Below are 131142 nucleotides of genomic sequence, written 5' to 3' on the forward strand. Positions count from 1 at the left end.
AATTCTGAAGTTTATAAAATGCTCACAAATAAAAAATCCCAATAAATATATTTCTGTTCTGCAGTCCTGATTATGTTTATTTAAGTTTTCTAAGGAACTGGAGGCAGTTTAATAATACATTCCTTTCCTCTATCTCTGTTTAGGGAAAACTGCAGTTATTGACAGTATGAATGCTATGCAGAGATTGAAAAAACTCCAGTGAAACAAGCAAATGATATTGGAACAGTTACTGAGAAGGAAGGAATGGCTCTATCTTACACACACAATGGCAGCTTTTGTACAAACAGTTCTGGCTGAGCTGTCACAGGGATCTCCATTGCAGGACCTCTGGGCTTTTTTGGCCTGATGGAGATCAGTCCCACTCCAGCTCTCCAAAACAGCCTGTGCAGCTATGGAGAGCACGACAGCAGCACAACACTGTGCACACCCTGGCAGCTTCACACAAAGTGAAAATCCCTGGTTCAGGTACTGCTGCAGATGACCTTATGAGATATGAGCCCCTAAAGGCACTCTGCAGTTTAGTTGTGAGCTGAGGAAGTCACCTGTTGTAACTTGGCTGAAATATTTACAGCTCTCAATTCAGTGGAGGACAGTGTATGTGTCTCCTTCTGTCTCTATGCATTGTTTACCTGCTCTATTCTCATAAATCGTTACACCATTGCCGTTCTGGTGTTTTAAAAAGACATTTTCTGAAAATATATTGCTTTGGGACTTTACCCAAATCAAGCTATAGAAATGTTGTGTTAGTATTTAATGAAAGCTTTGATATTTCACAAACTGTTTATAAAGAATGTAATACTTTGGCAGTGGTGCTACAGCAAATAAAAAGGGAAACAGAAAGAAAATCACACAGTTCAAATCAATCTCAGAAAACTTCAATGTTTACAAGCACAAATGCTGTTTTATATTATGTTTTTAAAATGTTTAGAGATCGGAAGATTCTTTTGACCAAAATGTCTGTCAAGATAAGCATGAAGAAAACTTCAGAACAAAGCTAGGTATATATTTTAAAATTTATGCATAATCTGCAGCACACCCAAATTTATTGGTTTGCACTAGACACATTCATACCCACTGGAATGGGTATGAAGTTTCATACATTTCAAGAGCAAAAATTTAGAAAGCCACTGCACACAAATTAATACTGTGATTTGAGTGCCATAAAATCACACATAGCCCTGGTACCACTGAAATAAATACTTAAATTAATATTGACTAGTTCAGTGCCAATTTGACCTTGCAGGAATTTGCAGTTAATTTGGTACATTTACAACAGGTGCAACCCACAACCAAGTCATGCGCTGCATGCTCTGAGATCTCTTCCATGCCCAAGTCTGACCCGCGGGAAGTGACTGCAGTGCCAGTGTGAGTCATGTTGGAGGCCCCAAGTTCTGTCTTCACTCGGTACTTCAGATGTTCAGCCAACTGCAGCCACACCCTTGTACTCATACGTTTTAAACCAGAAAAGCGAGATATCACCGTGTGCAAAACATGTCAGTGTAACAATTGCACTTAGGACTCATAGGAGTTTTCCTGATAAGATAGTTTATCTTCCCTTCTCAAAATACAACTTTGATTGCTAACGTTGAAAGCTGAAGCTAAATAACACCGCAAAAAGGGACTGTTTTATCACCTCTTCTCTTGTTCTGTTAGCAAATGTCATTCCTCCTGTGCTGTGACTTTCTGAATTAGGGAAATAACTATAATGAGTTGCAGAACACACATTTTTCTGTGGAAGTCTTTAGCTATAACATGGAAATGTAGGTTTGCTGTTGCTGCTGCCATTGAAGAACTTAAAAGTGTGTGGGTGGCAGCAGTTCAGTTCAGAAGCAGCAGCCACCATGCATACTCCTACCCATACAATGTATCCTGCCAGCTCTTTAGACTTCTGCAACTCAGTATCCTGTTCCTGCTCACTTTCTCCCTTCATTCTTGATGCACTTCTTGTGGCAGGATAAACCTCCGACTTCTCATGTGAGGCAGTGCTCAGTTTTGCTGGGAGAACCTCTAATATGAATCTTGACAAGTCACTGGTAAAATAGCCTCTCCACTCTGAGGCAGGACTGCTAACCTCTGCTGAGAAACATTCTTTGGTTCTTTTAATACAGTCCAGGAAACTTTCACATTTCTCACCTCAGACACACTGTGTCTTTTACACAATTTAATTGAAAGAGGATAGCCTTAGATTAAATGGTGCAAAGAAATTCTTCCCTGAGGGTGGTGAGGCACTGGCAGAGATTGCCCAGAGAGGCTGTGGCTGCACCATCCCTGGAAATGCTCAAGACCAGGCTGGATGGGGCTTTAAGCAACTCAGTCTAGTGGATGGTGTTCCTAACCACAGGAGGGGGTTTGAAACTACACAATCTCTAAGGTCCCTTCCAACACAAACCATTCTGTGATTCTGCACTGTACTCCTAAAGGATCTAAGGAAATTGAACAGGACCTTCTGTATCTGTAGCTGCTGTAATTCATCAGCTCTTGGAGAGAGAAGACAGAAATGACAAGTAGTTATTCTCCAAAAGGAAATCTCCATGCCAGCAATGTTGCTTTTTCCTCTACTTTTGAATTCCATTCCCATGGCCTTTCCTCAGTATTGGGTGAACTTGAAGATAGCAAATTAGTTCATTCTTTCCTATTTGAGTAAGACCCTGCAGCTGTCATGGGAGTAGGCAGGGGAATTGATGAAAATCAATTGCTCAGAGTATTGTTTGGTAATATTGTCTTGTGGTTGAATCCACCAAAGATACCAAGAATTCTCTGCAGACAGACAGTAGAAAAAGAAGAAAATATGCATTATTTCTGTTTGGCAGTCTGGAGTTACCAAAATGAAGAGAGGGCACAAGCTTTTAGGGTGTTGCAAGGTAGCAGTACTACTGTGCAGTCTCTATGCCAAATGATAATATTAGGTTGTTTTCCTTTATACCTTTTTCCCAGCACCAATGTAACAGGCCCTTGCAAATATACGGAATTCTTCAGCCACCCAAAGAGGCTCATGGAAGAAAGAGGAGAAAAAATCTATAAATACCATTAATTATCTTTCCTTTTAACAGTAACTTGTACAATGAAGAATTGGCCAGGTCATTTGGTGATACTTTGTACTGGTTGAAAGTTCAGCAGTTCAAAAAAACAGGGAGAAGGATTTTTTTTTTCTGGTCTGTATCTTGGTGCTGCAGAAGCCAAGCTCCTATTTCAAACCTTTCCTTCCTTATCAATCACTACAGCACTATGACTTCATGGGAAGCAGGGTGGCAGCTTAATGAGAGCTTTAGGGAGGAGAGGGATCAGCACTACAGCAATAGTAGAGGAAAAGTGCTGGGAAGATAAATAGCACTTTATATTTTTATCAGTATGCATTTCCAGAGGGCTGAATGGTCTGTGACATCTAGAGTTCAGCTACCCTTTTAAGCAATGAGGATTAAGCAACCGGTTGAAGCTGAATGAATGAACTGTGAGATGGGTTAAAATTGCATGGAATCCCGGGCTTGGAGAATAGGAATCAATGGGGTGTTTAGTTGGTGACCAGTACACGCAGGGTCAAAAATTGGTGCCAGAACTGTTCTTTACTTTGATTTTAGCTTGAGTAATTATATAGGATGCACCTGTGGCAGATTTTCACCCCTTAGAAGGGGTGATTTCCAAATCAAAGTGGAGATCCAGTTGAGAGGACTTTGGGAAACTCAAAAACTGAGGCAACAGAAACCTTACAATGTGTGATGAGGAGAGCAAAGGGAACACATGTGGTTGAATAGTGTCAGGCACCAGTGCAAGCTGCCAGAGCAGCAGCTGAAGAGAATGTGGGGTCACAGTGGATACTAAGCTGAAGACGAGCCAGCAGGGTGTTTTCACTGTGAATAAAGTGAACCACCCTCTGAGCTACATTAGGAAGGGAGCATGGACAGCAGATGAATGGAGATTATCATCACTTCTTATTTAGTGATGGTGAGCGCACACCTGGGATAATGTGTCCTGTTTGGGGTTCCCCAGTTCAAAAAGGATGTCAAGAAACAGGAGAGGGACATGCAGAGGGCTGATGAGGTGGCAAATGGCCTACATCATATAACTTGTGAAGAGTTTAGAATAAGTTGGGCTTGGTTTGCCTGGCAGAGAAGAAAATAAGGGGATATTGGATGACAACATAAAACTACTCAAAGGGGAGTGGCAAAGATTATTGAGCTGGACTCTTCTCGGTAGTAGCAAATGGCAAAACCAGAAGGAAAAGTCACAAGCTGAGTCCTTGGAGTTGTGACTGGATGCATGTGATTGAGCATGGCTCGTGCTACACAGGAACATAGTGCCCAGAAAGGCCAGCCAATCTCTATCTTTGAAGACTTTCAAGGGCAGCTTAAACAAGGCCATGACTGACCTGCAGTACCATAGGTCACAGTCCTGCTTCACGTGGAAGGCTGGACAGGGTGGATCCCAGAAATCCCTTCCAACTACCACTTCTAGGACTATAGAAGTGGTAGTTCACACTGTAGTTGGTCACACTGCCACAGTGACCCCCAAACAGTAAAGGAAATTGAGTTATCAAGTCTTCCCTCTCTCCCTCCACTCTTTCCCTCAAAGTTATATTATGACATCTAATTACCGTTATGTTTAAGGGACTAGTAAAACATCCTTCCTTTTCATTTGGGGTTACTCTGCTTGCCATCCAAGCATTTTACACAGTTAAGATTTATAAGGCATCAGAGTCTGTCACACTTTGTTTGCCTCTTATTTTACTGGATCAGACACCTTATTTTTCTTACCTAAAAATGGCAGACTTTTTCTGATACCATAGGATTGTCCTCTACATTCTTACAAAATGGACTTTTTTCCTCACTGAACATATTTTATACTCTTGCTGTTAGACCTGCACAGTTTAGTGGTTACAATTCAAGTAGATCCACACATACTCATCTTCCCAAAGGACAACATAAATCCAAAACAATAGCCCAGAACCCCTGTGGTATATGAATCAAAACTGCTGAAGCAGTATGACACAGCTGAGTAAATCCTCCATCAGATCAAATCTCTGTGGGCACAAGGATTTAGGCACATAGGTGGCACTCAGGTCCTGGAGGCACTGGGTTAACAGCCTGTCAAATCTGTTTCTGCAGCAGACTTAAGGGATGTTAGCATGTTAGATAATTCATAAATCCAAGTGTATGTGTCTCAAACTTGAGCAATAACACTAGTCAATAAGCAGCAAATTTCAAGTACCAAGCCCCTAGCATTAGGCCTTTTAAGAAAGCAGACTCCAGTCACAAAGCTAATGCCAGGTTATAAATTAAATTCTGGGATACAAGTGCCCATAAACTGTTGGGCAAGGTATTATTGTAAAAGATTAAATCATCAGGGAATATGTGTACTGTAGAATGACACATATTTGCAATGCACTATCACAGTCTTTTAAAATGGAAATCTAGTTTTGTTTATGAAGGAGACATAAATAAACCTAATCACAAGTCTCTGACACTAATCTAGTTATTTATTCTGCAAAAGGGTTTCTTTTTGAAGACTACAATGCTAAGCAGTGTAAGTTTTATCTAAAGACTGAAGCTCTAGCAATTGTTCATAATCTGCCACACACTTGAGCCCAGCCCAGATAGAAGTGTTTCATATTGATATATTTGATAAATTAGATCCATAAACAGCATCAGCACATTTTCAAATGAAAGAAACAGATCAGACTTGCATTTTTCAGTAGATGGAGGAGAGTCAAGCAAAAATGCAGAAAAAATATTTTAAAAGCCCCAAATTAATATTTTTAACCATCTTCTGACCATTTCTTCTCTAACAGATTCTGTGCCACGTTTTGCACAGAAAACGCGGCAGTATGTGTAACACAAAACATTCCTGTTGGCCTCTCCTCATTTTGTCTCCTCTCAAGAATACTTCTTATGTCTTCTTGAACAGCCTTCATTTATACTACTCAGTGCACTGCTAGGACATCAAGAATCTCTGAGAATGAAAGTTATGTGTGGTGGCATATGGGCACCTTAGCCTGGGTATATTCACTGCAAATAGAGCAGCTAATTGCAGAATGTAAACCTCATTAGTCAGGTTACTTAGAAAGATCCAACGGAGGAGCGGATACTGGTCTCAAAAAGTAATTTATTTTTGCAGCTCTTCTCCTAAGGGTAGCATATTTTTGAAATTTATTTATAGTGCAAATAAGGTACCATACAGTGAAACTTCCCAAGCTGCATTGTCAGGGTGGTTTGGATTCATAAGTTCAACCAGCCACTCTGAAATAAACATATTCAACGGCTGTTAAAAATCTCGATACTGGCTGATTTTATTGGATCATATCCTCCAGCTCTCTGGGATGTAAATTTCCGGCCATAACCTGTGCAGCTATAAACTTCGTTCAGCCACAAGAGTGTGCATGTGAGAGGATTGCAAATCTGCTCTGCCAAACCAGAATTAGCCGGTATCGCAGGAATGAAAGAGCGTGGAGATTTGAAATTGCAGAGAATGGAGACAAGGCGGTGCAGAGGACGTGCTGCCTGGGGAGCAGGAGGCCCCAGACCGGTGCCGCACTCTTATGGAAAATAAGCCCCAGGGCGGTGAGCACGGGCGAGGCTGAGCCGGCGCGGGCGCTGAGCGGAGCCGGGCGCAGGTGGACTCCGGAGCCCGCAGCAGCCTCCGTGGTCCCGGGGCGCGGAGCAGCGCCGCGGGTTGGGCTGACAGCGGGACTCGGTGCCGAGGCGCTCAGGGACGGCGGCGTTGGCGGAGCTCGACGCGGTGAGTACCTCGGGAGGAGCCGGGAGCCACCACACGGCAGCGGCACCGGAGCGGGAGGGGAACGCGGAGCGGCCACGCCGCCTGCGGCAGAGGCGCGCTGGGCTGGGCTGTGCGGGGCTGGGCTGTGCGGGGCTATCCCGGGCTGTCCCGGCGCGGGGCTCTCGGGGCCGGGGGCGGCGGTCCCTGGTAGGTGCGGAGGACCAGGAGCGCGGCTGCCGCAGCGGGGTAACTCGCGGTCATCCTTTGTGCTCGGCGGGCGGTGCCGCGGCCGCGCCGCCTCCAGAACGCCGCCCCCGCCGCCCAGCCCCGCCGCAGCCCCCGCGGCCCGAGCCCGCGCCCCCGCCCCGGCCCCGGGCTGCACGACGGCCGCTGCTGAGCTGTCCTTGTGGCAGCCCCGCGGCCCGGGCGGTGGCGGCCGTTCCCGCCCTGGCTCTGCTTCGCACAGGTGAACCGGAGTCCTGGGAAGTCGTCGCGTGTGAAGCTCCCAAAGCTGTTCTCTTCGGAGAAAAAAGTACATCCCCTGCCTTCGGGCTGTTCCCGAAACAGGCTGTGAGCCTGTACAAAAGAGAGGTGCACACCTGATGCAAGCTGCCCACGCCCATGGGACCCAGGGGAGAAAAGTGTCCGCTAGCTGAGCCATTCCTGCTGTGCCCGGGGATGGGGCACCGCGCGTGGGTCACACCGGGGCACAGCAGCACCGAGGGGTCTCCGGGGAGGCCGCCTGAGCATGGTTTAGAAACATCCTTCAGGGAGGGGCAGCAGGGCAGCACCCCCGCTCTGGAAACGGAACTGCTGCCGACTTTATGCAAACTTGTGACCCTGGCAATTAGTTTATCCTTTTAAACATTTAATTTCCCTGATTTTGTGTTCCTTTCTGGGCATGCATTTTTATGCATGGGACTCTGATGGGACTCTGACTGGCAGAGGTGGCCGCTGTCCACATCTCAGTAAAGCTGCTGACAGCTGAAGTGCTCGGCATGTTAGCAAGGTGAAGTCAGACTGCAGAAACACATGACAAGCAAAATAAACCATGTTTTTAGCAATGTTTCCTCTGTATGCCTTCAGCAACCAAATAATTATGTGTGGCATGATTACTGGGAATATTACAAAGTAAACCTCATTACTAGTTATAGTGCATTTATGAGTTATCCATTGGAACAGTCTTTAAAGTACAATTTTATTCTATAATTTTTAACGCTGAGGCAGTCAAATGCTGGAGGTAGTTGACCAAATATATGTAAATTATTCATCATATGGACTTTTTATAGCAAGAGCAGATGTTTTTCAGTGATCTAGTTGAACTAAAAGTTAGAGAGCCATAGCTCCACTGTGGTACATAGAACTTGGGTGTTTTGCTGCTAACTTAGGTCTTATTACAGCACCTGCATTTACAGCACCTAAAATAGCTCATGAGTCAGGTTTTCAGAAAAGCTCAGCATCTTCACAGGCACTAATGCTTGGGCCATTTTTCTAAGACCTCTGCATATTTTATGTGCATTTAGTCCAAAAAGCTTTTCTAGGGAAAAAATAATCTAATTCTTTTACAGGTGACCAAATAAGAATCCAGATTTCCCTGCCTTTAAATGAAATTCTTCCTGAGGGGCTGTATTCAAACACTGTTATTGTGAGTGGGTCTTCCCTGCATTGCTTGTTGGGGAAACTGGCTGTCTTCATCAGGTGCTGTCATTTTCACTATAGTTTCTCTAGGATTTCACAATTGCAAAGAGTTCATTTGGCTCCTCTGCCTTCCATGAGCCTGTTCTTGGCAGTGCTGTGTGGGAAGAAGGTTGAAGGCAGGTATGTGCCTTTCTCCCAGCTGCAACAGGCCATGGGATGATCAGACTGTCCTGGGGAAGGGATCCAGGCATCCAATCCTTGCTTTATCCAGAAACTGAGTTTGTGCAGCTATTGGAGATTACCTCCTCTGCTTTTGAGTGTATTCACTCTGAACTTGTCACCTTAGTGAAAAGTATGAAAGTAATAATAAGCAAGAATTCAGTTCAAATGGAAAATATATGCATTTTCTGAAGATTTGTGGGGGTTGATACAAGCATGATATTAAGTTGCATCTACTCAATCTAAGCCAGTTCTGTCAGCAAGACTGCAAAGAGGAGTGTCATAACTTTGCAGATCAATATAAATTATTTTTCTTCAAATAATTCAAAATATATAAAAGATCTGCCTATTTCTGGTCCAAAGAAGATTTTTTTGTATCCAGTATCAGGATTCAGGTGTGCACAAAACCAGTCAAAAGTATAAGAGAGAAAGGTGAGGCTTTACATTTAATCTTGACTCTGAATCTTCAGTTACATAATGTTGTATTCCATTATCTAAGATGCACTGTAATATCCCTCATACATTTTCATCAATCTTATGCAGAGCATGTGCAACAGCTTGCGATTTTCCTTCATTCTGCCTCTTCTCATTATTTCCCATTCTCATGATTATCCACTGTGTTTATCACCTTTTTGCACCTAGTCTCTCTCTGCCTTGTGAGTGGGCTGAATCCTCTGTAAGTAGTCCTGTAGCCTACAGCAACAGAGGATCTGGCTCCCAGTACGTTATTAGGAAAGGGCTGAGATGTCTTCTTTAAGACCTATCTTTTGCAGAGGAAGGGTGAGGTATAATTATGACTAAGGCTGTCTTCTTTAATTTAATTAATAAAATAATTTAATAATTGTGACCAGGCTGTCCTTTTATGGTCATAAAACCAGTCTGTACCACTGCATGGCTCTGACTTGTTCCCCTGCTGCTCGTCCTCCCTCAAATACCCTGCAGGACCTCTAGAAGGACCTCTGAGCACTATCCCCATTCTCTGTTTCCCAGTTTGGAAAGGAACAGCCTGGAAGGCATTTCAGTATCCATTTCCACTGGCAACTCATCAATTGATCCCAGCTTATCTGTCTGTGCAGCAAGTGTTAAATGTGCACAGTTCTCGTTCTTCCTCACTGTGTCGTCACCAGTACCTCCAATGGCCAAGTTAGGGCTAATGACAACTTAGTCACTATAGAATATCCATCTGGGAAAGATTTGCTACCAAGAGAGCAACATATTTTACCTGCAGCTCACTAATGAGGCAGATCAGTGTGCTCTCAGAACCTACATGCTCAAGCTGCCCCTAGTTACACACGATTACCTGCACTGCCAGGAAGGGTCAGGTGTGACTGGAGTAAAAAGGGAGCTTAGGCAGCAGCCAGGCTGGAGAGGCTGCATGTATCAACAGGTGTTCACTGGTGTCTGGGACTGCCCAGCTCTGATTCCAGCTATGGATTACTGTGGAAAGCCCCAGTGCCTTCTCTGTGTGTTTATCTAGCAATAAGAAAAAAATAAAACAGTTTGGAAAGGCAGTAACTTGAGAAACAAAATGTACTCAAGTATTTAAAGACAAATTTTGAGTTGGTACAGAATCTGAGTTTGTCTGTTCACTGACTGTTTGCAGCAGTGAGGAGCCAGCCCAGAGGCACACCTTCTGAGAGCTCACAGGAGACATAAGGAGCTTTTAAAAACAATTTTTGATAACTTTTTTCCCTTTCCACTGTCGTGAAGCTGATGGTTTTTTTTTATTTCTCTGGAGAAGAAAAGAAGACAAAAAATTACCATCTCTGGTAATTTGTATCATTGCATTTCTAGTCTCCATGGAAACCTATGTGGTGCTCCACAGTTGAGTAAGATTTGAATCTGTTGCTGCAGAAATCAAATGGAGGGAAGACTGGATTATGCACCTTGACTGTTAATCAATTAAAAGAGGTTTTGAAATTATTTTCACCTTGTGTTGCAATCTTTACTTGGAGTAACAATAGAATAAAGCAAAGTAATCAAATTAAGCTACTGTGACCTGATCCTATGTACACCTATGCATGTAACTCCACCACTCAGTTTGATTCTGATAGGCATTGACATCAATTTGGAAGAATTCTTTGTTTTTAGTAGGGTTATAAGGATTAATACTATGGAAACTGAACACATAATAGCAAACTCTTGTTATGTTGACTCTATTAAAAAGACAGGCAGCAACAATTGCTTCGTTGTGATTTATGTAAGCAAAACATTTTGAAAATTAAGAATCTGAATTCCTTATCTTTTGCTGTCTTCATTCTTGTTCTTCCACTGCTAAGGAAGAAATACATCCCCATACTGGTTTCCTCTGAAAAGATGTGGCAACTTCATCTGCCTGCTGCTTCTTTACTCCAAGCTTTATGAACTTGAACACAAAGGCACATCATCTTACTGGGACAGCAGAAGGTGACACAGAGAAGTAATATACAGAGAAAGACCAATCTTTTTTGTGACCACAGTCAACCCATGAAGAGTGAGCCACCTAAAAGTAAGTAAAATATATAGTGATGGAAATAATGCAGCCTACTGTCAGCCTGTAAATACTCCTGCATAGACAACCATGATAACAAGTTACATGAAAAAAGAAATAAATTAATTGGACAATTTCCTAAGCATTTTACATTTGAACAATGAAGTCACAGTATTCACTACAACTGCACTAACTACAGTGGTGAAATACAATAGTGATTTATGGCATTCACCATAGCCAAACCACAAAACCTGAATATTTTGTATGTATTTTTAGGTATTTACTGCATTTGCTTCAGAATACTGTGGAGAAAATGTATGCTAGTCGAGAGGATATTGGCTATGATTTTGGAGATGACTCCAAAGTTGGAAGTAAGCCAGTTAAACCTAATCCAAACATTGATGGAGGATGGGCTTGGATGATTGTACTTTCCTCTTTCCTGGTGCACATACTCATCATGGGTTCCCAAATGGCCCTTGGAATACTCAACATGGAATGGCTTGAAGAGTTTAATCAAAGTCGTGGCTTAACAGCATGGATTAGCTCCCTCAGCATGGGCATCACACTTATTGTAGGTATGTGCCAGCATCACCTATTTTAAAATTAGATATATTTTTAGAATATGTTTGCTGTTCATCCCTAAAGTAATTTCTTATGGTTGACCCAAGCTGACCTTTTAAAGTCACCAGGACAAATTTTACAATGTAGATGGAGAAAGGGAATAACAGGGAAGATGACAGGGAAGACAGCCCAGGAGTCTGCATGAGCAGAAAAGGAAGGCTGTGACTTCCAGGTCCAATTAGAATTAAGAAAACATGATCTGTGAAGCTTGGAGTCCTCCCCATGCTGCATCTGTGAGGAGAAAATGTTGAATTCACACAGTTTCTATTTCAGTTTGGCAGCTGAATGAAAATGTATTTTTTTAGTTGTAGTTGGATCAACCCAAAATAGTATCTGGAGGAAACATTTGTGTGTATATGTATATACAAAAGTATGACTCCTTAAATGAAGACTGAAAAAAGTTATGTTTATATCTGCCTAAATTATCCTACTGAAAACAAGATAAAATGCTTAAATTCTGGTTACTTGTGAAAAAGTCTTGCACTCATACGGCATCAGCACAGGGAACAAGAGTTTCAGCTTATTCCTCTCTTTAAACTGCTCCTTCTTCATGGTGCAACTTTGATTGTAGGTATTGCAAGTACTTGCTAAGTATTTAATCAGTTGGTTGTATTTCTCTTTCCATGATTTTAAGAAACAATATGAAAAATAAACTGACTTGCACAAGTTGCCTGATGTTTTAACATTTTTTAAAAACATTAAGAAACTTAAGGTGAAAAATTATTAGAGCATAAAGAATTAAATAAATAATTTATAATTTCTTCCATGTTTTTTAACAGGTCCTTTTATTGGTTTATTCATCAGCATGTGTGGGTGCCGCACAACAGCCATAATTGGAGGGATCCTGAATGCCCTGGGCTGGATACTGAGTGCCTATGCCTCAAATGTGCACTACCTCTTCCTCACCTTTGGAGTGATAGCTGGTGAGAGCTGCACTAATGTTTGAAGGTTCTTTCAATTATTTTTGATTCCATTTCTATCAGTTTCACCCAAGTGAATTCATTAGAGGACATTTTTAATTAGGAGAGTAACTGTAACCCAAACTCTGACAAGTAAAATTTAAAGATTAATTTCATATCTAGCTAACTCCTCTCCCTGTTGCAGGAAAGAATAACAAATGTTTTCTCCAGAAGTTGCGCCACATTAATAAAATACTGGATTATGATAATTCAGCACTGCTTCAAAACCCATTTTAAAGGTTGAAGTGGGTTACAGCTGGTAGGCAGCTGAGCTGCACAGAGCTGCTCACTCACTCTCCCACAGTGGCATGGGGAGAGAATCAGAAAGGTAAAAATAAGATAGTTTAGTAGATAAAGCAAAAGCTGAATGCACAAGCAAAACAAAGATAAGGAATTAATTCACTACTTCCCACGGGCAGGCAGGCAGGCAGGCAGGCAGCTGTTTCCAGTAAAGCAGGGCTTGGTCATGTGTAACTATTATCTGGGAAGGCATTGCCACAGCTCCAAGTGCCCTCCCTTCCTCCTCACTTCCCCCAGTTTTATTGCTGAGTCCAACATCTCGTGGTATGGGATGTCCCTTCAGTCAGCTGGGGTCCCCTGTTCCACTGCATCCCCTCCCAGCTTCTGGTGCTCTGCCACTCACAGAGGGTGAGAAACAGAAAAGGCCTTGATGCTGTGTAAGCAGTGTCCAACAACAGCTAAACCATGCCTGTGTTAGCAGCAGGGATTGGGTCACAAATCCAAAACACAGCACCAGATGAGCTGCTAGGAAGTAAATTAACTTTATCCCAGCCTCACTTAGAATAATGCATGGGGCTGTATTTCATATGCAGTTTCTAATAATGGTTATTCATATTGCACCAACAACCACTTAGAGCAACTAATATCGCTACAATTCTTAAAATCAAAGTGACTGAAGTAATGTTTTGTCTTTTTAATGAAATTAGATATGTAGGAAACCTTTTGATATGTGTAAGAGCCCAATAAAAACACAAAATGATGTTGGTTTAGGCATCTTCCTTCAAAACCAACAGACCCTTAGTGCCTGAATGCTCAGTTTCTAGCAATGTTTCTTGGGAAAAAAAAAGCCCAAAAATAAAAGCCCAATTGTGTATTTGCCTAGGAAAGAAAGAAATACTTCTAAAAAACAAAATGGGTCAGCTCTGGCTGGGGTCACTATTGTGATGTTGAAGGGCTTTTTTTCAGGCTTTTTTGGAATCTCGGCTTTCCTTGGCCTAGCTGCAGCTAGATCATGCTGTAGCTGCATGCAGCTACGTTAGCACCTATTTAGGAAAACTTCTAAGTCACAGAACACTTCTGAATTACAATCACAGTGAGTTGGGAAGCATCTTCTGCATGTTCCTGTTCCAATCCAAATCCCTCTATGAAGAATTTGCTGTGAGAAAAAGTGGTGAACTGTTACCTCTAATGATATTTGCACAATTCATCACTTTCTGCTTGAAGTACATGCCATGAATGCCCAGCCTGGCTTTTAACTACAGGTGAGGGGTTTTCAACAGAATTAGAGATCTGCCTTGTAAGACTGAGCAGTTACTGTGTGGCCCTCCCTGGACTGCCCAAAGAGAACCAACCTGGAAGCCACCTGAGGTCCCACCAGTGCACTAACCCCACGTGCTGACTCCTCAAATACATGTCATGGTCACTGTGGCTCAGTTACTGATCAAGGACAGGAACTCAGTGAGAATCTTCATTGCTGGGGAACTTAGGTGGAAGCAACAAGATGTGCTCACTAAGCAGTTCTGGTCACTGATACCATCAGATGTGGGTATTATAATTGCAGATATTTCAAAATAGGCTGTGTCTATGTTTGTCCCCATAGTAACTGTCACTGGTTGGTTGTGGGACATTTGTAACTTTCAGTGTTGTCATGCTGACCTGAGATAAAGGTTTTATATTCCCTGTGTTTAGTTTTTCTGGCAATAAATATCAGTATTGCATTCTCTCTGGAATGACTGTTGCAGATTTTGGAAAACACTACGAGACAGCAATGAAAGCTAACATCGGAATTGAATATCTATTATTGGTTTTACTACTATGCTTACACAAAAGTTAGGAATAAAACTGATTTTTTTTTTTCACTGCAATTTTACATTGTTGGCAAACAGTTCAGATTTATTTAATTTTTGTTTTTATAGGTATTGGAAGTGGCATGGTTTATCTGCCTGCAGTGGTCATGGTAGGGCAATATTTTCAGAACAGAAGAGCACTTGCACAAGGGCTCAGTACCACAGGAACGGGGTTTGGAGCTTTCCTAATGACTGCCTTACTGAAGTACCTCTGCACTGAATTTGGGTGGAGGAATGCCATGTTCATCCAGGGGGCCATCTCCCTGAACCTTTGTGTCTGTGGGGCACTCATGAGACCACTCTCTCTCAAAGAATTCCGTGAAAAATATGTGGTGAGAAATGACAGCGAAGAAAATCGGGCCAAAGCTCTGTCCCACTCTACAGAGACTATAAAATCTAATGGAGTCCTTGGTGAGGAACCAGAGAAAAAAGAAGAGGTAGCAAATGAAGAAGTGCTTGGCAGTGTGCAACACATAGAAATTGGAGGTAAATCTGGAGGTGGAAGGAGCATGTTTGGACTACGCCTCTTTAAGACAGTGAGCCAGCTGACAGTTACAGTCAGGAAGGGCTTTGCTCTCTGGTACTCCAGCTACTTTGGAGCTGCATCACTGTTTACCAATAGAGTATTCGTGGCCTTTATCATTTGGGCTTTGTTTGCCTATAGCAGCTTTGTCATTCCCTTTATTCACCTTCCAGAAATAGTCAAGCAGTACAACTTATCTAGGCAGGACAATGTATTTCCTTTGACATCCATTATAGCCATTCTTCATATTTTTGGTAAAGTGATCCTTGGAATCATCTCTGATCTGCCATGCATCAGCACATGGAATGTCTTCCTCATGGCTAACTTTACCCTAGTCACCTGCATCCTTATTTTGCCACTAATGCAGACATATATTGGCCTGGCTGTGGTTTGTGCTCTAATAGGATTTTCTAGTGGCTATTTTTCTCTAATGCCTGTTGTGACTGAAGATTTAGTTGGAACTAAACACCTTGCAAATGCCTATGGCATCATCATTTGTGCCAATGGAATATCTGCTTTGTTTGGACCACCCTTTGCAGGTAAAAAGTTCAAATTGCTAACCAACAGATGTATGTGTAGTGGCCTTGTGACTCTTTGTATTATTAAACATTCTTATGCTATGAGCATGTGTAGTTAACAAAATCACAGCTGCTCCAGAATGGACATAACATTGAGCTTTACATTGTGCAGATTTACAGCTCATAACCTCTGCCATCCCCAGCAGAAGGGAGAAGTGTACGTATGCTATCCCTAGAGTTACTTAGGTTTAAACAGACATTCCTTACAAATTTCCTCATAGACAGAGGTGGGGGAATACAGAAGAGATACAGGTACTGATTGTCAGTACTATGTCAGACTCCAGCTCTCTTTTGCAGATGTGCTGCTGAGAAGAAAGCTGTGAGAAATCTCGGGAGTCATTGCCTTAGTCAGCCAGGGACAGCTCTAGGCTGAAGGGAAGCCAGCAGCAGCACGAGCAGCCCAGGAAAGCGAGAGCCCCTTCTCTCCCCACCACTGGGTGAGCGACACGAGTGAGAAGAAAGCTCTCTCAGTGCCCTTTGAAAGCAGCAGTGTTTTACTCTGCCACACTCCCTCAGCACCTCCCAGTCTGTGCTAAACCTGTCTCTGAATTTGGTCTTTGGTTAAGAAGCAAACTGGACGCAGGTAGCTGATGTAAAGAGAGCTTCTGATCTTGTGGGTACATCGCAATGCAGCAAGCATGGAGGGAGGGAGTTTTGCTTATTTGGATTCTCAAACCTTCCCAAAGTAATGAATAAGTAACTTTGATGAAGAAATAACTTTATTGTGTTTTTGCAAAGGAATTGAGGCTGGAATGAGAGTCATTGAAATATTGAGATTGTATTTCTTGAACAGTCTTCTATTGGTATGTGAGGCTTGGAGACAGCTCTGGGGAACGTGTTTGCTTGCACAAGGCACAGCATTTGAAATACCCAGTATTGGGCATTCTACAGAGACACTGATAGGGAGGAGGAACTAATTGGTTTGGGATTACAAAATTTTAAAATCAAACCTGTGATTACATATTTGAAAAATATTGTTTTTCCACAAAGTATCTGTGGATTTGACAGAAATGTCATGAAAGAAATGTGAAGTATTTTTTGAATTTTCTCATGAAATGTACCTTTTTGGCAAACTTTGTAACAAATATGTTCTGTCTTTATTTTCCAGGTTGGATCTATGACATCACACAAAAATACGATTTTTCTTTTTACATAGCTGGATTGCTATACATGGTGGGAATAATATTTTTACTTATACAACCTTGTATTCAAAAGAAACAGTCAAGAGAAAAATCTACAGAAGAAGCACAAGTATAGAACAAATTCCAGAACTTTTTTACAGAACATTTTTTGGTTTTGTGTTTCTCTTGTGTGACAGTATGAAGATGTTTTTCTTACAGAACCAACCACATTTAGCTGCACTGCACTTAAGTGAAAAGCAAATGTTCTCCATAAGGCTTATAAATTATTGGAAATGTGCTTTTAAAATTGGTTAAGATATTTTTTACTTTAGAGCTACCAAATACAGAGATTAAAAGCACACTGCTAGTATGTCAATATTAGAACAATGCTAAGAATACTTACCCTTGCTTCTCTTTTAATATTTCACCATTAACCATTGGTGAAAATCCACTGACTGCAGTGCAGTTACTCTGATTTACACTAGTCTTGTGAGAGAATTTGGTGAGGACATGAATGATTTACAAAAGTCCTTTTTACTGTGTATTCAATCCGATGAAAGATTAGTTACTGGGTATTAGAAAATGATTGTATTTCTTGCCTGGCCACTCAAGTACTGTTGAAATGCTACTATAATAATTCCATTAATTCAGTGTACTAAAATTACTATTTCTGTGATGCAAATCTGAAGAAAGGTTCTAATATATTTCTAAAATGATTCAGTTGGACTCAACAGGTCCCTCCCAACCTAGTATATTCTGTGATTCTACTTCAATGATTTTTAATTTTGTATTTTTAAAGTATCAACTGCATCTAAAGTACCCATCCTCAATACATAGGCTGCATTTTAAAGGCTGTGACACTTAATGCACCTGAAGCAAAACACCTATAAATGAAGAAACAGGAAACATATGGCAAATATCATTGTGACTGGAAAATGTTTCCAGAAACAGTTTGAGTTCTTTGGCCCCTTTGCCTAATTAGAGTTATTGAAGAATTTAATAAAATTGCCACTGACTCTTTACATGGGAGTGAACTCTACTACAGCACACTAAATTTTGCTATAATTTAATTGTTCACCAACTTTGTTACATATGAGCAGTCATGTTGCTGCTTGTAATGTACCATGAACTGACTAAGACTCATCATGTTTGAGACATTTATTCTCTAGAAAATTAGATACTGCAGAGCATGGAATAGCTAAAGAGCATTTAAAATATTAAAATACATTTTCTTAACATTAAGGGTCTGGTAACCAGTGCAGAAGGTGATGTATGGTGGTTGAAGGCATATTTTTTTCAGCTTTGAGAGGTGAGTCTGATGTTAATTTTCCTATCAAATAAGAACCACTGTAAGTTTTCCTACTCTTAGCTTTATGAAAGTTGTTTGCATGACTAATCAGGTTCTTAGTTATATATTTCTACATGCTGCTGGAATTCCTTAAAAAGCAATTGAAACTATTCAATTGTATTGAAGAACTATTGGGAAACAGTTCAGTACACAACAATCTCAATATCCTTATCTTCTTTATAGCTGCAAGGTTGGTTAACAAAAAGTTCTGAATGTGTATTGTTCTATATTGCAATTCACCAGCTTCTTAGTGTTGCACTTCTACAACTCTTGTCAGGGACATATTTTAAAGTATTCCTTAAAGATCACTGAGCCAAGTTAAAAAATAAAACCTTAAGAAACCCTGAATTACTTTAAGATTTACATCAGTGCAATCTTATAGGTTAGTTATGTATGGCCTTTAAAATTCACATAAGACAACTGAGGTGACACTGAACTGCAACACACGGTGTGAACACACAGTCAGTAACTTCTTAAAATCAGCTTTTGTTATTGGAGAAAATGTGCACGTAAATTTTCACAGTTCTTTGTTACAGGTTCAATGTCTTGGTGGGAATGCTGCTGATGGCTCATTTGATCTGAGCTTTTTTTTTTTTTTTTTTTGAAAGATATGCATCCTTCATACATGGATCTTCATTTTGTCTTTTGTCAAAAGCAATGGTATTTGCATATTACAGTAATAATAAATATGTTGTTCACTTGTGATATCTGCAATAGATCTTTCTATAGAGGTTCTTACAGGGCCATATGTTGGGAATAAAATTGCATTACCCAAAAATACACTTTCTGTTCATTTATTAAGCTAGTATAGTATTTTAGCCACATAATGGAATTTGTATTCGTCATTATCCTAAAAAGACATAATCACAAAAATGAAAGAATATATATGGAAATGCTCCTTATACCTAAAGATCAACAGTCAATGAATGTTTCCAGCATATTGGTATGTAGTTCTAGAACAAAAAATTTAAATAAACAAATATTTAAGTATTAAAGTACTGGTTAATAAATGAACAGAATTATACAAGAACCCTCTATTCATAGTTTTTAATCAATTTATAAAATTCAAGTTTAGTACTTGGCATGTTAAAAAATTGTAAACTCCTTACACTCTTCAAATATGAAACTATTATATCCAAATACTGAAATCAGTGGTTTAATACTTGGGTCCTAAATCTAGTCAATTGTAAATGATGTGTTAATTACCCTCTATAAATGACAGTGCCACAGCATCTGCTATAAGCCATGGAGTACCTATAGCATAGATACAAAACAGAGAAATCAGAATGAAGAAATACAAAGTAGCCACAACCTGTTCTATTGCAGTAACTGCTATGATGCTGATAAAACACAATTTCAGGATACCCAACCTATTAAACATTGTAATATTTACATGTTGCTCATGGTGAAACATATTTTATTCTTCCTCTTTCAATCCTTAAAAACTCTGTTTTCTGTAGTAAAGAAGAAAAGTCCATGTGTCTGACCCAATATACAGCCATTATAATTGCCTTATAACAATTGCTTCAATGGAACACGCACCTTTGTTCTGTTAGTTTTTTGTTCCTGGCACGTTGCTTCTGCCTCCTTTGTAGCTCTGGCTGACATTTGTGAAGGTTCCCAGCCCACTTCCTTTGTGGGCTCTTTCATTTCAGGTGTGGCTGTGTCACACAACCTCTCCTCAAGAGCTTCCCAGGGCACATTTCTGTCACGTAGCTGCTTGTAAGAGAAAGTAGAGGCTTAAAATCACATTTGGCTTACTCACTGCTGATTATTCTACTCCACAAAATGTGTTTAGACAGCACAGAGGCCTTGTATGAAGGTCACTTGCAGTGCAAGCTGCCCACGCATTGTGAAAGACGCAGTGATAATCAAACTCACAGGAGATCAGAAGTTTTGCCCAGGGTTGCCAGTGCAAGATGTCACATGTTTTTCTGTGAAAAATCTGAGAAGCTATTTTTGGTATAATATCCAAGGTCTTTCTGCCACTGTAAAACCAAACAAAAAAAAGCAGCTGTAATGCCACGTACTTTCCTGGTGTGTAATTCATACAGCTGCTCTGAAATCAACCAAGCTGTGTAAACTGATGCCAAAAACCTTGTCAGTATGTAAAAATTACCTCAGAAATAAAAATCTGTTTTCAAGGTAAGTAAACGAGACCTTGGAGTTTGAACAGAAATGCAATTTTAGAAAACTTTTATATGTACTGTAAGGATTAAGCTTGTTTCTCAGCAGATGCTTCCTGCTTTCAGAATGACTTCATAAACAGAATCAGGTGGAAGTAATATAAGGAAAAAAAAAAAGATGTAATCTGTTAGATGACAGAACCATCACCAAAAAAAAAAAAAATTAAGAAGATACTCTGTGTCATATATTATCTACTCGTTGTAAATTATACAAGAACACAGAAACATTAATTTTTCCCACAAATGTTCCACTTTTCTACAGGTGCAGTTGCAGGAGCCTAAGTGCAGTTGTACTCAGTGACTCCAATGCAAGTGGTAAAAGGAATAGAAAAGGAAAGATCCTGGTGTAACTTGTGTTACACACTGCAGATGTGGCTGGAACTCTTCACTCTGCCACAGCAAAGCTGTCTCAGAGTACGTGTGGTCCTGGTTGTTCTTATGCAGGCATACACAACATCCTAGCACATTCTAGCAGAGCAAAAGGAGAGGTTATTGGGGAAAAAATGTGTATAAGTGCTGAAATGAAAATGTATGAGCCTTTTAAAAGTTCTCTTTTCATTTCTGCTTACTCTCTGCTCTCGCCAATCTTTGCCCATGAAATAAGGACACCATGAATGGTGAAGTTTTTAATGAAGTTAAAAATAACATAGACTAGTTGTTACTATTGCATATTTTTATTTCCAAACACAGTGCTCTATAAAAAAATACAGGAAGAAAAGCAAAGCTGATTATCTGGCCATTCTCTGGCTGTGGATTGTCCCAGCCATTCTCTGGCTGTAGGTTATCCTGGCCATTCTCTAGCTGTGGATTGTCCCAGCCATTCCCTGGCTCTGGACTGTCCCAGCTATTCCCTGGCTCTGAATTGTCCCGGCCATTCCCTGGCTGTGGATTGTCCCAGCCATTCCCTGGCTCTGGATTGTCCCGGCCATTCCCTGGCTGTGGATTGTCCCAGCCATTCCCTGGCTCTGGACTGTCCCAGCCATTCCCTGGCTCTGGATTGTCCCGGCCATTCCCTGGCTGTGGATTGTCCCGGCCATTCCCTGGCTGTAGGTTATCCCGGCCATTCCCTGGCTCTGAATTGTCCCAGCCATTCCCTGGCTGTGGATTGTCCCAGCCATTCCCTGGCTGTGGATTGTCCCGGCCATTCCCTGGCTCTGGATTGTCCCAGCCATTCCCTGGCTCTGGACTGTCCCAGCCATTCCCTGGCTGTGGATTGTCCCGGCCATTCCCTGGCTCTGGATTGTCCCAGCCATTCCCGCGGCGCGGTGACAGCGGCCCTGCCCCGGGGCGCCCTCTGGCGGCCGAACCGCCCCGCAGCGCCCGGCGCTCGAGGAAGGGCCGGTCCGAAACATCCGAGCGGGATCGCGGCCGGGACTGTCGCCGGGACACTGCACAGAACAGCGCTCGCCACCAAAGCATCGGGAAAACACACACAGTGCTCACACGGGGGGTCCACGTCAGGACGTCTTTGAAAAGACGCAAGAATAGCACCTAGTGAACAGTCTAAACCCCTCTGAAATGCACATTGAAAGTGTCTGGATCCCCTGGAAAGCAGGATTTATGCTCAGAACTCGGGTTCTAGAAATGCCATCCTAGGGGTAACAATGCAGATACCTGCTGAGTTCAGCCTGCAAGGATGCACTGCACAGGATGGACACACAGAGATCCCACACTCCACTTTCCAGTCCTGAGTGGAGAGACTGTTCTATTTCCTCTGTTCAGAAATCCGAATATGCTACTCGATAATCCCACAGAGAGCAGCATTCCAGTATATACACAAATTACTCTGGAAATAAAAACTCATATTATTTGGGCAAATTTTTAGTTTCCTCGGTATACTGCTGAAATGAGAGAAAGGGAGCATGGCTTTACTTGTTTTCATAGTTCACTGCATCAAGCCAAAATCATATTTTTGTTAGTATCTAACTTAATGCTTTCTAGGATTTCTTTAAATTCCAAAATATCCAAGGCTTTGTGTTAGACTAATGAAAAGTTTACTGCCCTCCATAATCCTTATCCTACTCCAATCACACTCTTCAAAATGACACATGAATTCCAAATATACTGACAAATCATTTCCTGGTCTCTCTTCAATCCATTCTCTTCCTCTCCTTTAGTTATTTTTACTCCCTTATTCTCCATTCAGTTGTTCCCTAGTCACAATATCAACTGATTTATCTTCAAACTAAAATACAGCCCAGAACTTGAGCAAGCTTATCTACTCCCATCTGGCCTTCATTTTTAAATTAATGACACGCTCTATTTTCCTGTCTCACCATTTCCTCCTGTGCCTTCTCTGCCCTGTTCCCTTTTTCTTGTGCTCACTTGAACTCACTCTCACTAAAGCATCTGGGATGCTTTGGTAGCCACACAACAGGAATAGCAGGACAGCCATGTCCTCTGGAACTTCCAGTCTGACACAGAACTTTTCTTGAAATCTTGTCCCACATAGCCTCAAAATAATACAAATCCTGTGAGCAGTCTCATTCTGATTGGGATGTACTCTGCACCACACATGTCCCACTCTCCATAAACTACAAGTTTAATCTGCCTCTCTGAAGTCTTTCAGAGCATATCTAGTTGTCACAGCAGAATCAAGAGAACTAAACCCATTCTTAAATTCTTTATAAGGTCTCACTGTTGTTTATGTTCTTTACCCAGAAACCAATAGGCTTCATTCTAGGCCTCTACAGCACTCTTGGGGATGAGAATAAATTTATTTTTCTCTTTAAAGTATTTCCTATTTTCCATAAGCTAAAATATTTTTTTCTCTTACCTGAATTACTGCAGCAGCCTTTTTTCAGGCTCTGACAGGGATACAAAATACAATTCTGAGGTATTCAGACCCACAAAAATAAGCTTCCTACATGATAACTCTGAATTTTTTAGCTTTCCATCCTAATTTCCTGACCCTGCACAGACCAGGAAGCTGGAACAGTTGACCTCCCAAAGGCCTTTCCAATAAATTTTCTCTCTTTTGCACCAGCAGATTGCCCCCCATTTCCTGCAGCTTCCAGGTTATCCTTCCAATCCCTTACCCCTCATTCAGCATGGAGAGGATACCCTTAGCTCCAGTTGTCCAATAATGGCAACTTCTGTTATTCACTCTTTAAAGTTTCAATTCAACATGTACATACTATTTCTCATAATTTCCTGAGGGCTGGGAAGAGCTTTCTAGCAAGCAAGCAAAAGTCACCTCTTTCTCCTCCCGTGGTTCTGACAGTTCCTTGCTACAAAATCTAAAAAATACTGAAAAAAATCTCTTTCCTTGTGTTCATGTCTTTTGTCAAAGACATAAAATGTAAGGAATTTTTGTTTGGTGATGAGTTCAGTATAAGGGGATCCCAGTTTGTGGGTGAAGTTTCTAGACAGTAAATAATACAAGTCATAACACAAAGCAAAGGTTTCACATTTCCAATACTTAATCCTGAAAGGAGTGTGCAACAGCCAGCCATGGGTTGCAATGGAATTACCTGGATCACTGAGTTTATTATAAAATAAAGGCTTGCAGGATAAACACAGCCTTTCTAAGATCTGTTTTTTAATGCAGCCATTCAGTTTGATTCATTTATTGTCTCAAAAAAAAAGAGACAATCCTTATTTACTTGTTGTCTCAAGTAAAACAGACAGATTGATGATTATGTTAAACCATGAATCAAAGCCAACAGTCTGCTCAGCAAAGATAACTATTTCAATTTGAATTTTTTGGGTTTTAAATTTTTACTGTTTCAAATCTGTGTGAAACTTGAGAAAGTCTGGCAATATCTTCAAGCTCCAGAAAGGAAATGATGTACAGGAGCAATGGGACAGGAAGCCATTTCAGGAAGTCATAGTTACCTCGGCACAGATTGAGGACGTTCCAGAACTCTGGCACCAAACACTACAGCAATCTCAGCTGGGAAAAAATGAAACCATATACAAGAGACAACAGATTTGTAAAAGCCTGAAATTTCTTTCCAATAATCTCAGGTTATGCAGGTACCTCAAAAAAAAAAAAAAAAAACCAAAAACAAACCAAAACTAACCCAACAAAACGTCAGCTTTTTCCCCTATGTTTTTCTAGAGAAAATATTATTTAACATGAATATTAAGATTAATTTTTGGATCAACTTTCCCACATACATACAGATTTTTATGTAAAGACTACTATTTACTCAGAGGGAGGTTAGTAAAACAACTGAAAAAAATACTTCAGTCATATGCCTTGAAAATAATGATGGCTTTGACATCACGAGTCCCTGTAGTTCTGCTTCTTATCTTACATAGGTACAGTTAAACCAACATGAAATTAAAGGCAGTTCCCTTCTACAAGGACGTGGCATTTTTTGAGTTATTCCTTTGTGATCCAGTACAACACCAAGTTGTCCTTCCGCAAGTCTCCTACGTAGTGAGCAACTGCCCGTCCTGCAGTCAGTTGATTATTTCTGCTTCTGTGTCCAACTTGGAACTTGGCCAGTTGAGTTTACCACTGTTTTCTTCAGACCACTTATCTAGTTTATCAAATTTCTGTAAAATTACTGGTTCACTATAAAATAGAATCCTGAATTCAATTTGCTACACTTTTAATGAACAATCAGTGGTACATTTTGAACCTGTTGTTTCCTAACAAAACAAATGCAGCCATCCAGATTTGTAGAGGATTTTTTCCCCTTATTTTTCATAAAGTTGAAATTATACTGTCTATAGGCCTATTTTTATGCAGCAGTTTTCCTTCCAAAGTATTTTGTAAGAATAATTACAAAACTCAACATTGTGTGAACACCTTTGAAAGAGCTTTGAAAATGACATGATTTTACTGTTAAGATTTTTTCCTTCTTTCCCCCTCCCCTCCAGACAGTCCTGAGATAACCTATCACCTTATCTTCCTTCATGTCTTTGGGTAGGTGGCCCAATACTCTGCAGCTCTCTTTTCCATGCTATATCACACTGCAGAATCAGTTTGCTGTCAGTTCTCCTTTGCTTTTTTGCATTCCAAGCATCTCAGTTCTATACAGTTGGTAATTTCCCTCAAATTTCTTAGGCAAGTACAAAATGATCTACACAGTCAACTAAAAATGGTTGGGCTGATCTAATTCAAGCTGATACGAAAGAATGCTTCAAATCTTCTCATCCTGGGAATGAGGGAGATAAATATTTTCACTGCACATCTATTTAATGTTGAATGATCAAGCAAGCTACCACACACATATTTGACTTCTTCTTTATTAGAAATTATTTATTTCTAGAAATAATAGTGTGATCTGGTATGGCTATTCTAAAATATATTTAGTATTTACATTTTTTAAATTAATGTATGTGAAGGTAACAATAAACTAACTGTGAACATCTATTGAATTTTAAGTTTTCTACGACATTTTCATTCTGAAAGTACTGGAGAATATTTTATGACTTGTACTAATTGTTCACTCATCCAGAAATATAAGTAGACCTCTCTTCTCTTGCTCAACACTATAATCAATTAATTTTCCATCGTTGCAAAACCAAATCCAAAATCTTGCTCTATCCTCTTGGCTTCATGAGATAATGAAAAGAAACATAATGATATGTTATTTCACTGCCCAAAAAGAACAGAAAATTTCTCAAAACAAACATGAATGTTTACAGCTCTGTGGTTGTTATAAATTTAGAAAAATGGTAATGTTAATAGTTCAGGCACCTTATTAAAAAAAAAGTTCTCTAAAAATCCCAATCACATGAAGAGAGATAAAATCACAGGAATGAAAACCTGGAGATAATGACAAGAAATACCAACACTTAACAGGAAGGCAGGAGGGTACCAAATATTTAGCAACAAACCACGGATCTGGTGAGAAGTATTTATTTGAACTCTCAGTTAGCAAATAAATCAGTACAGATAACTAGAATATTACTCCAGAATATCTATCTATCTATCTATCTATCTATCTATCTATCTATCTATCTATCTATCTATCTATCTATCTATCTATCTATCTAATCTCTTCTTCCAGTGTATATATATATATATATCTATATATATCTATATCTATCTATATATATCTATCTATATCTATATCTATATCTATATCTATATCTATATCTATATCTATATCTATATCTATATCTATATCTATATCTATATCTATATCTATATCTATATCTATATCTAATCTATCTATCTATCTATATATATATATAATATTTGTGGAGAATTAATAGAAAATAATAGTGTGTGAATACTTAGGAGCAGCAAAACTCTTAACAGGAGGTGAGGAGGTGTAAAAACATCTGATTGTGTGGAACAGCAAGAACTATGGACAGAAATAATATCAGTATGACAATACAACTCACAAACATAGTAATTTCTACTTGTAATACTTCTATTTGTGTCAGCATTTTTCTAAAAAGAAAACACCCTTATTTTACATTACAATTTTAATAAAAAATAGAGGGGAACCTCCCAGTTTTAGAGACACTTTCAGAAGGAGAAAGAAATTACTACATCTTAGAAGAGAATGGCAACTGTGGCTTTCAATACTTCCTATAGGGAAGGAAACCTCTGAACCACCAATAAGACTTTTCAAGAAAAAGCAGGCAGATCTTATTTATAACCTACTGAATTATTTGTAACCTTCTAAAACCACAGAATAACAGCAGAAAACTGCTTGCTAACAATAATTTAATTACCTAAATCATTGCACCCACGTAACGTAAAACAGATGTTTCATTGTGACATCATATTAATATCAAATGCTGCAAACCTTACACTACTAGCAATGAGTAAAAACCAAAAAGCTAGAAGCCTTCTCACCAGCATATATTCACATCTCAAATCTACTTTTATAAGGTAAATAAACAAAAGAGGTCAACAAAAAAAGTATAGAAGACTACTCCTTTGAAAGCTCAAATTTATAAAAAATGATGAACAATTTTGCCATGAATTAAAATGCGGTACAACTTTTTGCTTCAACTAATGGAGCAATTAGGAACATCTGCAAAACTCCAGCATATATAAAGACTGTCTGAGCCTGAGCCAAGTTCAACAGGCAGTCCATTTTCTGTTGGTTCAGGACATATTCATTCCCCTCCTAGTCAAAACAAGCAGTAATAACTGGAATTAAAGATTGGTTTTGTCATGGACTGTGAGTGCTGATTGAAACTTTTTCCATGGCTTGTGTATATATATCCAGTCTCTTGAGCTCAGAATGTGAAGCCTTTCCATCCATGGAACACTAACAGGGCTCACAGCCCTACCCAACAGCCTAAAGTGGTGTTATTATTTCTATCAAGTTCACTCGAAACTGACCAGTTGCAAAAGTTATAACAGGGAATCAGAAACACAAATGTAACAAACACAAAACTAAATATAGAAGTTCAGGCCACATGAACTCAGCAGGACTAAAAATCTCTCAGTTGTGCTATAGGAAGTGTTAGATTTTAATAAGCAAAGCATAGAGAATGTGTTGGTCCTATCTGAGACTCTGAGTGAGGATACACTCCAATTTATTATTGAAAAGAGATAAATGGCTGTACCCTCCCCCTACCCCCATACCTCTTTCCCAAGATTCATATGTGAAAGCAGATCTCCTCCACCTCGGTGTAAATAATCACAGAATCACCAAGGCTGGGTTACACCTTCAAGATCATCCAGTCAAACCATCAGCCCAGCACCACCATAATCATCCCTAAATCATTCTCCAAGTGTCACATCCAGACACCTCTTGAACATTTCCAGAGAAAGTGACTCCAGCACCTCCCTGGAGAACTTACTCAAGTGAGATGATGATTACATAAGACAGTGATTCAATAAGATTATGTCAACTAAAGCTGTTGATGAGAAAAACATAACTTTATTTCAAAATGACACCTTTCAAGGTCATAATAAAACTGGGAAAATTATGAAGTCACATTGTAAATATTTTTTTAATGTTTGTACAGAATGAGAATACAAAAGCAGTTTATTTTAAAAAAAGTCAAGATCTCACCAATCCGAGGTGGTTTGTGCTATTAGGTCTTGGGCTACAAAAGAGACTGCAGGTGCAGTTTTGAACTTCTCCATTTCCAGACTAGGCCATAGCTCACCTCACCCATCCCCAGCAGTTACAGAATAAAGATGTCTCTGGATTAGTATTTTCAGAAGACTGCTTCCTCTGTGAACCATGATCAACTGCATCTTGTGACATGAACACCCCTTTTCCTGTTACTGTTGGAAGTGACATTTCTTTAAAAACAAACAAACAAACAAACAAACCCATTTCTCAGCATGAAAATGCCAAGTGTAACTGAAAAACAAAATAGCCCCCAGAAACACTTACCAAAATTGATTAATGACTGTTGCTTTTAAACTTTTGAACTTGCATACTTTAAAATGCTCTACAGATTAAATCTGTAAGTCTATACATTAATCAACACTTTTCAGTCTGGGATATACAGTACAACAAAACAAAGTGTATACAGATAGAAAATACTCAAAATCTGCATTGCTGTAAGCAAGAAAAACTTTTCACAGTAAGTATTCTATATACTTTTTGTTTATTATTTTGTGTATATGAGTGAATTAATGTAAGCTTAAATATGTGAGTGCCCAAGAACATATTTATTCCAAACACTAGAGTGGGGATATGTGTGTTTAGACTCTTGAAAAAGGTTTTTATCTTTACAGAATCTAACAAACTTTAAAATGGAATATAAGCCAATACTCTGCAAATTAAATATCCTTGTCTATTACAGTAGATGCTTTAATATGGGTATAAAAATGTACTTGCAGTATTGTTGTACAATTCCAAATTATTGTTTTATAAATTCCAAGGCATTTTTACAGGAATTTCAAAAAATCTAAAGAAATACAGATTCCATAACATTGCCTCCTCTTAATTGCTGTACCAGGAAGCACACTGCCATAGAACTCTGCCAAAATGGAAAGATCAGGCCAACATGTGGAGGCACAGGAAAAGTAAAATATTCAAGTAATTTTACTGAACACCACTGTGATTTTTTGAAACATTATTCTTTGATTTGCAGTGGAACAAACTGTCAATAGCACCACTCCATTAAAAAACTGCTTTATGTACAAATACCCAGGGCAAATTGCAGTTACCTTGGTAATTTGTTAGCATGTGGTTATTTAAAAAAAAAAAAAAAAGCATAGATTTTATAAAACTATACTATTTGCATAGATTAAAAGATGAAGAATGGAAAGTGTTATGAGAGCATCCTGGTTACCATGGACACATTCCATTCTCAATGTTATTTGGAGGTGCAAGTGGTAAAGGAATTCACCACTACACTGCTTATTCCATAGGCATTCTCTTCACTAAAAAAGAGAGAAGAGGAAAGGATGAGCAAACCCAAATCTAAACAGCAGGAACCAAACAAAGCTTCAGGTAAAAAGTAATTGCCATTTTTAAACCAATAAAACAACTTAAATATTTAAGTGAAAATTAGCAAAAAATAAACTATTTAGGAAGGATCTATTGTCAAAATGAATCTGAACTGTAGATTACCAGAAGCATAGAACTCTTTACATTGTATGAGAAAATAGTATTTGAAATTTGTCACATAGTGAGCCACCTTTTCAGGATGTGGGTCTCACTCTTCCTTTAATCTCCTTCAGAAGCTATAGAAGTAGACAAGTCTCACACGTCAGACTCATACTGTATAGTAAGAAACCTCTGGGGGAAGCTGAGACAGACTGTGAATTGTGAAACCCTGTACAAAGGCAAATATGAGAAACTTTCTCTTTCCCCAGGACACACTATAAGTATTTCAAACTTCTTCAGATTCAGCTTTTTGCTTTGCTTAAAACTAGTAACTCAAAATACAGATTACAGACTGTATGGAGGTTAACTTTTCCCTTAAATTATTCTCCTTTAAATATTTAAACATTCATTGGAGAAGGAAGGTGACTACAGAATCTAGAAAATAACATTGTTGAGATTCAGGAGATCTAGATTCAAACATTTTCCTCTGTCCCAGGTGAGTGGCCTAAATCCCCAGTCTTTGTGTTGAGCCTTGGATTTGCAACTACAGTCCAAGATCTCATTCCACTATACAGTGAAGGAGCCATTGTGTCTTCTACAGAGAAAATGTCACATCCTTAGTTAGTTTAAGAGACTTTATCTCTACTAAATCACTTTACCCAGACTATTTTATCACATATTATATTGCTTCTCCATCATATTTAAAAAAAAAACAAACCAACCTGTGCTTTTGGTTGGGTTTTGTAGATTGAAGAAGACCATAAAATCTTGATTTCAGAATTAGAGTATTCAAATGCTTCTGTCACTCAATTTATCATTTTATCTTTTTTTTCTCTTGCACAGTGTTGCTGCATTTTTACTACAATTGCAAATGAATCTATTTGTTTTAAAACAATTAGCTTCCATGCATTTTGGTTAAAAAAATGCCCATTTCACTCTCACTTAAATCTTCACAAAATAAAAGGGGAATAAATATCAGCATTACTGAAATATCTTAAAGGAGATAACTATAAATTAGATATTTCTAAAATTTTTACTTATGAAAAGGCATCCTCTTGTCATAGTTTTTCTTCTCCTACTCTAACATAGTTGCATTTAATTGAGAAGCTGATACCATAGTAGAGGGTTTTTTTTACTTTATAGTGAAGTTTTTCACTCAGTTGTATTTACATCTACACCGCAGCTTTGACTGCATAAGAAATAAAGGAAATTTTCAGCTGGACAACAGAAATGTTTAGGTTTAGACAAAGCTATGCTCATTCTGCAAGTGAATGATGCTAAGGCTTCTAATTCACTTTAAAAATGCATGATAGGTACCTTAAAATTTTACTGAATTTTCACCAAGAAGAGGCAACCAGTTCTTGTGTCTGAACTATGAAAGCAGCTAGCACTGACAACGGACAGGTATTTGCAAAAGAACTAAAATAAAATGTTTCATAACTTCAGAAGGGTCTGGAGTGAGGCTATGGACACTGACCCAGCTCAAGCCAATGCTATTTTGATCCCTGTGGGATAAGCTGCTGCGGAATGATAACACACATGGGCAATTATTTCCTGAGAGGCTACAATGGCATAGTGTGATTAACTTAAAAGCAAGAATGCAGATCTTGTGGAACTGAAGAATCTGTTAAGTCTCCTTTTTTTCCTTCCTGCCTCCAAGACCAGTTAGACATTTGGCAATGAAAATATATGACTGCCCAAAGCAGATTATTTTGAGAGTTCTGATTTGGTTAATATGCAAGAATGTGAACACTAGCAAATGCAGCCTGGAAGAAGGGACTATACTGGTTTCAGGACTGGTGCTGGTACGTAGCTCAAAATTACTGGCAGGGTTTGACCTGAAAAAGAAAGTAAAATGGACTATCAAGAGGTTGCAGTTAATGAAGTCCTAATTGATTAGGGGTTCTCAGAAGTCTTTGAAGGACGGCTTTTTAGGAGTAAACACAAAAAAATGAAACACATCTGGGTGCAATAGTGCAAGAGTCCACCAAACCGAAGACTGTGGTGCCGTACACTGGTGCCATTCCACATTTCAGGGATGAACAATATGAACTCAAACAGGTACTAGTTGCTGCCTCTTATGTCTGTGAAATCAGATGCTTTTTGTTCTTTTGGCAATTTAATAAGCCCTACCAAATTTAAGGCTTACAAGGTCCCTGCTTCATTTCACAACTGATACAAAACCTCGACATCTGCATTTCCTATAATATAGGAAATTATACAAATTACTATTTTGTCTGTACTGATAGGATTACATCTCTACAAGATAAAAGTTTCCTTCTGATGTGCACTCCACTCACGAGAAGAAAAAGTAGGTTTATCTGGCATTTACTAGACATGGTCCATGTTTCAGTCTTTCTCAGAGATGTCCACTTCACCTATGCCAAAGAGTCTAAAGTGTAAAAACTAAAACCCAGCTGTGCTCAAGGATCTGTTCTACAAGAAATAACCATACACATCATTGAGTAATTCTGGACAACAGTGTGTACTTGAACGTTTGTACAGATTCTTCTCAGGACCACATTAGTCATCATGGAAACCCACATACTTCCCTTCCCCTATGTCTGCTTTGGTTTTGGAGAAAAAGAAGTTTTAATAGCAAGGAAAGCTAAAACAAGCTTTAGTTTGCTTTAGTTAACAAACGAAAATATACCAGTGACTGTAGCAGAGTTCAGAGATAAACATAACGACACATGGAAAAAAGATAATTTCCTGGTGTCAAGGCAAACTCTTGTGTGGTGCTTTTAAGAAATATTTCAAGTGCATGAAGAGAAGAGAAATGTCTCAATTCCAAAATTTCACATATAGCAACTATGAAGTTGATAATTTTACCCTCACTCACTCATGCTTGGAAACATCAACCCACTTAAACCAAGGGATTAGCTTTGCGTGTGTGTGTGTGCGTGACTACCAATGGCTCCCACTTAGAGCATCTGAAAAACATTTTAGTAAAATTCAGGAGGAAGAGATAATAAAAAGCTTGGAAATAATAATTGTCTTTTCCTTTGGGGAATGCAGTACTTATATTTGAGCACAAAATTTGTTGTCTTGCCATGGTCTCTTCCCTTTCTCTCAGTTTCATACCTGTTTAATTCCTATTTTAGTATCATTCTTCCTTGGTTTTCCAGAGCTTGTGGGTGGGAAAGAGAATAAATAAAAAGTGAAGAAAGTAAGGAAAAAAAAAGTAGGCAAAGCTGTTTATCACAGCTGCTTACAGCAAAGGTGCTTTGGAAGCTAAGGTCTACCTTTGTATAGACTTATGCACACAGATCAGAGAAACAATACAGGAGTGAGAGACCATGCAGAAGGGAGAGGATGTGCTGAAGGGAAAGCAAAACTATCAGAGGGAATAAAATATTACTCTAGAGGATCAGAGTCTTCACTTATGAGCATGATACTTGCCATTTATTAATGTGATTAAACAGGCAGACCTAGATCAGACAGCCACAAAGAGATTATTCTACTACTTAACAGAACAAAGCATGCAAGCTAAGTGCAAGACATAACATTCCTTTCTAGATGGATAAGACACTGACAGGTTTAATTTAAAACAATTTCTTTAAGTTTTGTCCTCCTTAATTCAATTTCAAGGTCTCCCTCTCACAATTTCAGGTCTAGTCAATGCTTTGATATCTTTTTTTTTTTTGTGTTTGAGTTTGTTTTCTCTTTATTAGAGTAAAAAACTCCAAACAACAGAACAGAGCAGTCAGACTTTTGCTATCTGTCTAATATGTCCTGAAGTACAGCAGTGTTACAGTGCAAAGTAATTTTTAGGGAATCTGCACCTCTTTAACAGGGTCTGTACATATAACTGGCAATCCTTTTTATTACAGATGAAGTCTTAGTTAAATCATCCCACTGCTCCCTTCTTGGATACTTCTTATCTTCCTGATTTGCATATATATCTGCCATCAGTTTAATATCTGCTGAAAACTTTTTTCCTATATTCGTACGTGGCAGCTCACTTTCAGCACTGACATTCTCCTACTCTAAATTTTGAGGACCATCTATTGCACTGGCCCCTAAAATCTCACCACATTTTAAAGAACAAACTAACACTATCAGTCTGTTTTTCAAAGTTCCCTTGCTGTCTATTTACAGGTTTAAATCCACCTCAAATCAGAAGAGAGGAACACTAAAGAATCTATCACATGGTACAGGCATTCTCCATACTTGGCTCCTACGCATGACTCCAGTTTTTAGAAAAAGTTGTGTTAACAAGTGTGTCCTTTCTCTCCATCAGTTACCAGCCCAGTACTACAGGCAGCATGTACTACCTGTTGGTTGATTTTGTTTCCTGCTTCTTCAAACACTAGGATTTTTTCACTTCAATTCTAACTACTCATTTTACGTGAAACTTAACACTGATTACCTCTAGGTTTCAGTCTCATTATAAACTGCATAGGAGGAAACAACTGTACAACTCAGCTGTAGCACCAGCTTAGAAAAAGCTGAAATCTCTCATTATCATTTGTCATGATAATTTGATATGCACATGTATTAAAACATACATTGCATTTTCTGTCACAAGTATCTGCTTGCTTTTTTGATGCTTTCCAGCTACACAGCTTCTCTTGCTTGCAATCCCCATCTGCTGTTATTCCTTTCACTCTATTGTTCACTGTCATCCTATTATGTTATTTAGAACTCTGGCTTCAGACACTCCTAGGTTTCTGCATCTACAGTATTATTCTGAGTTTTTCAACAAATGATTTCTATCATTTTACTGTGCACTAGGGTTCATTCTTCCAGTTCTCACCCTTCTCCACATAATTTGTGTAATTCAGGCTTTAGCCAACAAATGACATTTACACTGGTTGTACCCAATGCACAATTTTAATCTAATTTTGTGAAGTCCATCCAAAAGCTGCAGGTACTTTTACTTTGTTTTTTTTAGGCTTATTTCAGTTTAACATAAACTGATTTAGTTTATAGCAAATCAAAATCAAGCAAATCTGTAGAATAAAAATCCATAGAGCAGTTTAGACCACCAACTTTGTTTAAGAATTATTTCTAGTTTACACTGGTGTGTCTTTAGATAAGACCTTTCATAGCCTATCTCACACTGAGATAAAAATTTGGAAGCTTTTCTAGCTTTGCCTTCTACACTTCTTGCCTTCTTCTTTCCCTTGAACACTTTGCTGAGTGCATTTAATTATTTTTGATAAATGAAAAAAGTATAAATATATGGTATGCCTAGTCAAGTAAACATATCTGACAGTTCTTCATCATGAATGCTACTGTGTATATGGAAAATGAAATAATGTAAACAGTTCTTGGTTAATAAAGTGACAAAAGAAAAAAGAAATGATTATTTTTCTAACTTGAAGCAGGAAAAAGGGAAACAAAACAGGCAAGAACACAAACTTACTTTTGGTAACATGAAAGTAGAATTACTCCTGAGATATCCGAAGATAGAGAACAAGATTCTTAAGGATTTACTACCTAAGTATAAAAAGATAACTAAATCTTTCTTGTTTCTAAAGAACAAGCACTGGCAATAAGGAGCATGTGAACATGACTTGGTTACTGCAAGAAATGTTTACATTATTAAGCAGAAAGTAGTTGTGATTGCTTACTTTGAGAAACTATTCACTTCATGACCTGAAAATCATCCTTGTCAGGTAGGACTGCATCAGGTACGATACTTTTAAAGAAAGCCACAAATATTAAAACCATGCATAATACTTAAACTGGGAGCTTAAACAGTGCAATTCTGTGAGATCCTGCTGTCTGTATATTAAAGACTAGCTATAAGTAGACAAAACCCAGTTGAGACAAAAGTAGAAAATATATCTCTAGGCTACCAGTGATATAGTAAAACCATATTAATGGCAAATAAACTATGATTACTTTATCATCTTTAACATACCTTAGTTAAAACTGATATTAAAATATTTCAATGTATCTTCAAATAACAGCTCAACCACTACTGAAAAAGGATTTTATAAGCCCACATGACAGCAATGCATTATCATAGGCTCACTAAGAACTCAACTTCACAAGTAGTAATCACTCCATCTAAGTTATACATCTAATTTCAAATTAATAAATGAATGTTTCACAGGGTTAAGTATGTAGTAATGTTTGTGAGGAAAAAAACTCAAAACAATCACCCTCCAAAAGAGAATTGAGCCTTCTGGGAAGGTAAAACCCCACCATTTACATTGCTGTATGTAATGCCTTCTGCAGAGAAATCTTGCTCTGCTAATAAGGAAAGCCCTGAAATTCCAGCATTGCCATTGCAACACGTCACCAATTGCATTTCAGCTGTTAAAAGCCCAAATTTTCCTGTGTCAGTTCTTGTGCTGTATTACATTTTCAATATTGCAGCATGACCAAAGAATTCCCAAATCTTCCCCAAAACCTTATGGATAAGATCTAGCAACTGCATATACCCAGAGGTGGCACATCACAGAAGTGAGAGGTACCTGAGGCATCCAAACCATAACACATCACAACACTGCTAAACCGACTTATTTTAGCTTTGGACTGAAACACCTGACAACAATATTCATGGTTTTCCAGTTCAGCATTATGGCCCCAGAGAAACTGTCTCCATTTTCTCTGAGTAGCTCTGCTGTTTACTTTGATGTCTGAATTAGAGACAGCAAAAAAAGCAAAGGTGATTTTCCTATGTATTTTAGGCTTAACGAACATTCTCCTGATAATAACTGATTAATCCTGTGTGATAGCATTACCATGAAAATGTTTGATTCTTTTGGAAATACACCTTTTCAGCATAGCAGAGCATTTCCTGAGCTGGGACAAAATGGCTGCTGTCTCCGGGTCTCAACAAACTATACTTGAAATATTTCTACTTTATGACAACAACAAGAATTTCCTATTTTATGCAGTTGAAGCCCTCCATACAAATAGCTCATAATAAAAATATAATTTTTTAAACTCCCTCTTGAGAAATTTCTATGCTCTTTTTGTTTGCTTAGAACACAAATCTTGGTTTGAAAAGTCAAAGAAGAGACTTGGATAGAATCGGGCTAGGTAGTAACTGGTATGGCATCCCTAAGGTTTTAAATGCAAATAAAATAGCAGAATTTTGAAAAAAGTTCATCTCCCACAGATATTTACTTAAAATAAGACTTATCTTTCCAAAAATTGTTTTGTGTAACATGAAATTAATTTCAGCTCAATTACTATTAGAACATCTGTTAATTCCCCCCCCTCCATCCATCTGGCTTAAGCACTTCAAATGGCATCTGCTGTCAATCAAATAGGTTACATATCAAATGTCATCATAAAGACTTGAAAACAAGCCCAAGATATAACAGTTAACTGTATAATACCTTTTTTTGCAAATGGAGGAGCTATCCTTGCAGGTTTAATAAATCATGAAGGTTCTCAAAACTGAAAATCAGCCAGCCCACCACTAAAAGGATCATGTATTAATGTCTCCTAATATGGAAATTTTATTAAAAATGATAAGTGGTTGGGGTGTTTTGTTTTGTTTAATTTTTGTTTGGGTTATGTTGGTGGTGGTGTGGTGGTGATTTTTTGTTTGTTTGGGTTTTTGTAGTATAGGACTTACAGAGATCAGTTAGAGAATTGGGTTGTTTGAAAAAGGATTTTTTTAAAAAATAGGTTCTTAAAGATTTAGGTGCTATAGGTTCAGAATTTTTGCCTACAACTAAAAAAGCCAGAAAAACCCTTTATTTTTAAAATTGAAACAACTAATTATAGGATCTTTTAAGCAAATATTATAGTACTCAGTATCCAAAATAATATGCTGTGCTCAGAATGTATTAATTTAATCAGAAACTGATTGAAGACATAGAGACGAACACTAAACAATAGGAGCAATGAGGGGTAAAGAACAAGAACATTCATGAGAACTGTTTGCCCAGTTACTTACACTGTTTGTTCATCTACATGTTCTGCGTATATCTTTGAGAGAACCCAGTTGCTGATCTCTGGCCAAACACACAATTCTGCAGTTGCATATTTGACAGAGTACTGGCTGTTACACGAGCAGATCATGTGTGGAATACTGCACAGAACCACGGCAGCCTTGTGAATGTACCAAGCTGGTCTTTTGTGGGTAAGTAGCTGAACATTTTACTAACATGACAAAATCTTCTGATTAGTGTAGCATTCATTAAATGGTGACAGATGCTAGTATTAATTACATGTTGAGCAGATCATTTTCCCATTACATTTCTTTTGTTCCCAGCCTCATCATTCCAGTTATCAGCCTGCCCTATAAGCAGATTAAGCACCAGACTTTTTTTTTTTTTTTTGAGGGTGGGGGTTGTGTGTCTATATTCCTTGTTTGACCAAAATGAGTGACTGATCTTTCCTACACTACCCCACCATCTGGATTCCTCTCTTGCACTTTTCAAAACCTGTACTTATCATCTGTTAGACAATTTATAAGAAATGTTATTTTGGAAGGTTATTTGTGTGGCTCTCTCAAGCCATCTTACATTTAATGTTGGAAGCCATAGGATTAAACACTTGCCTTGTACAATGTGATAAATGTTGCCAAATTATAACTGGCATATCAAATATTAATTTGGCATTTCAAGACTGAAAAACATGTACAGTAAAAGGTATATGTGAAACAAGTTGCTATCTCTCGTGTCAGTCTTGAACAAAAAGATTCCCATTCTATGTAATAGTACATGCACTCAAACAGAACAAAAACTGTTCACCATTTCCATGAGCACTAGCAGAATTCCTAGAACACATTTTATGACAAAGAATGATTTATATTTATTATGTTTATTCTGACATGTACACCGACTTCTCCTTCAAAACAACTCAGAACAGTCCTGGAGAGGAAAAAATGAAACAAACAAACAAACAAAAAATAAATTGAAAAGTACAAATGGCAAAGTCATTCATCTGGAAATAATTTCTGCCATAAAACAAAAGGTTATAAATTGAAAGTTGACAGAGGAGAAAGACATTGGAATAATAACTAATCGAAGGATGATCAAGAGTCATTAATATGATTTTGGTAGAGAAAGTTAAATACAAACCTAAAATTTAAACCACCCAGTTTTTTTCAGAAGACATGGGAAGTAACAATGCTTTTGCACATGGTACTTATTAGGCTTATTATTATTAAGAACAAAATTATTAATGGGAATAAGTGCAATTAGAAAATGAGAGTGACCAAGAAGAAGGGAGTCTGTTTCACAAGTGGAGACTGATAAAACAAAACAAGCCCTATCCAGAATGCGCATTTATTAACTATATACAATATATATATATATATACATATATATACAGCATTGTTACCTACTCAAAAGATATCCAAACAAAATAAATGTAAATTAATCTGTGTAACTGCACTTCTAACCATCAGAGAAGTGATGATCTGGAGCAGTTGTTCTGTGTGAAGTAGCAGAGGAAAAAAGCTTCACTGCCTTTGAAGCACATCAAATTTATGCTATGGAGATCTATTATGTAGCTGGATGAAACAGCAGGCACTGGGACTGGATGACCTGAAGTTGTCTCTTTCAGTCTTATATTTCTGCAGTGGAACTGGCAGATGCCCACACAGGGGAAATATGTGGAATAGCTTCTGTGCATTTGTAAAATTATGATTGCTGACTTAAAATAGCTTCTTGAAAAAATTATTTTCACTGATGGCTTGGAAGATCTCTCCTTCCACACAATCCAGCTGGGTGAATTGCATTCTGTGAATGCTCATTTATGCAACTAAGTTTCTTGCCCAAACAGGTTCTTAAGATCTTCTGTATTTGTACAGGATTTCTGGTTCTGTGACATTTTGACTTTATATTTAGCTGATAACTGGAAATCCTGGCCATAACCACAGGTCCACAAGCTTGGAGCATTATAAGATATGCCCAGTAAATTGATAACTTCATCCTGGAGGAGCTGAATTTACTGCTCATGTAAAGCCCAAGTAGACTGTTCAAAGAAGGGCAGCACTGGACAGTGTTATGATGGGAGCTTTCATACAAATCCACTATGCAGCCACAAACTCCCCTTTTTGCTTTTAAAGAAAATAACAGACAGTGCTGAAACCACTCACTCCCAAGAATAGGGCTTTCAAAGTAGAAGGTTTCAGCATTCATGTAACCCTGTGCTAGGTTGGAGGCTTAGACTGTGAGGCCTTTCAGGCAAAGACTGTTATTTATTAGGAAACTGCAAAACAGCACACTGGGAACGTGAGCCAACAACGAGGCCTCCTCCATGCTAACCCAGGATGGCTAAATATATTTTACATGAGACACAACTTGGAACATCAGTGATGCACATACCTTCAACTGCTATTTTTGACACAGGTCTCTTTGCAGGAGATTCCACAGCCTGAAGAAAGGTTAACTAGCATCCAGAAGTTTTACATGTACAGCAGTTAAAACTGGAGACACTACTTATGTGAGGGTGTCTTGAGGAGTAAGGAATTGAAATTTGAGTGAATTGGAAAGTTTTGCTGGAATCAGATGCATTAGCTTCCGAAAATATAGTGATATATTCAAATACTTACATTCACTGCACAATACTCAAATGGTCTCATTGCCATAAAATCAAAGCTGAATTTTTTAAACCAGTTATTTTTCAATGACACCAGCTTCCTGGTAATGCTTTGTACAATGAACATTTGCAGAACAATTAGAACTTACTTACACTGACAGTTATGAAACTTCTTTTGCATGGTTTATGTTAACTGATTTTGGTTGGTTTTCAGGATATATTTGGGCAGCTGAAAACAAACCCAAGAATAGATACCTGAAGTGTGGGACAGGAAACAGACATGAGAACCAAAACCTGAAGACAGTAATAATAATAAGAACCATCTTATTTTTATTATCCAAGTGCAAAAATGAATAACAAAGACCCCACAACACTCAGTCACATTCAAAAGACAAGCAGAGCACTGGTAGGATTCCTATGGGGTCAGTGGGACAGGCCACTGTAGGACTTCAGCTACTCAAAAACATGCATTTCCCAGTTATTGTGCAGCAGCTCTTCCCTGAAAGAACATATGTTCATTATTTTAGTTTACTTTAAGAAAACAAACTGAAATCTTCCTCATAGTTTAAAAATATGTTGTGGTTTTGTTTTTTTGGTTCTGGTGAGACATTTAAAGAACTTTTTCAGAAAAGTTTCTGCAACTTTACATTTTCCTAATCATTATGTCCAGCTTGAGACAAGTATTTGTGTTTCTCTCTGTGATAAAATAAGTAAACTAAGTAAAAAATGTCTCAAAATGAAACAAAGATTATAGTATATTTGCATTTCTATTTCACAATCTTATAAACTCATAATCAGATTTGTTAAATTTCATTTGTTTACTGTCCAACATTTCTCATTCACGATTCTATTAGATTACTCTGAACAATACTCATATTGCACATTTTGCAGGATATTTTAAAACAAAGGTTAAAAAAACTCTTCCAAGATATTTATCATTGCTTATTTCCCTGTTTGAAAAACCAGTTATCTACATTGGTGAAAGGCAGAACATCTAATATCTCCAGGTAAAATGTGGAAAATATATACAGCCTTCCCATTCCCAAATGTTAATTTCATGTTCTTGGAATGACATGTTAGATTATTGCTTTCCTCTCTGCATTAAGTCTGATTACCCAGAAAGTGCAGCTAAACTTATCTTTCTTTAGAAGAAAGACTTAAGGATTTATCGTTAATTTGCATTAAATGCCGCACCACATTTATTTGTGAGGCATTTCTGAGAGTAAATTTATGACTGTTCTAAAGGTATAAAATCACGATGTGTATATATTACTTGGCAAGGCTTCTAAGTCACATTTCTCTTTCCTCCGGTTCCTCACGCAGGGCCCCATCCCACAGGCTCGGGAAAGCCCAGGTAGAAGGAATCTCCCACACACTGAGACTCCCCGTCCAGAGGCACTTTCGCCCATCCCTGGAAATACCCTTTTTGGTAGCCGGCCCTCACGCAGCCGGCCGTTCCCGGCCCTCAGGAGGCCAGACCAGCGGCACTTACTGGTGGCGCCTCCCTGGTCGCTTCCTGGCGGCGTTAACGAGGCCCCTCGTCCTGCATCGGCACGGAGGGGCTCCTTCCCTAAGGACAAGCCGTCGCTAAAGCCATTGCCGCCTCAGGCTAGCGGTCTGCCTTCCCTCCTTCCTTCCAGGGCGGCGGGGAGAGCGGCGGCCCCGCGCGGTTCCGCCGCCGCCGCCATTTTGGGACGCTGGCAGGCGGTCTCCATGGCAACCAGGAAGGGGCGGACATCGCGCGGGGTCACCGCTAGCCCGGCCCCCTCTTAAAGGAGCAGCCGCGGCGGCCCCGCGGTGCCGGGCAGGGTCTGACCCCCGCCGCCGGTGCCACCAGCGACCCGTGCCCCGGCCGCCCCCTGGCCGCCCCGAGGGGGGACATTCCCGCGGACCCGAGGTGACGACCCCGGCGGAGGGATACCGACCGCCGCCAGCGGCTCCGCCGAGCGCAGCGAGCGGGCCGCGCTCCGAGCCGCGGCGGGGGCTGCGCGGGGGGCGGCAGCCGGGGCAGAGGCCGCCCGCCGGCCCGGGGCGCGCGCGGGCCCCGGCGGGGCCCCGGCGCCAGGAGAAAGTAGTCCCGCGGCCTCCCCCTCGCGCCGCTGGAAGGGGTTCGGCGGCGGAGGCGGCGGACGAGGCGTCGCTCGGTGCTGCGGCTTCAGCTGATAATTGAAGGGAAGCGAGGCGGCTGCTGCCGGGAGGAGGGAGGCACGGAGCGTCTGCGGAGGCCGCACCGGGACAAACTAGGTACCCGGGGCCCCTCCGCTCGGTCGGGGGGCGCGGGGAGGCGGGCGCGGGGCGGCGGGGCGCTCGCTGGGCCCCTCGGCGACTCCGGGCCGGGCCTGTTGTGTCATCCTGGCATTAGCCGAGCTGCCCTTCCTGGCGGCCCGGGGCAGGGGGAGGGGAGCGGCGCCATCCCGGAGCATTGTTGCGGATGGGGGTGGGGGGGCGAATGGGAGCCGGGAACGACGCGGCGCCGTGCTGGTGAGTGTGTGGGGCGGCCCGGAGGGGTGGAATGGGGCCCTCGCTGTGGAGGGAAGGGGTGGAAACGGAGCTGACAAAATGGCCAGGCGGTCCCCGAGCCCGCTGCAGGGATATCTCTCGCCCCCCCACCCCGGGCAGGGGTGCCGGGGGCCACCTGGCCTCTCCCGGGCCGCCTGGCGGGGAGGGGGGCGGCAGCGCGGCCGCCCCTCGGCGGGCCCTATGTGGCTGCTGATACAAAAGGGCAGTGTCAGTGTTGACACTGCCGTGCCGATTTCGATGCCCTTCCCTGTCTTCCCTCCCCCACTCCGCTTGGCCCCCTTTTCCTTCGTGGTCCTTTCTTTCCCACCCCCCTTTTATTTTTTTTTTTGTTCCCCTCCCAAAAAGCTAGGGAATATCTTAAAGGAAAAAAATAGCAATTTCTTTTTCTTTCCCTCCTGCCCAGCTCGGTAAAAATGCTAAACAATCGGCCGACGTCCATATTTCACAAGCTTTTTTGGGGGGAGGAAGAAGGTGGGCAGAAAACGGAGGCGCCCGTGGGGTCGGAGTCACAAAGCTGGCTCCCCACGAAAGGGATTATTTTCGCAGCTAAATGTTTTCGAGCTGATGTTTTTTCTTGTTTTCAGTCAAGAAGCAAGTTGCCTGGTCCTTGCGTTTGCTTGCATAATGCGTCGTACTTGGAGGCTGATCAAACGCTGGGTTCTGCCTTTCCTGCCTGGCTCTTCCTCCTTCCCTTTTCCCGGGGGGCTGGGTCGTGGGACAAGTTTGAGGGGGCTGGTGGCGCTGGGGCTCCCGGCTGCTGCCCCGGTGATCCGGGGAAGGGAAGGAACCGAGACCGGGGCTCTCGCCAGACCTGCAGGCCTGTCTTCCTGTGTCCAACTTTTTTATTGTTCCCCCTTCCCCCTTCCGAGTGCACGGGCTCTCCGGCAGGCGGGGGTTTGCTCGGCTCGGGACTCCCAAAGTCTAGACGGGGAACCGGAAAATAATAGGGGAAAGAATGGAAAGTTATGTCAAGGGCTTTGGGGGAAAAACATCGACGTATCGAACAAAGGTCCTGCCTGTGTTGGAGAGAGAGGCCTGCATGTGAGGCCTGATTGTGTCGCATTTACACACGGGGAAGAAATGAGTGCTTGGTACTGGCCTAAATTTATTCTGTAAGTCTGGCATAGAACTTAGGAACGCTTTCAGAGAGTGTGTAGTTTGTTTTGGGACTGTTTTTGTTATGTGTAGCAATCCAGTAATAGTTTTTATTTTAAATTCTTTTTTTCCCCCTCAAAAGACAGTTTAGGTTGTTTTTTTTTTTCTTCCTGCCTTGTTCAGCAGAAATAATACTGATTCAGAGCTTCTAACCCTGTAATGCAAAACTTAACTCAGAATAACTTGCGCAGTTTGTGTTGTGTGTAACATGAATTTTGAGCTTCCTCGTGCTTTAAAGGCTGCCATGAACAGGAATTGAGTAGTTACCAGCTGATAAATTTGGCATACATCTATCATAATGAGAAAGAAGAGGAATTCTGAGCACTTAAATTAATTTTCAAGATTTTTCTTGTGGGAACCGACACTGTGGATATACTTTTGTAAGACTTTAAAAGCTAGCAAGCATTCCTGTGATTATTTCTGTTTATCTCTGGTGTAGTCTCTTAAGTTTTCCCTCTTCCATTCTCAAAACTAGAGTCCTAATTGTACAGAGTTGGGGTTCTGGTTTGGGTTGATTTTTTTTTTTTAATTTTAATTTAAAATTAAAAAAAATTTTTGGGGTATTTTGATTTCTGAGATTTATTAAGGTTTTTGTTAAGCTATAAATTTTTAAGCAAGTTGTATTTTATGTATGCAAAAAAATACATAATGGACATGAAGGTACTGGAAAAATAACTGTATCTTTCTACTTTTTGATAGCTTACTTAATAAATATCATAGGAGTTAAATGTATTTATGAGTATACTTGTATTACAGCTTTTGCAGGTGATATTTTAACAAAATATGTTGTATTTGAAGTAAGAAATTTAAAAACTGGTCTGGTGAATAAATTCTGAAAATAATGCTTCAAGTTTTTGGCAATATACATGTTTTTAACTTGTAGTAGTTTCTGTATTTGTAAAATGCAGCTGAGTGTGAGCAGCTCAGTTCTTTTGATCTTAAATGCAAAGTTGTTTTAAGATTTTATTGTTTGGTGTATCTTATTGTTGTGTTAGAAATACAGGTTATCAGTTTTTTTTTCCTTTTCATAGGGTTTTTCTGAGAAAAATGAGTAGTAAAGTTGAGCTAACAACCTTTAAGTCTTCAGTCTCCAGATGGTTGCATAGGTAGGAACCTAAACATGTCTTAGCTGTTAGTAGAAAGATTGTAGGTCATCCACAGTGTGACATTACTGCTTATTAATATAGCAGAATCTACTTCAGTAGGAGTGCCAACCTGTTGAGTAAGAGCTTATGAAAATGGAGTCTTTTGATGTCTTGCAAAAGTTTTTCAGGTCAAAGTGACCATTAGGAGAAATATTCTGCATCTTCCCAGTAAATGAATAATCAAAGCTGTCATTCTTAATCAGGAATCATGCACAAGTTTTTGTGGTGTGGATTTTTTTTTCCCCTCTTTGTTTTGTTCTGTTTTCCTTTTTGTATTGTACTTTGGCTGTCTTCAAACCCAGTGTAAATATTACAGAAAAAAAAAACTAATGAAAACTTTTTCTTATAAAATCATTCCTAAATTTGAGGCCTAAAGCTATAGGTGACAACAACACTGTTCCTTTTGCAGCAGCTTAGCAAAAATAAAATGCATTTGTCTTTAATGCCATCAGTGGAGGCATGTTCAATTTCCATGTGGTTCCTTCCATCACCGATAAGTACAGTTACTTACCTGCAGCAGTCCAGAAGCATAACCTGACTGAATTCCTTTTGTTTCTAAGTGATGAAGCTGAAGCAGAAGTAGGAAAGTTAGTAACTAAACTACATGTTTGTACCTAATTTGCAGCTAAATGAACCTCACAGCTCTGTGTTAATCTTGTATTTTTAGGCCATGCTATATTTTCTAACAAACTACTTGGTAAGCATCATGTAGAACACTTTTGGTCATGGATCTGTCTTTTGTCACGCTGAGGCTAAATTGTTGTGACAAAGTATAATCAATACTGAAGTTGTACAACATGGTGAGCTATAGCTTTGGCAAGAACTTAACCCAGGATGTTTCTGGGATCTCCCATTGGCCTGTTGGATGGTCAGTGTCCTGTTCATCGCCTGTCAAATTAGTAACACTCCCTATAAAGCATGTTGTTGACTCTGTTATGCTCTTTTCATCAAGGTGTCACTGCCCTATTCAGTACTGACTCTGAAGCTAGTAGCACAGTGGATTTAGTGGATTTTTTTTTTTTTTTTTTTTTTAATAGAGTAGCATATTAGCTTTGGGGGAGTATGCTTAGTTTTCTGAAGAAGTAATATTTTAAATATGCTCTTAATATTTTAATCACTACATAGTATTACAACAGATTTATGGTAGTATATGGAGCAACTTCTTGCTGAGGGTTTCCATAGATCAGTTTTAACTTAGGATATTAAGTTGGTAACTGCAAAAAAAGTCATATTAACTTTTTTTTTCCTACTGATGTGGGTTTTTTTCCCAATTTATATGAAATAAAATGCTCCTCAAGGAGCAAAACTATTTTCAGAGTTTTCAGTGGTGAGCAATAATGACAAAAATGCTTGTATGTAGCCTCTTGTCTCAGGATTGCTTTTTTTTAACAAAACAGTTGCTGAATTACTGTTTATAGTTATCTTCTGCAAACAAAGAAATTTTAGCTACCTATCAAATGTACAATGTCTGTGGAGGACAGGGCTAAGTCAACTGGCTTCTCCTGCCTGCTCAGATACCAGCAATGGTTGCTTTAGTACGAAGTTCAGTTTGAGTAGCAATTGTTCTCCCAATCCTGCCATCAAGTTGGTAGAGTCCAACTGTGTAAATATGCATATTCTCCTTCAGTCCTGTCTGGCAGCCAGGGTTCAAGCACACAGAACCAATCTGTTTACTCTCCTTGTCTATGATGATGCTTGTCTTGCAAGGTACTGCTGTTGCCAGTCTAAGTTGACTCATGAAGGTACTTGGTACAAATATGGTAGCAAACTGCCCTGAGAGCAGTAGATGTTCAACTCTTTAAGGAAAAATGGAAATACTGTTTTCATATAGGAGAAATAGCAAGCTTAGGTGTATTATCAAAAAAGTTAACCATGATAGTTTAATATTGGACTTTCAAATTGAAGATGCATGAGAAATACTAGCAACAATGTTCAAGCCATCGTTGCCCTCAGTTGCTCCAGAAAAGCCTCTCTTGTAAGGACTTAAGCCTGTTTGGAAAGTTTGGAAGCCTCAGGAAGTTACTTGACCCTTCTCACATTTGACTTCTTATACCCTTGAGTAGTTTTTTATTGATTAAAGCCTGATAAAAAGAGGTCCGTTTTCTTCAGTGATAAGAAAGGAGAAAATCCCCCAAACCTTACAAATGTACAAAGGTATTCTTAGAGAAGGAACTAGAATAATTCTATCAGTGTGTAGTAATACTATGCTGGCTCATGGAGTGGGGGAGGGGAAATCCCATTTTCTTGAGTGTTTTCTATATGATTTGCTTTGGTAGTGTCCACAAGAAAGTGCTCATGCTGAATTGTGAAGATCTGACCTTCAGGAAAGGTATGAAAGGGTCTGAGTCATCTTCTGGAATGTGAACCTTGAGTTGTAGGGAGCAATTTGGTGTTTCAAATTGGAAGCTGAGGTCCCTGGTACTTTTTGAATAAGATGGCTTTTTTTAAGATCTGAAAAGCAAGGCATATTTCACATTTATTCTGCTTTCAGAGCAACTTGTTGCTCACAACTTGTGTTGTTTCATGAAGTCCAAATAACTAACCTTAATGTAAAGAAGGGCAAATAGTTGCTAGACTTTTGTAATGCTGGAAATAAAAGAATACAAATATGTTCTTTGTTTTCTGAGGTATGTATTTTTTTTGGGAACAAAAGTGTTAAACTTTCAGGAGACTGTCAAGCCCTGAGATGGGCATTAGACTTAATACTGGCAGTGTGCACCTTTGTTTTATGGCTGGCTGTTTGAAGCACGGTTAATACCAGTTTTTGTTAATGCAGAGCAGTAACTAATTTTTTACCTTGATTTTCAGGTGTAGCTTTTAATAGTAAAACTATTAGGAAAAATAGGTCTGTGACAAACTCATGCCCCAAGGTAACTAGGTGTAGATTTAGCTATGTTTTCTTTTAGAAAGCATGTATGCTGTTCTGTTCTCCCCATTTTTCTCCTTCTCTGTGTTCTGTCTTGTCTTACTTTGAGCTTGTGATAGTTTGTCTTAGCAGATCTGGGCAGGAGAAATGATCTTGCTGTACGTGGGCTTCTATGTTCTTGAAGTCTGTTTTGTACCTCTGCTCTAGTCCAAGACTGCTTAGATGTAAAAGTACAGGTAAATATGTGTGGAAATCAAAAATACACTCTTGTATAGTATCAGTATCTTCTGAGTTGAAAACATTGAGTTTTTATAGGATCAGGAGGAACATAAATGAGTTGAGCCACCAAAAAAGAAAAGATGGAAACAATGCATAGTAATGCTAGTCAGGGAGGACTCCAGTACTTCCCATGCCTGCCCTGCTCCCCCTTCCCTTCAGCCCTAAAGAAAAGGAAAAACACACACCTGCATCCCACCCACTCGTCAAGGGATTTGAATTACATGTCCCTGATACTGATATTAGTTGCTTACTTCAGCTCCTGCAGTTAGTGAGGAGAAGCTCTCTTTACATTACATATGCCTTTGTGGAATATGTGGTAGATGAGTGTTTTTGGACAAGGTAATATTGCAAGATGTGGTTAATGTCAGGGCTAAAGGATGGCATCTTTCCCAAGTTAATAATGTACTGTGTCTTCTAATGTCAAATCCCTTATGTAATTAGCTTATTCAGTGTAGGGAGTGTCCTGTCCTGGAAGGTGTGTGCAGTGTAACTGAATCTTCTGATCACAGGTGAGATGTGGCTGTGCATGTAAAGAGGACAAATGAAGAAAGTAACTGAGGGCGCATGTTAATAGGCTGTATGCTGAATTTAAACTTGGAACTCTGCCTTCCTTAGAGAGTGAGTGTTTTCTTCCTCTTTATTCTGGGGATACACTTTATTTATAATCAATTGTCTGACTGCAAACTGTAATTTCTCCATAAAACTTCACTTGTCTTAAGCTTTGCAGTTGTTTCAGGTGTGATGGCTTGATGAACTCGCCCATTGTACAGGGGTGAGGGGAAGGTAGGAAGTTGCTCAGCTGAACAAGGACAGCATACAGTCATAAGCTGTGTCAATAAGCCTGAATGAACAGCACCTGAGAAGCAGCTACATAGCTAGGTAGGTATATATGAGATCTTTAAGTAAAACAGCTGGAGAAAACACAATTTCAGCTGAATCTCATTTAATGAAGGGGATGGAAGCTGCATAGCTTTGGCAAACTTTAAGCCACAAGTTCAAGTGTTGCAGCTTGTACTTTAAAGATCTGCTGCTGTCTATTCTACAGTGTTTTTCAAGTTCATATGATGATAATGGATGCTGCCGTTATCATACTTTGGTAATATTCTGCTTTTATATTTAGGAGATAATAGTCTACAATAAAAGACTGGTAATAAAAATTAGGACTCGAATTATACTGTAAGATTGTGGATTAAAGAAGTTATTTTCAGTCTTTTACTCAGTTACAAGAAGTTTGGCAGAAGAGCAGATACATTCCTTTGCCAGAAGTAAGATAGGAAATACGTGTTTGTCAAATTTCCTTCATGGCAGCTCTTAAGTTGATACAGTTCTGCTGTATATTTGTAGAATTGCAAATGAACATAGTCATGCTGGATACCTGACTCTTGACAGCCCCTCAGAACTTTCAGCAGCCCTTTGTAACTAGAATTGGAAGAAGTGTGTTAAGGGAAATGCCATTGCACTCCTCAGTCTGCACATTTAAATGCTCCATGGAGTAGCTAGAAAGTGAGCTCTCTTCAGATTAGCTGTGAAGAGGAAAGATGAAATTGAGGATGTGAAGGAATGGTACCACTTTAATGCCTTTGGTTAATGTTGACATTTGAGCACTATGGCCATACTTTTTTTTAATAGTTTAGAGGTTCTTTATGTATTATCCAAATCAAACCAGAGTTGGAACAGAATGAGCACTGAAAATTCCAACTTTATTGTGATTTATGGAGAAGAACTCAAGTAGGCTAGAACCTGAGAACTTTATAATTAAAACCTGGAAGTAAATAGGAATGTAGTCATGAGTTAATTTTTGGGACTGCACTTAAACTAAATGTGAAGTCGCCTGTGAGACTCCACTGCAGTGATAGGCCAAGTAATCTGTCACTTTCAAAGTACAATGCAGTGACCATACTTGTTGCTATGCTTCATGGCTTCCAGAGGTTGCCTGGAGTAAAATGTATTCCCTGCTTTTCCTCTGTCACAGACTTAGCCAAAACCTGTTGAAACTCTTCTTGTAGAAAAATAAAGTAGATTCCTATTAAGTAACAAGTCAATGAATAAACTATTGTATCATCTGTTTTTCAAAACTTCTTCATTTATTTATTTTATTCAGATGAAATCTTGGGTTTATATCAGATTGAGATCTCACACTTGAATGCAAACTGTGATTCTTGCTGGTAGTACCTGTAGCATTATCAGGAACACTCAACTCCCTCAACCTGTTCTCAGCAGTCTGCCTGTGCTAAACTAGTGTTGCTTCTGTTTGTGGCATCTGTTTGTTGGTTCCACATCTACCTTGCATTTACTGGAAACCCTATTAGGACTCATCTGTACTATTATTTTAATTAATTAACCTTAATTGAAATAATTTTAATTCTATTTTAGTCGTGTTAGAGCATCTTAAAAACTTTTATCAGAAGTAAGCCATGTAGATCCCTCTGCATTACCAAATTGTATAGTGTGTTTTAATTTAAAAGCTGTTCCCCTTCAGCTAAGAAATGTTTTTTTCCTTAGACTCACAGATTTGCAATTCTGTTTTCCTTCACCAAGATGATGTCACGCTACTTGGAAAGTCAGCTCAGTAAGATGGCAAATCAAAACCAGATAACAGGTGATAGTGCTAATTGATATAACAGCAGAGTTCAATTAGCATTTTGACTTTGTTGTGTAACTCACTCTGAAACATCAGTTGAGTTGAATGTTAGCAACTCAGTTACAAAATTTCTCTGCACTTTCATAGGACTCCTATGTTTCTTGTCTGCTAGTTCTACTTGGAGCTTTTTCCACAAATGGAATAACTGGTTTGGTTTTTGGAATATATTAACTTTGGCAAGTTTCCTCCCCCCCCCCCCCCCATGTGGCAGATATCAAACATGAACATATGGGCACAGAGTGACACAGCAATAGAAGGATCAAGCTGGATAAACAACCTCTGCACAGACTAACCCTATCCAAAAGTGTGGTGTATGGTTTGTGGTTTTTTATTTTTAAATCCTAGAACTTGCTGCTTACTGCAATAACTTGCTTTGTGGAGGCCTGTCTTCTGCCTCCCCTCCTCTTTCCCAGCAGAAGGTGTGGGGACAAGTTTTCTCTCTTCAGTCATAACAGAGCTTCAGTGGTAGGTACCATGGGGCAAGAAAGACAGGATAAGCTTCTCAAATTGTAGATAATAGAGGTGTTGGCTTCTTTGCAGTGCCTTCTCTGACTTCATATACCTTCTGAGACAGAGGATGCCTGTTATGATAGTAAGAATGGTGTTGTAGTTACTTCCTTAGCCAAAAGGTCCAAAGTGGAGGACTAGCTTTTTGTAGGAACTGAGCCTTGAAATAGATTTTTGTACCCAAGCAGCATGAGCATCTCCTCTCTCTGGTTGCCATTGTAGGACAACAGAACTTGTTAGTTGTCTGTAAGGACAATGTAATACATACCTTTTTAATTCTTTAGTCCTCCTGGGATAATCTTTCAGCATGTCATGTCTCAAAATTTAGGATCATCTAGTTTCCAGCCTGAAAGTTTTTTTTAACTGTTTGCCTGCTAACTGTGTCAATACTATCCTCTCTTTATTTTCTTCTGTTGATGTTTTAGCCTTAGCACTTACTGAAAGTATTTACAGCCTTGTTGCCAGGCTAAATAATACAGGTTTTATTAGTTAACTTCTTTAAGATCACCCTTCTGGTTTGGAATTCATGTCTCTTGACAAAGGCCCACTGTGATGGGGTAGAGTATTTCAGATAAGCAGTGTTTTTACAAAAGCACTGAGAATTCTCAGTTACTCAGTAATGGTGCATACACCTAAGCATTGGTTCTTCTTCCACACCTCCCATTCCCGTCCTGCATCACTCTGGGAGGAACTGGAACATGCTGACAGGGTTTGGCTTACAGAAAATGCTTTTTGGGTTCAGTACTGAAGTACAGCATCTCCATATTGTACTTCATAACATTGCAAGTGTCTCTTTAAAATCATTTACTGTTCCACATTTTGATATATCCTTATATTTTGGGGGAGGGACAGAGGAGAGAAAAGGAGACTTGCAAGTTTTGATAGTTTTGGGAAAAGGAGTTTTAAGGGAAGAGCTTTATGTTTACATGGCCATATCACCTGTAGTTATTTGGAAATAAGCAAGGCTGTAATAATAACAATCTTAGTTCATAGTTTTCTTCTATGGGTAATAGTCTTCTATCATTACAAACACTTTCTGTTAAATTTTTGCAATAATGCAATCTGTTTGGATGCTACTTAAAAGCAATTTAAATAGTCTTGGGTTTAACAAAACAGAAATAAAATATGAATGACCTCTCTCCTGTGAGCCAGGAAATAGTAACAAGTGTCCAGAGTTCTGCTGTCAAGACCAAAATGTTTTGCTTCTGGAGTCTGCTGATGTCCTGTTATTACTGATGTATGATTTCAAGATTAAATACCATTACAAGTTGAACATTGTTGCCTACCTTCAAGTGTTAAAAATGTTTAAGCACACAGCTTACTGAGACACTATTTTCCAGTTGTTTTTCAAAACCTTGGGCCTTTGTGTATTCAGAGTAACTGTGAATATTTTGAGTCCAGCTATGTCTGAATGGTAGGATATTCTTACTTGAGTGTTTACTTTGCTGTAACACAGCTTTGAAGCCTATCAGGTGGAAGCTGTAGTCATCATCAGAGAGTACATTTTGCTAAACTTTAAAATTTTGGTTCAATGAGAAGGTCCATCTACATAAATTCATGGAGTAAACAAATATGTCATGGCACTACTGACGTAGGGAAGGAAGGTAGGCTGTCTTGTGAAAAGTACTTGAGAAAAATAGACTGTCTCAGCAAAGGAGAAAACCTATTCTGGAAATACAGTCAGCACTAAGGGTGTCTCTTTAAATAGTAATTTGTTTTTTAAAAGCAAAGAGACAATTCTTCCTTACTGTATTTTTGGTACTGCTTTAGGTTGGAGGACTTTAAATTCCTGATTTTTGTGTAAAATACCTAGTTGCCAGCTAAAGGCTAACTTAAGGGGGAGAAAAAGTGAAGTGCAAAAGTATGTACAAGTGTTCAGTTTTCATACCACTGATTCTAGCTGTGTTGTCATAAATGTTACAGCTGTACCAGGAGAGATGGTTCTCAGGCATTCTGAAGATGTTAACCTGCCGTATACCTGTCATATACCAGGCATTCTAAAGATGTTAACCTGCCATGCCTGAGCTTTGAACAACTGAGTCAAGGAATTCAAGAACTGAATTTTGTGCCCATGAAGATTCAGGAATGCTGCTCAGAGATCGCTTAGTGTGACAAGTAGAGGAGATGCAAGCTACTGTATTTCCTCAAATTTTCACCTGACCCTGTTTGATATAGCTGAGTTGGGGCTTGTGAACCCCTATCCTTGCTTTATGTATGTGATCTACCTGGTTAAAAAGCTTCCTTGATAAGGGGTTTGGCTTTCTGTTGACAACATGAAATGCAGGATGTGACTAGTACAAGCCCAGATCTGTGGCAGCTAGAAGCAGCAGCTCAACCTATGGCAGAATATAGTGATTTAAATGTCTAAGTTTAGCTTAGATGCATCCAAAAGCAAGGTAGTTTGTTACTACTTAATAGTGTTCCAGGTTATGACAACAAACTAGAAATGCATTTACTCTTGGGGAGTGTTTGCTCAATTGTTGGAAATGTTGGTGGCCCAGCTTTGAAGTGGGAGTAACTTGAAAATACAAATTTGTGACTGGCTATCATTTAAACTGTTTTCTTCTTTGTACTTGAATAGACTGGAGTAGTGTTTGTGGTGGGAGAGTGGAGGAGAAGCTGATGTAACTTCAAGTTGCTTCATCAGAATTTGAGAAGTTTAACTTGTGACGACTGGTGATAGATCAAAATGTCAGGTTTTAAATTGTCTATGTAAACTTGTACAGATGCAATCTATATTTTTGACCAACTCCCTCAGTTTCATGTGCTGAATTTTAACATGAAAATGGTCTGCACTGGCATAATAGTGAAGCTTATGATTTTACTCTATCCCCATACCCTCTGTGTATGGAACTTCGGATAAATACACGCAATAGTTGGAAATTACCTTCTGTATAGTACACAAGACTTCCATGTAGGTTTGGATTAGAGCAACTAACTTGACTTCCTGTTTTATCTGGGTGACCATACTCATTAGGATGTCTCCCAAAAAATGTAGTTGGGATTTTTAACTTCTGTCAATACTTGGTATTCATTGGGAGAGATAATGGAGCTCAGCTGAGCAACTGCATAGTGCAGACTCATGGCCTTAAGTCTGGCTTGTTTCTTTTCTCTCCTTAGTCTGTGCTGTAACTTCAGTAGTGAGTTAAATACTGTATGAAGAGTATAAGGAAGTGTAATCACCACTAAGCTGAGAATTAATGGAGTTACAAAAATCCCCAAAAAACAAGTAGGTGTTTGGCTCAGAATGTCTGTTGTACTTGAATATGTACAGAATATTTATACTGTCATTTTAATTAAAAAAGTATCCATTACAAAACGCAGACTATGATGCCACATCTGAAATACTTTCCTTGAAAATGAAAAAGTACTTCTGAAACTTTCAGGCTCTTATCCATGCCACTGTTTAATATAATAAACACTACCATGTTAGTGATATGCTAGCGGCATATTCTGCCCTTATATAAGAAAAAAAACAACTCTAGAATTGTGTTGTGAAAATTCAATGTTAGATGCTTTATATCCTCCACTTTTTACCAAAATAGATATTTAATAGGAAATAGTTTCAATTAGTTTTTCATAGATAACTGCATGTTTGGAGAGCTGTGTTTTCATCAGCTTTCAATTATGTGGAAGGAGTTTGTGTTGGACAGATCAGGCTGTTTCCAAATAGCAGTACACAATGTCTGTGTCCCAAAACTGGTCTGTTAGGGGAGCTTTTAAATACCAACTAAACAAACAGATAAATTTTGAAAAGCATAGAATAAAGACCTAAAGTCAGTGCAACAATTTGGAATCTTTGGTGGCTAATAGGGGTTGAGGTGCTCTCCTCAGCACCTCTTCCCAGTAGTTGATAGGAGAAATAATGTTTTTCCAATACTTGACATTGGGAAATGGAATGTTAAAGATATTAGGATTACTAGAATGCTTTTTTGCTCATTGATCATATGGGGGATGGAGATGTGCATGCTCCTGAGTGTCTTTGGTTTGCAAAACAGATTGAAGAGTAAGAGAGGCTGCCGCATTTGTGAAATCTGTCTATTTTACCTGTCATATGTAGGACCCTCTGCAGAGGGGAAGGAAGAAACTGGCTCACTTACAGATATTTTCTGTCTTTCTTTACAAGCCTGTCTACTTCATATTCTTTTATCTGTCTGTGAAGCCACTCCGTTCCCTGTATGTTTTTTACTAAAGTGTTGTAAATAGTTATTGCACCATGATGAAGCTGCCCTCTCCAGTTAAACACCCTTTTATTTGTCTTCCTTACTAGTGCATTTTATTAAATGGCTTATAAGAGGATGAGAGGAGGAAAGAGGATGATGTTGAGTAGTTCTGGAGTGTCTTATGGGTATTCTTTAAAGAAAAAAACCCAAACCACGAAAACAAACTAGAAACACAAGATGTCTTGCATGGGAGTTGAGTGAACTTTGCCTCCAATTTTGTGTCATATTACCAGTTATGGGGTTATTTTCATGCTTGCAAAAATGAATTTTAGGAGTGGAGCAAGTTGGATGCATTGCTTTGTTTATATCATTGATGTGTGCACAAAGCACTTAGGAGAAACACTGTTTTCTTTTCCTCTCTTCTTCACCCAATTCTTTTTCAGTCCTAGAGAAGGCCAAAAGTAGTGTGTTGTTTTGCAGGGCAGTAGGTTGTAGGTTTGCCCATAAAGCATAGTTAATCATTAGTGTTGGATGAAAGGTCACCAGCATAGAAGACAACTCTTTGAGTATTCTGATTGGGTCACAGAGCAAATTACAAGAGCAAAAGCTTATCAAACCAGCTATTGTAATATCTTCTTAAATAACTTTGATCAAGCTATGGGAAACTTACAGCTCTGCTTGTTCCTTTATGAGTGTCTGAGGTTGGTGAAGAGATTGTGTTCTTCTGTTATGTGTTCTGTATTCATCAGAGAGCAGCAGTTTAGCTGGAAGGTAACAAAAAGCCTTGAACAGATTTAGGCAGTACCTATTGGAACATTTTGTTGTCAGAAAGTAAGGAGCCTTTCTTCCAGGCCTGACGTGATTGCCTATTGACAGGAAATTCAGACTTTGACAAACCTGGCCATGCTAGGACCCTAGGGAAAGCATCATTAGTGTTAACTTGTTAGTCTTGTGAGCTGTAGCATATGGGCATAGTTACAGTTGTTCTTGTTCAAGGCAAGTGTGTGGGTAGTCTGGGAAAGATGAAGAAAAATCATTGGTGAGGTAAAGTAGAAAAATGTCTTAATGGTACTTGCACATAAGGGAAGGAGGAGAGGAATTTGTAGCAGACTTTTTTTGTGTGTATTTGGTGATGTTGATTTCTTGTCTAGCTTAAAATTAAGATTAAATCTAGCATCCTGCTAAAAAGCACTTCAGAGAGCACTAATATTTAGTTTTGCTCAAGGTCAGCATCATGTACAGTGCTGTGTTACCACAACATTCTCTTGTTTTATTTGTGGAGCACTGAGAAAGGTGTAAATGTGCAGAGTGGAGTAGACACTTGTCAAAAAAGCATGCTGTAAAGTTGTTAATTTCCTTCATAAAGGTCTGGCTTCTGACAACTTTTTCCATGACTGTAAAAGTTTGAACCTTCCTTAAATACAATTGTGGGACGTATATTGTGTATTGTTCCTGTATTTAACATGAAAGAACAGCTCTAAGCACTGTAAAGTCATGATCTTACAATTCATAGGATCAGTTTAAAGACAGCTTAATCCTTAGTGTTTAACAGGTGTTTCTTGGGTTGTGGCTTTGTTTTGCTCAGCTTTACACAGAACTTCTTCTGTTTATGCAGATATTTGGTAGGCAGTTTGGTTCATGATTTCATACAAGGTAAATGTCTTTAATTGTGCCTGTGTCAGTAATTTGGTATGTGTATTGGAGCTTGCTCATAGTTACATCACTCTAAGATAAAATGTAAATGTATAAATTGTTCCGTGGTTGACAGAATGTGACTCTGGCACACAATTCCAAGAAGCTGCTGGTTTGACCACTGCCCAGTTTAGAAAACTTAAATGTGTTTTAATCCCTTTGTTTGTTGTTCCAATGTTCTTGTGATAGCAAAAGATCCATATGCAGATCCAGTGCTGAGGAAGCCGGAAACTTAACCTGTTTTAATTGGACTTCTTCCTCAATGACTGCAATTAAACCATTTCCCAGATTGTGTCATGCGGCGTAGGGCTCTTGCTATGCATTAGGCCTATTACCTTTTCTGTGTAGCATTTGGATGAAGTCTCTGTTCAGGAGAACAACATAACTTGCTTGAGCCAGTGTGGGAAAGGAAGCCTCAACAGGCATTAGTCTGAATCAGTGCTAGACATCAGTGATTAGAAAAACAATACGAAAACTCCTGACATCCTCCTGATTTCTCCCAAACTTGTCTAAATTATATTTTGAAGATGTACAAATCTGAGGATCCATTCTAGGTGAGTAGAAGACAGATGAGTACCTTCTACTTGGCCTTGGAAGCATAAATTATTTTTTGAATTTTTTGTTTTTAGCTTTGTAGTTTTCCTCTTTAAGGCACGCTGCTGTTACTGAAGAGTTTTGTAGGCTGGTTTAGAGCTGAAGCAGAGTATTATGAAAAGGAAGATCCAGTCTTCTGCTTCTTTACCTTGTTTTTATAATACACTTAGACCTGTGGTCCTGAGCTCATCTGTGGCACTTTTCTAATCTACATCTACAAGTCAACTGGTTTTTGTCTTTCTTTTTCCTGCAGTAACTTCTGTGACATCTAGTCTGAATTTCTTCAGTCTAGTGGCTGATTAAAGTTCTTGGGTTTTTGTTGTTGTTGGTTTTGTTTGGTTTTGTTTTTGTCTGTACCCTTCTAGTTGTTTAGGAGATTGCAGAGATCATCTTGTGTTAATTTAGACTTTGGGTGACCAAACCATGTTTTACTAGTCACTGAGCTCACTAGTTCTCTCAGTAACTTAAGACAGCTTGGCAGAAGTTGATGAGGAATTTGGCAGGTCTCAGAACACCTTCCATGCTGCAACTTGGGGCATGTATTGTCTAACAGGCTCTGCAGGTAGGATGTGGCTGTGCATCATATCAGTATTTGTCTTGTGCTGTTGCACTTGGTTTGGCTTAAGGGCTGTGTGTGCCAGATGCAGGTGAATGGCAAACTGCAAATAAGGCACCATCTGATCTATGGCATTAGAATAGGGAAGAGGCTTGGTGTTTGAGCAGTAGGTTCTGCATTCAGACTCAGTGTTGTAAGTAAATGCAGCTATGCAGCTCAAAGGCAGCTGGACATTAAGCATTGGTGGTGATGGTTTTGAGTACTTCTTGGTTCACTTGCAAGAAAGTACTTAAATAAGCTACTAAATTGATATTTGTATAAAACACACAGTAATTTTTTTTTTTAAATCTGGTAATAAATGCGCCTTTTCCCAGCTTTGCCACACCTCTTTTACTTGGTCTTAGCTTGACCACCTGCTTGAAGCTTGCTTTTTTTCTGGCAGTGTCACTGATCTGTACTTCATGAAGGATTCTGTGCTTTGATTCATGTTGTCTCACAGAAGATAAAGCACCTCATTCAAGTGAATTCCTGTCTTCTGAGTGGAGTCTTCATTCTTGCCAGACAATGTGGTTTTGTGTTTGTTTTGGTTTTTTTAATGTTTTTGTTTTCCTGTTAGTGAAAGCTTAAACCAGTGTTCTGATAGTGACAACTAAATAAGAGTTTCTAGAGAGTCTGAAAATGAAGATAAGGTGAGATCTTACTTCTATTGATTTGTTTTTTAGTTAAAAGCCGGCAAGAAACAAAGGATTCACATCAGTTCACTTTATGTACAAACAGCATGGTTTTGGTCAGAATTTGGCTGTTGGAAAATGTATTCTTTTCTGTTGGAGAGAGCTGCTTTTAATTGATTTTAAAAAGGGAAAGAACTATTGTTTTCATTGTTATTACAAGTTGAAGCTACACTTCTATTAACACCTGGTAGCAGAATTGCATCCTGAGGCTCTCATAGTGTAGGCTTTGTCAGTATGTAACATTAGTTTTAAAGGTACTGTATAGGTGAAGTCAAGTTCTTGCTGTAGGACTGATTTGGCAGTAAAATTTTTCTCTGTGACGCAAGTGTACAGAAGAGGAGACTTCGAAGATATTTGTTCCTCACTTTTCCTTTGTTTTCCATTGCTGTGCTAAAGGGGAAAAAGATCTGTCAATTAAAGATAGGAAATGTGATTCAGTATTTTGCAGCAAACATTTGCTGTGTTTGTGTGTGCCTGTTCTGTCTGGTCTAACAAATCTTTTGTGTTACTGACATGGCTTAAATACCTCTGGGCTGCTTGTGAAGCTGAGCTGTCTCTGGCTGGCTTGCAGAGCCAGATCAGACTATTTCTTTATATAGATTGACTCAGGAGTTTCTGGGTTCTTATGCTTTTGATAATCTTTATATCTCAGTAGCAAAAAAATTAACTGCTGCAGAGTTGATGGAATTATGCAACAGAACTTCATGTTTAGCTGGTTAAAAAGCCAAAGTAATGGAGAACTGAGTTTAGACTGAGAAACTACAGGTCTTGTAAACATAAAAATATTTTCTTGAAGCTTTGGGTCCTGGCTCTCTGCCACAGTGAGAGCATTCCCTTCTTTTGTTAATAAATTCAAGTCAGACTATATAGTAGAGGAAAATTTACACTGAACTAGTTTGGTCATGTTATGAAGGATGACATGGAAAATACCAAATTTGGTTTATTTGGAGGAGAAAAACTTAAATATTTTAATTTTTTTAGTAGGGCAAATTCTTTGAATGGAGTAGTGAGTAAATGTTACAGGAGATTTTTGTAGTTAACTCTATTACTTGTGCACAAGAGGACTAGTAGCTATTGACAACACTTTCAATACGTAAGGTAAAACTACAGAGAAGCAAGAGGAAAAAGAAGTGAAATGCTTTCTATTTTTCCTAGTTCCTCTTTTGGATGAGGATCAGATGATGTGTGTGTTGTTTTGGAAGCCAAAGTGCAGTCCAAAGAGTGACACAAATTGTAATATTTCAGTCCTTGATGAACATAGGAAGTAGAAAGCAGTGATGTGGCAGAACTGAAGAGGGATGCCCTCAAGAGACCATTATATTTGTTCCATGCAACTTCCTTAGTTTTTCTCCTTGGACTGCATTTTCTGTTTTTCCAGAGGAAAAAAAGGACTATAGGAGTAAGGACTTTTACTGTCTTAATGTAAGGTAGCCCTCTCAACCACCTTGCAAGAGTTCAGTTAAGATTTAGACCTGGTTTTAATTTTTCAGTGCACAAATACAATGATTTTTTTTTTCTTGGCTAGTGAAATGAAGCTCGGGATTCCTGTGTACTGTGAACTGGGAGCACCAGTTGTACAGCCAGACCTGATATACCTGAGCTTCACTTGTATCCAGTACAAGCTTTAGGTTTTTTGTTCCAGATGAGTGGAAATGTTCTGCTGTCTAACTTCTGCAGATGCTTAATCTTTAAGTTTTTTTAGCCAACTTGTGGCCCTCCCCTCCAGGTTTCTCTTGGCTCTTCAGCTGACAAGCTAGTTGTATTGTTGTCTGCGAGTGGTACCTGTACTTCTCAGTAATTTTGAGTAGTGCCCCATTTGCTGATTCAGTGTGACTTTTCCACAGCCCAGAAGGATTTACTGATGTTCAGGCTGTGGCATGAAGGCCAATCCATTGTTTTGATGGTTGTCAGTTTCCTGTAAACATAATGGAACAAGTTTTTACATTTCTTACAGGTCCCTTTTCCTGTATCAGGTTCAATGAAAGGTCGCTGTACTCTCAGACTTCAAATTCAATTGACCTGCTTGAAGCAGGGGAGACTATTTGGCTTCTGCTACTCAATCATTGTCTCAGAACTGTTCTTATCAACACTGAAATATGTGATACATGTATTTAGATATTTTCTTAACCAAAACTTCTCATATCTTCCAGTCCTCACAAAAGGACAGTAGCCAGAAGTCAGTAGGTAAATGTGCTGCTTTGCTTGCTTGGGGTCGTGGCATGGATGACCTTTTGGATGACATGATCCTGACAGCCTGAGCATTCCTCTAGCAAGTAGTACTGTGCATCTTTTCAGAGGTGTGTTCAGTGTTCTTACTGCCTGTGGGGACTTGTAAATGTTCTGGTTGCAGATAATGAGTATTTGAACTGCCAGTTAGCAGTAAGAGACTACAAATGTAGACTTTTTTGCTTTTCTTCCTTCCTCTTTCATACAGGGACTTTCTCTTTACAGCTGTGTATGTCATTAGACATATATGCATAAATGCAGTCTGGAAACCTATGTACTGGTTACATACTTTCAGGCTCTTAGGCACTCATTTTGCTGTTCTGTCGAGGTGACCTTCAGCACTGCCACTCTCATGGTTGGAAGGGTAGGCAAGGGATGACCTCTTGGAAGTCTGGGAAGGGGAAAGCTGACTTCCTAATGTGGCAAGGCCTGAAGTTTGCCTTAATTTTCTGATGGCTGTTGGTTGTAAATTCAGTGGAACAGGAAATAACTCCTGTTCCTTGACTGATTTATTTTACTTTTTTTCTTTATCTTGAAATCACTCCAGTGATTCCAGAGAAGCTGAATTAAAAAGAACTCTTCCACTGTAAATGAATCTAGGAAGAATATTTTACTGAAGTTTTTCTTTTTTTTTTTTTTTTGCGACTTGGATAATGATGAGTGGATAACTCTTGAATTTGGAAAGTAGCAAGAATATTGTGTCAAAAACCAACTGCAGAAGACTGAGTTTAAAGCAACTCCTTGGACTAAAAAGTCATCCTAATTTAAGTCAGCTATTGAAGTAGAAGTAGTAATTGAGTACTTGCAAGTGCTTGCTTGTAAGGCAAGTGAAGAGGTGTGTATGTCTGCAGGTAAATGAGGAGAACTTTGTGAACAGTGAGCAAAAGTGAGGTGCAGCTGAGATCAGTTGAAAATGATGTAAATCTGAAACAATTCAGCAGTTACTAAACTGTAGGCAGTAATTTCTTCAGTTTAGTCACAATTGAAGTCTGAGCTCTTAAATGTGTTGTATGCTTATATATTTAGAGTGTTGATTCTATGTTAAGTGATAAGATTTATCACAGAAACAGCTGATCATGTAAATTAATGTTGTCTACATTGAAGTAAAGGAATATAGACCTGAAGTCTCAGGCTTAATATTTTCTGATATGTACACTGAACTCTGGGTTCTGTCTGGCAAGATGTGCAACTTGCTGGAAGAAAATGTTCTGAACTTGCAAGGTATATAAACATCTTCCTGTCTTTTCCTTCTTCCCCTCCTCCTTTTGCCTAATACTGACTTCAGGGTAGTAAGTCTGTACAATTTTTGAGGAGCTGGGTTACTGCAGCAACATTAAATAAGGCACCAGGTTTTTTGGGCTAAAACTATGAGGGAGGAAGAATGCTGACCAAGCAGGTAACAAGTGTTATAATGGAGGATTATAGGCAGAGGTGCTAGGCATATCCTGAAATATTCAGGAGAGTGCAAGAGTCTGAAAAAACCTCTTGCATTACCAAGATTTTTGCAAGGAACTTCAAACCCAAGACCAAAACAAAACTACCACCTAAAACAATAGATCAAATCCAAACCAAGCAAGCACCCCAAACAAATTTCAGAGCTTATGCAAGTAGATTAAGAATGCCCTTGTGGCAGAGTTCAGTTCATTTTTTACAGGTATTATTACTGATTCGCCATGTTACCCATTAGTGGCTCTAGACAATGTTGGAGTTCTTCAGTTTACTCATTGTCTTTTTGTCTCAGTAGCCTATATCAGGCTAGCTACATTAGCTCCTAGTATCCTGCAGGGAGTGATTTGGATGCTAAGCAAAGGCTGATAGGCTTGCTGTGTAGTTCTGTTTTCCCAGTTTGCTTCAAAAACATGGAAGCATGTTAGTTGTTTCCTGTTGGCTTTTCCACAAGAAGAAAGGTAAAGGCTGCGCTGCAAGGTAACAGGTGGTTTTTGTCTTGTGTTCTTGTGCAACCTCCCTGAGCCATGTGTTGGCCATAGATTAGCTATAGTGTTTGCAGTGGGTATATCAGGTCTACAGAAGTTCATTCTAGTTGTTTTCCTGTGCAAGAACAAAGATGACTTTTAATAGTAATTGAATTGTGTTTGCTGAAACTCAAAAATACTATGCAGCATAATAAAAATAAGCACTAGATAGCAGTGTTGTTACACAGCTTCAAAAGATACATTGTGGGTTTATATGAAATGCTGGCCTTTGGAATTTATCCTCATTCTAAAGAGTCTGCTGATGATGAGAACCTCTGCAGGCCCATGCTTTGGCATCATCATAGCTAGGAATATGGAGTTACGAAACATTAACTAAAAAGGCTTGTGTGCAGATAACTTTATGCTAGAAGGGGACCTGAGCTTAAAAATTCCAAAATAGTATTACCTGTTATGGAAGCATGAAGGTCTGATGGAGAGTTGTAGCTTTTTGTTATTGTGGATGTGAGGAAGAATCAGTGTAGCTGAGGAAATTGTTTTAAAATCCGGCAGGACTGCACTGGTGCATGTGGCTGGTCTCTACTGAGTTGCATGGTTTTTTTTGAATATAGGTGTCTGACAACGGGAAAAAAGCCAAGTGCTTGGTGTGAGCTCAGAGATAGAGGGGCAAGTCTGAATGAGAACAGCTGAGATTTAGGAACCTCTTGTTGTTTTAGGATGTGGGAGGCACAGTTGTGAAAATGTCTCTTCTTTGCTGGACTAACTGGGCACATGGTATTGTGTGGCTTGCCGTGAGACTTAAGTTAGCATTTTGATGTTAAAGGTCACAACTGAGTCACAAAGCTGCATTGTATTTAAAAGCAAACTGGAAATCATATGGTAACAAGTACACAATAAGAAATGCAGTTAAGTTGAGAGGTATCAATATAGAAGATAACTCTGGACATCACCTTGACTTGACAGATGCCTTACAGGATAAAACAGTTGTCATTTCATTCTTCTACACAGCTGAAAATACCGTGTGTATGACAACATGTTGTGCTACTAAGCTCAGACTACTTAAAGTGTCTGGCTATACCCTGTGTCATTGTTTAACCCCAGCCAGCAACCAAACACCAGGCAGCTGCTTGCTCACTCCCCTAGCTGTGGGATGGGAAAGGGAATTGGAAGTGTAAAATCAGGAAAACTTGTGGGTTGAGGTAAAGAGTCTAATCAGAAAAGCAAAAGCCACGCATACAAGCAAAGCAAGACAAAGAATTGGCTGCTTCCCATCATTGGGCAGGTGTTCAGCTTTCTCCAGGAGAAACAAACACCATCACTTTAAATGTCCTCCCCTTCCTCCTCCTTCCCAATTGATATACTGAGCATGAAGTCATGTGGTCTGTAATATCTCTTTGGTCATTTTGGGTTATCTCTCCTTGCTGGGTCTCATCCCACCCTATGTGCACCCATGTACCTCAAGCCTCCTAACCAGCATGACTAACGTAGAAAAAGCAGAAAAGGCCTGTCTAAAGGTTCTGTCTAAGCACTTTTCACCAATGTGCTCTATTATCAGTGCTGTGTTCAACAGAAATCCAAAACAGCCCTGCACCAGCCACTTTAGTGTAAATTCAGGTTAGTCAGAGACAAAACCAGCACACTCAGGCAGATCAGTGTTAAAGTTTTTCTTGGGAGGACTAGGATTGCCTGTGTGATGTTTTCCTCAGCTGACTCTTGTGGTGTGTGGAGAAGCCTGTGTTCTGGCCCTAGGTGGGAAAGTGCATGGTTAACCTAGCAGAGGTCTAGGTAAGCACTGCTTCTTGCGGAGTGAAACCTGCTGGAATGCACATTTTAATCCCTGCAAGGTGAGCCAGTAGTTCTGTGGCAACCATTTTGTGGTATGACTGAAAGTTTGACATTAGTACAGTTTCAGTGCCAGCTGACCTTCCTGCAGAAGGGGACACTACTCCCTCCTTTTAGAAAATGCACAAAATGTACCTCATTTCTGATAGTAGAGAGGTGCTTTTTATTTTGGTGTTTGGTGTTTGAATACAAGGAAATAAAAAGAGAATGCACAGAAACATTTGACAGTGCCTGTGACTGATTCCATCTGGACCCCCTAGGTGCTGAGCCCTTGCTCAGCTTTCAGCCTGGTTAATGCTAGGCTTTGTTTGTTGCATTGCTGTTCTGAAGAGAATGCTGCAACTTAGGAACTTGACTGGTCTGGCTACACCAGCAAGCTGGCATGATTTCCAGCAGTTGCAAGCTTTTTCTGTTTTGTTGTAAATCTTTTTGTGCTAAAGTATAAGAAACTTAGATTGATTGTGTTACATGTCACTGAAAAGCTTTAAAAATTTCTGTTAGTGGGAATATTGGCTTTGATTAAGGAGTTTGAATAAGAGGAAACAATTGTGAAGAGGGAAAGGTCACCTTTTGAGTAGTAGTGTTTATAACTTTCTCAGCTTAGTCATCAGGACTTCTATTTAAGAGGTTCATCAAACATCTGTATTGTGGGATTGTGTATTTTGTGCTTTGCTTATATTCTTTCAAATTCCTAAGCATAAGGTAAAAATAAACCCCAACCAAAACAAATGAATGTAAAAGTGATTAGTTAATTAATTCGCCTTTTTGTGTTTGAGTTTTGCTGCTGTATTGGACTTCTTAGTAGAAAGAACATGAAAAACTTTCCAAAGATGCTTTTGGCTCCTGTGATGTGGGGATTAGGATGGGGAGCAATTCTTCTGCCTAACTTGTGTTCTTATTCAATTCCTGGAAATATTTAAAATATTTCTGGCATGCTGACGGTGACCTTCCAATATTAGGTTGTATTATTACAGTGTAACGAGACTGAATCTGAGCTAACAGAATCCTGATCGATTATTTCCTGTGCTGCACAGGTGTATAGATGATATATGTGTTCCTTGTAGCATCATATATGAGGTAATGGCTTGGATAACGTGAGTTTATATGCTTAGTTTCTTATGGCCTACAGTAAAACTGCATCATTTAGCATTCTTTCTTTGTCCCCCCCTTCCCCTCCTGTCACCTTTGTTTACTTCTATGAGCCCTTTTCAGAAGAATAGACAATTATGTTCAGCTATTCACTGTTTTTACTAACAATGCCAGATATTGAATATTATTGCATTGGGGACATTTGAATTTGAATCTGAAGCCTGCAGTGTTTTAAACTTTTCGTGACAGATTCCTTGCTTACTGTGCTCTGGATACTAAATCAGTATATAGACTGAGTTCTTAAACTTGGGTTACTTTCCTTCTTACAGTTTCTTTTTTTCACCTGCAAATACCTTTTTTTACCAGATTCCACAAAATTAGAAACAGTAAAACTGGATTTGCTGGTTGTGGTCCTGTTGCTATGCTCTACATGGAAATACCAATTTAGCACAGGATACAGAAGTCACCTCTCTTCACTGAGGAATTAACCGAGGCTTGTTCTTGAAATATGTCTTTTTCAGAGGACTGTGGCTAGGGGTTATGATGGTCTTTAATAAATAACTACCAAAATAATATCTGTAGACCTCTAACAGTCATAAAGCAATACCAACAGTAGTAATAAAAAGCCGTCACAGGTAATTTTAAAAAAAAATCATTGTATGCACTCATTAATCCTTCCATCTCAAATACCTTTTCCCTTTAATTTGCCTCTCATGAGCAGAACTTCCGGATTATAAAGCTAGATCTTTCTTCCTGAATGACTATCTATCTTGCTTTATGCAAATGAAAGTTGCATAAATCACACTAGAGAAAGAAGCTGTTTGGTAAGCACTGTAGTTATTGTGAATACTGCTTCTTATTCCTGAAATGGGCTTTGTAATCTCCTGCAGTGAAAATTAAAATACTTGAATACTGTTGCTGTCTATCAAGCACTGAGTTTTTCCTTAATGTTGATAAACACAGATTCTTCTAAATTGCATTTGTCCTGTCTCCTTATAATTTGAGAAGCCTGCTAGAAAGGAAGTGTGTCATCACAAAATCATAGAGGGGTTTGTAGTTTGGGTTGGAAGGGATCTTTAAAGGCCATTTAGTTCAGTATGCTCTATATCGCAGAACCTGGTTGCTCTGTAGTAAGGTTCTAAATGTCTTGAGAAGAACCTTCTCCATGTGTCTTTTAACTAAGAACTGTTTGAAAGTTTTTGTCTTCAGTTTTTGCTTAAATGATAGCATTTTACATTGGTCTCTGGAGGTGTGGCAGTGAGTCTTCATGCCACATATCTTATGGCTCTTCCTCTCTTGTCTTACAGTGAATGATAGTGTCTAGAAAGGGTATGTCCCTTCAGGAGAGAGGTGCCAATGTCCAACCGGCCTAGTAACAATCCAGGGGGGTCACTGCGACGTTCACAGAGGAACACTGCCGGGGCCCAGCCACAAGACGACGCAGTAGGAGGAAGGTATGACTGCTATCTATGAGTGTTCAAATATGTAACAGTGAAATGCATGTGATTTAGAGAATGTTTTCCACCCTGCAGTCCAAGCACTGAAACTTCCATAAAATCTTTTTGCCCCTGAAATGCTACCTGTACTGTTACTGCATGGGATAAGGCCATGGATAACTCACTACAATAGCAGGAGTAGAGCTAGCTATAGGGGGCAAAAGCTGTTTTCCATAATTCACATGTAGTAACAAATTCTTTCCATGTCTTTCTTGCTGATATTAAAAATATGGGAGGGGTATGACAGGGAGAGTCTGTTACTTGGAATCTGGGAAAATACTCCTCTTTGACAAGACTGAATAACTGGTGCTGTGTTACCTTTGCACTGCATATAAATCCTGTGCAGATGTTGAATAATTAAAGAAAAAAAGGTTTGCCATAATTTAATATGCCTGATACAGTGAGCAAGGAGACCAGATTGTATTTGCTCTGTAAGTGGTTGTCTCTGCAGTGCAGAACAAAGAAGATCCTTAAAACTGTTCCATGGATGACTGTACTGTTACTGCCATGAATGACTCCTGTATGGATATGTGTGTCTTTATCTTTGTTAAAAGATCAGTCTAATGAAGAAGGGTTATAGTGTGATGGTAGGCAAATCTGTCTATTCTACTCCTTCAGATACATTACTGGTGCAGTTGTTGAATATGTGTACCTTTGGCTTGATTTTTTTTTTTCTTTTTTGGGATGAGTATTAAAATACTACACGTCAGTGGCACAAAAGCTTTTTGCTATAAAGGAGCTAGGCTATTAAGTTTAATGAAGGTGAGGTGTATTTCTTACTAGTATCAAGTCTAACTGAGAGCAAGTTGAACAACTGTTGAATGAGTAAAGGCCAACTTCTAAGGAACTTTGGAGAGAATTCAATCTGAAAAACGCAGCTTCACTTTCTCTAAACTAGTACACTGTACAAGTGGAAGAGCAGATGATAAACACAAGGCTTCTCCCCTCAAATAATGTGGCATAAGGAAGGGGAAGTTCCTGCCTTATGCAGCTGATTATTTTGTAATCTAGAGTTGGTTTTGGAGAATAGATCTTTTAACAGAGGCATAGTGAGCCCTTCATTCCCTTCTGCCCATTCTGTGTTGTCTCTGCATCTCAGTGGATGTTTAAATTAGGTATTGCCCTACCAACTCCTTCCTTTTACATGGAACTTCACCTGGAGTGAATAAAGCTCTCCCTAGAATAAAGGACTGGAGGCAAGTTATTTGGAGATGAGATGGGGGATTCTTCTTCAGATATGTACTGGTAGTTCAGTTTTTACAGTAGAATGCCAGGGAGAAGCTCCACAGTGAGTCAGACAAACTGAAGCATTTTAAGGGTAGCACTGTTTTCTTTTAAGGAAGTCACTCATTCATTGTTTTGTTGCATTGTGATCTGTTATGCTGTCATACATTGATTGTGGATTCACTTGTCTGAAATGACTGGACCTCTTCCACCCCTCACTAGATCTGTGCCAGACTTCCATGAACAAGAGTGTATTGCACTTTTAAAGTGTGTTAGACCTTTATCAGAATGAGAGCTCCTTGCTGAAGTAAGCAGGATGGAAGAAGCTTACAGGGTGAAGTAAGCAGGGTGGAAGTCCTCTTTTAATCTGGGTCTCTAGAACAGGACCTTCCCCTACCTTTGCATTTCTGAGCAAACATTTTGTGCTGGCAAAGCCTATAAAAAGGCCTGGTTAAAGCATGGTTGTTAATATAAAATTTAAAATGAATTTGTCTTCTTTTACTGTCATCAGCATCTCCTTTTTTAATAAGGTGCTGGGCAGAAATGGCTATTGTACAAGGACCGATGTAAGATACATCTGTCAGGTCCTTACCAAATTTGTGGATGACAGGGAAAGAGGCAAGCTCTCAGATAAGTTTTTAGCTGGTGCCTGTTTTTGGAGACAAACTTCATAGGACTCACCTTTCCAGGTATCTAGCATGCAGTGGTGTAGTAGGTTTCAGTTCTGCTGCTGAGCAGTATGCGGGAGGGTCTAGAGTTCACAGCTTGATGTGTCTTGTTATGCCTTGCTGTACTCTAGTGATAAACACTGCATTCACTGCTGTATTAAAAAACCCAACAAAACCCCAAACAAACACAGCAAAAAACAATACACCTTTTCTTACATTATGGAGTTTTTTGGGAGCCAGTAAATTGGCTGAGACAATTTATTTTTTGTCTTTCATTTTACTGATGACAAATGCAAGAAAATCTTCAGTTTCAGCTATAAAATTGCTTAAATAGAATAAACAAACTGGAGAGACTAGTTTCAGTAACATGCTCACATTGTGAAAATAACTGGACTTGGGATGTATCTATGTTAGTATTTCAGTTGGAGCTGGGAATGTTCTTTTGAAGCCAATCAGTCATCCTCACCTGCTGTGTTTTGGCTAGTGTGGAATGGTCGTGGAGCACTTGAACTGGAATCCTTTTGGATGAAACTGAGCTGAAAGTTGTGTTCTGTGAGAGCAGTTTGTGTATGCTGGTCACTCGTGGTTGTATTATGGTATGCTGTGAAGTAGAAATGATTGAAATGCAGAGATGGTGGACACTGATCCTTAATGGCAGCTGTCTTGCTTTATAGATTTTATTCTATTGATCCATACTACTTAATGTTGTTGTACAGACAGTGTAAGATTTTATTCAGCCACTTTTTTAGATCCATGTATTTCTTGCCCTCCTCCAATAAACAATAGGCCAATACGCAAAAAATGAAAAGTCCAAACTCCTCCCTTTCCCAATAAAAAAGACTGAATTAGACAGTAATATGACTCTGTAGAGGATTGTTGCTTCATGCCTAAAATTAGCCACAAAGTTTGTAAGCAGACTTAAGGGCCACACCTTCTGAAGTGTTGGAGGTTATTTCACTTTGGTCATAGATATGCAATCATAACCCTTCCAGCAGGGACAGGTTTCGATACTGTCTGAACTTGTGTACTTGATTGCATTTCTGCTTTGTATAAATAGCTTTCTCAGTGCTGGAAATGCAACAGCTTTTTTTTCCAAGCTTTTTTGTGGCTGAGGTGTGTGCATTTTCAAAATACAAATTAAGTGACGAAAGCTTGGGGAGTTTATGCAGTTTGTCGCTCATGATTTCAGACTTGGGTGTGAAGGCCAATAATCCAAGGTAAGTGTGTGGTATGGCCAGATGGCCATGTAATAGCATTAGAGTTGCCTCAATCTCTTTTATGCTCTGGCTAGAGTGAGTACAAGAGACTTTAGTTGATAAAGGTGTTAAAAAAGAGAGAGTCAGAAGAATGGTAGTGCTGCCAAGCTGAAGTGCTAATGTGCGTCTTTCTGTGATCTTTGACACTTCTACAGCTTAAAGGTCTTTTGTTAAAACTCTGCCAATTTAACTTTCTGAGCTGCTACTGTTCACTTGTATGAAGACCTTGGAAATTCCAAACTTCTCTCTTGTCTGTTCTAAAAGCAGAATCTCCCTTGTGTTACATTGATTATTAACAGACTGGCTTAACCTGGAAGTAACAATGCAAACCCATTTTCCTCTAGACTGGGCTTGTTTGATGTCTCCATAACGTCAATACTTGAGTCATAGTGAGCGGGGGATGCCTGTAATGGTTTTCTGCTGGAGTTTTTCCAGCAATTCATACTCAGCATAGTAACTTGATAGGAGCTTTTAGAGTTTGATTTTGAGGTGCATTGTTTAAAGGTACAAGCAATGATACTAGGCTCAAGGAAGTGTAGAAAGAAAGATGCTGTTTATTTGCAATTTGTGCTGTAACAGTGATGTGTGCTTTTCTCTAAAAGAAGAAAGGGGTCTGTATATGAAACGGGGGATATAACCTGGTGGTCATTCTCTCCCCATGTATGCATATAAGCAAATTGGCCTTAGTGAAGTTGGAATCATGTGATTCTTGACTTTCTGCTGTCAGTACTTATGTTGTAATAACTGTGCTTTGGATGAATTTTAGCTCTTGTGGGTATTATAGTTCTTACTGGTTTTACTACCATTTTGAAAAGTATTTAGTGTTTACCTCTGAATGCAGAATTACTGCTTGCGATTGCACCAGTTGTGACTTCATTGGTTATCCAGCTAAAACATGTTCACCTTTTGGTGAACAAATCTCTATAACACATTCTATATTTGTCTAGTAACAGGTGTAGCAAGTGGAGTTAAGAATTGTTTTAATTCTTTGAGCTTTCTTGCACTTTCTTGCAGCCTTCCTAGGGAAAATGCTTGGGACGGCCTGTGCCTGCTCTGTGTGGTCAGAGAGCTTCTGCTACAGTTTCCCTTTGCAGCAGTAACTGAAGCAGATGTGTTAATGAAGCTTTCTTTTCATGGGGTAGGAGGAGAAGGGTGGAAGGTACTTACTGCATTTTCATAACTGTATATTGACGTTGTTACCATGTGTGTTGAAGAATTGTGCCCTCCTGGCTTAGTTCCCAGTGATGCCATAGGATTTATTTTGAATGGGAGCAATTTGGAAGTGGTATTGTGAGGCACACAAAAAGATCTTTTCTGGACATGGAGCAGTTGATTGTTCCTTTCCTTTGTGAGCAATGTTTGACTGTATTGGTATAGAGTAATGCAACTGGTCCCATGTACTAGAACTTTCTTTACCAGTGCTGCAATTTTTTTTAATTAGTGGCATTAAATGACAGTGGTGGTTATTTTTTGCATATTATTAGTCTTAAGTAATCTTTAGGAGTAGTAGTATTTAAGGAGCATATAACTTTGACATAAATAACTGCTCTGCTGTTTTTCTGTATGAAAGTAGGATACTTTATAAGCCAAGTTTAATGGTTTGGAATAAAATATATACAGGTTCTTGTGTATTTGGAATTGAAGGCTAAATGATAAATGAGATCCTTGTTGGCTGTGTGTAGGACTTTGATATAAGCAGAAAGAGTGCTTTTGTCAGTTATATTACTTTTGTTCTAAACAGGAGATTTGGTTTTGGACCAGTCTTGGTGGTATGTTAACTGGTAAGAACTTATGAGACCTGTAAAAAACAAAATATGATGTTTGAGTTGATGGGGAAGACATTTAAAATATTTCTGAGGAGAGAAAGTAGGTGTTTTTCCACAGCTTTTTTTCGTCTGTGCTATTGCCTTTTTCTTAATCTCATTTTTGACAGAAATAAAAGAATAGTTTTTGCAGACTTTGTTTGGAAGCATTTAATAGTTCACTTTCAGCTGCTGACTTAGATTAAACACTTTGTTTATTAACTAACTTCAGAAGGTTTTTTTAATATGCACAGAGTAACTCTCTGAAAACAGGTTCTAGTTGGTTCTTACTATGGTTTTGATCAGAGCTGGCATTTTCCACCATACTGTTTATATAACACAACAAGCTAAATGGTGGTTATCTTGTCAACTTCTGTATATTTGTTACTCTAAACTTGAGTGTCTGCCCTTGAACTAAAATTTGCATCAGCAGACAGCTTTGCCCAGTTGAATGAAGCCTTGGAGTTGTTTATGAAACTGTCTTTATGTTTGGAGAGGGAAGGAAAACAAAAAAAAACACCCTACAAAACACAGCTTGAAGGTGCAGCAGGAGCTCAGTCTTTCTGGAGGTGCCCCTGAGAGTGGAAATGGAAGAATGCAAGCTCATAAATACTTAGCTCGTGATATTTTGTCATTAATGAGGATCTTGGTCTCTCAAAACACTTCTTGCTGGAATGACAGTTCTTAATGAATGGTATATTAATGGAAAAGACTGAAGAACTTGAGTTACAAATAAAAAGCCTTGGTTTATAGACCAAAATACATGTAGCTTACAACCTTAAAAATCAGCTTTCCAGTTGTGCAAATGTCTTTTATAGCACTTGATTGCTCTGCAAGCATTGCTTATTCTGAGCTTTGCAGACTATTCTAACTACTTCCATATGTGAGTTGACTTTTTTAAGGAGACCTTAAGTAAGCTGTCACAACTTAAATATAAATTGGGACAATGATACTTGTTGATGTATGGTTAAAGTTTTTTCCTTAATCCTGTAATCAAATTCTCAGTGTTCTTGTATAAACCTGAGAGTTCATGTCATGTTCCTGTGACTGACGTGCTGCTGCATGCACAGTTGCTATTGTGTTGTGGGCCTTCTCTTGGTAACTCATGCAAGGTGAATGATTAAACTCCCAGTGAGACGTGAGAGTGCAGTTTAAAAAAAAAATTCTCAGTTGTGACTCCCCATTTGTGATGTAACCTTTCTGCTCAGAAGGCTATTTGTACTGATACCTTGATGATAAAGAAAGCAAAGCAAATGCTAATACTCTGCATGTATTCATGATCCCCAGGATATGGCTGTAGCTTTAATAGTCCACACAAATTGGACGCTGGTATGAAAGTGCGTTTTTAAAACTTGTAAGAATCAGAGGGGTTTAAATGTGAAAGAGGAGGAGCCAGAAACAAGTGGAAACTCTTCAGTGCGTGTTTTACATCTATTGTTTTAATGGTATTTTAGTTGAAAAGTTCTTCAGTTATTGTGTTGTGTGAATATCTAAAGCAAAACAAAAATCTTTACAGGAAAGTTGTCTTTTAAAATGTACTTCAGAATAAATGAACCCTGATCAGTTTAGCTTACATAAAACTTGAGATTCCTGCCAAGTGCAAATTATGTAATAATGTCTGTTACTCCCATAATAAAAACATTTCATGGGGAAAATTAAATTACACGCCTTAATCTTTTGTTGGGAAAAGGAAAATCCAAATATTCAAGATTAGCTGAAACATTCCCAAGTTTACCTTGATGGAGTTTGCTATTGTGACCTCAAAAGTTTTATTTCACTTGCTTTTGATAGTAAACATTATTTCTTATAGTATGATAAATAATAATTAATTACTGGAGTCTGGAGAAGATGCTATTAATTTAATCTTTTCAGACTGTCACACTCTTAGATGGGGCACAGAAAATGTTGAATGCACTGTCTATGAGCATTCATCTGAGTAACTGCCTAAATGAGAATAATTCAGAAGAAAGCAGAAGGAGGAACGTTATCAAGAAAAACAGTCATATTATTGAAGTTTTACTGTTTTGACTCCAAGTGAATTAGCATTTGGTTATTATCTGGATGGTTAAACTTGGTACTTGTTTTCTACTGAGATGCAAGTTTGTGTTGAAATCCTGAAGAGGATGCGGAGCTTTCTGTTCAGTAGTATACTTAGCTCTGCCTTACTACTAGACTTCTGGCATTTCATTGGAAGAAGTTAGTTTTCAAGCTTGTGGAACTCTTACCAGTTCCACTTAGTCTGTTAACTTTGATGTTTGGGGTAATGGGTTGGAATAGGACACTTAAATTGCAAGTCTACGTTCTTCCCCATTCTCCATGGATGTTTGCAGAGCTCAACTTAAAGCTGTCCAGGCCTGGGTTAGTAGCATATGACTGTGTAATCAGCAGTTCTTTAACTTTGAAACTTTGCTTCTTTCAGCATTAATACTAGACTAGTTTGAGATTTTTCAAAAGTTTAGTGGTTCTTGGGCCTTCTGTGTAGGTAGGTTATGTGCAGTACGGTTTTCCTGGTGCCAGCTGAGTCAAAAACTGTGTTTTATCCAGGGAAGTGCAAGTGAGATGTCTCTTGCCTTAGAAATTATTTATACTGTCCTGTTTTAAATGCTGATGAGCATTCTCTTTTGAGTCTTGGAGATGGTAATTCTGAGTGGCTTTCAAAGTAAATGTGGAATATATGAAGATGTAACTTAAGTCTTAAATTTTATCCATGGTGTACAGTATTATCTTTGTCCTTCAGTCAGAGCTCATACAATAAACCATTTTTTTAATGCAGCTGAAAGCTGCTTAGAAGACCTCTTACAGCTTATCTATGTGAAACTCGTTCCAGTCTCTGACATCACAAGTTTCCTGTCTCATTTGACTACTTCCATTGGTGGTGTGCATTTCTTCATTCCTCTTACTTCAGCTGTTACCAAACAGTTCTCAATCCTTTGAACTGGTAGGTCTTGCAGCCAGAAAATAACTGCTATGGTTGAGCTTTCCTACCAAGTAGAACTGGTTGCATTCCCATTCTAAGCAGTTCTTTTTTGTTTTTTTTTTTAACTGAAGAGTAAAGATGTAAATAATCATAACTGTATAGACTTAATGCCTGGAATCTGGAGGTAGATGAGTATATATCTATTTCTGAGAAGAGATCTTTGATAGATGCTCTAGTCTTGTGCTTTACTCTGCTAGGTTAATGATTAAGTGAATAATTCAGTAATCTTGCACACTAAAAAGATCTGAACTTATCTACAAAACTCAGATGTAAGAAGATGTTTTATTCATTTAAAATGACTAAATAATTGTGTGCTTTGCAAAACAGTTACACTGGTAGTGATTTGTAACTGCATTGGATGGTTCTTTTGGAATGCTGCTTTAATATTAGGGGCTAATATGGAAAAATTGGTAGCTGTAAATAAATATGTGTAAATGCTGCAAAAATAGACAATATTCCACCTATCTGTATCTGTATCTTGAAATCCTGATAGCTTTCTGTTTTGACTTTCTGCTGACAGGTCACATTTAGGGCAGGCAAAGCATAAGGCACATAGCCCTCCTGAGAGTAGAAAATCTATTTCAAAGACACCCAAAGTGCAGTCTAATACTGCTTCTGAGCAGTCCAAGGGACACTTTTCTAAAAGGTAATTGTGCTTCATATTCATATGTTAACCAGTGTTATCTGCACTTGAAAAACTTGTGTAATTATTGAGTTACACAGAGTTCTAATAAAACGTATGACTAATGGATGTTTAACTAATCTAGGTATTGCATTCACTAGTTCTGTTTGTGTTTTCTTTTTCTAATTCACCAACTATGAGCATTCCATCAGTGATGGGGAGGAAACAATTTCTGCATAACTAGTCCTGGAATACTTGCAAGGTGTTTCTCCCCTTCTTGTGCTTCATGTTGGGGGAAGATTGCCCAAGGAGTTTAGAGCAATGTCCAGTATGAATTGAAATGTACAATAATATAAAGGCCTGTAGTCCTGTGTACAGGGTAATCTTGGTATTGCTTGTCTCCTCTTTGTATGCTTCTGCTATATACACACTGGAACAGTTTTCTCTTACAGAGAAGAGAATTTTGCCAGTTTTGTATGTGATTCACTACATCAATTTCAAGATTGATGAGAAACTATCCTTTAAGAGGCTTTCTTGAACTGGAGTCCAGTTATGACTAGTTATGCATTACTGAACACTCCTTACTCTCTTGTGGAACTTATATTCTCAAACATTCAGTTAATAGCTTCATGGCTTGATTTTTTTTTGTTTGGTTTTAATCAGTTTGACATATATATATATATATATAAAGTAAAATCTATTCAAGTTAAATTTGCTTTTTCAAAAAAAAGTGGCGTATTGTGCTTTTATTTTGCAATATACTTAGGTTTTATGCTAGACGATATGTGCAGTGTGACTTTGCATCCAAGCATGTGGGGGTTTTTGTTTGCTTCAGTGTAAACTGAACAGTGTTTCTTACATGCAGTTTTCCTTTATTATTAGACAATGATGACATTTATCATGCAAAATTCTTACAAACTGTGAGGCTTCTTGAGTTAACTCTAATGCTCTTCCTGCTTACTTCTACAGAGGCTGTAGTTCATCTGCTGTTTTAATACCACAACAAGAAGATCCAGAGAGAGTCAATACTTCAGAAAAGCAAAAAACGGGGCAAGTGCCTAAGAAAGACAATTCTCGAGGAGTTAAACGCAGTGCTAGTCCAGATTACAGGAGGACCAATTCTCCTAGCTCTGCTAAAAAACCCAAAGCACTTCAACACACTGAAACTTCCTCAGAAACTAACAAGCCACATACTAAATCTAAGAGAAGACACTCAGACCAAGAGCAGCCCAAGCCTACACAATTGCCATCAACAAGCAAGGCTCACACCAGAAAGGGTGGAGCTGCTGGTAGCTCCCGAAGTCAGAAAAGGAAAAGGACAGAGAATCTGTCTTGTATAGAGAGTGGGTCATCAGTTGAATCAACTGGCACTGAAGAAAAGTCAGCAAAAGTCTCCAAGCTGGCTTCAAAATCGGTGACCTCAGCCAAAGCTGGGTGTAGCACCATCACCGATTCTTCTTCTTCAGCTTCCACCTCCTCCTCCTCTTCTGCTGTTGCCTCTGCTTCTTCTACTGTTCCTCAGGGTGCCAGAGTGAAACAGGGAAAGGACCAGAGTAAGGCTAGACGTTCCCGCTCTGCATCCAGCCCCAGTCCAAGAAGGAGTAGCAGGGACAAAGAACCAAGTAAAACAGGTGGCTCTTCAAAGTTTGACTGGGCTGCTCGATTTAGCCCCAAAGTCAGTCTCCCTAAAACAAAACTGTCTCTACCAGGCTCTTCCAAGTCAGAGACATCAAAACCTGGACCTTCAGGACTACAGGCTAAGCTAGCAAGTAAGTCATTCTTTTCTGGAAGAATAAACACATATGTTTTAAAATCAAGTTTTTTAAACAAATACTTCTGCTTTTTCGAGCTGCTTGTGATCTTCCTAGAAAAAATAATTTTTTGTATGTTCTGCTGAGTTAAGTAAAGCTGTGACTGAAATTATTGACAGCTAAAGCAGACAGTGTAAGTTCAGTCAGTGTTCTGTGAATTTAAGTTGCTTCTGTGTCTAACAAATAAATTTTAAAAATACATGCAAAATAATTGAATGTTGTGATGGGGGCATAAATTCTGTTTGGAAGTGGGAATGATAAATGCTGGGAAGCAAATAGGTCATATGTGGTACCTCCTTTGAGACTGACTTCCCTGTTTTTTCCTTGTTGTGAGAATCTGACATTTAAAAACTGTAGTCTTGTAAACCTGCTGTATGTAGTGCTGGGGGAATTAGTCACTTTATTTTCTAAGTTGTTCTTACAAAGTATGGCTTCTCTCTGGTGCTGAGTTTGAATAACAGCTACTGTTCCTGAACATAATCACTGAGAAATGCAGGCTGTTCCCGAGCAGAGCACCTGCTTGCTAGTATGCAGATATGCTTGTAGCTCTGTTGTCTTGAACAATTTTTTTTAAAAAATGTGTTTTACTGTCTTTGTGTACTGAATGATTTATTTACTGCATGCATTCTCTAGAACTTGATGTAAGAGGTTGGATTCCTAAGCTTGCTGACTGTTGTTCCTTTACTTAGGCATGATCACAAGTGGCTTGTCTGAATGGGGACACATCCATAGCTAATACTAATGCTGGAAATAGATGAAATAATCAAAAGCAGCTGGCTGTCTTTCTGTATAATCAGCACAGGTCAATGAAATTTACAGGTGTGTTTTGGCTAGTGTGCATGACTGGAGTATTGATTCTGGAATGACCTAACTCAACAGATGAAGAATGGCATTTGGGAAGGAGAGAGGAGTTATTTGCTTTACAGCAAAGGTTTTTTTTTCCCCTACCTGCTCTGTGATTCAAGGCTACCGGGTGATGAGTTCCAGAATCAAAACTCAGAATTTGTACAGGGTGGAAGGAGAGGGAACTGAGTAGAAGTCAGGGACCAATGGGAGTGACCAACAGGTTCTGAGATAAGGCAGGCTATAGGCAATGAATAAAGGCAAAAGGAAGGAGAACGAATTTACCTCCAGCAAGTGAACAAGAAGATGAATGCAGAGAGTAATTCATGTGATAAGTTAGAAAAATTCTTGAAGGAGTGAGAAGGGGAAAGGTGGAATAGTACAATGTAAAGGGTTGTGTGCGTATGTCTTGTGTACCTTGAGAAACAGCATTGAGAATGTGAGCCTAAACTGTTACTGCAAAGATTGAACTGAGAAAGATACTATGACTACTATGACTTAACTTTCAGGTCACAGGAGAGCTAAAGGTTTTTTACTAGAAGATGCTCAAGTATATGTGACAAAACCAAGTGTATGTATAAAATGTCACTGCTAAGGGGAACCAAGCATGGTGAGAGATGCTTCTACATGTGGTGAAGAACCAAATTATTTTCTGTAGATAATAACATTTCTATTTGAGGGAGGGGAAAAGTACTAACAGGTGATAGTAGGAAGTCTAAAATGTCTAATGCCTCTTTACTGCGGATTGCAGCAAAACATACTCCAGTAAATATCGTTGATCACCATATATCACTGTAAGAGTCCAACCTAGAACAGAAGTCTTAAACTATGATATTTTCAAATAGACTCAGCCTTTCAAATAGTGCTCTCTGACAACAGGTTGAGGTGATCTAGGAATCAATAATAACTACTGTTACCTTAGTCTTTTTAAAAAAGAGAAAATGTGTGTGACATATACTTTCAAACTACTTGGAAAAATTTGAAGTATTTTAAATACACATTTATACAAAATACACATTTTGCATGATGCTGAGAATTGTCACGAAAATATGAAAAAATATAAACCATTAGGGTAGGTTTTTGAGAAAGAATGGGTAAGTTCAAATTTGTTTTCTGTAGCAGACCAGTAACCTTAGAGGATAAGGGAGCACAAGAAAGTGACGTCTCACATGAATATTAACACTCTTTGAGTGAGGCTTTGTAAATCAGGAAGACAAAGAGGGATCTAGATAAAATTGAGGGGTACACCCTTCTACCTGGAAACAAATCCTCAGAAGTCATAGTAATTCTGTGTAGAAACAAAAAGCTTAAACTTGATAGGTTTTTATAGGTGTATATGTTATGAAACGTGTTTGGAGAAGTCTGAAACAGGGCTTATAGAATTAGTGGGAGATAAACAAAAAAGCAAACATAACTGCAATAACGTCAGGAAAATTGTAGGCGGAAGTGGCTCTAGGAAAATAAGTGAGAGGAGAGGGGGCGTTATTCAGGCTGACATGAAATCATAGAATAGTTTGGTTGAAAGGGATCTTAGATTCCAAACCCCCTGCCACAGGCAGGGCCACCTTCCACTACACCAGGTTCTCTAAGCCCCATCTGGTAAGTCCTGTCTATATAAATGCAATGCTGTTATTTTCTGGAGATGATGCAGTTTGAGGAGTGCAAGAATCATTGTTAGGGGTTGTGATCTTTGAATGAAAAATAAGAGCAGCTGATCTGACTTACTCTTCTGAAGAGAAGAATGAGGAGAAACATGGTTGCCATCTTTGCAGTTTTTCACATGCTGAAGGAGAATGAGGAGAGTACCCTGAGGTTTCTTGTCCAGTCCTCCTGGATTGCTAAATAGGTGTTAAATCCAGCCCAGGTGACTTTCAGAGTTTTAAGCTCTACACAGCATTCTCCATAACAGGGCAGTGACATCACTGAATAACAACTAAAGAATATGTTAGAATATAAACATATATAAAATATATATGTTGGAATAAAACCAGGTTACACTGAAGTTCTTTACATCTGTTTGAGTAGTTGAATATTTCTTCATGGGGGAAAGGGGGAGAGAGGAAGAAAGCAAGTTTCTCATTTTGTTCTTGTGACTTGACTATTTTCACATCTCTTTCAGGCCATATATGTTGGAGAGGCTTTTTAAACGTTGCAAATTGGGTCATGTTACTGATTATGTAACAATATAAAATCAAGCTCAATTATGTTTCCATTATTGGGGAAATCTTTACTGTCCTTTCTGTATTGTCTTGTGGCCCCTAAGTAGGAAGATGCTGGCAGCCATGGCTGGGACAGTGCTAAGAGCAGGCTAACTTAGGATAGCTGTCCCTGCCTGGGAAGTCTCTAGCTGATACTAGGAGATTTGGGGTTTAGGGAGGTTATTGGTGTATGCACTGAAAAGCCATGTGAACATAAAGATGGAGTGTGAATGGTATGTAACACCTTCCTTTGAGGGATTTGGCAGAGGTGAGGGAGAAAAGAGTCAGAAAATAGCTCTGAATCAGTTTATTTGGGAGTGTGGGTACAGTGCTGGTTTGGGTGATGTAGTTAGAGCCTTGGAATTGTGGATTTGGGATTGAGGCAGTAAGATGGCAGACAGTAAGCTTGGAGATCCTTTGTTTAATTGTGGTGACAGGCTGTGTGGGGCTTTAATAAGAGCTGGGGATGTCTGGGTTGGTACTGAGGGAGGGTAATTGTGGAATATTACAAGAACAGGAGGCTGTCTTGCCTTCCCCTGCTACAGCGCTTTTTACCTTATCTCAACTGGTGAGAAGAACAGCCTCACACAGGAGCCAATCTGAAGACTAAAATTCCAGTCCTCACAATTAAATCACTCCTGATTGCCTTTCTAAACTGCACATGAAGGGCTTTCTAGGTTATGAACTGTGAAAGTTTGTCTAACTTTGTTTTGACTTGAGTAATATGTTAAGACCTAAGTGATTGCAGTACAGCTGGATTCAGAACTTTTCTTTCGCACAACAAAATCTTCCTTAAAAAAAGGCTGACAAGTAAACACACTTAAATGTGAAGTTAAGATATTTTAGTTTGATTTGTTAGGCTGCACTATTTCAGGTTTAGCCTGTTTGAATGTATTTTCCTTCTGACTCATAAACATGAGTGCTTGGCATGCAAAATAGGATGATGTCAGGGCATAAGCAATATATGTCTGCCATAAGAAAGCCTGTGCTTCTACTTTAATTCTGAAGTTTTTCCAGGTGCTTAAACCTGATTTTCTTTGAGGGGTTTGGACTAGAGATCATTTAAGTTAACTTGACACCCACAAATCTATGGGCCCTGATGGGATGCACCTGCAAGTGTTGAAGGAGCTGGCAGATGTTGCTGCTAAGCCATTGTCCATCATCTTTGAAAAGTCATGGAGAACAGCAGAGATGCCTGAGGAAAGCCAGTGTCACTTCAGAAAGGGCAAGGAAGAGGACGTTAGGAACTATAGTATGGTCAGCCTCACCTCCATCCCTGGAAAGATGATGGAAGAGCTCATCCTTCATTGTCATCTCTAAGCATGTGAAGTAAAAGAAGGCTATCAGTAGTAGTCAGCATGGATTTGCTGAGGGAAGTAATGCTTAACTAGTCTGATAGTCTGCGGTGATTTATTGTAAATCTTTGATTTGAGAGAGAATGATGCATCTGACTCGATCATCAGAAGGCTAATGAATTACTTTATTATACTACACAATGTATATTTTATCTAAACTGAATCTGCCAGGCACTCACTCTTGCTCACAACTGCACAGAACTGCACTCATTTCTGATTCTCTGGTGACTGTCCCATGACAGTCCCACACATTCACACTTCTTGGCCCTGATAGGCCAAGGGAACAAAACATCCTCACTTTGGGTAAACAATCTCCATATTGCATTCTACTTTAGCACAACACAGGCACAGCAAGCAAGATAAGAATTGTGTTTTCCTTCTTCTCTGCTTGTCTCAGAGCTTCTCTCTGTTCAGAGGGCATGTGAATACCACAGCGATTGAATGGCTGGCTGAGTGGATAGATGAAGGGAGAGCAGTGGATGTTGTCTGTCTTAAATTCAGCAAGGCTTTTGACTCTGTCTCCTGTAGCATCCTCGTAGCTCAGGAAGTGTGGGTGAAGTGAATGACAATGGACTGGGTGGAGAACTGACTGAAGGGAGTTCAGAGGTTGTGATCAGCACACAGTGTCCAGTTGGAGGCCTGTAGCTGGCAGTGAGTCAATATTTGGTTTAGTCCTGTTTGGCTGGTTCATCAATGACCTGGATAAGGGGGACAGAGTGTGCCATCAGCAAGTCTGAAGATACAAAAGTCAGAGGTGTGGTTGGTACACCAGAGGCTGGGCTGCCCTTCAACTAAACCTGGAGAAGCTGCAGAGTTGGGTGGAGAGGAACCTAATGAAGTTCAAAGGCACGTGCAGGGTCACACATCAGTGCAGGTTAGGAGCTGACCTGCTGAAAAGTGGCTCTGGGGAGAAGGACCTGGGGGCCCTGGTGGAGAACAGGTGGTGCATGAGCCAGCAGTGAGCTCTTGTGGCTAAGAATGCAAACAAAATTCTGGGATGCGTTAGGAAGAGCACTTCTGACAGGTCAATGAAGTTGATCCTGTTCCTCTACTCTGCCTTGGTGAGGCCTCACCTGGAGTGCTGTGTCCAGTTCTGGTCTCCCCACTTCAAGGAAGACAAGAAACTACTGAAAAGGTCCAGTGGAGTGCAGTGAAGGTAATGAGGGGACCTGGAGTATCTCTGGTGAGGAAAGGCTGATATATCTGTGCCTGTTTAGCCTGGAGAAAAGATGGCTTACCAATGCATACAAACACCTCAAGAATGGTTGTCAAGAGATTAGGCCAGACTTTTTTTCAGTGGTGCCCAGCACCAGGACAAACAGCAGAGGACACAAACTGAATACAGGCAGTCCCACTGACTAAGAGGAAAAACCTCTTTGAGGGTGGCAGAGCAGTAGAACAGGCTGCCCAGAGAGACAATGGAGTCTGCTTTTCTGGTGATACTCAAAGTGTGCCTGGATGTGACCAGTGAACCTGCTGTAGCAGTGGGGTTGGATGGTCTCTGAAGGTTGCTTCAGCCCCAACCTTCCTGTGAGTCTGTGACAATGTATTGCAGAACTAGTGCTGAATAAACAGCTTCTGGAGATGAAGGCCAGTTCTTCTGAGAGGCCTTGCTATCTGTCTGTGTCTGGTGCTTTCCTACAGCAGGCATACACAGGGCATCCTTAATCTCATTTTCCTGAACACTGCTTGTGCTCTGTTTACTGGTGAATACTTGCCACTTTCAGCCTCCTACAACTCCTAAAGACACAGGACTAACCTTCAGTTTGGAGGCTGTGCTGGCTATCCCAAATTTTAATGACTATGTGAGTGAAAGGAAGAAGGCTCAGTCTGTAGGGATTAGCAGTCCTCAAGTTATGGTATTGGGAAGACTCAAAGGATTTGCAGAAGATGCAGGTGGTAAGAGTAAGATTGACTTAAAGTTGATTAAGAAGGCTTCTTAAGGGCAGAGTGGCATTGAACAGCAGGAAGGGAACATGCTGTGAGAAGACTTTCTTTGCTTTCTCTCTTAGCCTTTAAAATAAATAGAGATGGAAGCTCAGTTGTACCCTGGTAGATGCTCAGAGACAGAAAAGTAAAGACTTGGGAAAAGAAAAACGTAGGAAGATCATCTGGCAAGTAGAACATTGTTGAGCAGCAGAAGAAAATGTGCTCAGTGTTTCTGGATGCTCACGGTGTGATGTATTCTGCAATTCACCCACCAAGCAGTAAGTGGGTAACTTCTCTACAACCCTCTGAAGTAGTTCAGTTTAAAGAGATGGCTCAGCTAATTTTTTTAATGCCACTTATGGAAAAGGACAACCTAATTTATTACATTTTTGCCCTACTGCTTGATGGTGTATGTGCTCATCTGACCCTTAAGCAAGCTCAGCTCACTAAACTGGCAGAATACTAAAACAAGAAAGTGTGTGTCAGACGTGTACTAAATACATCTTGGGATTGATTTGGGGAAAATAAGAGATGGACGGGCCATACTTTTAAACAACAGTAAGCTGTTAAGCTGGCTCTGCTGCTCTGTGAAACTCTTGCCCTTAGCAGAAATCCTGTTTTGATACAAGCTAAGTCAACCTTCATTTACAGTGGATGCGTGGTGTCTCATCAGTAGCCTGTTACTAAGCTAATGTGAAGTTACCTAACTTAAGTTTGACACTTGAAAATGACTGCCCACAGATTTGAAGTATTAAATGGTGTGGTGACATAAAGGATGAAAAGGTGCCTTTTCAGTGAACTCTATCATGGTGATTATTTTATTCTTCTAATGCAAAGCAAAAGTGCATTTCACTTAGAATTTCACCATAGTGTTACAGGTACTGAATAACCTAGTTTTCCATATGTGTTATATGAGAAAGCATATCTCTGAATTCAGTGGGGCAAACACACTTTACCTGTGGAGTAGTACACTTCAACCTAGTGCTAGTTGAAGAATGCATTTTCTAGTGTAAAATACAACCAGCTCTGAGGGAAATGTTGATGTATCATTGTACTTCTGAGTACTTGAGAAGTGTAGCTATGGCATGGGATTCTGCTGCAACCATTTCAAATGCGTTTTGTCTTGTATCTCAACCTTCTGACGTGTTTTCTCCTGTAGTACCTGACCTGTTCTCACCCCCAGTATTACATATACTATATGTAAGTAAGGTTTGAGTCATTGTGTAGTGGTAACTTCAGCTTAGAGTTTTGGTTTCAAAGCACATGTAGTAAAAATGTCACTACTTTTGGAATATTCAAAAAAGTTACAAATGTTCTGTAGTACAGACCATGTGGAAATTCAAGTGTCTGGCCTGCTTCAGTTCAGTGCTTGGTGGCTTTTAATTACAGAACATTTTCTTAAGGTTGCCAAATTTCTTGAGTTGCTAAGCCAAGTGTGTGGTAAATACATTAATATCATGTTAACCTTCATTTGCATAGACCTTAACTGCACACAGCACTTGTGTTTCTGGGTCAAATATGCTGTGGTGTTTGAAAGGACATGCTATTGGCCAATCAGTAGTAGTTTTATAGATCACTTTTCCTTTTCTCTTAAATATCTAGTCAGACGCTGCATAGTTATCATTTCATCCCTCAGTGCCACAGCTCTGCATTCCTGGAATGTTCTAGGATTAAGGAAATAGGAGCAAGTTTGATAACTAGCTGAACTCATATTTGAGTTCAGATGAGTTTGATAACTCATTCTGAACTCAAATGCATTGCGTGTTTAAGTATGTTTTATTTCTGCTTTGTTGCCAGAAGAGGGAGCAGTGATCTAACTTACTTTTCAGAACAATTTACATCTGTTCTAGTAATAAGATGTCTGAATTCAATGTTACAATGTTCTCTTCTATTATATTTATTTATTGTGGAGGTGTGTGGATGGGGTCACTGCAATGTCAAACTGGGCCTGATAAAAAATTTTGATTTTTTACCCTGAATTATCAATTTTGTGCTTTGGAAGCTGCCATTGGATATTTCAACCTGATACTGAGCCTGCTGAGAATCATCTGAGAATGTTATATTGCATGGGGGTTTCGCGTATTTAACCTGGTTCTGTGGTGGGATGTTACCAGAACAATGGCTTTGTTGCCTAGAGCAAATTTTTATCAATTGGGTCACTTTTCAACAGTGAAAATGCTTGTTAATTAACACTGGAACTCCTTTACCAAAGCCATGAGGATGTGCTTGCTTATTTGCATCAAGGGTGGCCTTATGATAGTAAGAGGGGCTGAAGGGCTGTAGTTGAAATAGGAACACAAATAATACATGGGATGGATCTCAGCACTGACAGTGCTTGACTCCTGGAGGAGAGCATGGTTCTGATTGAAGGCAGTTATTTTTTAGCCAGATTAGTGTGAGTAAAATGGACTAAAATTTGAGATTGCAACTGCTACTGCCTTCCCTCTTGAAATATAGTTTCTTCTTTCTCTGTTTAAGGCTAAAGCATCTTCCTTTAAATGTTGGAATGTAGAAATAATACACTTATATCCCATAATGTGATACCTGTTTAGCATGAGAAAGATGATCTGTAGCTGTGGAATATAGTTTACTAAAAGGTGCCTACATAAAAACTTGGAGTTTAGTATTACTTAAGGCAATGAGTAAAAGTAAATGTCTGAACTTTTCTTTTACTAGTATAGCAGATCAATGTAGGCTGACTAAAATTGATGTGGGCTTATTGTGGCTCTTACGTAGAAGTTGTTCTTCTACACGGAGGTTTCCTATACACAAAAGTTTAATTTCTTTGTAGAACTGCTGTGTATTTAAAGACTGATTTAGTCTCAATGCTTTACATATTGCATAGGTCTGAGAAAATCTACAAAGAAGCGCAGTGAATCACCACCTGCTGAGCTCCCCAGTTTACGGCGGAGCACACGGCAAAAGACCACGGGCTCCTGTGCTAGCACCAGGTAAAACTTAGAGAAATGAAACTTGATGACTACAGTGAGTTGGTATTCATGTCATTTCCATGCATGAAAATTGGCCTTGCCTGTCTCTGACTTGGCTGTTGTAAAAGTAGCTGTAGCTTTTCAGGCCTGCTGGATTACTCTGTACACCAGTGTCATGGATAGCACATAGAATTTGCCACCATCAGACTTGCAGTAAGTCCCTCAGCTGTGGAGGTGGAGGAAGAGAAACAGCCAAAGCCAGCATTGCAAACTTAAGTAATCCTGTCCTTAGAAAGGTGTTTAAGAAGACAGACAGTAGTGCTGAACTGCTGTCTGTCATGAATAGTGAAATAGATAATTGTTTTGAAAAACAAGGCTTCATGGTACCACACAGGAGTCAGTTTTAATAGGGTGCACTGTTAAGCTGACTCAGCTTGTCAGCAGTTTCGTCTGAACTGCATCTAAGTACTTAATGTACTTCGAAGTAGGAGGAGAAGTAGTCCTGAATTAGTAATTTTAAACAGCTGGTAGATTAAATGGGAGGGGAGAGTTTATGTATCCTGTGATGCAATAAACTTTTGTAGTTGCATATATTGTGGGGCTAAATGTAGGAAGCCTTAACGAGCTATATTTTTGTTCTTATGCCTAGATTTTTTAGTACTTCTAGCACATCCTCTTTTCCCTCTTCTACACCATTAAAAAACCACTTCTGAAGTCTTTTGTTGTCAAGTATGTATTTGAATTTGACTGTTTACTTTGAAGGCAGATGTATTTGTAGTGATGAAGACTGTAGTGTTTAAAACTGCAAATCTAAATAGACTCATCCTCTCAAGCTTGTTCTGACTCTGAAAACCAAGTTGAATGTCCGAGTCCTCTTCTTGCTTTCAGTAGTTCAGAGCTGCCTCTGAAGATGTTCATTGGCCTCAATCATTTGCCTTCTCAAATGTGTAGGTGATTTGTAACTAACAGTCACTTAAAGCTTGCTCATTTTCTCTGTTATATTTTAGTAGACTGCCTAGTCTTGAAATGTTTAATGTCTGTAATGCCTTAGTACTGCCATGGTGCAGGGAGTGTACAGAAAGGTTGGATAATTTTATGAAGGTTGATTCTTCCACAAGTTGCTCATTTGCGCAATGTTCTGGCAGTGATGTACATAAACATTATGTAGTCTTTAGTAGACTTACATTAATAAATCTCTTATCTTAGTTCACAAGGTCTGAAACTTTGTTTTTTGAACCTTTAGTCGGCGAGGCTCTGGCCTGGGCAAAAGAGGAGCAGCTGAAGCTCGCCGACAGGAGAAGATGGCTGATCCTGACAACAACCAGGATGGAGTTAACTCTTCAGCTGCACGGACAGATGAGCCTCCCCAGGGAGCTGCAGGTAAAAAGGAATTTCAGCTGAAGAATTTTTAGTATAGTTGCTAGTATAAAATTTTGCATTTAAAAATAGTTAAATGGATTAAGTTCTGAAGAGTAATTGTTTAAGCTGGTAAATAATGCTGGAAGGTTTTTGAGTCAGAGATCCTTACATTCAAGTATGATTTTATTGGCTGTTTGGTACATGTTTCAGTTATGCTTTTTTGTAGTGTACAAACTATATCCAGTAATCCAGTTGTTAGCTTTTAAGCTTCTGCTTCTTTTAAAAAAAGTAACTTCAGCTGATGCTACATAAATGCTATCAACTGAAAAGACATAAAACTGTTCAGAATAAAGAAGACATGCATTGCCTGTGAAAGCGCCATTGAAACTACTCAAATATTCTACAGCTTTTCTGTTGAAACTGCAACCATGTGTGTACTGGAGAAATTTGTGACCAGTTGAATACTGTTACTTGCACAGTTCTGTTAGATGATAATTTTATCATCTGGTCCTAATTAGTGAGTTCAAAGGAACTATGCAGTAATTATGCTGAAAGGTAGAAAATACTCAACATTCTGTGCTTAAAGGTGGCTACATCAGTACCAAAAGTAGTAATGGAAACTAAGCATAGCATAATACTCAATTAAGAAAGGTATACCTTTATTAAGGATACAGGTAAACCTGTCTGAAACTTAATTTTACGGACTTAACTGGTTTTGGTTTCGTTACATTATCCTTGTGTTGATAATAAAGCCATTCTCTTCAGCTTTTGGAAAGTACTAGTCCTCTAGACTGCTCTGTTTTCAATTGGAAGTTTTACAGGAGTTTGCTGGTGGCAGCACTAAATGCAGAGTGTGCTTTTGATGGTGGAGCCTTTTTTGGATGTGAGTTTTGTGGCTTTAAAGACACTGAAACTTGTATTAATCTCTTATTGTTTCTTTAGCTTCTAGTTCTGTTGCTGGAGCTGTAGGTATGACAACTTCTGGAGAAAGTGAGTCAGATGATTCTGAGATGGGAAGACTACAAGGTATAAAAGTTGTCACTAATTTACTTTTTTGGTTGTTAGCTTGTAAATAACCATACCTGCACAAATTCCGTATGATATTCAAATGGGAAGAGGCTGTATTTTGTTTCACTGTCTGTGAATGTGTTTCTACTCACAGTATTTCTGAAGTAGAGGTTTACAAGCCATGATTCACAAAAGATGCAAGGATGTCTGGAGGGGGGGGATAGTGTCTTTATTCATTTAAATGGTGTGTAATACCCTACTACTGATGATTTTGTAAGAGGAAGTGGGGGGGAGAGAACTAAAAAATCAGTCCTATTAAGTGTGTAAGCTCAAATATGAAAATCTTCTTTGCAAGCATGTTTTAAGTTTAGAGGGTAGGTTAGGCCTACTGTACTCTGCCTGCTTCTGGATAACTTTTTTTTTTGTCCTTGTCATTGATACCCATGCTGCTGTAAGCTTTGACCAAAAAAAGTCTGAATGTTCTGAAAATGCTTGCTTTTGTGCTTGGGCTAAAGAGTCTGGTCTCTCAAAAGCAGAGAATATGACAGGTTTAAACTCAGTATGCATGTCCTGCAACTGGTCTAATGGTTTGGTTACTGCATTGCAGGGAGTCCTGAGATGGTGATCTCCCTTGCAAATGACAGATTTTTGCTAATCTGGATATTTAATGTGGGAGTGCTGTCAGTATCAGTTCACTTGCTTATAGTTCTCAGTAAGTATAGGTAGGCATTAGAAATATTGGGCTAAATTGGTTTTCACTATTAATTATTTTATTGATCAGCAGTAGTTGTGGTTGCTACAGTAAAAATCAGAATCACCCACTTAGTTTAGCTTAAGTAACAGGACTGTAAAGTGTTGAAAATCAATCAAAAAAGAAACCCGCTGATACTTACCAGAGTTCTTCACTCTCCTGCTCATCAGCAAATAAAGCTGTTGAACCTGTTTTTCAGTGCCCTTTTTTTCAGAGTAGTAGTGCTCGCAGGTCCTGAAAACATACCTATTCTGTGTAGATTGAGTTCAGATTTGAAATTACAGCCTGGTGTATCTGCTGCTCTGGCTCTAGGCTTATAACAGTTTAATAGATGACACTACTTTTGTAAAATACACAGCGATGCAAACTCAGTGGGTAACTTTGTAAAGGACCTTACTGCTCTGACACAAACACAAATTAGTTACTTGTTCCTTTAAGGTCATCTTTTTGGTGTTTTTTCAAAATCGAGGTAGCTGCAATCATCTAATCCTAACTCTTTAAGTATCAGCATTCTTGTAGTCTTAAATGATAACATCACGGAATTTAAACTTTTAAAAATATACATAGAAGCTTTGACAATGGCTGTTATCCTCTGTTTGCTTTTAGCTCTATTAGAGGCTAGGGGTCTTCCTCCTCACCTGTTTGGCCCTCTTGGTCCTCGGATGTCGCAGCTCTTCCACAGGACAATTGGAAGTGGAGCTAGTAAGCAAAGTTTGTCTAATTTGACTTAATTCTTTCCACTTCCAGACTAGTAGAATTCAGCCAGTAGTAAATCTAATATTTGTATTAGCTTCGTAGTTTAATATAGTATTTTACATGTTGGAGACTTGTATGTCATGATAGTGCTAGAGCACTTGTCAACAATTCTAATTTGCTTGTCTTCCTTTAAGGAAGAAAAATTTGCCTTAGCTGTATTTCTTTGCTTTTCTTTTTTGGGGCATCCTAATGTTCCCTTCTAGGTGGGGAAGGGAGGGTTCTTGCCTTTTCACCCCTTCCTTATCTTTTTCTTTTGCATGATGGGCTGCTTAACAAAGACCTCTCCAACCCTCTTGGGGTTTTTGCTAGCTTTAAACAAATGCTTAAGCTAGCTTTAAAACAATTAGTAGATGTCAGTTCTAAGTTATGTTGGTTTTAGTTTCAAAAGCATCTTCGGTTTCGGACAGAATGGATTTCATTCAGACGTTATGTCAGTGAAGAGTGTGGGTCCTTAGACTTGTTGCACCAGGTCTGCGCTAGGCAGCTGGATGAGATGTGCACCTTCCAGTCCAAGTCTGGCTTCCCAGGAGAGCCAGAGGCAGCCTGTTACACTGCATGCCAAGAAGAGTATGGGGTGTCATGGGTGCTCCATGTGCTGTATTAACTGGGGGGGTGTTGCAAAGTCCTTTGCTGTACAAAGGGGGGATGGTTTGGGTTCTGGCACCTGCTGTAGGTTGGCAAGATGGCTGTGCTGAGCAGTGTGGCGGACTCCCTGTGCTGACCAGTCTGCACTGGAAAAGCAGCCAAGAGTGAGGTTTTGTCTCCCTTCCCTATTCCCCCTTTTTATGACAGGGAAAGGAAATGAATCTACAAATACAGAGGAAAACAAACTATCTCTGGTCTTCCACTCTGGCAGAAGTATAGCATAACAGTTCCCTTGAGCACTTTCTAATACCTTTTTTCCTTAATTTTTTTCTGGATATCTAGGTTCTAAAGCTCAACAGCTTTTACAAGGTCTCCAAGCCACTGATGAAAGTCAGCAACTACAGGCAGTGATTGAGATGTGCCAGCTGTTGGTTATGGGAAATGAAGAAACATTAGGAGGATTTCCAGTCAAGAGTGTTGTACCAGCTTTGGTAAAGATTTAATCTCAGATTTCTGTTGGAGGATATATTATTTCACTCAATGTCTTAATTAAATTAAATCTTCACTATTTATATTGTCCTCTTAGTGTGTGTGTGTATCTGTCTTATTATTTGGCTTTGAGAGGATGTTTTGCTAAATTTTGATAGTCCTATTAATTTTTTAATAGCTCAAGAATAGACTGTGGTTTTTTTTTGGAATTCTTACTAACATTCACAGTCCTGAGTCAAAAGCTACAGTAGTGATTTGTATGCTTTTTATGATGACATCTAGATAAACTTTTTTAAACAAACAATACTTTTTTTTAAACAGATAACACTGCTGCAGATGGAGCACAACTTTGACATTGTAAGTAGTTTCTAATATTTAAGAAGCTTTTGAAATACTAAAATGTTATCTGAACTTAAAATCAAATATTTGTGTATTTAATAGATGAATCATGCGTGTCGGGCCTTAACATACATGATGGAAGCACTTCCCAGATCATCTGCTGTAGTGGTAGATGCAATTCCTGTCTTCTTGGAAAAGGTAAAATTAAATCAAAACAGTAATAAAACAGCATGAGGTGTTTCTATAGTTTGTTTTAACTTTAGGAAATGCCATTGAGATAGTGGCTTCTTTTCATGGCTCACAAGATAATATAAAGTGCATGATAAGCTTTCTAAAGCCAGGCTTAATCTTTGCTCCCATCCTTACTGAAAAGTGCTCTCTCCTTTACTGAGAACTTTTTGTTGGATTGGTGTTACAAACATCGAAAATGTGTAAATAAATGATCTGTTAACCCTTGGAGTAGCTCCATGGCTGACGGTAGCCTTAGACTGTCAGGCTTGGTCAGAGCTGGCTTCATTAGCATATGTGTCTCGGTACAGGCTGTATGTATGAGTGTTAATCAAGATGATTATTTTTGAAATCTGTTTAGTTGATATACCAGCTTTTTTGTTTTCTTGTAGCTGCAAGTTATCCAGTGCATTGATGTGGCAGAACAGGCACTTACAGCCCTGGAGATGTTGTCACGCAGGCACAGTAAAGCCATTCTGCAGGCAGTAAGTAAAACCGAAACAAGGCAGGTTTGCCTCTGCTAGCTCTTCATCTTGGTGATCTTCTGTTAAGATCAAATAAGAAAGCAACTTTCTGTGACTTCAGCAGTACTGAGAGTGAGAATGTCTGTTTGTTTTGTTATAGGGTGGGTTGGCAGACTGTTTGCTGTATCTGGAATTCTTCAGTATAAATGCACAAAGGAATGCACTAGCTATCGCTGCCAACTGCTGCCAGAGTATAACACCTGATGAGTTTCACTTTGTGGCAGACTCTTTGCCACTGCTAACACAAAGGTTAACCCATCAGGTAAGAAGTTGTTAAAAAAATGGAACATCTTGGTTTTGATCTGAAAGCAGTTTAAAGATGTCTCCAGATATCTGTTTCTTTGCTGTGTATTATTTGCCTTTGCAAGTGATAATAGAGTTCAAGTTTCTGTACTGTCAGGTTGTGACATACCAATATACATATGGACCTTCTGTGGTTCTGTAAATGTGACATTTTATAAAACAAGACAAATAAGATACTTCAAATCAAAGCATGAGTAATGATTTTGTAGTCCTTGTAAGAACAAGGACATTAGTAAGAGGAAGTCCAGTAGCATTTACTGGTTTTATTTTTTCTTAACAGATGGGTTACAAGGTTCTTTCCCCACTTTAAATCAGAACACCCTTTGTTTCAGTTTTTGTGGGCTTTTTGTGCTGTAACTTTTTGGGGGACTTTATGGCATTTTTAAAAAGTTCCTGCTTTTGTACAGTAGTTTGAAGGGATGAATCTGAAATCAAGGGGTTCCTAAGGGCTACATATCCTGCAGTACTGCTGTGTTTGTAAATGAGCACTTAGAATAACTGGTGCACCAAAAGAGATTTTTGGTGATCTGCTTGGTTGGCAGATCCCTGTTAAAGACATGAAAAAAGGAGAAATACTTTGTTTGTTAACAAATGCAAATACTGGAAGCTTCCAGGTAATGGTTTTATGTATTCTTGTGCTGTTCTTAATTTTGCCTACATCATCTTGCTGAAAGACTGCTTGAATCTTTGAGGCAGCTTCTAAGAAGCCAAATGACAGCTTTAGATTGTACTCTAGAAACAGGAAGCACCATTCTCACCAGTAGTAGGGACAAGTACTGATCCTGATCTCTGAAGAGAAGCTACAACCCACCAAAGTAAGATTTCAAGAAATTTTGAAGTGGAAATTTTCTGGAAAAGAGTCTTGAGTTAGCTCTTAACAGAATAGTTGATGTTGGAAGAGAGCCCTGTTACCTAGTCCTAGTTCCCCTGCAAGTTGAGCTAGAGCAGATTGCCCAGGAGCATGTCCAGGTGATTTTTTTTTTTTCCTGTTTTTAAGTATCTCCAAGGATGGAGACTTAATCTCTCTCAGGCTAACCTCTTCCAGTGCTCAGCTACCCTTACAGTTAGTGTTTTTTAAGTTCAGGAGAACTGTTTTTAGCATTTTATTGAACTTTTAACCAGAGCTATTTTCAGGGCAGTCTAAACTTGTGTCTTTGAATTTGCTGTGTTGTCTGTGCTGCATTAGATCAAAATCAGGCTTCATGTAGTCTGTAGAATAGTAGCATTCACTCCTGCTTATTATCTATAATTTCTGTTACTTCAGTTTTTCCCTATTGTTTCCTCCTTTCAGAACCCAGAAGGACTATTAGAGATCAATTTATTAATCTCTAAAGGTCCCTAAAGGTGTTTGTGTTGCAAGGGAGGGTGTTTCCCAGGGAATTTGTAGGAAGCACAGCTGTATCAGGAGATCAGTTTAGGCTGTCAGTGAGTTTAAAAGTGAGACCTGTAATGTTCTGTAAAATGTGATTAGACTGGCCCTACTGGAGAAATTTTATGAATGCCTCAAAATGGCAGCATGTTCTAATGCAAGTTAAAATATTTCAATTTAAAAAAACCTTTCTTATAACAGGACAAAAAGTCTGTTGAAAGCACTTGTCTGTGTTTTGCACGGCTAGTGGACAACTTCCAGCATGAAGAGGTAAGGGTGTGGATGGAGGTGCATTTCTGCTTTCTTCTCAACCCACCCTGTTTCTCTTGAGGGCTCACCTTTCAAGGACTAATGTTTCCCATTTTGTTGTTCCCTCCTTGAAGAACTTGCTGCAGCAGGTTGCTTCCAAGGACTTGTTAACAAATATCCAGCAGCTCTTGGTCGTGACACCTCCTATCCTGAGCTCAGGAATGTTCATCATGGTGGTGCGCATGTTCTCCCTGATGTGCTCCAACTGCCCCACGCTTGCAGTCCAGCTTATGAAGCAAAGTGAGTTCTTACTCTTCCATGTTCTAGGGGGGCTGTTCATGTTCATGCTACAGTGAGTATGGACCTCTAGGCACTTGATCATATAAGTATTCTGTTCTTTCAATTTCTCTCTCTTACTGTGTTTCCCCTGGGATAAAAAGTTGATATAAACTTGTTGAAAGCTTTTATCCAGAGGGGTTTTTTTCCTTTTTCCTAGCTGTTGTCACAGCAGTGCTCGCTTAATTTTGAGTCTGTATTAGCTGCACAAACTATTCTCATTCTAACACAAGCTGAATAATTCTTTTCTTAGTTGTGACCGTGTGGGGGAATGATGTGCTTTAGGTACTTCTTTTAGGGGAAAACATTAACAAAAGTAGCTGCTGTAGAGCTGTTTTAGTTGTCACTTGTTTTCTTTGTTCCATCTCACAAATTTTGACTAACCCTTTCAACTGCCTTGTATCTTTCCCTGTTTTGTTCTGTGTCTTGTATATTGAATGGTATTTCTCCCCTAATTGTCCCTTAAAGGAAAGAAACACAAACCCAAAAAAGCTACAAACCCTAGACCTGAGAACGAATGCATTTCTTAGTGTTCAAAGAAACACTTTTGTCCTGTAGTCCACTCTCTGTTTGCTTTGGGCAGTAACTATCTCTTCTGTGTGGTGTCCAACAGAAAACAGAATCCATATCTGATAGAGGCAGTCCCATGAATAATAATTTTTTATAGATATTGCAGAAACGCTTCACTTCCTCCTTTGTGGAGCCTCAAATGGGAGTTGTCAAGAACAAATTGACCTTGTTCCACGAAGTCCTCAAGAACTTTATGAACTTACTTCTCTTATCTGGTAAGTCTTGCAGTCCTAGGTTTTGGGTGTGGTTGGTATGTTAAAATCCTTAACTTCACTAAAATAAAGCAAACAGTTTTCAGCTTAGATGGACTTGATTGTATACTTCTGGTAAAATACTGTTTTAATGTTCTTTACAGTGAACTGATGCCTTGCCTGCCAAAAGAGGGAATCTTTGCTGTTGATACTATGCTAAAGAAAGGAAATGCACAAAATACAGATGGTGCAATATGGCAATGGCGAGATGACAGGGGTCTCTGGCATCCCTATAACAGGATTGATAGTCGAATAATAGAGGTAGTAATTCCACACACTTGTGTGGTGATGCTTTTCAAATCTGCGTGCGGTTGTATAGGGAATTGAGTGCTTTCTCTCTCTTTAAAAATATCACTCTTGATCTTTCTGAGTAAGAAACACAAGTTTCCTCAAACATCCTGCTGTAATAGTGCACTATTTTGGTGTTCAGCCATACCTAATCACTTACTTGCTGTTCTTACTGAATTTCTGTCACTGTTTTTTCTGCTGTTACCTCTCTCCTCACCTTTCATATAGTTTTCTGTTTATAAGAGATTTCTTAACTTTAAATTCTTCCTTGATTTTAGGCTGCTCATCAGGTTGGTGAGGATGAGATAAGCCTGTCTACGCTGGGGCGTGTCTATACTATTGATTTTAACTCTATGCAGCAAATAAATGAGGATACTGGAACAGCTCGTGCCATTCAGCGAAAACCAAACCCTTTAGCCAGTACAAACACTAGTAAGTACAGCTCAGGAAACACCTGGGCTCTCTAGCTGTGGCTAATATATGCTGGGCTGTGCAGCCATTTACTTAACTAATAAATTTCTTATGGCTTCTGTGGAACATCAAACTATTCTGATTTACATGAATGTAGAAAATGTCATAACAAAGCTCGTACTATTGGCATGTGTGCTTTTTAATGTGTAAGCTCCTCCTGGGAGCTGGGGGTGTTCCTGGCATGGGATTTCTGAAACGGTTCTCTTCATACAGCTCCTTTATTTAAGGAAGACTCTGTGAGGGCTTCTTACTGTTACACAGAAATACATAAGAAAACTGAGGAAAAAAAGATTCAACTCCTTGAAAGAAGAGGTTTTGTACCTTCTTACTCACTTTGACTTCTGGTTCTTGAATTTTATTTTCTCAGTTTGAGAGCTAAATTGAATCAATTTTAACAAAAGAAAGTGATGGTCAGAGCAGAGATGCAAAGGTCTGTCCAGTGATTCCTTGTGCACTTTCTCACAGGTGGACATTCGGAATTGAAGAAGGATGATGCTCGAGCACAATTAATGAAAGAGGACCCAGAATTGGCAAAATCCTTTATCAAAACACTGTTTGGTGTTCTTTATGAAGTATATAGCTCTTCAGCTGGACCTGCTGTTAGACACAAGTGCCTTAGAGCAATTCTTAGGATAATTTATTTTGCTGATGCTGAACTCTTGAAGGATGTGCTGAAAAACCATGCTGTTTCAAGGTGGGTTTCCTAACTGCTGCAAATGAAACTAATTTTGAGCTTACATCTCAAACTTGTGATTACTTTTTTTGAATCATCTTTTTCAGGGAAAAATGGTACTTTGAGTCTTACTTATTTTCCAGAAGCTGAGGCTGCCAGCTCTGCAAGATTTTTTTTGCATTATAGATTTTGCAGTAGTTGCCAATGCTAGACATTCTTACTAGAAACTTGGATGGCCTCTGGCTGTGTGTACTAGAAGTGTCAAATATTACCCTTTATTGGTTTTTTGATTTCTAAGACTTGCCTATGAAATTCTGAGGGCAAGATAACTTTTCAGGTAATACCAATTGAATGCCATTAGTGTCTGTTACTCTTCACATTGTAAGTTTTATTCATGAAACCTCTCCTACACATTACATAAAAAGTTGGGGATCTGCGTATGCAACTGAAAATACACCAAATAATTTTTCAGAGACAGTACCGAGTTCCAGAACACTGTGTTTATAAAAGACTTGTCTCCTTTATGCCATGTTAAAACTTGGTAAAAGTGAAATAGGTAGGAAGATAACTGTTTCAGTCCTTTTATTGATAGCTTTTATAAAAGCACTATGAAATTTGTTTTCTTTCAGTCTCCAGTGCTGTGTATGCAAGATGAACTGACTTGATTTAAAAAGAAAAACTCAGCCAAAACCCACAAAGCTAATTCTAATTAATTATCTGTTTTAGTCATATTGCCTCCATGCTGTCGAGTCAAGACCTTAAGATAGTAGTTGGAGCCCTGCAGATGGCAGAGATTTTAATGCAAAAGTTACCTGACATTTTTAGTGTTTACTTCAGAAGAGAAGGTAAATGGTGGTTTCTTTTTTTTTCTCTTCACTTCTTTATGTAGTATTAAAATGTGTGTCTGCTGTTTCCCAAGCTCTAAAAATTGAATATTGTTCTTTACTAATAATGGCAGACCTGTGCAAGATACTTCATACTTCTAGGGAGGAGCTAGCCCAGGCTCTGGAGGAAACAAGCTTATGTTTTCAGAATCTGAAGCAAGTTTGTAGAGGCTTACTGGATACTAGTGAACTCACTGAGGCTGAAGATGGCTCACTAAAATTTCATGGGAAGTTTTAGTGGAGAAAATTGATCAATCTTTGGCAGGAAGTCTTTGTACTAGTCTTTGCATTTGAGGTTCCTTTAGCTATGGTTCTTACTGCTCTAATTTTCTGTTTTTAAACTATGTAGGTTAACTTTTTGAAGAAAAGATTGAACTGCTTTTCAAGCTTAGTATTGATGGGTGGGGTGAGCAAATAGTCACAGTCAAAGCAGAGGTTCAAGTAACACTCAGTTCTACATTTTCAAACACCCTTGTTCCTATGACCACATCTTTACCACCCCCTCCTCTCCCCCTACCCCAGACCAACCCACCAAACAAAGGTCTCTTCTTTTTCTAAGGGGTGATGCACCAAGTGAAAAACTTGGCAGAGTCTGAGGCTTTGCTAACAAGCCCCCCAAAAGTATGCACTAATGGATCAGGAACCCTGGGAACCACTACAACCATAAGTACTGGGACAGCCACTGCTGCCAGCAACGCAGCTGCAGATTTGGGCTCTCCCAGCTTGCAGCACAGCCGGGAGGATTCCTTGGATCTGAGCCCACAGGGGTAAGTGCACTTCCTGAAGAGTAATCTACATTCTGGCTTTGGGTCTTTCTTGTAGGGTTTTGGGTTTTTCTTACCTTATTTTTTTTAAAAAAAGTCTAGGGTAACATGGGCTGCCCACATTGTCATCTGCATTTCGCTGTGGTATTTTCCTCTAAAGAATTAATTTGAAGTGGTGTTGAATTTTTCAGTGGGTAGTTTTGATTCATTTTATATTAAATGTTTAAAAGAAGGGAAAAAAGCAGTGACCTGATAGTTAGGTGATAATTATATTAAATAATTTTCTGTTTTGGGAGACTGTCAAGAACAGCAGCTTGTAGTCTCGTCTAACTGTGGAGGACAGTGATTCTTTGAGAGCTATGGGGCATAGTTCCTTTCTGCTGGAGACTGAAGAAAAAATAAATTGTCCTTAAGTTTTGTTGAAAGGCAGTAATTTAGAACACTTGTAGAATTAAAATACAGTGTAGGAATAAATTACTAGTTTGCTTTTATTTTAAAGGTCAAATATTTGTCACTTTAAACAGGAATTGAAATATGCGAACTTGTGAAGTGTAGTGATTGATGAATAGAAATGCCATAAATTCTGAAAAGAAGTGTTTTCTGTGCCTTTGTATGGGAGGCATGTCAATGTTGGTTAGTATTTATTCCATAGAGATTTGTGGAATTTTTTTTTCATTTTAAGCATATTCAAATAAATGGATGAATAAACGGTTACACAAATTAAAGCTTGAAAATCACGAGAAACCTCTGTTCACTGTCACTTATGGCTGTATTTGGCTGCTCATAATAGAAAGATGACAGCCAGCAAAACTTTCTTTCTGGATGAAGGTAGTGAATATCCTTGTTACGGGATGGGACCTGTTCTTTAATTCTCAAGGAAGTAGTTGGCAGATGCATCTTAAACTGAGAGAGGGATGTGTGCATGAGTATGTCTTTGTGGGTGGAAATAAGTAACTTTATTTTTAAATTTGGACAGACGACTGAGTGATGTTCTAAAGAGAAAAAGACTGCCAAAACGAGGGCCAAGGAGACCAAAATACTCCCCCCCAAGAGATGATGACAAAGTAGACAATCAAGGTAAATAATTCTGAATATATGATACTCTTATCTGCTTTTAAAGTAAGCTTATAAACTGCAGAAAGAGCTAGCTGTGATAAACCTTCTGATTCTCTTATATTTTGTCTTTACTTCCTCCAGCTAAAAGCCCTACAACTACGCAGTCTCCTAAATCATCTTTCTTGGCAAGTTTGAATCCTAAAACATGGGGAAGATTAAGCACACAGTCCAACAGTAATAATATTGAACCAGCACGAACAGCAGGAGTAAGTGGTCTTGCAAGGGCTGCTTCCAAGGATACCATTTCTAATAACAGGTACACACACAAAAAAAATCACAGTACTTGTAACGTGGGGTTGACTATGATCAGGTGATAAGGTAGCAGCTACAAAGAAGTTGGAGCTTAACTGCACTTAAAAAGTTCTGGGAAAAGAATCAAGAAATTAAGGTAGAGAAAATAACATCTGAATAGTTTAAAGTTGCATGGTGGGGAAAAATTGGAGAACTGAGGAAAAAAAATGCAAGAAGTGATCTGTAGAGAAAAGTATTTGACAGTGTTGGAGAAAAAGCAAAGGGTTTTCTGTGACTGCTGTTTAACATGGAGAAAATTATACTCAGGCTGTATATATTTGTAATATTGATGTATGCAGATGCTAAGTGTGGCTGATTGCCTTTTGTGTGCTTCTTTACAGAGAAAAAATTAAGGGCTGGATTAAGGAGCAAGCCCATAAATTTGTAGAACATTACTTTAGTTCTGAAAACATGGATGGAAGCAATCCTGCACTAAATGTATTACAGAGACTTTGCACTGCAACTGAACAACTCAACCTCCAGGTTAGAAGTGGCAAACTTACTTATAGTGGGGGGCAGTAATTTCTTGCCTTGATTTATGAGTCATTATGACTTGGAGTAATTTTTCAGATTGAGTGTGTACACTGTGACACACACCACTTTTATGATAAAAGACCAGTCCTAGCAATGTGTCACTTGCATAGCATTTCACATTGAAAAGTTCTACAGTTAAGTGTCAGGGATCAGTTTTATTCTTAAAGAACAATATTGTTTGTAGTAAGAACTTTGAGACTGGGGGGAGAAGGAGAGGGGAGCAGCATTTTGTTAAAATTATAGAAGAAATGCAGATTGGGGTGAATGTGGTTGCATGTCAAGAACTTCAGCCTTGCTTTTCAGACAGTTGTGGTCCTTGATGGGTGGTCCAAACATGCAACTTCTAAACCAGCAGAAGAGCTGAGCTGTGTTCTGTGCTTTGATCTGAGCAATCGTTAAAATACAAAACTTTCCCACCTCCTCTCGCACACAGATGTCACGTAAAACATACAGCAATCTGAGTTGTTAGGGTTTTGTTAGTTCCAAGCAGAAAGGCACCCCTGCTTGGAGCTTATCTTTACCTTGCATAAGATGGAAATGGCACCTTTTATTTCTCTCCAAGTAGAGAAAATGTAGATGTTGCCAGTAATGTTACCCCTTGAACAGAGACATGCTTATCCTCAGATTATTTGCCCTGTGTTGCTGCTTATATTGAGTTACTATACATTCCAGACTTTCTTTTTTTCCCCCCACCCTTTAGAGCTGTTCCATGTAGTAGAAAGAAAGCTAGCATTTCTTAAGCCTGTAATACCTGGGTAGTAAAACACTCTTGATATTTTTCAGGTGGATGGTGGAACAGAGTGCCTTGTAGAAATCCGTAGCATTGTCTCGGAATCTGACGTCTCCTCATTTGAAATCCAGCATAGTGGGTTTGTTAAACAACTGCTGCTCTATTTGACATCTAAAAGTGAAAAAGATGCTGTTAGCAGGGATATCAGATTGAAAAGATTTCTTCATGTATTTTTTTCTTCTCCAGTAAGTTTTCTTGTTTATTTTTTTTTGCATTCTTAGTTGTCTTTCTCTCAGTTTTTTTTCTCAAAAAAACCATCTGAGAGGTTTTGTGTTTACCTTATCTTAAAGGTGGAATACAGAAAGAATGTTTTGTTTATGTCTAAGTTGTATAACACTGCAACTTTCACATTGTTCAGTGTCTTTATAGGTCATGAACTGTTTTGAACAACCTGTAATTACAGAAAGTTCCACATAGCAGTGGAAAAAATGCAAAGATGGCCAAATGTCTAAGTCTTGAACAACTTAAAAGTTTTTTCTGCCTTTTAAGAAGTTGATATGGAAAGAGTTTGGATAGTAATATTATCACTTAGGACTAAATGCTGCAAGAAACGAATGTTTTTAAAGGAAGAAATTTAAAGTGGAAGAGAGGAAAGCAGATAACTAAAACTTCCAAAAAGCTTGTTGTTCATGGTTAAGGTTGAATACTTAAAATCTGTTGGGCTATTCAGTTGAAACCAGGAGAGAAGAGTACATTCTTTGAAACAGGTCTTTGGTAAACTTGTGTCATTTCGTCATCCTGATACTGCTGCTACTTTCAGTGAGAGCAGAGATTCTTAATTTATGGTATAAATTGTTTAGGATGTTTTAATTTAAGCAGGTAACTAAAGACTGGACTATATTTCAGCTTCCTGGAGAAGAGCCCCTTGGAAGATTAGAGCCATTAGAAAATGCACCTTTGTTGGCATTAGTCCATAAAATGAACAACTGCCTCAGTCAGATGGAACAGTTTCCTGTTAAAGTGCATGACTTCCCCAGTGGAAATGGAACAGGGAGCAGGTAAGGATTAATGCTCAGGTAACAGTTTTGTTGGAAGCTTTTGTTTTCTAAACAGCACTAAAAGGACATGTGCAAGTAGAAGTACAATTACAAGAGGAGGTAATGAAAACGTCTGACTCTCTTAAAGAAAGAACCAATGACACAGTAGGGTTTTTTTTTAGTTAGTGGAAGATGGAATATTTTACTAAATGTTTGCTCACCATCTTGAAACTTCTCTCACTTAAATTGGGGGTGATAGATAAAGTTTAAATGCAATCTCTAAATTTACCCTTTAAAAATCCAAATGTCTTCCTTGTCCCCACGTAACAAGCACTAGAAAGAAACAATCCATTGCTTGGACACTGATGTATTTTAATGAGAGTAATTAAATTGCAGAGAGTGTATTACAGTGCTCAACTTTGTTATTCATCTAAGTTCTGTTCTCTAGGATGATAGTGGATTAAGTGATAAGTCTTGGCTGTGAATAGAGTTTAAAATAGCTGTAGGCCTACCCTGAGTCTGAAGATACAAAATAAATTTGGAATCCAGCTTTGTAGTTGTGTTTTAAGTAACAAATCTGAGGGAATAAAGACCTGTTTCTACAATTTCTTTTCTATACCTCACACTATAGCATTAATCTAACATTAAAATTCAGTACTTGTTTTTTGTGAAACTTAAAATCAGTGGGAATTAATGCAGTACACAGATTTCTTATTAGAAGAAATTAGTGTCTCAATACTGGCTTTTGCAAATAGTATGTGCTCTGTAATCTCAGAATGCTTCCTTATGTGTATTATTTTTGTAAAAAGTGGGATAACTACTAAAATTAAAAAGCTGCGAATCATAGAAGCAAAATCCTGCTGTTCTTTTTGGTAGAAAATGAAACACAAGAAGCCAGAGTGCTGTAGCATTGTTTGACTGCAAGTTTTTCTGTGGATTATGTCAATGAGGATTTTGAAGCATTAAGTTTTGGTAGTCTTTTACTAGCACCTGGAAATAGAAGCAGCCCAAGATAAGAGGCTTGTTGTATAAAACCAGCTAGCTTGAGTATTGATAGTTTGGTGAGGTGGAATGTATATATAAACTATTCTTGGCAAGAAAAAAAACAGAGGAGCTTTCAGGTTTTCTCTTTGGGCTCTTATTGAAAAGAATCTGTTTAAGTGAATACTTGCATTTTCAATGCCTGTTTCTGACCCTTGTGGCACTGCACATAAGCACAGCTTTAAATCTGTGCCATCAGCTGACCACTGAACTACTTCAGATTTCAGAGATGGTCAGTATAGGCCATATTGTAATCAGACCTCAGGCTGGGCTTTCTCTTAATTCATGAGAATCTTTCTTCCAGATTTTGTTCAACTTGGATTCTGGTGTTCTTGTAGAAGAAAAATTTTTATCCAAACCATGTTAGCATATTTTTAGAGAAACAGTCTGGCAAATAATACTCTGAAGAAGTAAAATTGTAAATGCATGTATAAGCCTATTTTACTGCATTTTAATGCAATTGTGGTTATTAGATTCTTTGTGTAGCAACTTTTTTTCACAAATTATTTTGAGTTTTTCTCTTAACAGAGGATCCCAAGCTTTAAAATTCTTCAATACGCATCAATTAAAATGCCAACTGCAAAGACATCCTGACTGTGCTAATGTGAAACAGTGGAAAGGTGGACCTGTGAAGATTGATCCTCTGGCTTTGGTACAAGCCATTGAAAGATACCTTGTAGTTCGAGGTATTTATTTATTACACAGTCACTTGCATTTTCCTTTTTGGAATAGTCCTGCTGTCAGTGTACAGTCTGTAAAAACCTGTGAGGATTATGCTGAAGACAAATGGAAGGTACCTATGAAGATGCCTTGCTCACAAGGGAGGAGATTAAAGCTGTAGAGAATCTTCCTTTTCTGGGACAAACTGTTTCCTGTAGTAAACAGTTCAGTCAGAATACTAACAGAAGTATTACTGCTTTACTGTCACACTGGCTGTAGCTTGGCAGTCTTGATGCCAGGTGTTGATACTGAAATTTGTTCTGGCAGTTTGAATCTTACTGTTTTTAACTGATACATTTTAGAATTGTTTTAAAAGTTTTAGAAGTTATAACACTTAGAGTAGCAAAGCGTTGTTATCTTTTTCACGAAAAAAAGCAAATGAGGATGTCTTCTCTTGCCTCAGGCTATGGAAGAGTTAGAGAAGATGATGAAGACAGTGATGATGATGGGTCAGATGAAGAAATAGATGAATCTTTGGTAAGCTTTTGCTCTGGGAGTACAGGGAGTGTGAGGAGGGCCTTGAAGAAAAGCTATGCAGCAAGTTTCCTAACTTGTGTGGTTGTTTTGTTTTGTTCAGGCTGCTCAATTCTTAAATTCAGGGAATGTGAGACATAGATTGCAGTTTTACATTGGAGATCACTTGCTGCCATACAACATGACTGTGTACCAAGCAGTCAGGCAGTACAGTTTGCAAGCTGAGGAAGAGAGGGAGTCTACAGATGATGAAAGTAACCCACTAGGAAGAGCTGGGATTTGGACAAAGACTCACACCATTTGGTACGTTACCTAGAGAAACCCAGGAATAACTTCTCCAGTTTAATAAATGTATATACATCAAGAAATGTAGAATATAGCTGTCTGTCTTCCTTTTTATCCCTTTGAAAAATGTGGAACTTTCAATTTCCTGATGTGCTTGAGATACTTAAAATTTAGGAAGAATTCATTGCTAGCTCCTTCTTTCTAGCTCCTGAGTAAAGCTGGTCAACAAGAAATGGGGAATTTTAAATGACACCTGCTAGATAGGGAGGAACCATTCTTAGTGTTAGATAATTAACCACAAATAGTAGAGAATGTGCAGTATACAACTAATGGTTGACTTCATACTAATTTTCCCAGTTGATTGCTGTGAAAATGAATGTTTTCTGTGGCCATACTTTGCAAGAAACATTGACATATAACTGTGCTGAACATCTTAATATTCAGCAGTCTCTTTCTTTTTAACATTCAAATGCTAAAGAAAAAAGCAAGCAGATAAAAACCCATAAAACAACAACCAAAAAATGCCAAAACCTAACCTACACCAACTCTCTAACCTCAGTCACTTTGGGGTTTTGTTTATACATTCACCTTCTCTTCTTCCAGTTCATGGAGCCAAAGGGTCCCTGTTTTTTCTCCCCTGTAAAATACTTTGCTTCAGAGGCTGGATCATATCTCAGTGCAGTGTTCTTGTCTTTCTGCTTTTAGCTGTCATTCAAATAAAGTTCTGGAAATCTGAGAACTAACACCTTTAAAAGTGCTTTTGTTTCCCTGTAAGTTAGCATTTCAAAACATATTTCTAACTTTTGTTTGCTTTTTAGGTACAAGCCTGTGCGAGAGGATGAAGATGGGAATAAGGACTGTGTTGGGGGTAAAAGAGGAAGAGCACAAACTGCTCCCACAAAAACCTCCCCTAGGAATTCTAAAAAACATGATGAATTGTGGCATGGTGAGTGTGGTGCCTTGCTATATGTTAGATTTCCTGTCAGTCCCTCAGAACTTCCCCAATGTTTACTGCCACTATAGTGTTTCTTTTAAAGCAGGCATAGTATAAAAATAGTAAGCATATATATTTAGCTGTATATTAATACTAAAAGTTAGATATTTACTGAGTTGTTTAACTGAACTGTTGCTGTTAAGTGAATGCCATGACTAATACTGCCTAGGCTCCTAATAATTAAATCTTGGGAAAAATTCTAATTGAATTGCTTTGCTAAGATGTTGTTTTTTCCTGCTAGATGGCGTATGCCCTTCGGTGTTAAATCCACTGGAAATTTACCTCATATCTACTCCGCCTGAAAACATAACATTTGAAGACCCCTCATTAGATGTTATTCTTCTTTTGAGAGTTTTACATGCTATCAGTCGATACTGGTATTACTTGTATGATGTGAGTAGAGCACTTTTAAATCATTTTGATACTTGATTCAGGACAAAACCATCTGTAACATTTTAAATAACCTTTCCCCCTCTCCACTGCCCCTCAAGAAGACAGAATAATGCAAGTACTGCCATCTTCCACTACATGTTTGTCTAACTTCTGAGAAGATGAAGGCTGCAAATTCTTACAGTCAGTCATATTTTCTTCATACTGTTTTGAACACAGTAGCTATGCTTTGTGCTTAAAGTTCAAAGACCAATAGTATTCCTGAAAAGGAAGTCAGTAGTAAACATCTACTCAGTCCTTCTTTTATGTCTGAAACTCTAGATGAACAAAAGAGCACTGAAAGTTTTTTTTTAACTTTCCATGCTAAGCAAATTAGAAGCATTAAAAATCTTTTTTAGCAAAGACTTGCTATTTCTTTCATCATTTCTCTAACTAGAAATACATTGTTTTTATTTAACACAGAATGCAGTCTGCAAGGAGATAATTCCAACCTCGGAGTTTATCAACAGTAAACTGACAGCAAAAGCAAACAGGCAGCTTCAGGATCCTTTGGTAATTATGACAGGAAACATCCCAACTTGGCTGACAGAACTGGGAAAAACATGGTATGAGTGATTTGCTGTGTAGTGTCTCTAATTCCAGTTAAGTAGGAATCTTGCCTGGGCATCACAGTGCATCATCCTTACAGGACTTGAGAGTGCAAAATGTAGTCACAGAAGTATTGCCAAGCTACATAGTGGCATGGATGTTTATACCTATATTGCATAGTTTAAATCATATTCTGAGAGGTAGACTATGTACAGAGTTTGGACCACTTCTTACAGGAATTGCTGAGCAATCGGAAGGTTTTCCACTGAAATTTTGATTATTCAGGTGTTTTTTTTCTCCTGTTAAACTGCTTAATAACATTCTTACTGTACCACTGTATTTATCTTCACACATTCAGTATGATACACAGGAAGATACGTTTATAAACAATACTGATAAAATAATAAAAATAATTTTTATGAAGCTATATACATAGTACTTTGTAGTATCTGTATACAGAGTACAAGCTGTAAAGTTCTTGCACTTGAAAGAATGAGAAATTAGAGTTGACATGCTTGGGTTTTTCAAGCCTGTTAATTGCAGTATTGTTGATGACTGTGAAAATACAAACTCAGAGAAACTCTTAGGCTTTTAAGTTTTAAAATAAGATCTCTAACTTGCTTCATAAACGTTCCAGATAAGATGATGAGCATGAATGTATATTCTTAAACATCTGTAGCATTATTTGTTCAATAAAACTGCCTTTCTACATAATGCCAATGGAGGACCAAACTGTTTGCATACATGTGCCTTTGAGAATAGTGGAAGTGATAAATTAATACAAGAAGTTTCTCTGGTAGTCTTTCACAGATTATTTAGAGTATTTTTTGCAAATGGTGGAAGGTAGAATAGTGGTGCTGCTCTAGGCAGGTTCTCATGTCTTTCTGCTGCCAAATATGGGAGCTTGAGTTTAAATCTTTGATCTGTTAGATTTGTTAATTGTAGAACAGTAGTGAACAAGGAATTTTATTTTTTGATGTAAACTTTGCACGGCCAAGGCATTCAAGTGTTTTGAGTTACTTTTCAAGAGGAGTCAAAAGTTTATGGAATTTGTCTCCTTCATATATTGCATTTCTCAAAACTCCTGCTCTAAGCATTGTAATTAAAACTAAAGTGCACTTTGGAGGCTGCTTTCACCACAGAGTGTAATAAAACACTCATTTTGGACATACTAGATTTCTGTTATGCTTTAAATGTTAGTCTGAGGTGCTGCTTGGAGCACAGCTGACTAATCTAATGCTCTTCACAGCCCATTTTTCTTTCCATTTGATACCCGCCAAATGCTGTTTTATGTAACGGCCTTTGATCGTGACCGAGCCATGCAAAGGCTGCTGGACACTAACCCAGAAATCAATCAGTCGGATTCTCAGGATAGCAGAGTGGCACCACGGCTGGACAGAAAAAAAGTAAGTACATCTTCTTTAAAATGGAATGAAGGATCTATTTGTTTTTGTGTTGTCTATAAGAATATAATGGGGAGCAAGGCTTATTTATGGAACTTGGTGTTTTGGTGGTATAGAGAAGGGGAGGTGGGTTTGTTCCTGCAGTCCCCCAGCAGAAGGCGTGGTGTCTTCTCTGTGCCGGCCACATGAGGGCAGGAGGAGCACCCTGACATAATTCCTGAAACTAAACTCCAGCAGTGAACACAGTTTCAGACAGCGTTAGTGATATTTCCACATACTGGCTTGTAGACTTCTGTTTTGCTTGATTCTCAGAAGAAATCAAGTAATGAGATTTAGACCCTTAATAAACAAAAATACTGTCCTTTTATTTGGGGAAGGTAAATCACCTGTCACAACATAATAAAAGTAAGCTGTGACTGTTAAATTTGAGGGAGTCTTGGATGTCTGTCTTGAATCTGGAGATAGATTATTTTAAAATGATATCTGCTATACATACTATATGACCTCGAATACCCGTGGGGAAAAGCAGCAGGAGACACAAGAATCAAGTTCAAAAAGAATATAGCTGCCTACATGTAGGAATCCCAATGCTGTTGGGGTTTTTGTTTGGGTTTTAGCATCTTTACTCTATTGTCTTCTCTACATATTAGTTTGAGGTATTCAGTGTCACATGACAATACTTTGCTGTATCATAGTCCTATTTCCATACTCTTGGCAAGAATAGTACCTATGAATTGCACTGATGTAAGTATGTATGGCATTGTTTTTTCATTTTCTGTTGAATGCATTCGTTCTAAACAGTTTTCGTATAGAAGCAAAAGAATTATATCAAAGCAATAGCTTACAAATTGTGGAACTGACTGGAACTATTGGCTTGGGGTGGAAAAATGTGCATAACTGATTTTTACCTATTGTAACTGCCTTGGGAGCTGGAACTTAAAGCCATAATTTCACTACAAAAAATTTCTCTAATGTGTAGCGCACTGTGAACAGAGATGAGCTGTTGAAACAAGCAGAATCTGTGATGCAGGATCTAGGCAGTTCAAGAGCCATGTTGGAAATCCAGTATGAGAATGAAGTAAGTAATATCACTGCAGTCTAATTTATCCCTTTTTTACTGAAGATTAATACAAAATAGCTACAGCTTTCTTAAAATGGCTTGGTCAGACCCTTTGTCTTTCATGTTGCTGGTGCTAAAGAATTTTATTTTAATTATCCCTGATCCATTTGGTTGTGATTTTTAGTTGCTAGGAGAAGCTCTTTGTGATGTAAATTTCCTAATCAATTGTAGTCAGCAGAACCCACCTTTTTTCTAACTCTTAAGCAAACAGTGTATGTTTCCTCTATATATGAGCACTAGGTGATAAATGCTTTTATTCTGCTGTTTCTTGACCTCTGTTATGTGGTCTTTCCAGGTTGCCTCTGTCATGCTGTGAATGTTTCTGTAGTTAGGTTCCCTTGCCATGTAGTTTTTTTTTATAGCAAATAATTTATAATATTTCTCAGACTAAGTAAAGATTTTTATATTCAAACTGACCTAATGGACTTATCTATCTCATTCCCCCTCCTCTCCCCTCACCCTCCATCCCATGAAGGTTGGCACAGGCCTAGGCCCTACACTAGAGTTCTATGCACTTGTATCTCAGGAACTACAGAGAGCAGACTTGGGCCTTTGGAGGGGAGAAGAAGTGACTTTAGCCAATCCAAAAGGTAATTGCTCTACTACCTAATCTATAAATATTGATTAATATTGAATTGATTTTAGGTTGACTCAGTTATGTAAAGAGCACCTCCGTTTGTGGTCAGATAACGTGCCTGATCATAGTGTGTGGATCTTTGTGGGTTTTGTTGGGGTTTTTGTGTGTGGTTTGGTTTGTTTTTTTTTTATGAGGAGGTTAGGTTAAGCTTATCTGAATGCCACTTGCATCTTGAAAGAAACTAGTAAATACTGAACTCTTTTCCTTCTTTCTTCCTCAACAGGAAGCCAGGAAGGTACCAAGTATATTCATAACCTTCAAGGCCTTTTTGCACTTCCTTTTGGTAGAACAGCCAAGCCAGCTCACATTGCAAAAGTTAAAATGAAGTTCCGCTTTCTGGGAAAACTAATGGCCAAGGCAATCATGGACTTCAGACTGGTGAGAATGGAATAGAAAATCTATTCTGAAGGGGTCACATAGAAATACTAGTTTTGACTGTTGAGGGATAAAAGCATTAAGAGTTAAGGTATTACTTTCAGCTCCAGAAGTAAGGGCAGTCTGAGGTGGGGCAGGGAGGAGGACGAGCATGCAGTGAAGTTTTGTAGGGGAAAAGGGTAATACATGTTAAGGATCTTTACAGTGGCTTTTGAGACCATGGAGTAAAAAGGAAAAACCATTATCTGCTATGTGTTGCAATCTTTCCAGTCTTTCAACAATGTTTTGGGCTCATTGTTACTCCAGTTGCTGATTGCTTTAATAGGCAGTCACTTTTCTGACTGTAAATGTCTGAGGCAAAAACACTAGGATATGGTGCTTTGGTGTGTGCAGAACTTTGAGATGGTATTGTAGATCTGCTCAAGAGATGAAGTAGTAAAAGAACTTTTGGAAGACAGTTCAATATTAAACAGTTCAGTGCTTTGCTTTCCAGGTGGATCTTCCTCTTGGACTTCCCTTTTATAAGTGGATGCTACGACAGGAAACCTCCTTGACATCGCATGACTTGTTCAGTATTGATCCAGTAGTAGCCAAATCAATATATCACCTTGAAGATATTGTAAGACAAAAGAAAAGACTTGAACAGGATAAAACTCAGGTGGGAAAATAACCCTAAGAATGGAAGAGTGCATCTTTACATGTTTGGGTTTTATGAGATAGCAGTAATTCATTCAGCATGTATCATAGGGCTTGAAACTGATTGTAATAGTGATAATTACTTTGTTGTCACACAGAATAGTTTTAATGTTATTAGATCAGTGGCTAATAATTATAAAACAGTCTTTTTCCAAAGTCTAGCATGAGAAATTCATTATGGGATTCTTCTGTGTGATTAAACACAGTCCTAGAAAAGTCTAAAACTGCCAGATGTTTGCCTAACTTCTCTTTTGGTTCACTTTAAAAAGACTAACCAACTTAAAATCAGTAAAAAAAAAATCTATCCTTGCTTCTTGAACAGTCAAAATTTTTTTTACTGGTTGGTGTAATCAAAATTTCATATTTCATAGAAGTGCCTTTTATGTAGGATTTTTTTTCCCCACTGAAGAGCTGTATGCAGAACTGAGGTGAACTGTCATCATGCATGAGCATACAGGTTCTTTCAGACATACATTAATTTTTCAAGGATATCTACTCTTAGCTGAAAATACCACAGTTCACTCTGGCACTAGTGGTAGAAGGTCTTTGGCACACATGGTTTTTCCAGCATCCAATGTTAATAGATGGCAGGAAGTAATAACCTAATTTATATTCTTAATACATCTGTCTGGTTTGTTACTAGTGAAAGTATTGCAAGTTTGTGGGTTTTGTTCCTCTTTACCTCATTGTATCACTCTCTCTCCTTGGTCATGGCTTTTAATTTCCCAAGAATTTGAAAAACCTGAAACCTGGTGGATGAAAGCTGAAAAATGTCAATATGCATGCCAAATATGAATGCCATTAACTGTTCTGAGGAAAAAACAGCCTCTGAGCCGTAGCAGCATATTTCACATTTCTTTTTCTTGCAGTAGTATTTTCTAGCTAGTTTGTCTTCTGGCATGTTAAGTAATTCTAAAACTGCTAGAACCAAGTGTACTCCTGTGATTTTTCCAGTTTATCCATTAAGCTTATTTATTTGATTTCTCTTGGTTTACTGTTTTGTATGAAAACTCCAGAAGGAGAGCAAGGAGAGTTGCAACAGTGTTAATGGTCATGCTCTTACAGAAATGTCTGATTAGTCAAAGCTGCTTTAGAAGTCAAAACTTTTGAATAAGTTTATTTAAATTAATTGTTCTCATTGGTTTTCACTTCCAATTTTTTAGACCAAAGAAAGTCTACAGTATGCATTGGAGGCTCTGACTATGAATGGCTGCTCAGTGGAAGATCTAGGGCTGGACTTCACACTCCCTGGGTTTCCCAACATAGAGCTGAAAAAAGGGGGAAAAGATACACCGGTCACTATCCACAATTTAGAGGAGTATCTCAGAGTATGTAAAAGCAAACCTATAACTAAAATTCTGTTTTTTTCTTGCTCCCAGGTAGTTTGTTCCATATATATTTCAGTTCATTCTCATAAACTAGGCCTGACAGTAATTTTCCTACTTATGACTTCTCTTCTGGACTAGTTTATTACTACAGTAAAACTGTTAGAACCTCATTGCACCTGACCTGACAACCTTGTGTAGTATAAGAAGTCTGGTTTATATGTAATGAAGTCATCAGAAGGTTGGCTTTTTGGAGAAAAAGGATTTTTTTTTTTAATTTTAAGTGGATTCATTGTACATGGCTATGGTAATTAATTTATTAGGAATAGTGATTTAGCAAATTATTTAGCAATAGTCATCTAGCATCCAGTGGCCTTTGAACTGCTGTAATAGTAGGGTAATTTTTTGGGGCTCAGTCTTACAGACACATCAGCAGTTGTGAGTCAAAAGTAAAGCATTAGTTTTTTGGCCAAAAAGCTAAAACCAAACCAACAAAAATCCCAAGGAAAACTGAACCAGTCAACCAAATAACCCCAACACGTGTGAAAAAACCCTAAACCCTAAAAAGAATAAATAAGGAAAAGATAACCAAATATTGCCAGAATAAATTGACAGTACACCTGTGTATTGATTGATTCCTATGGCAAAAGGGGCATAGGAAAACAGAAGGTCGATATTGCTGAACAAAGGTAGGAAGCTGTTTCTGTAAAGGGAATTGGTTAAAAACAGCCTGGAAAAGAGATGAGGAAAGACAAGAAGAATGCAGTATTATCACATGAAGTTGTGAGTGGGATGGAGGGGAGGGTCACTGTATTCCAATTGCTAAATAATACATTTCCTGACAGGTTAGGGTGCTGCCAGTTTCACTCTGAGGACTCTTCAGTTCTGAAGCACTGATAAGAACCACATCTGATGTTTTGGTAGAAACAATTCAATAAGGGTCATGACAATTGCTGCCTATCAGCTGAGAAATTTTGCAAAGCTCTTCTGTAATCCTTACAAGTGAATATTGAGCAGTTTCTATTTACCTTATAGTTCCCAACTGTTACCTGTCCACTTCTCATGTGTTTATTTGTTTAAAGTAGATTCTTCTAGTCAAGAATCACTTACAAAATATTTGGATTTAAAGCTCTTTGCAGACCTAACAGAGGAGCAATACAAACTTCCACAGTTTGTTAGAAACAGAATTTGCAGTCTCCATTTACTGAGTAATGTTGCATTCAAGCATTCCAGACTGATTTCCATAGTTTGCAGTCTTTTTTTTTTTCTTCCCTAAGTAACTTGTATCAGATATCTGATACACTGAGAAAGGCTTACAGATGGCTCAGATGTCCTGTAGTTGTCCTGCTGCAGGCTTCTGTCTTTGTAAAGGAAAAGAAAATTACAACAGAAAACTTTCTCTCCTCTTACTAATAACTTTTGGAACTTTTATTTTCTTAAAGGATCTCTGTGCTGTTTTTCTTATATTTGTCTTTATGGCTTTATAGAGTTGATGTGAAAGAAATAGAAAGTATTCCAGAGGGAAAATTAGTATACTCTCCATCACAAATACAGTGAATTGCATTGTAGAAATATATTTGATTGATCAGCTGGTCTGTATAGCATCCTGTGGGTCAGCTGCCCTGCTCTAGAACATGTCATTTTCATTAAAATCTTATGTGAGGATTAACATGAAAAGTAGTTTATAAAGCTGGAATATCTTAATGTTGCTTTTCATGCCTCTTCTGCCATCCTGTCACTCTTCCCTCTACCTCCCTGTGTTCTGCCCAAGGACTGTTCCCACAGGAACTGCCTTTATCAGAAAGTAGAACTGCTTCAATTACCTGTATAGTGAAAGAATTTATTCTTTTTTTTTTCCTTTTTTCCCCCCCCTCTTCTCTTCTGTATTATAAAGAGGCCACTTTGCTTGTTCTAAATTTGTGAACAAAAAGTTTCAGTAGTGTAGATTTTTGTCTAGCAATTGGATCTTCTCTTTGAATCTGCAAGAATACAGTGCAGCTTAATTATGCCACATGCTCTTGATCATAAAAACTAATCACAGTTGTAGGTAAGCAGCTCTGCTGTTAGAATAGCCATAGACTAGTCCGTGTTGTAGAAGAATTTTTTGTGCTGCTGGTGCCTGCTTCCTTTCTCTTCAGTATTAAAACTGGTTTGTGGAAGTAGTGCCATGTATCTCCAATGAAATTCAATGCCTGACTCTTCTATTGGAAAACTTATCAGCAGATGCTAATGAGCTTTTTGTATCTTGAGAGCTTTCTGGAAGCAGTAACTCTTCAGTTATTATTGGGATAGGGTGACATACTTGCTTCAGGACTCCAGCAGGATCTGTGAACTCTTTAATCCTGTTCAGATGCATCCATAGATGACTTTAATCAGCACCACAGGCCAGAGCTTTTAACACATTTTGAACTAGTAGTTCTGTGTCAACAGCACCTCTTTTACAACCAGCCCTTGTTTCCTGCTGGGGTTGAGGATATCCAGGACAAGTATAATCAGCAAAAGCTCTGACTGACAAAAGAATCTGAACTTGGTCTGCAATCTGCTCTGTAAAATACCTTAATTTTGTGGAGAAATACTGGCTGCAGGAGTTTCATTTACAGAACTCTGGGCTCATTTGTGTCATATGACCTTTCTTCCCCCCACTGGTTGTTGTTTCAGTATGTGCTGTCCACTTTGGAAGTTACTTTAATGCTGAGGGGGTAACTACAGATATAAAACCAAAACAAAACAGAAAAATTATGCTCAAAAGGCCTAGATTAGTGTGTTACTGTCTTTGTCATTATGATTCTTAACCATATTCCAGTAACTTAAAATGAAGTTACTGCTTTTTTTCCTATGTATTCTTATAATAAGAATAAGCTCCTTAATATATCAAACAGGCTAGAGTTGCTTTTTTAAAACTTAATATTAGAATAGGGACCCATATATTTCCATAGGGGAAATTAAGATAATATTGCCAAGTCATGCCCTATGGATTTCTGCTTCAGGTGCTGCATTTTAAGAGGTGTAGAGAGAGAGCACCTAGGTAAAGCTTCTAAAGATAAATGTTCAGATTTATTTTAAATTATTCTGTTAAATAAGTTCAGTTTAACCAGCTATTCTGAGTTCTGTTTGTTTTGTTAAAAACAAAGGCCAAGTAAGTTGTTTAAATTCTGCAAAAGTTCGTGTTAAGGGTAATGTAAAGGATGAATGAAGGCAGAATGAGGCAATGCTGTAGAGCAGCTCCATGAATCAATGTGCACCCTGTGGGAGCTCCAGTGAGCATATGGCTGGGCTGCTGGAGTTTGGCTTCTGCAGTTGTACTGATTTGTACAGTAGTGATCACTGCATGCTTCCTGTGTTCAAATGGCTTTTTTCACTTTTGTTTTTTTCTTTCCCTGCAGTTGGTTATATTCTGGGCACTAAATGAAGGTGTTGCCAGACAGTTTGACTCCTTCAGAGATGGATTTGAGTCAGTGTTCCCCCTTAGTCATCTTCAGTACTTCTATCCTGAGGAGGTTGGTGAACGTGTTTTTGCTGCTGCTTTTATAACCTTTATCTGCATGTATGGGCAGCCTTAACCTGGGTGCAGGGTATTTGTGACAGTCTTGACATTGCATTTCTGATGCAAGTTAGTGAAACTGAGTGTCCCTGAAATTCTGCACTTAACTCTTAAAGATTTCTCTGTTCTGTAGTCACTTATTTAATGCTTTTATTCTGAACAGCTCCATGTTCTTTAAAGTGTGTGTATTCAGCTTTTCTGAGAAGTGCTTTAATTTATGTTTTAATTTAGTGCTTTAATTTAATTTATGTATGTTTTACTACTTCATTACTCTATGGTGTATGAGTACCCTAATTTCTTGTATTGCAGTACCTCTGAATAGCTGTAGATAGTTGTGGACACCAGCTGGATCCTCTATTAGAACAACAAAACAATAAAACAAGTCATCACTCTTTAGCAAAGCTTCAGCCGTAAGAGATTCAGATGAAGGGAATAAGGATAGTTGGTCTTGCTTTAGTCTCACCACCACCATATCAACTGCTGTGTAAAATTCTCAACACTCTTAAGTGGACTGAATTGAGTCACAATTATGGTTCTCTGGACGAGAAGAGGGAATGTTTTATTCTTCTTTGAGGGAGTCTGTTTGAAGACTGTACTTTGAGGGGTTTTTTTACCTTTATAAACTCAGACCTCTGCCTTTAAGAACAAACACTGAAGCACACTTAGGCTTGGCTAACACATTGTTCCATTGTTGTACTCCTGTGTTCCTGATGCTTTGCAAGGCAAAGAGGAACATTTACTCCTTGTTGTTTAATTTTACAGTTGGAGCAGCTCTTGTGTGGCAGCAAGACAGACACTTGGGATGCAAAGACTTTAATGGAATGTTGCAGGCCTGATCACGGTTACACGCATGACAGGTAATATCGTGTTGGTCTTGTTAAACAAACAAAAAAAACCAAACCAGTAGAGAATACTTTCTTGAAATAATCCTCATGCATTGTTATTCAAGCTAAAGGAATTATATGACATAGATTTGAAAATGCTTATACTGTGCTGAATATGAATCTGATGCAATTATTTTAATTATAAACAAAATAATATTCTTTTGGTTCTTTTCCCTCCTCAGTCGAGCAGTGAAGTATCTCTTTGAAATTCTCAGTAGTTTTGATAGTGAGCAGCAAAGACTGTTTCTTCAGTTTGTGACGGGCAGCCCCAGACTGCCTGTAGGAGGTAGGTTTTCCTTATTGCATATTGCTGTGCATGCAATTGCTGTTACTGATCTATTTCTGAATAAGATGTTTACTTCAGTATAGGAAGAAATTCCTTAACTTGGGTATTTGAGAGGTTCATACTGGTTTCCCATTTCTAATTTCCTAAGTGGCTGGGCAGTCAGGTATAATTCTCATAACCTTTGTGTTAATCCCATGACATTTCCTGCAGTTGACTATCCAGGTTTAAACTGTTTCCAGAACATATCAGAGGGCAAAAGAGTTCAAAATTTAAATAAAACTGAAAGCTCCTAATACTGTATTTTTTGGCTTGAGGTGCATTAAATTATGGCAACAATATGATGCGTTGTAACCTGAAAACAATAGTCTCCTTTCTAGAAAGGAGCCAATACTTAGGTTAGTATTAATTCTACTTAATTTCTCCCCCTTTTGAATTTCAGCATTTAGATAAGAGTGCAGTAAACAGAGAAATGTACTGTCTTTGCTAGGGACTATTGTAGAATACACATTTTACTGTATTCTCAGCTGAGTGCTTTGCAGGTCAAAAATGAATTCATGCATCTGTTTCAATATTTACATTCTTTGGGATCTGGGGGAAAGACTTGATTTTTCTTTTTTTCTTAATATATTTTGGGAGCTCTTCTGTGGAGACATGGTGTAGACACAATTGAGTTATAGGAGTATAGAAATGATACCTGAAGAATAATCAGGTACTAGAGTCATAGATGATTACTGTTAAAAAATGTGCGTGAAGCCAACAAACTTAAAAATATTGGTTGGAATAGAATTTTTACACATACAAAGCACAATTAAAAGGAGATCTATGCAACTTATTCTTGTATTTTTAAATGAATCTTGTAAGACGAATCTGCAGGCAGGATTTGAGATATTTTTAGCTTGTTATGCAGCTTTATCAAGTTATATTCTGAACTTCTGAAGGTGTCCAGGAAGTCAGCTGTGCGATACGTGCTTCTGTCACTGGGCATGTCTGCAGCCAGCTGTGGGTGTCCAGGAAGAGCAGCCTTACTCTGAGTGTCTTTTCTCATTACTAGGTTTTCGAAGTTTGAATCCTCCCCTGACGATTGTACGGAAGACATTTGAGTCCACAGAGAATCCTGATGATTTCTTACCCTCAGTAATGACTTGTGTGAACTATCTCAAATTGCCGGACTATTCAACTATTGAGATAATGCGTGAAAAACTCTTGATAGCTGCAAGAGAAGGGCAGCAGTCATTCCATCTTTCCTGATCACAATGAAAAATGCAATGTCTGCCTGTTACAGCAAAAGAGAAACTCATGATTCTTTTCTAAATATATCACCTGAGTCAAGGAAACGTGTTACGCCTTCTTGTTGTAGAAAAACGGCTTGCAGATTATAAGCAAAGACACTTGGTTGATATTCATTAAAAGCCCCTATGGACTTAAAGTGATCAGGCCCTAAAAGTTGTTGTGACAAGGTTTCTTTAGCAAGTTCTTGTTTAAATTATCATTTATTTGATGAGTGAAGTTTTTAACTTGCTTTGCTGTGTGAAATTTAAAAAGGGATGTTTTTCCAGGCTGGAACAATAAATGTCGCTGTGCAGTTTAATACTGGGCTGTGTGTATCCATCTAGCTAAGTCTGAAGTTTTTCCTCCAAAGACAACTTTTGTACATAAGTACAGAAATTAAAATACACCATGTATTTGACGAATCTAGTTTAGTAGACTAGTTCTGTGTACCCTCACCTGCCTCTAATTTTACCCATCCTCATGTATTGTCTGATGTGCAATTCACTTGGTTCTTTTTGTGTGCAACATTCAACAATTGTTATGTTTTGGTTAGCGTGGGCATTTAACTGCTCCATGCCTCTTTCTCTGATTAAGATAATTTAAATTTTACTGAAATCAAATATATATTGTCAATATAATTCAGCCTTTGTAACTAGGTAGAACCTTTCTTATAGCATAGTTTTACTGTAGTGGTAGGATATAATGGCGACAGTCGTTACCAGAGTGCTCCAGAGCTGTTTACACAGTGATTCAGGCAGCAAAAGCCTCGACGGGAGGCCAGGAAGAATTATTTCTTTCATGTAGTTGAAGTCCAACAGCTTGGGCTGGCCAGTGTGTATTGTGGTAAGGCCCAGAGCATTTCCAATTGATGTAAAGTTTTTTAAAAGACAAATTAGTCGTTTCATTCCCTGTTTGAGTAAACAGTTTTCCTGTTCTTGATCTAAGTTCCTGGCTAATTTTGTAGGGGTTTTTTTTCTTTTTTTCTTTTCCCCCAGTGCTAGCTTGGAACAAGCAGTTCAGCCTTTGTCTTTTGACACAGATAAAGCACCTGTAAGCAATGCTCTGTCCAACTGTTTTATGTGCTGATTTCTCAAATCTGCAATAATTTACTTCATCAGGTTAATGTTTTTACCTGAATATAAATAAAAAAGTTTGCTTCACCTTTTTGTTCATAGTTTTGTACTGTATGCCTAAAGTTCAATTGTGTAAATTACTGTAATGCAAGTAAATCATCCTAAATCTACTTGGCTAACAACTGCAACTTGTGGATGATTTACTACTAAAACAAGTCCTTTTATGACCTCCAACTTTAAGGGAAATTTTTTCCTTTCTATGCGTTCAAAAAACGGGCAATTACAAATATTCCTGAGATGTACCTGCTACATAGGTAATCTTTATGAAAATGTGATAGTTAATTACTTTTATTCAACTTTGAGAAATCAAAATTCCTTTCAGTGCTTAGAAATTGTTAAATTCTGGCTAATCAGGCTAGTTATTTCCCCTAAACTAACAAGTTTTCTTTTATCCAGCTGAAGAACTCGTGCTTCCAGAACATGTAACGGACATTCTTCTGGTGAACATTCACAGAATTACCTGTGCTTGCTCAGACCAGTGCCACTGAAATGTAATACAGACCTGTCGTGAGCATGAGTAGAATGTGAAATCCTTGCACAAAGAACCTGATAACTGAACAGTTTTCTATTACCGTATTAAACCCGACTGAAGGCGCTTCACCCTGTACATACAATAATGGTAGCGCGCAGTGCGGCATAGTTTGCATCCAACTTCAAGGCAGTGTTTAAACTATGGACTGGTGTTTAAATTGTTCTGATAACTTGATCAAACTGAGCACAAACAAGTGTTTATAGTGTGTGGATAGCAATTTGTTCATTTTTTTAAGGTTCTATATTTTAAAAAAACTGACTTGTGTAAAAAAAAAAAGAAAAAAGCTAATATTTTGTATTAAAATATCATGTGTATTGATACTTTTTTTACCCATGTTGTCTCCCTCTAGAATCTGGCTTTCATTGACTTGGAAATTTTGAGGAGCTTTCAGATTTGATAGTGTAACTGTTTGTGTAACTGTTTCAGCGGGAAAATAAGTTGGTACCTGTTAAAAAAGGAAGGAAAAAACAAGTACCTGTGGTGATGTGTTCTGGCTGTCATTTTGAGCGCAGAGTAAGGTTTTAGTTTGCCTGTAAAGTGAATGAAACCCTTTTGGGTGACACTTTTTTCCTACCAAGGGCAGCTTTTAGCATATTAGAAGAGCAGTCTGGCTTAAAAGGTAAAGACAGTAAATTACACAAAGAAACTGAAGTCACATTTTGCATGGTTGCAGTACCATCCTGCAAACAAATATATATATCTAAGAATAGTTCAGAATGAGTGGAGGGGTGGTGCAAGATCTTAAGTATTTCTCCTTTTCAAGAATTTTGGATTAAGGGAAAAGCCCACTAAAATCACTCCATGGGTGTATGTGGTCATTGTAGTACTGCACTGCTTTGTATACCTTTATAAGGTATAATAAAAGGTGCAATCAGAAGTCTTATCTTTTAAAATGGATGCTTTTTTTAGCATGGTAAGTTGAACTGGTTTTAGGTAACACAGCCACTTACTGTTTTGGATGAGTTTCATGTCCTTCTGTGTTAACAAGAGCAGCAAAAAAATAATTAATGGATGAAAGGGCCATACAAGCACTGATAGCTCCTACTGGACTTGTGCAATGTTGTTGTTGTTAGATGTTGGCTTTTTACCAAAATATCTTGTTTAGGGAACACTTTAGCATCCCATCTGACATGAATTAGTTATGGTTGTTCTTCATGTTCTCTTGGAAGGTGCACAAGAATTAATTCCCATCATGTGTGAAGTCCCCCATGCTTACTGCCAAACTTAATCAGATACTCAAATTTCCAAATGCAGACTGCTTGCATAAGTGAATTGTCCAGATTCTTCCTTCTTTCCCCTCAACTGTGTGTTTTATTTTCTTCTATCTCCTTTCCCTTACTGAGCTGATGAGAAGGTGGGTGCCTGAGGGCAGAGATTGGTGAAATTCCAGGTACCTGTAACACTTGTGCCCTCTCTTCTGGCCCCTGATGGAGGTAGGTCTGTCATCTGGAGTTTCTGGGCCCCCCCCCCATCTTCACATGAGTAGTCCCAGTTCCCGTGCTCTGAGCAGCCTGTACTCTGCAGAGGCAGGAAATAAGGGCCTACCTGACCTGAGAGAGAACGCCATGGTTTCAATATGAACGTGCCTCCCCCAAGGCAGAAGTTTGCTCTAGCTAAAGCTGTTGGCAGCATGGAGAAAAATAAAAAGCCTTGCTGAAATGGATTCTGAAAATGCTGAAATTTGAAGAGGAGGTATAATCTGCTGATAGGTGAGCCTTTTCAGGGCTTGCTCTCTCTTTTGCCTCCTTTCCTTTCCTGGTCTCTTGACTGCTTGAACTGTAAAGCATCTGTGCTATGTGACCTCTTCCTGTTATCCTGCTGAAACTTCCCACCCTGTGTTCCCAGCATGCCATTTCTCTCCCACTGTGTTGTGTTTTTAGGAGTTTTTCTCAGGTGGGTGTAGGTGGTTGTCCCAAGAGTAGGAGTGGTCACCCAGCCCAGTGCAGCAGCACAAGCTGCACAGGCAGTGCTTGATGAGAACCTTGGTGCTTGTTGGTACAGCAGATGGGGAACATTCCATCCTCTGCTGCCCGTGGCTGACAGCAAACGGCTGAAGGAATGACTGATGCCTCTAGAGGAATACCATGTTCTTGTCTCCTGGTACTGGAATGTGCCTGTATTGATCAGGTATGAAGTTGCTTTGGGGGCAGAGGGAGGAAAAGAACCTGGGTCTTTTTTGGGTGTATCTGGGACTAGTGACATCTTGGACTGTAGGCAGAACTAAGTGGAGGGAGAATAGCTAAGACACATCCAGTATTTTCAAGACACTAGATTGAAGTTCCTGGTAGCTCTGTGTCTAGTTTGGCAGCAGCTTCTGGAAAGCTGGTTCAAAGAGAAAAAAGAGAACAAAATGCTACAGCAAGAGACAAACTCAAAAACCCAAACTACCCTAAAAGGTGTAACAGTTGACATGAAAGCCCTTCTCCCACCCACCCTTCACAAAGGGGAGGGGAGCTCCCAGTCCTGTGATATTTCCCCCTAGGGAGAACTGAGCAGTTCAAGCTGGAAGCGGTATGTTGGGGTAAAGCAGCATGTGTACTGTGCCTTTGGTCTTGTCTGCCTCTGTCCTGTTTCCCCTCCCTCTCCTCACTTCAGGATTATGATTCCAAAACCCCCATAAAAGACAGAAGTCGATAAGCCTGGGGGAGAGTGTGGGACAGCAACCACCCTGCCCTCATGCCTCAGAACAGGAGGACGTATGGAAGGAGGGGGTTTCTCTTTGCCAAATGTAAGCTTCCACACTGAAAGCCAAGGCAGGTTCTTGCTCTGGAAATAGATGTACTGCAGTTTTTCCATCTCACAGCTATTTCCCAAATATTTTACTATTCCTTTAGCTGCTATCCAAGGTGTTCTAGGCTAAATATAGTCCTGGTCTGACTGCAGCTCGGCTGTTCTTGGGACTTCTTGCATGCAGAAGCCTCTTTGACAGGCAGGGTGATGCAAGCACTGATCCAGAAATAGTTAGCCAGTCTAAGAGGTGGCATTCTATTTCCCAGCCTCATCTTCCAGCCCTTTTTTACAGATTATTGCCTCAATGTATCAAAACTGTCAAGACATTGGCTAAACAGTGACAATTTGCTAGCTGATTACTTTTTCCTCCACAATATTTCCCATATTCTGTGCTATGCTTCTCAAAAAAAAATTCTTAATGTCTTCACTTTGTAATTTGGCATGCTTAATTTACTGGCAGTACTGATGTTACTAACCATTCAGAAAGGTTTCCCAAAGTTTTGATGTTTCTTGATAAAGGACCAGCTCCTGTTCTGGGGCACTAAAACTATAAATGAATGCTATTCAAAAGGGGAAAAGTCATTTTAAAACTTAATCAAGCAGCAAAATTATTCTATCTTTAGTAGCACTGAGTTCTAAAAGTGGTAATTTCCAATATATGGCCAGCAGTACTGGCACTTCTACTGGACCAGAAGTGGGAGGGAAAGGGAGAAACTGGCAAGAGAGCTGCTCTGCTGGAAAGGCTGAACCCTAGTCAGCTTTGTGCCCTGGCAGCCAGGGAATGCAGCAGCATCACACACTGCAGTGATGGGAGCACAGCTGGTGAATCAAAGCAAGGGATTATTTCCTTTGCTTCATATCCCAGAGGAGAGATTCTGCAGTCCTCGGGTTTTTTTAAGGCCCAAATGGATATGTGTTTGTTTTACTAAAACATACCACAATTCTAAAATGAGCTCTCTTTAGAATTTAAAGTCAGAGCTGTATGACAGCATCAAACTAAATTGATATGTATTTTAGCCTTGCACTGTTTGTGCTACATGAGTCCCATCAATCTAAATAAATTCAGTGGGAGAAATTTATATGCAGAGAGGTTTTCTAAATTTTCTGATAAGTGGAAAACACAAGGGTCTTAGTTTCAGCTGCAGATTATGGGTAATCTCCACATCAAAGCACTCCTTTACTCCTTTTCAATTGGCTAAAAATTACAGGCCTTAATTACTTCTACTTTTCAAAATGGTTTAAATTCTCAAAACTTTTTCTGGCATCTGTTTTAAATATTGAATGAATTTCTTATCTCTAATGAGAAACTGTTATGACTCCATGTTCATCTCTGCCCCATTGGTCATTTCCAATTTCTTCTGGAGTAAGTAGTTAACATGTTTTGACACCACTTGTGGAGAGATGCCATTATTGCATATAGAGGAGTTTCTAGAAAGAGCAGTTTTCACAGGTGTTAGCTAAAAACAGCATCCTGAAAAGGGAAATATAGGAATTAGGAATGTGAAATGGACAAGATAGGAAAAAGTTCTACTTCTGTCCTGTATGTGGAGTTTGAAAAATGAGTACTGACAGGTGAGTGACCAGTAGTGCTGTGGATGTCCATGGAGATGCTCAAGCCTTTTATGGTCATGTTACATCACTTTACTGTGTTAGTGCAAAAGTTTAGTGATATAGACCTACAAAATACATTTTCTACCAAAAGCTCACTGTGCAGGTAACAGAATAATTAAGTCTTGATCATAAGAAATGTATGGGCAAAGGAACAGAGTAAGATGCTGTTTAGGATCCTATGCCCAATGTTGAGACCCTTGTACATTCCAGCTGTCAGTAATGTTTGATATTGTTGAAAGCTGTTGGCAGAATTCAACAGGAGGCCTGATTTTGAATTGGTATAGATCCTGCTTATCTATGACAGGAAACAGAAAAAGATAAATCCAGAAACTACCAATTAATTCAAATCAAGTAGGGTTTCATTTTATTTATTGCTTATTTGGTGAGAGGCATTTATGGATCCACCAAGCAATCTTTGTTAATGAAGTTTCATAGAAAAACATTTGTCTGAAGAACAGCAGTGGAAAAGCAGAGCTGGGAGTTAAAGCTGTACAGGCAGCACGTCATAGGAGGAACACAGTGCTTTGTGCCCTAGCAAATGTGACCCTGTAACTCAGCAGCCCCTGCCCTGCCCTAGCAGCACTGATCTCTCACACACCTCTTCCAAAAGTAAAAGCAGAAGTGATGTACAAGTTGCATTAGGTAGGCAGTCAAAGCTTTACAGCTCCTGAATTGTGGAAGTGCTGCTAGAACAGGGCCAGAGGCTGTGCAATACCAGCTGTATATTGTGCAGCTATATGTCACTTTTATCTTCTCATATTCTTGTTGGTTTTGCTACATACATTATATCTTACAATTACTGTCCCCGCTCTTGCTTTCCTTTTTTTCTTCTCTCATGGTTAATTCTTCAGTAGTCTTGCACTAAAACACATTCAACTGCTTCCTTCATACTAGCAATTTAGAGGTTTTATCCTTCTGTGCTGAAGCAGACTATTTCTGACCAAACTGCAATCCTGATGTAATAGCACTGATGTCCAGATGTTTCATATCTGTTAAGTCCAAAACAAGGCTTTTAATCATTCTTCCAAGAGATTTACTTTTTTTTTTTTTTTTTAGATACACCCATCCTCCCTGTCACCCTGGCTTCAAAAATAGACTCTTGCATCCACACTGAATCTGAATGCACTGATGCAGGTCCTCTTCTATCTACTCACATCATTCAGTGATTGTACAGTGTCCATTATGTAACTGACATTTGTGTTTTTCTTTTTTTTTTTTTTTTTGCTACGAAACACAAAGATGCTTATTCCCATTCAGAGGGCAGACACATAGACTGCAGCTTTGCCTGTGTTAATAGTCTCTTTTCTCCATTTATTTCTTAGCTCCCTTTCCTCCACCACATTAAATATAAAGTTCTTGTCTTCCAGCGCTTTGAGAAGGAGCTGTTGTTCCCTCTCCTGCTCTTCACCTTGCATTTGAATGTGCAAGGTGACACCCTCACCTTGCAAATTTAGGCAATTAAAAAAATCTTTAAAAAGCTTCTTTGTCATAATATTTGCCCCAGAAATTATCATGATAAATGACAGTTGCTGTGGATGCTTGTGGCTTGTTGTGATGGTTGATATTATCTCATTATGCCCTTCATGATGGGTTGTTTTTCTGTGGTGCCTGACTTTGCCTCTTGTGTTTTAATGGTAAGAAAAGTGGAGAGGTAGTCTTGTCCTTTCTATGCACAACATCAAGTAGAATGTGCTTACAAGAAGAGTATCTCAGAACTGTTACCCAGTCTGGAAATGGAAGCAAAAAATTAACTGCTGCAACAGATTTGCATTTTAATCTCATGTGAGAAAAAGAGTTAAAATAATAAATTTAATCAAAATAATTTTACATTTAAATAATTCTCAAATGGAATTAGGCAGTTCCAGTTAATTGTCAATATAGGCACTTATCAAAGATGATATGGATTTTTCTGTTATTTCTTTTAGGAGGTCCACTTATTTGAGAAAATGCATCTCTTTCACACCTGAATTAATGTGAAGATTAGAATAATATAGTATATTATATAATAATGTCTTTTACACTTCATGTTATCATCATAGAGTTTTAGAAGGTGTTAAGAAATCTAGACTATATTTTCTTTGTATTACACCATATCAGCAAATCAGCTTTCCAAAAGGTGAATCTGCACCTCTCATTCAATTTTTGTAGTAAAATTAATCTCACTTCAATGTAATCTTCTTATTTGGTCAGGGCTATTCATGAAATTTACTGAAAAGTTCAGATTAAGCACTCCTCCACAAAGCTTGCCTCATTTTTCATTTGTTGGAGCTTTAAGTGTCTGTGTTTCCCCCTGCAGAGGCTCAGGGATCAGGTACTCTCCATTTGCAGCTCTCCAGGCTGCACACAGCGTGGGGTTGTGCCATGTGGCTGCTTTTCTTGCTTTCCAGAAAGACTGAGCTACAGCACTTCTGCATGGAGCTGAAGCTGTTAAATGGATGACACAGACTATTTCTGCAATAAGCTTTTTTTTTTTTTGGTTAAGAAGAAGTACTTAATATTTGCTCTTCAGTAAATTTGCAAATATCAGTAACTCAGTTCCTTCGGTTTTCATACGTGTACTTCTTTTTTCAGAACTGATGATTGCTAAGGAAAGGAGCAATTTTAAAATGATCCTGATACTGTCTTCAGCAAAACCAACCAACCATCCTCCCAAAAGCCAAAGCCTCATTTCTAGAGCTCCACCTAATGCAGAATTGCCTGATAGAGCTCACCTGTAACTCTTGCACACACCAGAAGTGCTAGATGTTGACAGAACCTGATATGTATCTTTGAGATAGCATACTAGATTTTTATGGTTTAGATTTCTCATTTCCTAAGCAAAAATAGGGACTTCAATCTGTGTACCTCTGCTGTGGAGAATCCTGTGAGCATATTCTTTGAGGTTAACAGATACACAAACACTTTAAATCAAAAAAAGTGGTAAAGCTGAATGTGGAATGTAGATGAATGACTCTGCATTTGATTATTGACTTGCTAAACTGTCTCAGAGCATCAGCTTTATAGCCACTTACAAATTAAGCAAGAAGTTATTAAGAAAAAATAAACAATGTGCTGTTGCTCTGTTTTTGCAGTAGACAGTGGGATGGGATTAATACTTGTCACTGCTGTATTGATACAAAAATGTCTGTGGTGTAGACATAGACATAGAGATGAAAGTGAGCTATTTATTATTTTTAGTATTGTAGATTTTGATAATTTTGTAGTAATTTCAGAAACATAAAATACTCCTATACAATTTATTAACCCAGAACTAAAATGAAAGGAAGTCATTCCACTCATTAGTGTGTTATGTAGTATCTGCCAGCCTGAAAATAAACCAAACCCAGGCTGGAATATTAAAGTCACTCTCTTGTTTTTGACTTGAGGTTTGATAAATCTTCCATTGCTTTCTGTCTGATGATGTAAAAGGCTGAATGATTTTAGTACTAAGGCACAGATTAGGAATCTTTATATTTTGTGTTCCACACTCTGGCATTTCTTCTGAAATGTACAAGGAAATTACAAGGAATTACAGTACAAGGAAAAACCCATGTAATTTTTGGCCTATTCCCTATAAAATCTTTAAGGCCCACATAAGCTAAACATTCAACCTGTTTCCTCAGAAACCAGTGACTGTTAATGGGAGATAACTGCAAGTGCAGTGGTTACACAAGGAGAAATGGTGGAGATTCAACTTTTACTGCCATTTGTCCATGCAAGTTATAGCACATTAGTCTTAATAAAGAGTGACCACAAAACATTCATCTCATCTAAAAGCATGCTTTAAATGGCTTGATGTGGAATCACCTACAAAGTAAAAATGCTACATTAATATTTTAGTAGCATGTAGCTCCTTAATCTGAGGGGAAAAAAGTAAAATGAGATCTGGTGACTGAAAACTAGAATAATTCAGATTAAAATTATGATTCCTGAGAAAATATACCTCGGTGTTCATCACTTGTTGTCTTCAAATAAAGACTGGATACTGTAATTTATGCATATTTCTAGTCTGAATAAAAATAAATGAGAGGTTCTTTATGTGGGAGGCCTCATGAAAACTGGCCCAGAACTGTCTTACAACATTACCATTTTGTTTTGAAAAGCTTTTAAGAAATAGTGGATAGAGTTTCTTACAGGCTGTCATTAACTCTGACTGTGGCCGATGTGGAATGCCAGCACACATCCACTGCCTCTGCAAACACCACTGATCCCTTGCATCTGTCCAGTCTACTTTTCCCTAAATTTGGGTTGATGTTAAGACCATGCTGTGCACAGTGGCCCTCTTTTTCATGACAGTGAAGTCACACTGGTTTCATTGTTTCCCCATAAACATATAATATTTATTCTATTTTTACAGAAATTAGAGCCTGGTTGTTTTCTCTAGCAAGGTTCAACATTGTGCAAAGTAGGAGTGTAGAGCTTTAGGATGAGTTTTCTATTTACCACAGCCTCTCTGTAGCTGTTAGGCAAGAATCCAGCTTGTTGGTTAAGTCTTTAAATTGTTTAGGATCTGAAGCTTGAGCTGTAAAACTGGGGTAAACCACTTCCTCACCTCAGAAGAGGGGTGAGTCATGACCAGCCCTGAATTACCTGGGACCCTGAACATCCAGCCTTTAAAGGAGTCAAGATATTTTGTGGACCCACATTTATTAAAATAGGTGCATGCACCACTTAACAAGAGCAAGTGCCAGGTGTTGCACACGGTCAGGGCAAATCCTGGTATCAGTCCAGGCTGAGGGATGACAGGATTGAGAGCAGCCCTGCTGAGAAGGACTCGGGGGTGCTGGTGTGTGAGAGGCTGGACACAACCCAGAGAGCCAACCCTGCCCTGGACTGAACCCAGAGCCCCGTGGGCAGCAGGGCAGGGAGGGGGCTCTGCCCCTCTGCTCTGCTGAGACCCACCTGGAGTACTGCATCCAGCTCTGGGCTCCCAGCACAGGAAGGACAGGGACCTGATGGAGCGAGGTCAGAGCAGGTCACCAACTTCTGTTACAAGGAAAGGCTGAGAGAATTTGCTTTGTTCTGCCTGAATAAGAGAAAGCTTTGGTGTCACCTAATTGTGGCAATCCAGTACCTGAAGGGAGCCCAAAAGAAAGGTAGAGAGGGATTTTTGACAAGAACATGCATGGACAGGACAAGGGGCAATGGACTCAAACTGAAAGAGAGTAGATTAAGATTAGATACTAGGCAGAAATTCTTCTCTGTGATGGTGGTGAGGCACAGAAACAGGTTGTCCAGAGCAGCTGTGCCTGTCCCATTCCCAGAAGTGTTCAAGGCCAGGCTGGAGCTCTGGTCTAGGGAAAGGTGTCCCTGCCCATGGCAGGGGTTGGGACAAAATGATCTTAGAGGTCCCTTCCCACCCAAACCATATTGCGACTCTGTGATCTCTTTTTGAAATAAATGCTAAAGGAGAGAATGAAACTGAAAACACAAGCCCAGACTGAGCCATAGTCTACTAGTTATAAAGTCATGTAAAAGAACAGATAACAAAAAAGTGATATTTTATTGTGAGTTTCATCTCTAGTGAGGTTGATATTACGGAGCAATAATAAATTGAAAGACTTCAAATGAATACCTGAAAAAAGCTTGAAAGAATAATTGCATGAAAGAAAAAAATTGCAACATATAAATTCCATTTTGTATTTTCTGGGAAATTTTGTGCTGAAATTGAAGTAATAAAAGCAGTTATTTGTTTGGGGTATATTTTACTGCTGGCTGCCCCTTGAGAATCTCAGGTACAATTCTTTTGTGTCTACCAACCCAAATAAAGCATCACCTTTTTGTTTACTGCTCAGGAAGAATAAAAAAAGAAGCATT

The 131142-nt window shown here is 38.9% G+C and overlaps 3 protein-coding genes across 11 annotated transcripts; 2 read left to right on the forward strand and 1 right to left on the reverse strand.

Annotated features, from left to right (window-relative positions):
• Window positions 1-6348: 6348 nt before the first annotated feature.
• Window positions 6349-19664, forward strand: SLC16A14 (solute carrier family 16 member 14). 2 transcript variants are annotated; one of them, XR_003944744.2, is made up of 7 exons: window positions 6349-6729; window positions 10845-11053; window positions 11312-11610; window positions 12436-12579; window positions 14772-15764; window positions 16101-16240; window positions 16912-17057. XR_003944744.2 is itself a non-coding variant. In XM_030227210.2 (6 exons), exons 3-6 carry the CDS (start codon window positions 11349-11351, stop codon window positions 17058-17060), a joined length of 1548 nt encoding a protein of 515 aa, XP_030083070.1. In that variant the 5' UTR covers window positions 6349-6729; window positions 10845-11053; window positions 11312-11348; the 3' UTR covers window positions 17061-19664. The 2 variants fall into 2 exon arrangements, 1 of the variants encoding a protein (XP_030083070.1); XM_030227210.2 differs by lacking the exon at window positions 16101-16240 and having other exon boundaries at window positions 16912-19664.
• A 21002-nt stretch (window positions 19665-40666) lies between these two features.
• Window positions 40667-45978, reverse strand: LOC127059924 (translation initiation factor IF-2-like). Its single transcript, XM_050978137.1, has 5 exons — window positions 45874-45978; window positions 45691-45747; window positions 43515-43800; window positions 41852-42698; window positions 40667-40858 (listed from the first exon to the last, which is right to left on the reverse strand). The coding sequence occupies exons 1-4, from the start codon at window positions 45976-45978 to the stop codon at window positions 41947-41949; spliced, it is 1200 nt and encodes a 399-aa protein (XP_050834094.1). The 3' UTR covers window positions 40667-40858; window positions 41852-41946.
• Window positions 42439-120500, forward strand: TRIP12 (thyroid hormone receptor interactor 12). 8 transcript variants are annotated; one of them, XM_050978191.1, is made up of 42 exons: window positions 42439-42603; window positions 67604-67750; window positions 76240-76365; window positions 77311-78110; window positions 87323-87428; window positions 88651-88787; window positions 89709-89792; window positions 91132-91227; window positions 92209-92357; window positions 92677-92712; window positions 92797-92892; window positions 93315-93407; window positions 93547-93708; window positions 95320-95388; window positions 95502-95667; window positions 96371-96488; window positions 96629-96785; window positions 97091-97244; window positions 97749-97977; window positions 98683-98801; window positions 99400-99607; window positions 100581-100681; window positions 100802-100976; window positions 101353-101494; window positions 102329-102520; window positions 103182-103333; window positions 104867-105039; window positions 105477-105550; window positions 105651-105850; window positions 106651-106778; window positions 107068-107219; window positions 107679-107821; window positions 109054-109210; window positions 110187-110285; window positions 110803-110917; window positions 111188-111342; window positions 111833-111997; window positions 113199-113363; window positions 116744-116857; window positions 117664-117758; window positions 117968-118071; window positions 119123-120500. In XM_050978191.1, exons 2-42 carry the CDS (start codon window positions 67653-67655, stop codon window positions 119317-119319), a joined length of 6201 nt encoding a protein of 2066 aa, XP_050834148.1. In that variant the 5' UTR covers window positions 42439-42603; window positions 67604-67652; the 3' UTR covers window positions 119320-120500. The 8 variants fall into 8 exon arrangements, with proteins under 8 accessions (XP_050834148.1, XP_050834150.1, XP_050834151.1 ...); XM_050978193.1 differs by having other exon boundaries at window positions 104882-105039; XM_050978192.1 differs by lacking the exon at window positions 42439-42603 and adding an exon at window positions 42820-42840.
• Window positions 120501-131142: the final 10642 nt, after the last annotated feature.

The sequence above is a fragment of the Serinus canaria genome, chromosome 9 (assembly GCF_022539315.1).
Source record: "Serinus canaria isolate serCan28SL12 chromosome 9, serCan2020, whole genome shotgun sequence".
NCBI lineage: Eukaryota > Metazoa > Chordata > Aves > Passeriformes > Fringillidae > Serinus > Serinus canaria.

What these genes read in the sequence shown, in the direction of transcription:
- SLC16A14 (XM_030227210.2), top strand. Translation starts at nt 11,349, where the DNA reads ATGTATGCTAGTCGAGAGGATATTGGCTATGATTTTGGAGATGACTCC. An exon ending in GGGCATCACACTTATTGTAG is followed by an intron (nt 11,611 to 12,435) that starts GTATGTGCCAGC and finishes GTTTTTTAACAG; the next exon opens with GTCCTTTTATTGGTTTATTC. An exon ending in CACCTTTGGAGTGATAGCTG is followed by an intron (nt 12,580 to 14,771) that starts GTGAGAGCTGCA and finishes TTGTTTTTATAG; the next exon opens with GTATTGGAAGTGGCATGGTT.
- LOC127059924 (XM_050978137.1), bottom strand. Translation starts at nt 45,978, where the DNA reads ATGTTGTACAACTTCAGTATTGATTATACTTTGTCACAACAATTTAGC. An exon ending in TTCTACATGATGCTTACCAA is followed by an intron (nt 45,748 to 45,873) that starts GTAGTTTGTTAG and finishes CTTCTGCTTCAG; the next exon opens with CTTCATCACTTAGAAACAAA. An exon ending in ATGCTTCTGGACTGCTGCAG is followed by an intron (nt 43,801 to 45,690) that starts GTAAGTAACTGT and finishes TTCCCCGTCTAG; the next exon opens with ACTTTGGGAGTCCCGAGCCG.
- TRIP12 (XM_050978191.1), top strand. Translation starts at nt 67,653, where the DNA reads ATGTCCAACCGGCCTAGTAACAATCCAGGGGGGTCACTGCGACGTTCA. An exon ending in GCCTCCCCAGGGAGCTGCAG is followed by an intron (nt 88,788 to 89,708) that starts GTAAAAAGGAAT and finishes TTGTTTCTTTAG; the next exon opens with CTTCTAGTTCTGTTGCTGGA. An exon ending in AGTACTTCTATCCTGAGGAG is followed by an intron (nt 116,858 to 117,663) that starts GTTGGTGAACGT and finishes TTAATTTTACAG; the next exon opens with TTGGAGCAGCTCTTGTGTGG.